At 36.5% G+C, this 121,896-nt stretch overlaps 1 protein-coding gene and 1 long non-coding RNA gene across 5 annotated transcripts; one reads left to right on the plus strand and one right to left on the minus strand.

Moving 5' to 3' along the window:
• Positions 1-13,679: 13,679 nt before the first annotated feature.
• Positions 13,680-99,482, minus strand: LOC140496906 (uncharacterized). Its single transcript, XR_011964445.1, has 3 exons — positions 99,065-99,482; positions 98,272-98,345; positions 13,680-13,730 (listed from the first exon to the last, which is right to left on the minus strand). It is a non-coding gene; the product is annotated as an uncharacterized lncRNA (long non-coding RNA).
• NUDT12 (nudix hydrolase 12) lies at positions 99,271-121,623 on the plus strand. Of its 4 annotated transcripts, none has more exons than XM_072597286.1 (8): positions 99,294-99,485; positions 107,913-108,124; positions 109,344-109,444; positions 109,826-109,924; positions 110,460-110,627; positions 112,496-112,609; positions 118,606-118,805; positions 121,243-121,623. In XM_072597286.1, exons 2-8 carry the CDS (start codon positions 107,919-107,921, stop codon positions 121,351-121,353), a joined length of 999 nt encoding a protein of 332 aa, XP_072453387.1. In that variant the 5' UTR covers positions 99,294-99,485; positions 107,913-107,918; the 3' UTR covers positions 121,354-121,623. The 4 variants fall into 4 exon arrangements, with proteins under 4 accessions (XP_072453384.1, XP_072453387.1, XP_072453383.1 ...); XM_072597284.1 differs by lacking the exon at positions 99,294-99,485 and adding an exon at positions 99,534-99,628; XM_072597283.1 differs by having other exon boundaries at positions 99,271-99,485; positions 109,344-109,924.
• The last annotated feature ends 273 nt before the right edge of the window (positions 121,624-121,896 follow it).

A 121,896-nucleotide genomic window follows, 5' to 3' on the forward strand; every position in this document is an offset into this window, starting at 1 on the left:
AAGCCATTAAACAAACACTAGAAAAAAAGACACAACGATTAAGAAAACTGCAAAACGGCGCTCAGTCTACAAATATCTTTGGAAGTAGCAAATAACAGAATCCACTAAATCAAGAAAGGATCAATAAATAAGAATAATAATACAACAACCATAGACTATGAAAAAATGAAAGATTTTAAAAAGTGCAAATATTAATTTAATGAAAGATCCCAGAATATACCGAAAAAGAAAATGTCAGACCCCATATTTGAGACCCTAATTGGAAAAAAAAAATTTCCAGAGTGGAGTTGATCAGTCAACACTCTGCAAATAGAATATTTAGGACAACCACAAAGAAAAATCCTAATTTAGTTTCATCAATACACATAATTTGATATCTATAGAGTCACATGACACTGGAAAAACTTCTCCAAACACTGAGAAAGAAAAATAAAAAACTTCTCATTTAAATTTATACCAATTAGAGATTGGAGTGTGCTCTTAAAGAACAGAGAAAGAACACTAGAAAGAGAAGGAATATGAGAGAGAGATGAGATGACAACGGGAGTCGTCTACATGAGAAGATGAGAGGAGATGGTGTTGAAGGTATGTGCATCCTTTGGAAGGAGATGGTCCATTGGAAATTAGAGTCAATTAGGAGAAAGCGATAATGTTGTCAAAGGACTGGGAAACAAGTAGGCAAGAAAGGGGAGCTTGAGGTCTACTCTTACCCTTTATTAAGAATTAAAATAAATATAGGTATAAAGTATATGACCTTTCTTAACAAAACTGTAGTTTGGCATGTCCCACACTGTAATCCCAATTAACATAAGTAACTAAATAAATACCAGATGAAAAGCTATTTTGATTTATAAAAATCAATCAAATGAGTAAAGTAAGGGTGGACAATTCCTAGACATATCTTTTCAATCAATTAATCAAGAACATAAAACAAATGCCAACAATCCAATTAATCAAGTTAGAAAGGAGTGAAGTGTTCCAAAATTGGATAAAATCAGAATAAAAATTGTACTGAGGAAAAGAATTAGACAAAACTCTGGGGACTTGATCAGCCAGCGACAGTCAGGGTTGAGAAAGTGAGCCAAGAGTCTGTGCTTCACAGCGATCAACACGTATGAGAAAAGGGCACCGAAGGCATTTAACTCAGAAGAAACAGCACAGAAAGGAAAAGGGAGGGGGGGAGGGGGGAACTAACAATCCCAAAGGAAAATAAGGGATTAAACTTCAAGGGAATGTTGGAATTGACAGTTTAAATAAAACCTACTTAATTACTAGTTTTCTTTCCTGAAATAAGATACTTCTAGCAAATTAAGATAGAGTGTACTCCTTTTAGATACAAATAATAAGAAAATTACAGAAAACAAATCAGATCTATTATTTGTAAGCATAAATGTAAATTGTCTGAATTTCCCTTTTAAAAGAAAAATAATTACAGAACAAATGAAGAAAAACCAAACTCAACAATATACTATTTGTAAGAAGCAAGCCTAAAGCCCAAAAACTACAGCTAGCATCAAATTTAAAGCTGGTCTAAAATGTAAAATGCAACTACAAGTTCAAAAAAGGTAGAACTGACAGCAATGCTATTTGAAAAAGTATAATTAAAATCTCACCTTTGACGATACCTGTATTACCCAGGACAAATCATTTAACATCCTAGAGCCTCAGTTTCCTAAATGGCAAAATGAAGGAATTAAACTAAATGTCCTCGGAAGCTCTTCCTAGCTCTAGATCGACCATGCTTTACAAAGTACTTTTTCTGTCTATTAGAAAAAAATGAAAGACAAAAACATTAAATAATTGTGAATGAAAAAATACTTAACAGTTGTAGCTATTTTCAGTTTATAGGCACCAAAAAACGAAGGGCTAAATTTTAAAACAAGAAAGACTGATGGCTATATAAGGTAAAATAGCTGAAAGTACAATGGTCAGGGACTTCAACAGTCCCCAACTCAACAGTCAACAGACGGAAAAGAAGAAGATTTACATTTATTTTCAAGAATAAATATAACACTGGCAAAAAGTTAATCACATACAGGGTAATAAAGAATTTCTACATAAATTCAAAAAGGCAAAGATTTACACATACTATGTAATAAAATTAATACTGAATGACAATAATATGAGCAAAAATTATGAAAAACCTAAAAACTCGAAAAAATGTATTAAACAATAATGTTTGAAAAAAACAATAGGATTCAGCCAAAACTGTCCTGATTAACAAACATATATTGATAAATATCCACATTAACAAGGAAGAAAAGGAAAAAAAGTGAATTATGCTTCCACCCAAAAATGCCCTACCCAAAAGAAACCCCAAACCATTCTTGAATGAGTTTTATAGTCTTAGGAAGATGTGAACGTGTTACAGGTCACCTAATTTTTTCCAGAGCATAGCCTTAAATAAACAAATGAGTAACATGAGGGAAAATGACTTTTTTTTATTCTTCAGTCCTTTGTATTATCTCACCCATAACAAAGACTTTTCTTCATAACAAGAGTTAGTTTTTAACAAATCCTGTCACTGTTGCGACCTCAAGAAACCTATGAACACCCTGTAAGTACAGAAACCAATAATAATAACAACCTTCAGTTTCCAGGTGCCTCCAAACGTTTTGCTTTTTCCCAAGATGGATGTTTGGCATCATTTTTGACCACATTTTCCTTTGTGTTTCAGTGGGGCCAATATGGCTTTATTGTGAACTTCCATGGCCCTTGAAATGCCAACTTCCGCACCCCAAGAGCTGCTGCAGGAATCCTAGCAGTCACGTAAGTGGACCACATAAGTGCTATAATTTTTGCATATTTTCTTAAGTTAATTTCCAATCTTAAAAAAAAAGCACAGAAGAAAAACCTAATAAGAGAAAGTAATGAAATGCATTTATACGGCATATTCCATTGACAAGAATAATTAGAGGAATCAAGTTAATCTGGTTTCATCTGATTTAAGTCAAATTTTTTGAGTCAGGCAAATATCAATAGAAGTACTCACGTACCTGACCTCTGCCATCAATAAATGAAACTTTATCAAAACTATTGCTTGTCTCAAGCAAATCACACAACTGCAAAAGTGCAATAAGTATCTAATAAAAATTTATTTATTGGGGGGGTAGGGATTGAAGAGAGGAGCTCTAGTACCTGAAAAGATTGGGATAGGATTCATTTATAGGTAGTATTTGAGGTGAGTTTGAAGCAGTGAAATTATCTGAAGGATGCAAGTGGGTTGGAGAAGTCCACTCAAGGCATGGGGGGCAGAGTCAGCGTAAAGGAACAGAAAGATGATGGAGTGCTATGTGTGAAAAACACCAAAAAAAAAAAGTAATAAACATGTAATTTAACATTTTTGTCAGTGGCTTAGATAAAAATATAAATGGAATGTTTATAAAATTTACAGATAACACAAAATTAGGAAAGATAACTAACATGGTATATGACAATCAGGATTTTAAAAGACTTCAACAGGCTATAATATTGGTCCAAGTCTAATAAAATAAATTAATAGAGATAAATGTAAAATCTTAAATTTGTGTTTAAGAAATCAACTTCATGAATGCATGATGGGGAATTAAGGGAAATTGATTTGAAAAAGATCTAGAGGTTTTATTGAATTCCATAGAGGTGTACAATGTAATGTAGCAGTCAAAAAAATGAAATGTTACAATGTGTAAAGAAAAGAATAATGTTCAAAAGGGAGACGAAATTTCTGCTGCATTCTTCCCTGGAGTACTGTGTTCAGTTTTGTGTACAACATATTAGTAATGACATTAACGAAATGTAGTGTGTGTACACAAGTAGGGCATACGGTGTGATGAAAAGTCTCAGGATTATCTAATATAAGGACTGTTTGAAGGAACTAGCTATTTTTATTGTGGTTACTAGAAGGCTTTGCCTAAGGGTCATGAGAGTTGTTTATAAGTATCTGGAGGTACAGACTCAATAAAAAGAGGTTAAATTTGTTCTGCTTGACCCCAGGGTGTGGAATTCAATGCAAAGGAAAGAGATTGCAACAAAGCAAATCTGAGCCTCCTATGCCTTCATACTGCCCTACTGGCTGCTCAGAGCACCACCTCCATTTCAGTGCCCTACCCAGATCTACCTTTATTATTCTGTACTTTGCTCAGAACCTATCACTTAAGTCTTCTACAACCAACTTACCTGGCCAATATTACATTGTTTTGGACCTTCCTCATAGTCAGTTGTCAAACTAAAAGTGCTACAATATAAATCACTATAGATGAATAAGAAGAAAAAAGTCTCCATTGCCTGGCTGTGTGAGCTTTTATGAGATGCAATCTTGAACAGAAACTGCTGCTTCCTTTCTCCCAACTAGTGGCTATCTCTAGAGATGCATGTCATCGGTTTAGGAGGAGCCATAAAGTACATGATTTGATTGAGAATTAGGCAACTGAAAACAAGGGGACAGAATGGAAGGTGGAGAGAAGGACTAAGGATGGAGGTAAAGTGGCCAAAGTGGCTGTTGTTGAGAGCAACTGGGTACCATCACCACCATCACCAACCATGACCAGATGGGACAAATGCACCAAGAGGCATATCCAACTGGTGCAAAACTGTAGGGAATGGATAGAGTACCATTTTTTCCCCTGTCCACCCTGTACTTTCTTCTCCGAGGAAAGGTTTTTTTTTTTTTTTAAATCCAATGCTTCTCTGTTATTTATAGTCTGTTACTTTTATGTTTAATTAGCTTAAATGCTGACTAGATAAAGAAGTGATTGATCATAGATAATTTGATTTTCTTGCTTCATTATTTATGAGAGCTGGAGAAACAGTTGCAGGCAAGAGATAGACACTGAAAGCAACATAGGTTTGGATCCTCTGTTTGTTTAAAAATTATCAAGACTCTATCCTGACTGGAGTTCCTGATCTAAGTGAAAAAAAATCTTATTAATATTAATTTCTATTTCATTCTGGATAAGTCACAACAAAGCAGTGTACACATTTCATCTGGGTTTTTTTTCCACCCTTAGGTGAAAAGTAAGGTGATCACCATTACTGCTTGGTAGGGGTTAGATGTTATTGTTATGCTATCTTCTTCCTTGTTTCCTCCCAAACCAATATTCAGAAAGAAATCTCTACTCTGTATTTTTAGAGTTTTCATGGAAATGAAAAAAAATCACCATTTCATTTCACCACCCATACAAAGTAAGCATGATGCCACTGGTGTCATCATTTTTTTCTTCCAGGAAAAAACGGAAGCCCATAAGCTTCCCAATTCTGTTATTTCCAGAAACATGAAGAAAGACAACAAGAGAGGATATACATAATTACACTGCCCCAAATCCAGAATCTGTTTTTCAAGATTTCCTGGATATGACAGGGATTCAAGATAGTGATGGAAGTAGAAAATGGGCTCACTTTCTCTTAAGAAGTTAAATTACCATTTATTCAGCATCCAGTATATGCAAGCACTGTTCTAGGCACTCAGGAAACAAAAACATATGTAATTTAAGCCCCTTTCTCCATGAGTGTAAAATTTATTGGAGACAGGGAGGAAAGTTTAATTTTCAAGTTATCATGACTCTTGAAAAAAATTAATGGAAAAAACACTGGGAAAAGTTTAGTTTGGTCTTTCTATAGTCTCACATATATATATATATATATATATATATATATATACACACACACACACACACACACACACACACACACACACACACACACATATATACACATATACATATACATATATATCACCTAATTTGCTCAACCATATACATATATATATATTTATATATCTTCTACACAAATTCAGTGGCAAACAGTAGCTACAGTAGGAAGGACATGTTTTCTCTGTGTACATGTTTTATTTATACATTTTCACATTATATTTCTTCATATTTTACCAGGTGTGCTTTAGAATGAACTTATTTAATAACCTAGTACAAGGCCTTGCACATACTAAATTATTGTTAATTGATGGGTTGATCAGTTGATCCCAGTGTCTAGGAGTTTCTGAAAGCAGTATAGGAGTTTATTTCATTACTGGGATCAAGTTTTTCCATAAGAATACAATACAATCTGAACCTATTATACTAAGTCAGAAATTATTTCTCTAGACTGGAATCGCCTCTTTAATCTAGTCATAAAACTTAGCTATTTCCCAATTTAACTGACAAATCTAATTACTCTAATGAGTTTATTTATAGTCACTATTCAATAAATATCGATAGTTTCTCAACCCTGAAGAATATTATCCAATTAAATTGCAATATGTGTTAATAGCTTTTTAAATTACCTGATGTTGGATAAAAGGTAAGAAAAGAAAGAATTCCTTTTCAGTAGAAAGATAAAAAGCACAGCCTGTGGAAATAAAGTATATATTCATAATTTAAAATGCTAATACTATGATATTCATTTAATAATTCATTCCTTGACATTCATTTAATATGGCTAAATGAATATGCTATTTTATGGGTATAAGGAAGATCTTTTACAAGGAGTCATCTCCCAAGCTATTGTCTCATCACAATAAGGGGCCTAGGGTTAAGATACCATTCAAGGTGACTATCCTAAATCCAGGAGTGCTTTGTTGTCTTTGGAACATTAATTAAATTAGTTCCTTTAATTCTTTAAAAATGCTAAAAAGGGAAGATATTGATGGATAATAATATCTTCTTTAAACTGACAGGAGACTGGGAAATGGGAAAATAATGTATGGCTGACAGGTCACTGTTCTGCCTACTACCATACTATCCAAATACTATCCAACTTTGCATGTGACAAACATGAAGCAATATATGTCAGGACTTCCAATATCTGTAATTTTACCAATGTAGGTACCTCCTCCACAGATACAGATCATATCCCCTTCATAACTTAATAAAAGGCCCCTGTGATTTGCTGATGTCAAAGTTCATCAACCTATGCTAAACAACCAGTGAGTCTCTCAATATTTACTCATATCCATAAGGGCTAGAGATATATAACTCATCAACAGAATCATATTCAAAGACTTTCTAGCTTGGGATGATTAGTCAGAGCTTATAGTCCGCCACTGTAACCTTTAAGAATACAAAGCTAACCTTTTGTCATAATGAGGTATGAAATAACTTGCCAGCATAGGACTTAGTAAAATATGAAGCCTAGACTTGGCAACTCGTATCTTTTTAAAGTTTTCTAATTTTTTTCAAATGACAATCTGCCTTGTCTTCCTTCCATCTCACCACATCCATTGAGAAAACAAAAACAAAACCCATTACAAATGCGTAGTCAAGCAAAATGAATTCCCACCCCATGTCCAAAAACATAAATAAATCATACATACTTGTTTGCATTTCTCCTCCTTTAGACTGTGTGCTGCTTGAGGACACAAGCTGACTTTTGGCTTTCTTCATATCCTAAATGCCTGGCACTTTAAAAAAGCTTATTGTTTGGCTGAATCAGCTCCTGCATGCTTGAATGTTCCCCAAAGGACATCCCTGGCCACAAGCCATTCCCAATGTCCAAAGACCTCTCTGCCTGTCTCCCTATGTCAATTATGACTCATGATTTTTTTTTCATGAATTTCCTGAGCAGAACTAGGTCTGGTGCATTTTCTAGATCTTTGTAGAGTTAGGTTGAGGAGCACAGCTGTACTCCTTCCTGCTACTTCACCATCTTGGTTCCACTTCCCTTGTGAAATCTGTGTTACAGATCTGTAACTTTTTTTCTTTAAGTCTCACTTTGTATATTGTACACTTGGAATAACCAAGACAATAATTCTATTAAAGATCCATGTACTTTTCACAGTGAATGTTTGACATTAACAGCATCTGAAGAGATGGAAACAGGGTTATAGGTTATTGAGATTTTTCAGTTTTCTGCATCAAATAAAAGTATTCTAGTCAAGTTTTACTTCAAGATCTAAATAAATAGATTACATCACAAATTACTGACTCATTATCCACTTCCCTCTAATCCATCAAGGTAAAGAAATATAGCATTGTTCAAATTACTTGAATAATGCTTGTTCAATGTTCTGCAATTCTCATTGTTTCTGGGTAAATATATATCGAAAATGAAATTGTGGATCTAGCATTTGGTAAATGTTCATAAGTCCTGATCACGAGACAAATTGACATGTGCTAGAGCTACAAGAGATATGTACAGTACAATGAAGTGTAATGAAGCTATTGCACAATGATCTTCATTTTAGATGAGGATGCACAGTCAAACACACTCAAGTGCAGTTCAGAAAAATCTCATGATAATCTTGCTCTATGTAGCCAATTTTGTGTCAAATCTAAAGCTTCTCATTTGAATGCAAAAGCTTTTCCATCTGGAGTGAAAGGGAAAATGTGTCATTACCATGGATGTAGTGGGGAGAAAAAAAAAAGATTTTGCCAGTAGATTCTGGAAATAAAGCCCAAGCCCTGTGCAATTGGTAGCTACACCTACTCAACGGCAATTCAGCTTTTTAGATACCATTGTCCCATTCTTGAGTTTTAATTCATCGGATACCTCTGTCTGATAAGAGTGTCTGTAGAGGGAATTTCTTGAATGCTGTCCTCAGAATCCTTTGATGAAACTGATAATTCACTTACCAATCTTTTATTTGAGCATATCAACATAATATTCTATTTTGTAGCCAAAGGGTTTTGACCAATTCAGCTGAAAAGTTCAAGTATGTGGGGACAATATAAGGTAGGGGAAGGAGAAAAAAAGTTAAGCTTCAAAATGGGGAAGAAGGACTAGGGTTAGAGTGAGGGAAGTAAATAACATTACTGACTCCCCAAAAACATAATCTTGAACATTTAATATTCAGAATTTCATAGAAGCAATATTTCTCATCTTTTGAGGAAAATAAGATATCAAAGTTAGCAGTAGCTACTTATATAAAAGTGTAACACACTGTTATAATAATTAACTCATTTTAAGCCTAGGAGGTAACATAATAGTCCCTAAGAAGTCCACTTAGTTGCCTTTACTTTAGTGGCTTATTTTATATGAAAAGCTATGAGCCCAGTCACAACTGCTGAGCCCCCAACTAACAAAAATTCCCAACACTTAGTAGAGGCTTGGCTTTGTGTCTAATAGCACATTTATCCCTAGCTAACCCTTGTTAGGTTTGTGTTTGAGAAAATTCAATTTATTGGAAATATTTGTATAAGGAAATACCATATTATATTTTAGTATCTGCCAAAAGACAAATATCTATGGAGGGGATGTTGGGTAAAGAGCTGCCCTTTTCTTGGGACATCGGCTAGACTATATTTAGAGCTAAAGATATTCCTCATCATTTCATTATCTTGCCACAGCTTATTCCTCCCTTTATACTATATTTACTCACCTCTCAAATCCAGACCAGATAGCTAAGTGGTACAGTGGATAGCGTGCTGGACCTAGTGCCAGGAAGATTCATTTTCCTAAGCTTAAATCTGGCCTCAGACACTAACTAGCTGTGTAACCCTGGGTAAGTCACTTAACCCTGTTTGCTTCAGTTCCTTATCCTTATAAAAATGATCTGAAGAAGGAAATGGCAAACCACTGTAGTATCTTTGCCAAGAGAAACCCAAATGAGATCATGAAGAGTTGGACACAGCTGAAATAACTCAACAACTTTTTGGTCTTTCTTCACCCTCTATTATTAGTTATGGGTTTAATTATTTTTACATAAATAACTAAAATTATTATGTCAACCAGCCCTATTCTCTCTTCTGAGTGCCAGTCTTATACAAATTGTAAACTCCCATCACAACTTGTTCTGACCTATGTGTTGCCACTGAACTCAAATGACTCTGGAGGAGAGAACAAGGTTGATGACTTTGCATAGCCCTATCTCACTTAGATCCAATTCATTTGCAAGTCAAGACATCGCCCACCTGGTATCATTGGTCCTCTTCAAAAACAAAGGATCAATAACAACCTTGGCCTACAAAATAACTCAATGGACCTTTTCCAGGGCTTTCCCCAATCAGAATTCAGCTTGGTGTGTCCTTCTTCCATTTTTAAAGGCTATTCAGGCACTATCAATCTTCTATCAAATCTGTTCTTCTTTCAGATGTTTCATTGGGGTTCATTTCTACAGTATCTTTCATAGCAATTGTCCCTCCCACCCATTGCCCTTGGTTGTTTCTTTTGAACTCTGATTGGTTCTGGTATTGATGAAGTCTGAGGTGGGAGTGATGGACTTTACCAGTCAAGTATAGCTCTCAGTTCTCCACATGGAGTAGACCAATGGTATCAAAATCAAATAGAAATGGATCTCTGTAACTACATATTGATTTAGAAAACTGCAAATTAACATTATCTATGTTGTACTGCAATCTTACTCATTTCTGTTTAAATTTTTTCCAATTAACATTTTAATCTTGTTTGGACAGCATTCAGGAGGTTTGTAGACTGGTTGTGGGCAGTATGTGATATTTCTAGAATAGAAAACTGACGAGTCTGACTGATAGTAGTTTCTAGGTCTTTTTGACAATGAAATCTTGGAAGAGATAGATATCAGTCTGGGTAATAGTATACACCATGAGGTAAGGTCTTGAATAGGGCAAATGCTGAGCCAGATGGCCATCTATAGAGGGATAAAGGTCTACAGATATGGTATTTGGGGTTGGGCAGGAACTCAGTATAGCAGTAGTAGCAGCTGATTCTGGTAGCACAGTAGCAAATCCAGCACCCAAGGCCAAGAAAATGAACACTGGAATAGAAAGAAATCCCAGACACCCCTCAACTAACGCTGGATGCCAAAACAAGTACCATCTGGCAGTTCTGTTGCCCATCACATGGCTCTAGGTCATAGTTCCATTGCAGACTGAAATGATCATGGTAATGAGGGAGTGGGGGTCCTACCTGTGTAAAAAGCAAAGAGCAAGAAACATAGCTGTATTCTTTGAGTCTAAGAACAGATTGAGGAACCAGTACTAACCTTTAGCCTTACTTGTAAGCCTACAATGGAATAAACCAGGGCAAGAGACCAAAACCAAACAGGAATTGGCAGTTCAGTCACTCTCAACCTACACAAGATCCCAGCAGGCAAACTATAACTGAGTCCAGCAGTAGTCTACAAAAACTCAACCACACACAAGCCAACAAAACCAAGCCATGTCAGGAATACCAGGAGGGCAGTGAACCGATGTCTTCCAGGATTACACAACTTTGGAAGCAATAAAAATTTACAGACCTCAAAACTGGATTGTGAAAGCAGAAGGACATAAAAGACAGAAGAGCAAGTTAGACATCACCTGAGAGATGAACAAAGCCAAATACAACATAAAGTCTAAAGTCAAGAAGTAGACTAAAAAAACAAGCAAACAAACAAATGAAAAGTAACTGACTATACAAAGCTATAAGGTGACAAGGAAGGTCAAGACTCAAACTCAGAAAAAGATAATGACTTAAAAACATCCACACAAGATGTTGGACACAAGAAAGTTGAAGGAGGAAATATATTAATGGGAGATCTCAACTTACCTCTCTCAGACATAAATAAATGTAACTACAAAATAAACAAAAAACAAGCTAAGAAGATGAATAGAATTCGAGAAAAGTTTGAGATAGCAGATGTCTGGAGAACATTGAATGGAAACAGAAAAAAGTATACTTATTTCTCAGCTATGCATGTCACTTTCACAAAAATTGATCAAATATTAGACTATAAAATACTTACAAACAAATGCAAAAGAATAAAAAGCAGAAATATTAAATGCATCTTTTTCTGATTACAATTCAATAAAATTTATATTTGATAAACTACATTTGAAGCATAGCTTAAAAATTTATTGGAACCTAACCTAATCCAAAAGAATGAGCCAAAGAATAAATCATAGAAACGATCAATAACTTCATTAAAGATAATGATAACAATGAGTTAACCAATATTTGTGGGATGCAATGAGAGTACTACTTAGGAGAAAACATATCTCTAAACATGTGTCATGCCAATGTGATATTCACAGAGCCTACAGTGGCCATGAATATTCCAGTGCAATTCTGAATTGTGAAATACAACAGACTCTCCCCTTGGAAGACAGAACCAAAACAGTTATTCAGACACCAGAAAGCCAGATCCATCATAATCTATACACAATAACAATGCAGAAGACAGCACCATCCCCAAGCCTTCCCTATGCTAGGCTTCCCACAAACCAACTCCATTAAACCAATCATAAGCAGGATCCCTTAAACAAAATCAGAAAGCTCTTTCACTCACGCTAGTCAACTGCCTGCTTGCCTGCATCCTTTCTAGCTCTGACTGCTCTCATGACAAATTTCCTCTCAGCTTTGCTCTAGCTCTGCCTTTTCCTATTCTACCTTTCCTGTTCCACCCATTCAGTAAGCTCCTCTCACCACAGACTCCATGTGACTCAGACTTCCATGTGACCCATGAGGCTATTAATGAATGGGAAAGATCTTCCCACTTAAATTACCATTACAACATGTAAATAAAAGAGAGAAAAAGCAAATCAGTTAATTGATTATGCAACTAAAAAAGATAACTAGAAAAACATAAAATTAAAACACCAAAATAGAAATCTTGAAAATTAAAGGAGAAAATAAAATTGAAAGTAAAAAGCCATTGTACTAATAAATTAACTAGATTTTTTTTGAAAAACCAGTAAAACAGAGAAACCATTGACCAATTTGATTTTTTTTTTTAAAAAAAAAGAAAACCAAAATGCTAGTTTTAAAAATAAAGAATAAATTCACAACTAATGAAGATGAACTTCAAGCAATCATGAGGAGCTATTTTGCCCAACAATATGCTAATAAAACTGATGTTCTAAATAAAATGGATAAATATCTACAAAAATTGCCTGGGTTAACAGAACAGGAAAGAGAATATTCTAATGACCCTACCTTAAAAAAATAAATTGAACAAAATGTAGATGGAGTTTCTTAAGGAAAAAATAAACCTAGGACCAGATGGATTTAGACACAAATTCTATAAAACATTTAAACAGCAATCAATTCCAATACTACATAAATTGTTTGAAAAAATAAGAAAAGAAAGAGCCCTACTAAACTCCTTCTATGGCATAAACCTGACCTCAACATCTAAATGAAGAAACAGTAAAAAGCATAGGAATAAATGGAGTTTTTCTTAAAATGATAAGTAGTATCCAAAAACAAGCATGTCCATAATGAGAATAAACTAGAAGTCTATTCAGTACGATCAGAGATGAAACAAAGATGTCTATTGTCACCATTATTATTCAACATTATACTAGAAAACCTAGGTATGATAATTAGACAGGAAAAAGAAATTGAAAGCTTAAGCACAGGCAACAAGGACACAAAACTATCACTGTATAGATATGATGGTTTACTTACAGAAATCTAGAGAGTCAACTAAATAAACTAGCTAGAAGAATTAACAACTTCAGCAAAGTAATAGGTTATAAAATAAATCATCAGTATTTCTATAGGTTATTGACAAAACTCAGAAGGAAGAGATATAAAGAAAAATTTCATTTAAAGTAACTATAAATAGCATAAAATACTTGACAGTCTACTTGCCAAGATAAACCCAGGAACTATATAAATGCAATCACAAAACATTCTTCACAATGATAAATTCAGATGTAAATAATTGCAGAAATATTAATTGCTCATGAGTAGGCCAAGTCAATATAAAATAGTTTTGTCTCTTTTTTTAAAACATGGCTAATGCAGAAATTTATCTTGCGTAACTTCACATTTGTAATGAGATTTGCATTTCGTACCTTATTTAATAATTTGTAATGAATTTGTACTTCTTACCTTGTCAGTGGGAGGGAGAAAATGTGGAACTGAAAATAAAATAAAATTGATTTTTTTACAAACAGAGGAAGAAATAGGTCAAACTAGGGTTTTGGGGGGATGACTTGTAAGGAGAATTATCATTTTAGAACAGACTGTAGAGAACTTTCCCAAAATATAAAACACTCTGAACAATACAATAGAATAAAGGGCACTCATATGTTAAAAATAAAAAAATATTAGAACAAACTCAAAATATTGAAAAATTAGAGTCATGAATATATATTTACTACCAAGAAACAACTGATTTGGAAAAAAGGATCAGGAGAGAAAATATAAGAATTATTCAGTTGCACAAAAGGCATACTGAAATAGCAATAACAAAAATCTGGATGTCAGATATTGCAAGATAGAAAGGAGATAATTGCTGAGAACATTTGAATCAGTGAACAAAGTGAGAAAAGCAGACAAAAATCACCTACTACCTTTTCACTCAGCAATACCACTTCTAGAGCTGTATTCCAAAGAAATCTTAAAAATGGAGAAAGGACCCACATGTAAAAAAAATATGTATTGCAGCTCTTTTTGTCGTGGCCAAGAATTAGAAGTTGAAAGGATGTCCATCAATTGGGGAATGGCTGAAAAAAATGTGGTATATGAATGTAATTCATATTGTGCTATAAGAAATGATGAACAGGTGGATTTCAGAAAAACCTGCAAAGACTTATATGAACTGATGCTGAGTGAAGTGAGCAGAGCTAGGAGAACATTATGCCCAGTAACAGTCACAGTGTGCAAGGGCAGTATCTGATAAACTTAGCCCTTCACAGCAATGCAAGGACCTAAAAAATGCCATCCACATCTAGAGAAAGAACTAAAGAGTCAGAACACAGAATGAAGCAAACTATTTTCTCTTTTGTTATTTTTCTTTTGTTTTTTTTTTCTCATGGTGTCTCTCATTCATTTTAATTCTTCTATGCAACATGAGTAATGTGAAAATGTGTTTAATAAGAATATATTGTAGAACCCACATAAGATTGCATCCCATCTTGAAGAGGGAGGGGGGAGAGGAGAAAATTTTAAACTTATGGAAGAGATTGTTGAAAACTTAAAATGAATTATTTAAAAAACCACCCACTACCAGTGAGGAAACGTAAATTTAATACATGCAAAAAATGTAATTGTCAAATTCCAGAGGTTCCACCTCAATAATAATAATTCTGTAAGAAACCAGAAACAAACCATATACCAAAGATTACAGTAACACACAAGATTATGTAACAAATATAAAAGAAGGAAAAGATACAATGTATCAAAAAGGTAAGTAAAAAAATCATCCACCCAAAATAATGACTCCTACACAGCTGAGTTCCATCCTACAGGAGGAAAATTGTTCTTTAATAGAACTGATGACTCCCAAGCATTCCTGTTAAGAGAATTTGAGCTGAATAGAACATTTGGGGGAAGGATGGGAAGACAGAAAGATAGACAAACTTCACAAGAAAAAGAAATTTGAGCAGTGTGAAGGGAAAAGTCCAATACTTACACACTAATGGGGGAGAAGAAACTTTTCTTTCTTGGAAGGATCAGTGATGGAGTAAAGAAAAATCTTAAACCTGAATATTTCTGAAAGGTATTTTTAAGAATTATCTGAAATATCCTGGTATTTGGATGGAGGAGGAAGGGGTAGTAAATTATTGTTTTTCAAAATTGTAGTTCCAAAGAACAAGAATGAAGATGGAGTTGAGTAAAGGGCGGACATCCCAGGCCTGACTGTTATCTAAAAGATGCAAAAGACAGTTGAAGGGGAAAGAGTATAATGTAGAAATAAAGTGAACAGGAAAATAGCCTGGGAAAGGGTCAAGCAGTGGGTTTTAAAAGGATGGGAGGTTTAGGGAAGGAGTGGTCACAAACACAAAGAATCTTAGCAGAATATTAGAAAAAATTAGATGAGGTCTTTTGTGTTCTCTGAATGGAAAACATAATGAATTTACATATTTTTTGCTTTGGAATATTTACATATTTGACCCTGTGCTAGGGATAAAGAACTCATAAATAAATGCAGGAGAGCAAAACTATTAAAAATAACCTTTATAGATCACACCATAATCAAAATGATAATCAGTAGAGAAAATGTGAAGGAAGACTTCACTCTTCTGAAAACCAGCACCTGCTATGGACTCCCTGTAGTATATTTAGGGAAGAACATGGATGAAAGTCATTCAATAAATAAACAATAATAAATTAAATATATAATTAACAATAAATAAACATTTTTGATAAGCATGGTTGAGGAATTTTTACATCAAAGGGATCATAAGTCCATTGTTTGGAATATAGCATCATCTGTTATTTTCGTTTCTATTTTTTTGGTATCTTCTTTATCTTGAAATGTCTTCTAAATAATCCCTTAATACTTTCAAAACTGTGTTACCATTAGGATGAATTTCCTCAGTGTTTTCTTAGTTTATTCCAGTCACTTTTCATGGCTCAGTTTTCTCAAGTGTCATTCATTTCTATTTCCTCACTTAACATATTTGAGGCCAGAAAGGTGAAAGCTTCAATGAAGACATCCACAATGCCTATCCTGTGGGCTGCCTTAATTCATCACCCAATTGGACCACTTACAGGTGCTAAGCCTCTCCATCCTACACTAGTCTGGTCCTCAGAAAGCAGACATAGGCTGTTACCAGGACAACACTTTCATTGTTTTCAGAATAATTAACCTACCAGAGCCTCTGCTCTGATGGCACAGCTTTCAAGAATTTCCATACCATGACAAAACACTGGTAGAAGAAAATACTGCTTTAAAGAGGCTATGTGTTTAGTTAGGCCCAAGTCTTTAAGGTGATTACAGGTCTGATGTAGGAGATCATCTCAATAATGATGAAAATAGAGCATTAGAGAAATAATGACCAAGCTATGCAATTGAAATCCATTTGTTGTCCCCCACTACCAGATCTTAATGGCTCAGCTACAATAAGCTTTCTGCACACATGATGCTCATGTTCTTCCTCTATGCTCTTCGATCAGCTTTTAGAAATGAGTTTGAATTCTAAATAAGTGGGGCCCTTGGCTGTTATGTCTCTTCATTTGGCAAAGTGGTCAACAGCTACTGGCCAACATATCTGGCTTCTTTATCGTTGTAGCAACTATTTTATATCGGATAAACTTTTTCAGAAAAATGTAATAGTCAATGTCAATACATTTTCATTTTTCATTTCTTATTTTTTCAGCAGTTTATTTGATTAGATCAGGTTGAAACTGTGACAATTGTATGGAGTCCCTTCTCATCTTTCTCCTTTCTTCTAATATGATATTGATTTTTGATCTATGCTCTAACTACTCAATAGTCTGATGAAACAAAAATAGTTAATTCTGAACATCCTCCCATGTCATTCACCAGTGCTTAGTCAACAAGAACTATGCTAAGTTGTTTTGATTTGTTTTTTGGGGAGAGGGGGGAGGAGTGCACAAATATAATCAAAAACAAACTGACAACCCCTGCCCTCAAGACCTTACACTCTAATGGGATGGCAACACATTAAAAGGAACTGAAAAGCAACAGAGGAGGGTAAGATACCCATGTGAGGATACTGTGGTAAAATCCAAAGAATAAAGCATGGTTCACCTGGATCTTTTCTCAAAATGGTGGTTCCAGGAAGAACTCATCAAAAGAGGAAAAGGTCATAAGGATGTCAAAGACAGTTGAGTCATGGTGGCAAAGTCCAGAGAATGAAGTTATTTCCAGTTTGTTCAAACAGCCATAATTTCTTTTTTCCCATGTTGTTTGGTTATCATCATGTCCACCACTTTATAATTCACTTCTGGAAGCAATTATTAATGAGGTATGAGTACTATATATATATACAGGGCTGCTGAATAGTCAACAAGCGTTCAATCTCTTTCATTTCCCAAATCTAAACCATGTTTTCCAATGCACTATTTCCCATAATAGTGCATATGTGTGTGCGTGTGTGTGTATGTGCATCAGCAAGGAGTGGTATTTGGGAAGGAAAGGTAAGGAAAGGGGAATTAATTCCTTAAATGCATTGGGCAATATGAGGAAAATTTCTTGGTAACTAGTGTTTAGTTGCAGATGACTAAGACTGAAGTAGGAAGGAGAATTACTTAGCACCATCAGGAGCTTATCTCTATAAACTCTCTTCCTCCAACCCCCAAATGCTCACTAAGCAGGCAAGAGAGCCAGATATGATTTATGAGTTAAAGCTGCCATGGATTTTTATGGCTGGAATGTTGCCACAACCCAGATTCAGCTGTATGGTAAGTTGTGTGGCTTCTACATTTAGGCAAATGTGTGAGGTGACAGGGTTTGTTTGAATTCAAAGCACTTGCTTTCCCTCCTTTCATCTTTCTTTCTATTTTCTGTGCAATAGCCCCAATCTAACTAAGGCTATAGTATATATAATACAAATATATGCCTTTATTATTAATTCACAAGTGGCATCTTCAATAGGAGTATGGTATATTTATTATACATGTTCTTTTTTCACAAGGTAGCTACAGCCCTTTTTAAACCTTAATAAATGTCCAAATAAAAACAGTGAAATCTTATTAACAACATTTAGATCAGACATAAACAAGGACTGTAAGTTTTCTCTCCCCTGGAAATCATGGAAGACCCAGGAAGAAGATGCGTTTGTCCTTCCCAGGAGTTATGTCCTTTAAATTCATGTCATACTTAACTGGTTTTTCTTGCCTACTGCTAGCTGACAATTTTTACATGTTTTTGCAACTACCATTATGTTGGTAAAAGTATCTTGGGCTATTAGGAATCATTTATATCACTTTGATTTCAGCTATATTAATGTACAAATATAGGACATTGCAAAAAATAGAAACAGAGATCCTAGGACAAGGAAAGAGTCAGGAAACTAGGACAATTTGTCACCGCAAATAAATTCAGAATGGATCTTAATGGACCATTACTATTCTAGCAGCGTCTTTTTCTTCTCCCTTATAACTCTTGTGGATAGTCTTACTGAATAAAGAATCCTCAAACACTTCTCAACAGTAAAGTAAGGGTTTGGAGAACTGTACAGGAATAGTAGAAAAATGTAAAGATGAATGAGGAAAAAAAGTTGGCAAGGGCCTACAAGTGGGAACATTTTTTAAAAAGTGATACTTGTGATGGGCAACGCAGAACTTGTAAACGCAGTGAGTGAACACTAAATTGGAAGTGACAATATTCACTTTATATTCAAGAGAAGATGTCTATTTGCCATGATTAAAAACTTCAAACCTCTGCGAACTAGGTATCTGGTATTCCTCCTAGGACCATCTGCCTCTACCCTTGTCAGCTAGACAAAGCACTTGATAATTCTGGAATATAACTGTGCAAAATCTACTGGGCTGTTTGTTTTTTTTTTTTCTGGAATAACAAAATTTAAAACAGGTAACTATAATGATTCTAAAAATGTCAGAGCCCCCAAAAATATGCTAATCCTTTAGCCTCATATGCTATCATAGAAAAAAGAATTCTGTTTAACCTACTTAACCATAAAAAAAAATAGCTGTAGCAACAGCTGCAGAAAGAAAATATACAAAATTTAGCACACAATAGCTCTTTAGCAGTGTTTGAACACTTACCTAAGCCAGTACGTCCTAGGTATGTGTGTTATGTAAGTACCTCTAATCAGATTCCTAAAGGAAAGCTTTTCCTAGTCCTGTGGGTAAAAATATATTTAATAAGCAAATTAAACAAATATATAAATATTTCCTCTTATTATGTCCATGAAGAATTCAACCAAGAAACTGTTCTGAAACCAGTCTATTATCAGGATCCCAACTGCATTCTTGGCTCTGCTTATCTCTTTCTTTAACAGTTCAGGTCTTTCCATGCTTTTCTGGATTCCTCATTTTCAGTATTTTTTGTAGCACAATTTGTTACCCATTCCCTAAACAATGGGCATCTACTTTGTTTCCAGTTCTCTGTTACCAAAAATAAAATAAAATACCAATAAAAATATTGTTATATATAGGAGCTTTCTTCTTATCAGTGTTTCCTTAGGGTATTGTTGATAATTTGGCTCACTTAATACATAGTAAATTTTGTTTTAGCTCCTCACATTTATTCTCTATACATCTTTGGTTTTTACGTGTGTTTCTTGCAAGTAATTGATTATGAGATTTTGTACTCTAATATGTTATTTTATTGGCTTGCTTTATTCCATCATGTTTAAAGCTATGAGAGTTATGCTTATAATTTGCTCATCTTTTTTCTGGTTTTTTTGTATGAATTAGGATTCTGGGGCAGGGTTCTTCCTCCATAAAAACAGTGCTTTTTCTCTGTAGTAATTTTTGCTTAATCTACTTAAAGACAGCACTCTGCACAAGCTCCCTCCCACTCCAGCTCCTCTGCCTGCCTTCTTTTTGTTAGCCCTTTCTTTAGCTTTGGAGTTTTAATTAAGGTGTTTATTCTTTTTCTGTCTTCCTTTTATAGACTGTTATCAAATACTTCCTGTCCCTTTTTCTCTCAGTTGAGTAGATAAGTAAAATCCTTCTTCTCCTCTATTGGTTACATTTTTTTTCTTTCATTTTCTGCACATTTTTAGAGGAAAAAAATATTTCCTTTGTTCTCTGCATTAACCCTCTTCCCTTTCTGTCTATTCTAAACTTTTGGTTGATTCATGGGTCTTATACTTATTCATTCATTATTTAGCCTCTTGTATTCCTTGTGAAATGAAAGCTTCTAGAGCACCAATTCAGAGTTCTCTCTTCTAAATAATTTCTCTTTCCCTATTGAATCTGCCTCCTCCTTCCTTCTTTTGTTATGTCTTACTCTTTGAAATATCAATTCTTGCCAATGATAGACAAGACAGAACTGCAGCCCAGTAGAAGTTTTCCTTTGTCACTGTTTGAGTGGTCCTTTTCTATCCTCTCCCACTTTTTTCCATGGATCACTTTCTTATGTGCTATAAAGTCTCTTAGGATCCACATCCATGCATACTTTTGGACACCAGTTTTCTGTGGGAGCTCTAATTTCCCTTCTGAGACAACATATTGTCCATAAAAGCGTGACATTTTCCTAAAGGTAATGGTCTCTCTAAGTATCAAATCCCTGTAGATGATACCTATTTTAAGACCCACATCTCTCATTATATATTATATAACTCTTCCATGAAAGTAAACCTACTGCACTCTGAAGCTGGGATGCCAATGGGCCCCTGCCTAAGGGCTCCTCTGGACCGTCCTGGCTTTGGGGTGATTATCAGTAGTAACTGTTATTGTTTCCCACCCAGCCTGATATCTTTCTTTGTCTTGACCTCATTAAAGGGGCCATGCCCTGGCTACTTCTTAAACAGGCCTATTCAATGATTGGGCATTGCCTCACCCTAAGTGAGTGCCTGCAAAGACGTTGGCCTAAAAGTCTCCCATTGCATCCTGGGTCATTTCCGGTCATCTTGATGAATAGCTGGTCACTGGATTCAGATGGCTCTGGAGGAGAAGTGAGGCTGGTGACCTGCACAGCCCTCCCTCACTCAAAACAAAGTTAAATGCAAGTCATGTCATCGTTTCTCTGATGGCACGGTCTTCTTCAGCAATGAAGGATGAACACAAACAAACAATCCTTTAGTGGGACTACTTCCCTCCTCTGGAATGAGATTTTCCATGTCATTCCCCACTGGAGATTCTTTTACTCATAACATTTTAGAAAATCGAGACTCCTTAAGTTATCTTTATGCATCCTGCCTTTGGAGATCAATGTTTTCCTTCTCCTGAGATCATGTGTTCTTTCAATATTATTGCTTTGGCCCCTCTTCCCAGTTTGTCCTTCATGTCCACATATGTATATTCCTAACCAGCTGTTCTCTCATTTATTCCTTTAGAGAGACTTGCCACTGTGCTCTTTTTTTTCTTTTGCCTATTATTTTGCCGTTCAGGCCAGAAATTCCTCTTTCACAATTCATATTTTTCTCTTGGATCATTTGAGAACATCCTGCAGTTGATCCATGCTCTTTTGGCAATCCATTGGGTCCTCAACTGAATCAGTTATTAACTCATTTTCCTTTGTCTTGAAATGTCTGTTTGATATATTTGACTTCATTTAAATATCCTGGATACTATCTTCCCCTTCTGTTTTAATATCTTCCCTGCTGATTTATCTTTTGGTGTTCAAGGTTCTTAATTGATTTTTTTCTTCTGAAATCCTGAGTTATTTGTCTTTTTTTACTTTATATATTCTCTTAACTCCTCCTTTGATGGCAGATCTCCCAGGGCTAGAAATCAAAATTATTTCAGCCTGCTCCCACAATAGGCAATTCATTTTAATAGGTTTTAGTGCCTGCCCCAAATGACTTCTGTGAGGGAAGAACCGCCTTCACTGGATGCCAATCTCCTTTTCTTAAGACTTGGTGATGTCCCATATGCATGTTTATGCCCTGCCCCAGGTCCTTCCTTCTTTAGTTTTCTAGAAGAGTGGTGCTGTAGCATAACAGGGTTGACCACTCAAGCAGAGTAAGCTCCTTGTTTTCTATTACCTCAGCCTTCTTTCTTTGGGGAAAAAGAGTGAGTTTTGCTCCTGTTTCCACAAAATGTTAGTGTGACAACAGGAAGAGGGTGTGATGGCAGAGACTGCACTAAAAGGAAGAAAATTGCTGAGTAAATCTCACAGCATGTCTGTGGATTGTGATGTGCTGCCCTCCCAGCACAACCCAAAGGAAGAGATGATTTTGAGTGAACAAGCTTGAAAATGCCTCCTCTGCTATTAATTAATTAGTATTTATCTTTCTATTCTTCATGATCTCTTGGCCTGTGGAGACAGCTGGACTGACTTTACCTCTTCTGTATAATTCTTAACGTTGGATAATTCACGTTTGAGTAGTCTGAGGAGTTCAAATTCCTGAGAGTTCAGGGAGGTAGAAAACAATATCTAGACTTGCTGTTCACTTCACCTGGAATCTTTGTCATAAATTCTTAAAGGCAATGCTAGTGTATGTCAAGTTTTAGCTGGTCATTTCATGCGTTAGGTATAGGTTCCCAAAGTACAAAACTCAGTCTAGGTAATTCAGATATTTGTCAAAGAATTAGCCGCAAAGTTGGGAAGTAAGAGAGGAACAAGCATTTATAGACATCCATTTATGCACCAGACACAATGTGCTAAGTGCTTTTTACAAATACTGTCTCATTTGTTCCTTACTACAACCCCTCAAGGTAGGTGTAATAAAGAATTAATTTGGTAATAAGTTATCAAAGACAATGACAGGGTACTTCAGTCCAAGGCAATGGAGAGAACGAGGACTAGTCATCCTTTCACTCAGCAAGCATTCCTTCAGTTCCTGCTTAATAAATGTCACTGGACCATGTCCTAGGGATACAAGAAGAAAAAGGAAACAGTCTTTGCTCTGAAGAAATTTGTATTCAGTTAGAGGAAAACATGGGCAGAGAAAATTAAATATAAAATGTATACAAAGTAATTTCCAAGGGAAAGGTACTCGAAACCAGAAGAATCAAGAAAATAGACATCCTGGAAAACAAGGCACTTAGGATGAGTTCTCATGCAATACAAAAATTCTATAAGGCAGAGGAAGAACAACACTCTGGGCAGAGTCCAGCTTATACGAAGGCATAGTGATGGTCAACGTAATACCATGTGTAACCTACGGGTTTCTAGGGAAATTAAATTTGGCTGGACAGAATGAATTCTTCCCAGACAATGCCTGTCTGTTTCCAGTAGGCCTGGCTGGATGCATGACTTTCTTTTCTGGTCTCTGTCTTCTCCCTCACAGGTGGGGTTTGGGGATTTTTGTCTAAAGGGTTACCTATTCTTATTTTTCTTCTCCTTCTCCTCTATTCAGGGTTGGGGACTTTGTTAGCCAACCTCAATTATGTTAATAGGCATGGTAGTCTAGACACAAAAGAAGAATTCTAGATTCGGTTTAGAATTCTGCTTGTGAGAAGTTTATACACTAATAAAATAAAATATCAGTTCATCATGCTCCCGGGTGGCACCTAGCAGCCAAGTTGGAAAGGAAATTTCCCAGCCAATTAAATTCTCTGTAGTCTAACCGTCAAAGGCTTCCTTCCCTCTTTGCTTTCTCTGAACACAAAGACATACGTGCAGAAACAATTAAGATTGATATTTGTCTTTTATCTAGAGAAAGCCACAATTACCCTACTACAGTAATGAAACAGTAAGAATCAACTTAAAAGAAATTGGGAACTTTCAATTTCAATCTCCTTTTGGATGTAAAGAGGTGGGGTGGGGGAAGGGAAGTATAAAGGAGGAAGTAATCCATCAGTTACCAGGATTCTCAGCAATTTGGTTTATCTACCACTCTTTTATGCACTTCCAGTCTGCATCTACAGAAGACAGATTGGCTTCCCTAATGGAGTCTGGACATGTTCATCACCATCCTTCTATACTTCTCCTCTCCACCTATTCATGCATCTCTTCATTTACCTTCCCAGTTCTACCTTCAAATTCCCGGGCTGGAATAAAACCCTGCCTGATATCTGCATCATTTTTTTGTCCATGTTGAAAACCTGCCTCACAAGATACTGGACTACACATTACAGAAATTCAGTCTAGGTCAACCAGTCCTTAGAGACTTGATAATTATAGATCTCTCTCCAAAGGATGCTACATTTGTTAAACATATTGGGCCAGTTTGGCCAGAATGTACAGTGCATGAAGGTGAGTGATGTTCAGTAAACCTTGAAAGGAAAGTCAAACCTGGTTGTGAAGTGTTTTAAATGCCAAACAGAGAAATTCATGTTTTATTTTAGAGGCAGAAGTAGTCACTTAAAAGTTTTAATCTCAGGGGTGAAAAAATCAGACTTTAAGAATATCTATTTGACAACTGTACAAAGGATAGATGTATTGGGAGGACAAAGGGGGGGAAGAGTGAACATTGGAGGCTGAGAGACCAAGTAGGAAGTCACTTAATGGAGGAGACACACCAGTGAACCCACACCAAAAGAAATCACTGCTCCTTAAAGTAATGAAGTATGATAATAGTAATTCAGGTTTATTTGATATTTCACTGTCTGCAAAACAATTTCTCCTAACAAAAAGAGTCTTGGACAACAGAGTCAGGAAACTTGGATTTCAGTCTTGACTCTGCCGTTCATTAGCTGCATAAACTTAAGCAAATCACTCAAAGTTTCAGGACTTCGGAGAAATAGAGAAGAATGTAGTACATACGGAAGGACTATAACACACTGCCAACAAGGAGTTACGCAAATATTGTAAAGACAATTTTGAAAGACTTAGGATTTCTGATCAACACAATGACCCATCATGATTCCAGAAAACTTATGATGAAACATTCTACCCATCTCCTAGCAGAAAGGTGAAGGACTCAGTGTAGACTGAGACAAATTTGGGGGCACATGGATAATCCAGGAATTTGCTTTGTTCAGTGATATGTGTTTGTAACAAGGATTTTGTTTTTCTTGCTTTCTCAAGTAAGGGTAGTAAGAAAAAGACAAAGGAGATTCTTTTTTGAAAAGGGAGGAAAGGTGATAAAAAGAATGTAAACAGTGAAACACATGACCAGAAAAGGAAGTGAACCAGTCATGTAACAAGAGTAAGGCACAAAACAATGTACAGCACATATACCCCAATGATGTCTATGCAAAGTCAAGAGATCTCAAGCAATTACAATACATATGGAGAAGAAATAGCAAGCAGCTCAGGATCTGTTTGAAAGGTAGAGTACATGAAGAGGGATGTACAATAAGCCTGAAAGCTCCTTCATTAAACTGTGAGATCACTGAGGGCAGGAATGTCCTTTGCCTTCCCTTATAACGTCTAGCTTAGTACAGTGCCTAGGATGTGCTTAGAAACTGCTTAACTTGACTTGAAAGTGAGGCTGAATTCAGTTGTAAAGGATTTTAAATGCTAAACAGAGAAGTACATTAGATAGAACCCCCTCAATAAAGGATTTATAGAGAAAATAGAATTTCACAAGATGAGAGGCATGGATGATTTTTGATCTGCACTGTTGGAAGAAGTAACCATGCTGACAAGATCACAGATCTACTGAATGACCCAAGTACTTAAAATTCCTTATTTGTAAACTATTTGGCTTGAACTAGTGATATCTAAGTTCTCTTCCAGCTATAATACTCTACAACTCTGAATCGTCAAAGAGGGATGGGACACAGCCTTTTTCCCATATTGTAAATGTAAGAGTAGTTTTCCTTCATTCTCCAGTGAACAAAGGAAAGAAAAGAGACGATAAAAACAGAGGTTGTTCAAGTGGACATTTTTTCTTTCTTTTGAATAAAATCATTCTAAAAATTTTTTAAAAGCTTTACAAGACAAGAGAAATCAGAATAAGAATGCTAATTTTCCTGTTAACGGACTCTAAAGAGATATTTTAAAGTTTGCCAATGCCAAAGTTCAGAAACTGCAAAAGAGACAGAACTAGTGCTTTAATCACATGAGAGATGATCCTACCCCCAATAAATTTAAGATCTATCTGGATTTTGGTGAAGCAAATACTTTTTTTTTTCAATTTTCTGCTACTCTATCAGGTAAATTGTCCCCCCCTACAAACCTATGTCAGTCAGGTGTCAATACGTCAGCTTCACTGTAACTAAGGATGTTGCTTTGCCCATAATACTTTGGCCCCATGGCATGAGGCATTTCTTCAAGAAATGAAGTGAAGAAGCAATCGCAAGGCAGATTTAAGAGAAATAAAGCCTCATACAATTACTATCCTCCCTGACAACTGCCTGCTCAGCAGCACCCTATTTACATCCTTTTCCTTACCTTATCTTCTATTTTCTCTTAAATAACATAACTGAGAGTTTAATTCACTGATTCACAAGCATAACACCAAGAAGGTACAAAACAGATTGTAAAAGGCTCAGAATCGCAGCTGTCCTATAGGCAGTGACCTACATCAAGAAAAATGTTCTTTAGCTCAAAACATTATAGAGCACGCCGATCGGAAGCCATGCCAAGTCATTGCTGTGCAGTGCCCTTCTTCCATTTCATCCTATTTCTCATCTTAAATTCCCCACCCTCAAACAGAACATTGAACATAGCCTATATTCTCACAAGGAATAATGAAACAGATTTTCATTGGTTGTAACTCTTAAGATTCAATATAAATCTCTAAGACCAATGACTATACCCTCCAAAGATTATCTATGAGAATTCAATGTGTATAAATACCAAAACACTTTCAGCTAAGCTAATAAATGGAAAATCCCTGCCAAACCTAAGTAGTTGAATCACTCTTCAGGAAGAAATTTAAGTACACACTACACTATGTGCATTATTTTAATATTTCCCCTAATGAATTAATACTTTACCTCTGAATGACTGATAATTATTTTAGAAAACTATTCTATCAATTTGATTCATATATAAATATGTTATGTATATATATGCAAATATATGCAGACACTGTATGTGTGTACATGTGTGTGCGTCTCTTTGTGTGTATATATATATAAAAAATTGTCCAACTAGCAAGAAAAGTCACTGAGGCAGAGCTACAAGTCAATAGCATTTTATTAAAGGGTCCGTGGCCTTAGATCTTCCTCACATTCTGGGATGCTCCTGGTCCCCAGGATCTTGTTTTACAGGGTCTGATAATGGGTTCAATACCTGGACACTCTGGAGAGGCTATACAAAATACAAAATCTCATTGTTGGCACACCTTGTTTCGAAAGCCCAAAATGATGCAACAGCTAAAAAAATAAGGTATATCAGCAAGGGGGTCATGGGTTGGACAAAGCATCTCCACTGGTTAATTGGTCACAAGATGGGCAAGGCCAGAGACATCTCTGACGACTCAGTGGTCATGAGATGGTTCCCTCATCATATTGGGCAAGAGAACTTGCTACAAAAATTTATCTTATCTAATTATCCCCAAGTGATTTGTCTGTGTGTGTGTGTGCGTGTGTGTGTATTAGGACAGGTTTATTCTTCTATTTTGCCAGATGACTGACTAAATATATATTGCTAAATTAGTATATCACTTAATAATTGCTAATAATCATTATCCTTTATGTAATCACACTGAACTGGTTAATACTGATTGGAATGGAGTGGGGGTCCAAATGAATCATTTCTCACTATACATGTGCATGCAGAGATATGCAGATAGATGAACAGACAGATATCACTGTCCCTGTTTCCTGTTTAATAAGGGTACATATCAACTTCTGAAGTTATTTGTTTTTTATTATAATTTATAAACATCATCTTGCCAGCCCAGTCAATGGATTCGTAATTAAGGGTACTCATCCATTTTCATTTATTTATTGCTTTGTCTAAAGTAGGTCACCTATAATGAAGTTAAATATGAATATTGCATATTCAGGTTGTAAGATGTCAACACCTCTGGAGTGGAGCCAAGATGGCCAAGTAACAGCACAGACTTTCTAGAGTGCTCCCCTAAGCCCAGCCAAATACCTGTAAAAAATGGCTCTAAACAAATTCTGCAGCTGCAGAACCCACAGAATGATGGAGTGAAGCAAATCTCCAGCCCAAGACAGTCTGGAAGGTCACTGAGAAGAGTCTATCATGCCATGCTGGGAGCAGAGTGCAATCCAGTGGCACAGAGAGAACCTGAGCAGGCCTTGGGGGGACTGCATCTCTTCCACCTGTGGTGGTTTCCAGACTTTAGGACCCCAAAATACTGAGGACAAATTGAAAGGTCAGTGGAAAAAAAACCTGTAGGGCCAGTGTGAGAGAGAAGAATGGTCTGGCCCCAGCCCCAGGGTGGCAGAGGAGATAGGGGAGGTACAGGAACCGTGGCAAACACAGCAGCAGCAGGGACATCTGTAGGCACTGTTTCTGGAGCTCTAGGCCCTCACATTGTGGGGGGATAGAGCAGCTGACAGTACACCCCCCCACCCTCACTGGAAGCAGAGACATAGCTCAGAAGTCAAGTAAATGTCTGGGGAAATGAGCAAAAGCCAGAAAAAGAATCAGACTATAGAATCTAACTTTGGCAACAAAAGTCACCAAAATATGCAAACAATAGACAACAAAGTCAAAGCTCCTCCATCCATAGTCTCCAAAAAACTTATGAATTGGTCTCAAGTCATGGAAGAGCTCAAAAAGATTTTGAAAATCAAGTAAGAGAAGTAGAGCAAAAATTGGGAAGATAAATGAGAGTGATGCAAGAAAATCATGAAAAAGAGGCAACTGCTTGCTGAAGGAGACCCCAGAAAATGCTGAAGAAAATAACACTTTAAAAAATAGACTGACCCAAATGACAAAAGAGATCCAAAAAGTCAATGAGGAGCAGAATGCCCTAAAATGCAGAATTGGCCAGATGGCAAAGGAGGTCCAAAAGCTCACTGAAGAAAATAATTCCTTAAAGATTAAAATGGAGCAAACAGAAGTTAAAGATTTTGTGAAAAATCAAGAAATTACAAAACAAAACCAAAGGAATAAAAAAAATAGCAGACAATGTGAAATACCTCATTGGAAAAACAACTGACCTGGAAAATAGATCCAGGAGAGACAATTAAAAATGATGAGACCACCCAAAAGCCATGATAAACAAAAAAGAGCCCAGATATCATCTTTCAAGAAATTATCAAGGAAAACTGCCCTGATGTTCTAGAACCAGAGGGTAAAGTAAATATTGAAAGAATTCACTGATCACCTCCTGAAAAGAGATCCCAAAAGGAAAACTCCTAGGAATATTGTAGCCAAATTCCAGAGTGCCCAGGTCAAGGAGAAAATATTGCAAGCAGCCAGAAAGAAACAATTCGAGTATTGTGGAAAATGTCAACATTGCGTAGAACAATTAAGAAAATTAATGCCTACTTGTTGACCTTAAACTAAATTGTCGTTAAGTTGCTTCAGTCACGTCCAAATCTTCATGACCCCATTTGGGGTTTCTTGGCAAAGATCCTGCAGTACTTTACCATCTCCTTCTCCAGTTCATTTTATAGATGAGAAAACTAAGGCAAACAGGGTAAAGTGACTTGCCCAGGGTCACACAGCTAGTAAGTGTCTAAGGCCAGATTTGGACTCAGATTTTCCTGACTCCTACCCCAGCACTCACCCCCAAACTAAATATGCATTAGTAGTGTAGAGTTCCTTATGGCCTCCTCCTTTCTGGCCCCTGACTCCTGGCTCCAGAGTTGCCCTTTCTACTCTTCCCACAATTTCAAAAAAGAGTTGGTTCTTTCTCCAAGAGCCTACTTTTCTGCCCACTCCCTGTGGACACGCAAACTTCACAGAAAAGAAGAATATGGAAGTATCTTATAAAATCAAAAGAGAGAGAAGTAGTGTTGGTGGAATACATCTGAAACACACTTGTGAAAATGCAGATTCTTAAACTGTCCACCTCTTATTTTCTTATCTACTTATAGCTCTCAGCTGTTGCTGCCACTTATTTTGTCCTGTCACTGATATTCTGTGTTACTACAAAACTCAATACCAATCTCTCTTTTTTCTATCCTTTCCTTAGCTCAGTTCTGATTATTTCATTAAAGGTCAAAATTAACTTGTGCCATTTCAACTAGGCCATGTTTTTCCTTCACCCACAAGCTTCTGTAAGTTTCCAAATGAAGTTTAACTTCCTTCTTTTGGTTTTCAGAGCTTTTTTCCTACCCAGTCTATTCTACTTTGCTTATCTTATCTACTTCTACTATTTGTTACACTGACTTGATTCCAATCTAATTTATTTTTCATCACCCCCAAATCATCCTTTTTTTCCACAATATTGGCCATGCTTTGAAGTGGCATTGGCTTAGCATTTTTCAGGCTACCTTCCTACCATCCTCAAAAGCTTTTCAGAAAGTCCAATTCCTCCCAGAAACCATTTCAGTAAGGGCTTACAAAAATAATGTGCCAAGATGTACAGTTATCACTTTCACATCATGGATGTTAGGCACAAGAATTTCTTCAATCTGGAAAATCTGTGTAAAATGTGTTGGCCCTTCCTTCATGCCAGAGAAAAAATATCAATTATTATGGCATTAACAGATAAAATGTTGATATTATACAATACTATACATATATTTTATGCATTTCTTAGTTTCTAAACTTTTTCTGTGTCATTTGCTGGCCTTTGCATGTGGTCTGTGGCTTTGGCAAAACTTCCAGAAAATCCCATTTAACTTTTTCTGTCAACCCACAATACATCAAAACCATGATGAGGAAAGTTGCAATGTGGAAAGGATAACTATATGCCAGAAGCCAACCTGACCAAAACACTCAAATACAATTTGTCAAAAGACCAATCACCAGTGCCAAAAAGAAAAAATAGTCAATTTGATGGGGAAATGGAACCTGGACCCCTAAAAGGAAAAGACTATGTCTTTGAAAACAGCTCAGTCTCTGAACTTTCCCACACATTTCAGCAGCCCAGATCACTGGAATTTCAACTGAGGCATCTAGCCCAACCCACCTAGATATTCAATAATCCTTTTAATAACCCTCTCACTGTGGCTCTCTGAACACTTTAACTCTTTTCATTGTCTGTACCTGGCCCACCTCAGGCTACTTACCACGCCTTAGTCCTATGAAAATCTTTTCACCTCTTCAAATCTGCAGATTCCCTTAAGAATTTTACCTACCTCTATTGGCCATACTATTGACCACTACTTTGAATGAAAGAAGACTTGAGTGTCTGAATTCTTTCCAGGATGACCTGCCCTGTGCCCGTATATTTCAAGGTTCCCAGCAACCCCTAACCATGTAATTGGGTTTCCCAGCACCTCCAACAGCATAAAATTCATTAGAAACCTATTTCCATTATGTCAAAGCTAATCGTTTATTTAGTTTTAAATGATTCTACCTTGATGAGAGCCATTAAAAAGCTCCTTACATCCCTTACATCGGTAAAGCACTTATTCTAAGAAGGATTTTCAAATAGATTATTTGATTTGATAATCACAACAACCCTATGATTAAACTTAGCAAATATGATTATCCCCATTATGTAGATGAGAAACCAAAGGCCCAGGAAATGCAGATATCTTTTTCAAGGTCATACATAACAGTTAATAAGTTGTTGCACTAAAACTAGAACTCCTATCTTCCAACTTCAAGTCCACTGCTTTTTCTACTTTTTCCGTGTTACTATGCAACAAAGATATGTCTACATTTTGTAAATGAATTTTAAATTCACAGGTTTTCCTTTTTTATATAGTTAATATGTATGTGGCCCTTGAAGATTTGCCAAGAACTTCACACATATTATCTTACTTTATTCTCCCAACAGCCCAATATAGTATGTAATATTATGCTCTTTACAGATGAGGCACATCTGTAAAGAGTGATAGAATTAAAACAGCCACATAGCTCATAAGTGTCTGAGGCAGGATTCAAACTTGGGGCTTCCGGATTCTAAGTTCAGTTCTTTATCCACTGCACCATCACTAGCTTCAGAATACTCAGGCTTTGCCAATACTTTCATGTGTTGATGCCAATAAGTATGGATTAAGTTAATACCCCAAAGTCAGTGTTGTAGAGTGGAGAGAGAGCAGGTCTTCAAATCAGGACTCAGTTCAGGTGCCACCTGACAAAGTGACCCTGGGCATGTCATTTGATTTCTCAGTGTTCTAGGCATCTTCTTTAAGATTGTGGTTGACAAGTTTATTTTGATTGATCATCCACTGTGCACTTAACATATTACATGGAACACAGAAGACACTTAATAAATGTTTATTGATTGACTATTAACTGACCAATCATTAAAAAAAAAGTTGAGCATTCATCCTCAATATGTTTATATACATATATATATATATATTTAGCTATTGTGTATATTATAAAACACAAAATAGAACTTTAAAAGGACAAAAAGATGAAATTAATATTCTAAAAATATTTTATGGTATAAAAAACCTATTATCAACAAAATACTATTAATCATTTTTTCAGTGAGTGCAATGTCAGTTAATATGCTTTACTGTGTGTGTGTGCTTTAATACTGGTTTGACAATTTGAGACAATGTGATTGGAAGGTCTTGTTCTAAGTTCTGTTTTGATACCAGGTTTTATTGGCTGTCATAGCTAAACTGGGAAAGATTTATAGACTATAAAACCACAAAAAAACTACAAAATATAGTTTTTGAAGGAAATAAGGTGATTGGTTGTTGAAAAAGTAAAAGTGGTTTACTCTCCATCTTACTACACTCTGAAGTTTTCTTCCCTAACCCTGAAAAACCTTTTAACTCAAAAAAATGTCAATTTCTAGAAGAGCCCTAGGCAATGGCCTTTCCACAATTCCCCATTTATTAGTATTCCTCCTCCAGACTCCCCACACAATAAAATGCTTTGTATTTATTTTGTATGTGTAGCACCCCTGCTCCCTCAAGGTCTACTTCATCAACCTTCACTGAACTAATAGGCTAAGTCCCCAGAAGGTACCTAACTACTTCTCCGCTCAGGATTCTGAGGGGTAAGAAGGAGCTTTTCAAGCATTGTCATGATTACCAATTGATGTTAGCCAGACAAAGTTAATTAGATTATTTTAATGAATATTTATTAAGGGAATATAGATGGCACAAAAACATTCCCCAACAAATCTGGGACATACTAACCCACAGGTACACACAGAGTCCAAGCAAATATGGGCTCGAGTTTAGAGAGTATCAATCCTTGGGAAACTCTGGGACCCCTGCCCTGTTCTGAATAGCAAGTTTTAATCATCCCCTACCCCCAAGATAAACTGGAAATCTTTACCATGGCAAACAGTTTCTAACTGCCCCTGTTACAAGGACACTCTTGCAACCCCTCCCCTCCTGCAATTTGGCTATTCTGATAGCCTCACCGATGATCCCAGCTTGGATACAGTAAGTGGTCTGCCTCTATTGGCTAAAAGTGGCCTAAGCAAATCCTGTGATTTTTCTAGGCAACCTGCAATAAATAATGTGAACTGCTGTTCCATCTATTTGCCCACCCAGTCCCCCCTGAGTGTATATAACCTCCATCTGTAACTCCCCTCACTGACCTTCTCAGTCTGAGTAAATTGCAATTCTTTGACCTTGAATAAATGCCTTACTTTATTTGTTGATCACCTTATTGATCTGATTTTTATACAAGTTTGACAAAAATACATGTGGCAGAGGGTCTAACTCATAGCTCCAAGTTAGATGGAAATTCTTTTCTCCTTCTGTGGATTCCTCCCCACCAACCCCTTGCTGCCCTCTTGTGCAGGAACTGTCTTTTGCCTTTTTTTGTAACCACAGAACTTAGTACAAAGGACATAGTAAGTGCTTAATAAATGTTTATTGCCTATTGCTTGCCTTCTCAAAATTCTACCAAAGTTTGATTTCTGCAGCAATTGCTGGATAATTCCCCTTCTAATTCTATAGCCATCCCCAGTACTAAGAGCACTTCATTTTTTCTCAACTCCATTAACTAGCCATGCCTTTCTTTGATTGATTGGTTGATTGAACAGAGGTGTCTAGGAATTCCCTCAACCCTCACCTCACACTGTTTTTTTAATACCTGGGATGACTGATTCTAAAAAACTTAAATAGGAACAACTGGAGTTTTCCTTAATTTGATAAAAAGTATTTATCTTCATCAGTAAGCATTATTTGAAATGGAGATAAACTGCAAGCCTTCCCAGTAAGATCAGCTGTGAAATAAGGATGCCCATTGTCACCAATATTATTCAGTACTGTACTGGAAATTCTAGCAATAGCAATACACGAAGAAAAAGAAGTAGAAGGAATAAGAATAGGGAATGAGGTAATAAAACTATTTCTTTTTGCAGATGATATGATAATAGACTTGGAAAATTCCAAAGACTCAACTAAAAAGTTAGTTGAAACAATCAATAATTTTAGCAAAGTAGCAGGATATAAAGTAAACCCATATAAATCATCAGCCTTCTTCTATATCACAAACAAAAGCCTGCAAGAAGAGACAGTAAGAGATACCCCATTTAAAATAACAGTATAAAGTACCTGGAAGTATACCTACCTAAACAAACCCAGTAACTACATAAACAAAATTATATAAAACAAAACTTTCTATACAAATAAAATCATATTTAAATGACTGGAGAAATATTAATTGCTCATGAGCAGGCAGGGACAATATAATACAAATGACAATTTTACCTAATTTATATATTCAATGCCATCCCAATAAAATGACCAAAAAATTATTTTACTGAACTAGAAAAAATAAAAATAAAATTTATTTTGAAGAACAAAAAGTCAAAAATATCAAAGGTGGGAGATTTAGCAAAACCAGACTTTTAACTATATTATAAGGCGGTAATTGTCAAAACGATCTACTACTGGTTAAGAAACAAAAAGATGGATCCATGGAACAGAGAAGAAATACAAATTTATAGCAGCAAAGAAATCTTGTAACCTTGTATTTGACAAGTGCAAAGACATAAGATTTTGGGATAAGAATTCGTTATTTGGTAAAAATTGTTGTTGAAACTAGAAAGCAGTATGGCAGAAATTAGCATAGACTAATATCTTAAATAATTCACCTAGATGTGTGTTTGTCCTTCGTTGCCAAAGAAGACCATGCCGTCAGAGAAATGGTGACATGACTTGTACTTGACTTTGTTTTGAGGGAGGGAGGGCTGTGCAGGTCACCAGCCTCACTTCTCTTCCAGAGCCATCTGAATCCAGTGACCGAATATTCATCAGGATGAGGCAGTTGGGGTTAAGTGACTTGCCCAAGGTCACACAGTTAGTGAGTGTCAAGTGTCTGAGGTGAGATTTGAACTCAAGTCCTCCTGACTCCTGCACTGGTGCTCTATCCACTGCACCACCAGCTGCCTTAATTCACCTAGATAAAGTCAAAATGGATACATGACCTAAGTATAAAGAAATGTTAGAAGAAATTTTGAAGAACATGGAGCATATTACTTATCAGACTTATGGATAGATGAACAATTTATGAATAAATACAAGACAGAGAGCAAAGTGAGATGCAAAATGGACAATTTCAATTACATTAAATTAAACAGGGGTTGTAAAAAATTTTTAAATGTAGCCAGCCTCAGAAGGAAAGTAGAAAATTGGGGGGGAGGGTATTTTATAAACAACTTTGTCAAATCTACAAGTATACAAGTCATTCCCCAGTTGATAAATGCTCAAAGAATATGGATAGGCAGTTTTCCAATGAAGAAATCAAAACAGTTTATAGTCATATAAAAATGTTTAAAATCATTACTGATTAGAGAAATTCAAATTAAAACAACCTTAAGATAGTATTTTATAACTTATCATATTGGCTAAAATAATTAAATGGGAAAGCAAAAAATGTTTGACAGGATGTGGAAAAACTGAGACACTAATTCATTGTTGGTGGAATTGTGAACTGATCAAACTATTTTGGAGAACAATATGGAATTATACCCAAATTAGTACTAAACTACCTGTATTATACCCTTTGACCTAACAATACCACTAGTAGCTCTATTTTCAAAGATGATTAGAGAAAAAAGAAAAGAAACTATAGGTTCCAAATATTTATAGCAGGTTGTTGTTGTTTTGTTTTGTGGTAGCAAAGAACTAGTCAACTGCGGAATGGCTAAACAAGTTGCTGGTATATGATTATGATGGAATATTACTATGCTATAAGAAATGGTGAGCTCAGTGATCTTAGAAAAACATGGGTAGATTTGCATGAAATAATGAAGACTAAAATGAGCAGAACCTAGAGAATGTTGTGCAGAGTATCAGCAATATTGTTTTGAGAACAACTTTGAGTGACTGAGTCATTATACTTTTATAAATACCCAATTTAACCCAATTTTAAGGAACATGCTATCTGAATCTAAAGAAAGAACTGAAAAATAGATGTTTGTATAGAATTTTACATATACATATATATATATATATACATACAAACATACACACACATGTATGCATAGAGGTATATTTGTGTCTAATCATAGCCACCTCTAGGGTAGGGTGGAGAAAGGGAAGAAAAAGGAAAAAAAGAAATCTACATGGTAAATTTACTATATATTTAAAAGGAATAGTTAGTTGTACATAATAGAGATGCAGTTTCATGAACAATCATCATTTTCATTATACTATGTTACAGAAGTACGTAAGTTTTTCCCCATAAATTAAAAAGAAAACAAATAAGAATTTTAAAAAATAATTCAAAGAGGCATTCTTATTTTGATAAAAGGATGAGGGACTAGAGCATCTTTTTAGTTACATTAATTGGGAGTAAGATGTGGTACACATTCCTTGTACATACAGATTTCATATGAACTTCCCTGTGGACATACTGTTTCCCTCTCAGCTGAATGGAAACTCCTTAAGGTCAGCCACCATTCTGCTTTTGTCTTGGCATCCCCTTTGCCTGTTACATAGCAGGGGCTTATTAAATTTTATCGAATTGAATTGCAGAATCTATCAATGTTCTTCTCTACCATATACATCCCTTATCTGAGGACTTCTACTGGAAAACAAGAGCCTGAAAAATAATCAGTTTCTACCCAGTTTGTAAAGAACATTCCCTCTGGAGATCACATCAACAGTGCCAAATAAGTCACACCACATATTGTCTGAACTCAGCTCCATAGATTTTCCATTACTTGAAACCCACCAGTGTTAATGACTATTCTCTTACCATTCCCCACCCCCTAAACACACCCCTTCAGTTCTACCCACTCTCCAGCAGAAAACAATTACATTTTGCATCCATTCTGGGACCTGCCTCTCTCCATCCTCCCCACCCCATTGCCTTTGCAAAAACAGCAGCACCAACTTTTAAACTGACTGACGTCTGTTAGAATAAACAGAGTAGAAAAGGGAGAAGGAGATGGGAAGAAAAAGTAAACCTTGGTGACCAAAGTGCGGGAAGGATCAGGAAGAAACAAAGGTTTTACACATCAGCTTACATCCAGAACTTTTATCAGCCCCTCATTTTACCTGAAAAAGTGATTTAACTCTTTTGTTATATAACTCTGCTACCTCAAATCAACCTTTGTCTATGCTTCCCAAATAAAAGCCTTACTGATTCTACCCAGAAAGGGATTAGCAGACTTAAGTACAATGGAGCTGCTGGATATGTGTGTAATGGTAGTTTCCTTTTCCGCATATTAAATACTTGGAGAATACTACCAAATTATCTGAACCATCCAGAACAGCTAGCTCCCCAGGTGGGTTAAGGAGAAAAATAATACAGAAGACTTCTTACTTATAGTTCAAAATTGTTCTGACTTCTTAGCACATTCAGCCTGATGAAATTTACTGAGTATAGTGTGGCTCTTCTCCATTCTTCCCATGGAGGATGCCTAGTCCCCACTCCTACTTTCTGGAAACCATCTTGGAAGCTTGGTGGAGGAATGGCGGGAAATGACAAAGAATCCCCTAAATGGCTACTGAATCAGAAGAGATAATGATTAAGTGCATGTACAAAAAAGGACCAATTCACCCCTCTCTCACTCTTTTCCTTTCTCTCTGTAGACTGACTCCAGCTGAATCCCTTGGGATAGGTAGGAGATGAAATACTCCTAGGCCTATGCTATAGCCATAAGCACATGACTGACTTGGATCCTTAGCTCAGAGTTGTTTTTCTCATGATCTTAAATTTAAATCATCAAAAGATAAGTATTTATTACTTGGGATCTTTTGTATCCCAGTTTGGATACCACTACTTTAAGATCAGAAGTAGCAGAGCAGTTGCTGATCTACAAATGGTTGAGGGAGTTTCTTCACTTACACCAGTTAAAGTACAACCTGGATCCTCCCCCTTCTTCGATAAAGATAGAAAAGTAGTACTTAAAATAAGATACTCTAATAAGTCTTCAATGTATGTTTTGTATGGATTTAAGAGGTTTTAACTCTCTTGGTGGCATGACAGTCATCTTGTCAGAACTAGGTTATAATTGCTTGTCCTTCATTCCCAAAGAAGACCAGTACCAGTGGAAAGGTGATATATTGATTTGCAAGTGAAGTGAATTTAAGAGGCAAGTCTGTGCAAAATCACCAGCCTCACCCTCTCCTGTGGAACCATCTGGATCAGGATGACTGGCAATGGCCCCAGATGCAATGGGAGACCTTAATCTTTTACTAGGTTATATGCTACATATAACAGGCAAAATGTAGTCTCTCCCTCATAAATCCCAATTCCAGAGTATGTGTTCAATACTTGATAATAGAGGAAATTAAGTAAGTGAAGAATAAATAAAACATGTATCTATTCATGTATGGTGGGGTGGGGAGGAATGACTAACTTTGTGGTAATAGATATTCTGTATTTGTTGGATACTTAAACAAGTCTCTTATGTCTTTTAGTCTAAGTTTCTTTACCTATAAGATAGGAATGAGAACACCTACCCCACAGGGGTAGAATTTAAAGTAAAGTGGATTTAATAATTTTCTACTCCACAGGATTCAAATAATGACTGCAAAAGTCCTTTTTAAGCTTTAAAGTGTAAATTATTATTAACAATGATCATATGGTTATAACTGTAAAGCTTAAATCACATATGCTATTTAGTGAAAGAAAAAAAGAGCAGAGATGCATCTACACAGATTTAAAACCACTACTGGGAAAACTCAGAGCCATAGCTCTCTTTACCACTGATCAGATCCTAAATTAAGATCAGTACGGAAACCTGCATAAACATACATTAAATACAGCATCTGTCTAAATCCTCTGGATCAAAACCTCTATTGAAATGAGTGTGAAGAAAGAAAATCCAACCAAATCTTCTGCTGGCTCAGAGGCTCCCAGATTCAGAAAGCTGGAGGGAATCTCAAAGGTCATCTAGTTCCATCCCCTCATTAGGTGGGTAAATTGAAACCCAGAGAGAAGTGACTTGGCCAATGACAATAAGGAGTGGGCAAGAACAGAGATTTGGAAGTGGAATCTTTTCATTCCAAATTCAGCACTCCTTTCAATGCACTGCATTGTTCCCTTATTTCCTGGAGAGAAAAAAATGGCAAATTACCTATGAATCATTTGAAATTTGCTCTTGCTGTCACAAATCAGATCACATGGATAGAAAAAAATAACTGTCTGTGAATAGCAAAGAAAACATTTAGAATGCTGACTTACAACAGCTAACTTCAGCATGTAAGGTACAATGCAGGCCCCAAGAATAAACCAGTAGCACAATCCTTTTTATGTTAATGGGGAAAAAAGGAAATGACATTCTAAAATACAGCTGCATAGAATATATGATGAATATTCAATATATGAGAAAAATGACAAATATATCTTCATTCTTCATAATTATGCATTTTTGTGACAAGCTAGCATTCATACTATTAGGGGTCTTTTTGTGGTTTCTTTCTGCCTTCTGCTTGCTTAGCAGGCCACTGAGCCCAGTGTTTATCTCCAGAGACCAGGACACCTTAACCCTTCCCCACTCCTAAGAGGGAAGAAGTGGAGAGGTAATGGGAGGGGTAACAACTTCAGAAAATTCTAGAGAAAGTGGGATTGCAATTGCTGCTGCTGCAGGCAACCTTCTGCAAACTCTAATGGAGATGAAAAGAGAAAAGATCGGAACCAGATGATGGAACAGTTACAGAGCAGCTGTAACCATCCCTGTAGCCAAGGATGAGATGAGTGACATCCAAACTTTTCAGCACTTTCACTCTTATGCTCCCCTGGAGAAAAAGTTGAACTGTATATTCAAGCTGTGTTCTTCAAGAGTCTGTCTTCTTTCCTTCCTTCTTGCCTTCCTTTTTTCCTTTATTTTGTTTTTGCTGCAGTCCTTTAAAAAAACTTTCTCCAAACTCCTCATGTACTCGTGTGTTTGCTTACTGTATTGCTGGCTTTTGTAAGTGAGTGAGTGAGTGAGCGAGCGAGCGAGTGAGTGAGTGTGTGTGTGTGTGTGTGTGTGTGTGTGTGTGTACGTGTGTGTCTGAATGTCCTTTGGAGCTAAAAACTACTGAGAGACAAGCAATTTTGTGGCAAAGTATCTATCTAGAGGAGAGATTGATAGATAGGATTAAAGCTAAGGAGGATTTTCCTGGCAAAATATAGGGACTTATAACTAGAATGAAGGAGCTATTATTGATTCTTAAGAACAACTCCATACCAAAAGAAACTCAGGAAAAAATAATCCATATGGGAGAAGAAGAAAGAGAGCTCTCCTCAGAAGAAGTTAACTTGGGCTCCTTTGACTTCAATTCAATAAACATTTATTAAGCAGCTACTATGTGATCAGAATTGGGATAAACATTGGGAATGCATATAAGAAAAAAGACAGTCCTTGTCCTCAAGGAGCTTAGAATCTAAAGGAAGGGAATTGAGAAAGTGTTGAATATCAAAGATTGAGACAATATGCATGGTGATGAAAAATCAAATGATCAGCTTATCCCGGACAAGGCAAAATGTTCCACAAGGTAAAAACAAGCATAGGACTGATGGGAAATGGAAAGACTTCCTTTTGATTCTCCTATAAGAAGCTGCAGAGGAGGATAACCCAAAAGAAAGCCAGGTAGAAAGGGGAAAGAGAAGAAAAGGGCATTGCCCCAAAAAAGGTGAGACCCAACCATGAGGAAGAACTAGTTTGGCTCATCAAAAACTTCCTGCCTTCTTCCTCACACAACTACCAACCTTGTTAATGCCCTTTCCTAGAACCCTACAAGACAAGCCCTTTCCCTCTTTTTCACTTTAAACTTTGGATATTTTGGGATAAAACACAGAAAATTTGTTCCAATTATGTTGAAAAATGCTTGACCATAACTTCCAATGCATTAACAAATTCTTAGTTTGATAGTTTTCTGCCTACCAGAAATATAAAGAATAAAGGTAAACAGTCCATCTGTCAAGATTTCATATTTTTATCTAGTTGAGTGAGATTTTATTCCCTTTGATCATTTTACATTAGTCTTAATTCAGGGGAAATGATCCCTCCCTGAACACTGCAGTTCACAATTTCTAAAATTAACTAGCAAAACTGTTGGGCAGCTATCTAAAAGACCCTATCTTCCCAAAAGAAATGATTTCTTTTATGTTCACTCATGGCTGGATACAAGAAAAATGTCCATATTCATTGGATGTCATCATTCTTTCTTGACCCAATTATTGATCGCTCTGTGTAATACTCATCTGACATATCACTGAAATCAATTCAAAAACAGATCTTCAGATAGCTCCGGAAATATTGTACTGGACAAAAACACATAGTGGGAATGAAAACTATTTCCTACAGGGGTTTTGGCTTTTTTCCTAAAAAACATTTGTGTACCATTAAATAATTCCATATTGATGAAAGAGAAATTCCATCCTCCTGTCTTTCTTACCATTTTCATTGCTAAGAATAATCTGTATTTTTTTCCTCTTTAGGGGAAAGCAGAGGCATGAAAATTCATTCATTCATTGGACAAATATTTATTAAATGTCAATTATGTGCATAGTGCTCTGTTACTAGCCCTGTATTACTAACAGATAACTTAATGACAAATTTTAATACCTGTTAACACATTCAATGTTTAAAAATGAATGTCTAATTTGTTTGAAATTGTTATTAATAATCAGCTTGCTATCCCATTTATATTCACCACCATTTTCACTTATAATAACATCTCATGTTATTCATTCATATAACACTGTCTGAACAGCTTCCATATGCCAACAAAAATTTAATCTAAATCACCACTGCCAATAGAATTACTAAACATCCTCCTTATTCCTTTGTCCCTCTTCATCAAAACCCTTTCTTAAGAAAGACTGTATTTATTATATGAGAGAACGTGTAAACATGTGTCTGGGCACAAAATTATACTCTAATAGTATTAAGAGGCAGGATGGCATAGTGGATAGAGAGCTGACCTTGGAGCCAGGAAATCCTAACTTCAAGTCCCACTTCTAACTCATTCCAGTTGTTAAACACAGCATCAGTCACTTCCCCACTTAATACTCTGGTAGGCAACTCTTTAAGATTGTAAGCTGCAGAGAAGGATCCAACCTGAAGTCATTGAGGGAATTTCCTCATCGAAGAGTTTCCTGTATGAATGAAATTATCTGTTCACTTCTTATCCCCAAAGTACACACATCAAAATTGAATGGGAAGTCACATTTTCCACTAATATAAACAATTACTGGTACCTAAGATGAACAAATAACAGAAATAAATATTTATCAAAAACCAAACCTTTATGTTAGAAAATGAATCAGATTTAACTCAAAATAAATAAGTGAAAAAGACATAGGGTTATAACTGACTCCTATAATTTACTGCTTTTTTAATTGGTGCTAACTTGAAATAAAGTGGATGTCCATTCATTGAGGAATGACTAAAAAACTGTGGTATTATGTTATAAGAAACCATGAACACAATGAATACAAAAAAAATCAAAAGGATCAAATGAGATACTATATAGTGTTTTGCAAACTTTAAAGTGCAATATAAATACTAGCTATTATCAGTTGTTATCATATGAACTGATGCAAAGTGAAGTAAGAAGAACCAGGGAAACAATATGGATACTAGCTCCAGCAATGTTAATGAAAAGATCAACCACAAAGTCATCTAAATTGAATGTTAGGGCTATACTTTTCGGTGTTCTCAGACTACAATAATTTGCTATTGATATACAGAGGTTTTTTTGGGGGGGAGTGTAAAGGGAAAAGGAAGAAAAAGGCCATGACCTGTGATTTCATTAGGATAGAGAACTTTTCTCCCAGTAGCATACAACAGTTACAGCACACAGTCCTAGAAAGTAGGGTGGGGTCTTGAAAAATTAAGTGACTTTCTTATAATCATTTATCAATTCTGTGTCAGAGGTAGGATTTGAATTCATCTCCCTGCTCCCTGAATCCAAAGCCAACTTTCTATCCACTATAACATGCTGATTCTATACAATTATGTGGGGGAAAACTTACTTTTTATTGTTATATTTGCAAGGAAGTTGAATTAGAGTATACTCCATGTAATATGCATAAATAGATTACCACCACCACCCAGATGCTTTTGCGGAGAAATAAGCTGGGTTGAAAAGGACTTTGTAATAACGCAGCAATTTATTCCCTCCAGTGATTTGGAAGGGGAGGGGGGTGTGTGAGAAGAGAGCTGCATATACTGAGCCAGGAATAAGGTACTCACCACACCTTAAAAATGATTGTTCTTGGGTGTTTCTCTCTCTCTCTCTCTGTCTCTCTCTCTCTCTCTCTCTCTCTCTCTTCTTTCTCATGGTTTCTCCCATTGGTTCTAATTCTTCTTTACAACATGGCTGATGTGAAAATAGGTTTTATGTGAATACGGAGAGAGAATCTATATTAAATTAGATGCCATCTTGGGGAGGAGGGAGGAGAGAGATGGGGAGAAAATTTGGAACTCAAAATCTTATGAAAGTGGACATTGAAAAGTAAAAATAAATTTATTTTAAGATTTTTTTTAAAAGAAAGTAAAAAAAAAAGAAGAGATAATGAATATAAAAGGTTGACCTCTATTTTTAGAGGCCACGCTCCCTCTAGGATTGAACTTGGTTTCTATGTGAATCCAGAAATGAGTCAATTCCTTAATGTGAGAGAGCACTCCATACCTTCTGGACCAGCTACAGACAGCAATCAGTTCTGATTGGTTAACAATTAATGAGACATGGATTTTATAGACAGAAATGATCTTACTCCAAAGACAGGCTGAGTGATATATACTCAGACCACCGCCAGTCTTGCTCAATCTAGACAAAGAATCTACATCCCTTACCCAAGCCTGAACTGGTTGGATAGAGCGGCAATACCCAGAATGGGGAGAATGTTAATCCTGTCTTCTACCAGTCTTGTCCTTGAAAGATTGGACAAGGAAACAGGACAGGAGAAAAAAACTGAGGTCTCCCCAATTTTAATAATTGGCTATTAATAGGAGGAAAATAATCATTTCTCTAAATCTGAATACAAATTCAGCCTCAGACACTTACTAGCTGTGTCTAAGTTACTAAGCAGGTCACTTAATCTCCGTTTGTCTTTTTTCTCACCTGTAAAATGGAGACAACAGCACCTGCCTCCTAAGGTTATTGTGAGGATCAAAGGAGATTATCATTATAAAGAGCTTAGCACCTGGCATCATCCTCATCATTATTAATATCATCGCTAGTTTTCCCTCTGACCCTGCCTTCCTTTGGCTTACACAGGTGGCGTCAGAAGCACTAAGCCCCCACTCATTCAGTTGCTCTAGTGAGAGTATGGGCTCAAGCGGAGTAAAGCTGCTATAAATGGGTACAGTTCCTGGTGGTTTCTAAACCATGCCTGTTGGATTACAACCATCTTCCTCTGACCTCTACCTCCCAGAGGAATTCCCACTCTCCCTACCCCCGACATTTTTAAAGTTAGAGTATTGGATTTTCAGAGTCCTCTGGCATCTCAGAACACTAATAGGGACCTCAGAGACAGTCAATCAGTCAAACAAAACTGCAAGGTGTTGGAAGTAGTTGCTAGAAAGTCCTTCCCTTCATACCATCCAGTGACCCAAACACCAGACCTTTCAAGCTCACAAGTTCACCTCCAAGCTTAGAAACATTCGTCTTGGGATTCTTACTCACCTAAAACCAGGCAAAAAGAAACATAAAAGAGTGCAAAAGCAGCCAGAGGCTCTTCTTAAGTCCCTCTATACCAACATGAGAAAGTTTGCTATAATACCAAGGTGGAGAATCAATTATCTCCAAACTCTCCTGTATATATTTTGTTTGCATATAATTGTGTATTTCCCCCCTTTAGATTAGGATGTCCTTGAGAGCAGGAACTGTTTTTGTCTTTTTTTAATTTCCTAAATGCTTAGTACCATGCCTGACACATAGCAGATGCTTAATAAATGCTTGTAAACTTGACTTGACTTGAATAGGGTCCCTCCCAGAAGTCACATAATGCCAACCTGGAGGGTTGAAGGAAAAAGAACTCCAGTTAGAAGCTGTCTCTTTTTTAAAAATAGTTGTAGTACCCTATCTACCCCACTGCTATCATAGAACAGGGGAAGAACTAAGGGATCATTCAGGGTGGTACTTTTAGCTCTGGACCACCCTACGGCCGAAATCAACCATGAAATGTATTATCCTTAGAAGGCCCAATAAATGTGCTAACAGAAGTTTCCAGGGGAATTCTGGGAGTATGTCTCCTGGAATGACTTCTATAGGCTCATTCAGTCTGCTACTAAAGCAAAGATGCCCCTTTACTACATACTATTTGACAGAATGATAGAAATTCTTGTTATTCAGTCATCTTCAGGTATATCTGACTCTTCCGACCCCATTGGGGTATTCTTGGCAAAGAAATGGAAGTAGTAAGTCATTTCCTTTTCCAGATCATTTTACAGAGGAGGAAACTATAGCAAGCAGGGTTAAATGACTTGCCCAGGGTCATATAGTTAGTATGTGTCTGAGGCCAGATTTGAATTTAGGAAGAGGAGTCTTTCTAATTCCAGGTCTGGTATTCTACCCACTTTGTCACCCAGCTGCCTGCTACTAGGTAGAAATGCTAGTAACGACAAGAAAACAGAAGGAAAAAATTAAAAGCAAAAAGAGTAACAAAGAAGAAATTAAATCATCTTTATCTGCAAATGATATATTAATTTACTTAGGAGATTGCAGAAATTCCAGAAAAGAAACTGAGATAATAAATAGCTTTGGTTAAAAAAAAATCAGCATTTCTATACGTAGTGATTCCTACCACACCATGACTTTCCCCATCTCAGTCATACTGTGGGTCAGCATAAGAAATTAAATGGGAATTTAGGGGTGTTTTGTGGAAGCCACAGAAAATGGGCAAAGGCCAACAGATGACACAGAAAATGTTCAGAAATTCAGAAATGCATAAGACATATGTATAGTACTATGTAATACCAACATATTTTGTCATTTAATATCATAATAGCTGAGACTTCTTCTCTGATACAAGGGAGGGCCAAAAATGGTTTTGCAGATTTTCTAAATCTCAGTGACAAGGCACAGCTAACCTCCACCAAGTAGAAGGGATAACTGTAATAATAATAAAAAACAAGAGGAAATAAGAGAAACAAATCCCATTCAAAATAACTACAAACCCTATGAGTCATTATACCAAATACTGATGAGTCATTATACCAAAACTCCCTTATTACTTATATCAACACAATTACAAAATACTCTTTAAAGCAACAACAGAAGACATATTTCTTTGAAGGGATAATATTTGGGGACTGTGTAAATGTAATAAAAACCATAATGCTTTATAATTAATTAATAAATGTAGCATTCTATCTATCCAAAGTACCCAGGGAATACTTAATAAAGCTAGAGAAAATAATAATAAAATTCATTTGGAGGAATAAAAATTTATAATCTCAAAGGAAATGATAAAACAAAAAAGGAGGAAGAATAGTATTTTCAAATCCCAAATTATATTGTAAATCACCAGCTACCTAAGCTTTTTATTATTACACATTAACATTTTTAAAAAATAAATCATTGGGATAGAGCAAAGCTCAGAATCAATGGACTGGGTATTCAATAAAAAAGAGACATAATGGATGGGGGAAGGATGCTTTGTACAACAAGTACTTCTGGGAAAACTGGGATGGGGGGAGGGAGGGAGAAGGTTATAGAATGGATTATATGTAATATACGACAGTAAGTCCCACATATATAAGAAACCTACATATATAAGATCACATCATAAAAATTAGAGGAAAACAAGTGGAAGCATGTATGGCTAAATGAAAACTTCTAATCTAAACAAGGAACAGGGATCACAAAACATGAACAGACAACAATGATTTCATGAAATTTAAAAGCTTTTACAAAAATAAAATCAGTGCAGTTAGGAGAAGAAGGAAAACCATAAGCTTGGGAAAACATCCCCCAGTCATCACTGTTAGCCAGCGCACAGCTCCCTGTTTATGCCATTTTATGCCTTGGGGATCTCAGCAGTTCTCCTGAATTTAATTACCATCACTATGCTAATGATTTCAAATTTACCTTCTCTGCTGACCTCCAATCTTGTATCCCCATCTGCCTTTCAGACTTTTAGAACTGGATGTGCAGTAAATATCTTAAACCCAGCATCTACAAAAGGAGCTCATTCTCTTACCTCCTAACTAGCCCACAGATCCCACAACTTCCCTATTATAGCAGAGAGCAACAAAATACTCCCAGTTCTTCAGGCTCACAACCTAGGTGTCATCCACAATTCATTGTCTCTCACACCCTCCACCCAAATCCAATCTGTTTCCAAAGCCTGTTGATTTCAACATCTTGCAAAATCTCTCAAATAAACCCCCTTCTTACCTCCCACCCTAGTGCAGGCCCTCATTCAGCTCACACCTAGGCTACTACAATAGCTTGCTGGTGGGTCTGCCTGCCTCAAGTCTCTCAGCCACCAATGTGATTTCCTACAATACAGGTTCAACGGTGTTATCTTCTTATTCAATAAACTCCACTGGCTCTCTCATGGGAATTTTTTTTTCTCTTTTTTATCATTAGGGACTCAGGGACATTGCTCCTACAATCTCTGGTTAACTCAGAGTCTGTCTTAATATTAACCTCTCCTGAAGAAAGGCTGTCCCATGGGATGTAAAAACTTATCTAAAGAGCCTTGAGTATTCCTTAGTTAAAAATCAGAGGAGGAATCTCAGCTGTCCTTGATTCCTTGATGATATGGAAATCCTCCTCCTTAGTCTATTGTGAATCCTCTACATCTCATTTAATCTAAAATCTGACTTAGTTTACCTATTGATGAAGCTTTTTTCCTTATGGAATGTCAAGAAATTTAGATACTATTGAATGATTAATAGCTGAGAATTTTCACTGTTTCCTTATGGGTTGTTGTGAAATTTACTGATTATAAAGTTAAAAGATTTAATTAATCATTGGGATTAATTTCTATGGATCTCATTTGGATTTATTTGTATAGGTCTCAGAAGCGGAATTTGTAAGAATTTAAGTTCCCTAATTTTAAGGACGACAAACTGACCCTGTCTCATAAGGAAGAGGAGGAAAATGAAGGAAAGATGAGTCAACCTGGTCAGATGTTTTGTGCAGCACTGGTTCTTTCTAGTATTAAGTGGTATCTTAAATAGGACTTTCTAAAGGGTGTTAACTAACTCTATGGTTTCTCTGTTGCTATGGGTTCTGGAGACCCCTTCTTGCAAAGTCTCCTTCATAACCTAGTTCTCTCCAACCTCTTCAGTTTTCTTACACTTTACTTCCCACCATGCACTCTTCAATCTACTAACATTCATCTCCTTGCTGGTTTTCAAACAAGACACTCCATCCATCTCTGTCTCTGGCGGTCCCCCATGCCTGAAATGCTCCTCCTCCTCATCTCTGCCTCAAAATCCCCACTAAAATCTCTCCTTCTATGGAATATCTTTCCTAACTCTTCTTTATTATCCTCCCTCTTTTAACAATTTCCTATTTTTCCAGTATATAGCTTGTTTATACATATTTGCTTATGGTCTCTTCCATTAGATTGTGATCTTCTTGAGGGTAGGGTCTTTTTTTAACCTCTTTTTGTATTCTCAGAGCTTAGGATAGTATCTGGCACATAGTAGGCACTTATTAAATGTTAAACTGACTTGCCTGATTTTTATGATTATGGAGTCAATGAACAAGTTCATTTCTATTGTTATATCTTTAATGGAATCTTGGGTAATTTTGATATATTGATAAGAAACATCTTCTTGGAACACAGCCTGTAAGGTAATATGTTGCTCTACTAAATCAAGTGTTTAGTTTCTTAAATATAATTTAAAAAAAAAGAATTAGGACAATGAATACTGGCATTCCCTACACTTCTGTGTCCCTTGTGTTATAGCAAAGATATGGTTTACAGTGGTATCATCTATGAAAGCCTATCTACTTACAAAAAACCTCAAACAAAAATGCCCTCAAACCACAACCCCTCCAACCACAACCCCTCCAACATCAACTATTTCCCTTTGTTGTCATCTTTGCTAGATGTGATGTGGGGTATATGAGGTGTTCGGGGAGGACATTCTGCACTTCCCAGCCCTGTCTTCAACAAGCTCATCATATTTTAATTCTGTACAACTACACTAATTATAGGGGCTAATAAAAAGTGACTTACTTAGCCATTGCAGAGGGACATCTGAAAGTGATGCAGCTGAGCTTAAGCTCCTTGCCTGGGTTTTCTATTTCCACTAGCCAAGCATCAAAGAGAGTGTCCAAAGCTCCTTGTGGCTATTTTGTACTGAGATGATGAGTAACTGATCTCATAAGTCTAAGCCTATAAACTCCTGAGCTAACCAAGTCTTAGGGGTGGTCCTTTAGGTGGAAACAACCTAATTTGCAAACAGGGTAGGGGTGAGAATATTGTTCTCATTACTCATTTTCCATCACCAGTCATGTGAATTATCTTTGAGAATTTAGAGGTCTTTTAATAATCTCAAAGTTTTTCATGAAATGAATATTCATCTTTTTGGCACCAGTAGGATCCCCAAAGGGAAATGGAGGAGGCATGAGCAGGCTACACATTACAAAGACTTATGGAAGGGAAGTACTTTAAATGTTATCAAAAATGTATGCTCAGAAATATATGCTAATTTTATGTCTAGAGAAAGAAATAACCAATGGACAGCCCACATATTGCACAGTATTAATGCTTATGATATCAGGAGAAAGTAACCTGCTGTCAACATTCCTGAGGCAGACTAATCCTAATCGTTAGCCATACACAAAGGAGGATCACATCGGAATTTCCATACATCTGTAGGTTGCAATCTGCATAGTTAGGAGGAATACCAACATGGATAAGTACATAAATCCACTTCAATATTGATCCATATGTCCCTAATAGATAAGGTCCTTGAGGGCAGATAACAAACATATTGTACCTTTGGATCTCCCCCAGTACCAAGCGCAGTAGTATATATTCAGTACCTTCTTAATAATTGCTTATTAAAAGAATGAGCATAAAGAGAAAAAAAAGATGTTACATACCTCTAACCCATCCATCAAAGACTAACTGCAATTCTATCTTTAATACTCCAAATCATGATAATCTCTACTTTGAATACCTATATTTATTGTCTGTATATGCTTAGTAACAATGAATATGTAATAGCCTGACATCATACCTTCAAAATTATTAGAAAGATTAAATATCTCATATCATGCAATATACATATTTAGGGTTGTTGTCTATTTAACTAGTTCATAGAGATTGCAGAATAGAGGTCCAAATGCAGGTCAGCTTTGCCAGGTATGGTGTTGTAGTCAAAAGAGCACTGAATTAGGAGCCAAAACTTTGGATTCAAATCCCAGATTTGCTATTTATTACCTATGTGACCTTGAACAACTTAACCTCTTTTGACGTCAATTTCTTCATCTGTTAAATGAAAGAACTGGATTAGTTGAGCTTTCAGATCCCCTCCAGCCCTAAATCTACCATCCCACATCTGATTTTTAAGTCAAATTTGGTATTACTTGTTAATATATATATATATCTATGTATGTATATTTTTTCCTCACAAAGGTATCATTTTATCAGGAGCACAATATATATTCAGAAATGCAGTGGTCAATTACTTGCTTCTAAGTAAATTATATTTTGGAAATTCATATTTTAAAAGTATGAGCTAAAATGAGAAATTTGTTATCACTATTACACATTTTGTCACTTCTATTAATTTTTGCCAATGTTCCTCTTTCTGGAAACACCTATCCTTCGTGGAAATGATTAAATAAAAAAATAAACCCTAAATATGGCTATTGATTGGCAATGAAGAGTTCAGATCTCTTGACCATAAAAGAGCACTTGGAAATACTGTCCATGTCCACAACTCTACTCCAACCTTCCCAGTTTTCTGACTTGTCTTATACTGATTTTCTTAACCATAACATTTTTAAAATTCCAACTGCCTAACATTGTGCACAAAGATATATTCATTGCCTTTGAGATCAGACAATAGGAAGAAACAAAGGATCACATTCACAGATTCCAATGGTGTCAACCTGCCTGAAATCTAATTATTTGCTCTTTAACAAATACATATTAGGAGTTGTTGGTCCTTATTAGGTTAATCTAGTGTTAACACACTAAAAGGGCATAAGTTGTATTTGTCTTTATGTTTGCCAGCCCCTTCACTGGGTTTGTTTTAATCAAGCTTAGCACAGTAGGAAGCCATAAAAGTACTATTGCATTTTCAATTATAAGTCAGTTATAGAGTTAAAATGTAACATTTGCACTTTTATGTATCACATAGCCAGATTGTGACCAGCTAAAATGCATAGCTTTAGACTCTTTCAACTAACTTTCCTTTTTCATGGTTCCCCATGAAGTTTTTCCAACATTTTTTAAAAGAAAAGGTATATAATAAGTAAGATCTGGATGAAAGGGGCTATTGTGGCCAAAGGGCCCATAGGACAACAAAAGCACATGGGGAAGAAAAGGAAAAATGACAAAGAGTGTGGCTATGAAACAAAGCACAGCCTGAATATTGATTGAATTTCTGACCTTTAGTCTCATTAGCACAGAGCTCCACATCCATAAACTAATTAGTCTTAACTAAAAATGAATAATCAACCTCTAGAGGCAGATTAAGTCACTTTTACTTGTACAGAACAAAAACAACTGTGATGGCCCCCTATCCAAACTTGTGTAGAGAACTGCAATGAATAAATATTTCTAAGTCATAATGTTGTATCAAGAATATGTTATGAGCAAAAAGGATTATTCCCAGAGTCAGTAAATTCTAATTTCAGGTTCCCAGCCCAGCTTTTCTCCTACTTCCAAGCCCCTGGCCTTATCTGAATAAGTGAATCTGGGTAAACCACTCAACCTAGAAGCTAGGTGTTTCCGTACATCAAGAAGACCTGAGTTCAAATCCAGCCTCAATCATTTTACTAGTTATATAATTCTGGGCAAGTCACTTAACTTGTTTGCCTCAGTTTCCTCAACTATAAAATGGAGATAATAACAGCACACGGTTGTTGTGAGAATCAAATGTGCCTGGCAGACAGTAGGCACTACATAAATGCGTATTCCCTTTGCCTTTCAACTCTCTCTCAGTAAGTATGTGTATCAATAAGCACTCCAACATGCAGGGAGGCCTGCTATCACAGGTTCTTAGATCTGCATTTATAAAATGAAAGCAACTTTCAAGGGGTTAACATTCATTTTAATCATTCCTTTAAACATGTATCATATCTTTACCCAAGTACATATATCATCCAGTTAGTTCAGGAAGTCAGCACCCTGAATTTCAAAGAAAATACAGAGAAATCAAAAGATCAACAGACATGGCTTCCTCTGCCTGAATTCAACAGACAATTGGACCCCAACTGTCTGACCATTGTTACAAGAGAGGGAAGCATGACATCTGGGTTCTAAAACTCAGGGAGCTCCTTAGTGGCTTCCCAGAGTCCTTATCTGGCCAAACAAATACTTCCAGTCAGTAAACCCCAAAGTAATCAACAGATATAGCTTCCTCTGCCTGACAATAATTCAACAGACAGGTACGGCTGTCTGACAATCATTACCAGAGAGGGAAGCACAACCTCTGGGTTCAGCTCCTTAGTGGCTTCCCAGAGTCCTTATCTGGCACTCAAACCTTCTTACCAAAAGATAAGCCCCAAAGTAAAGCCTCAACTCAGAGTATTTATTTGTTTTTTAGAGCCAGATGGCATCACAACTCTTTGACCCAGTGCCTCAATAGAAAAAACAAAAGGTACTTGGAACCCTACCACAAAACAACTCCCCTAATCAAACTTCCCACAATGAGCATGCCCATCAATGGGTTGGAAAGATCTTTAATCACATTAAAATAATTAACAATACAAATGCATACTGTTTCTAGTTAAAGAAACTCTTGCTTCTGTACTTTACTTCTTGTAAAGACTCTTGATTGATAAAAGCAGGATTCAGAGGCACTTGATTGTACTTAAACAAAAAACAGCAAAAGATCCTATTTTGATTGCCATCACAGTACCCTAGGCAACTCATTCTAAATTGTAGAGGTCACCAAAAGCTCCCTATACAGGGACATCATAGGTCTGTTTTTGTTTGGGGCTTTAAAGTATCAAAATGAGACTTCTCATAGAAAACAAAATGAACTATTTAAGCCCTTATATATTTAACCAGGATTGATTGATTTTAGGACAGAAGTGCTGGAACTTTGATTTCATTGGTACAGAGGACACCTGAATGAGTTAACTCTCTAAGGATGCAGGTCTGCAGCTTGGTCTTAAGAGTTAAACCTGGAGCACTGGAAAGTGCTTATGGACACAGCTAGTATGTGTCAGAGGAGGGGAAGGGGTATAGCTTTATGGTCTTACTTTGAGAAACCCTGAAAAAATTAAAAGGAACTTTAAATTCATTTGGCTTTTGAGATTACTATTCTATTAACCTTGAAAGCTTTTTGTATTTTCTCATGCCATTGTTTGTTTTGAGGAATTTACCTTCATTTTAACATTAATCCTATTTATATCTCTTGCCTCATCTTTGATCCATAAAGTACAGACTGCATTTTTGTCTGCAATGTCTTAACCAAAAGCCCTCCTATATATGAAGGTAGGTGAAGCATTCAGCTTTAAAATGTTGGTAGAAAATATAATTAGGCAATAAGCATTTTATCCAGTAGATTGAAAAGCCACAATTCCAGCAATACTTATGCCATACTAAGTAGAGGCTTCACCTGGGGTGCTCAACCCTGATTGAATCAGGTGTGCTAGTTTCAAGGTGACAGCTCTTTGTCTCAAGCAGCACATTAATTTCAACCTTATTTCTTTTTCTAAAAAACAGAAGTATGGATTGGAATTGTATCAGTATCAATTGCTCCAAAAGAAGTTTGGGATAAGCCCCACAATGCACATCTAAAATTATATATGAAATTGTAAAACTACATAGACAAGTTTTTCCCAAAACATCTATTATACAGTCAGTTTTGATTTTCATATGTTATCAGAACAATAATTAATTAGATACTACGAAACTTACTACAAATTTTAAAAGCAACAGGAAATATATTAAATCTAGTTGCAGGCTTCAAATTCTTTCCAAGATGTATTAAATCAGAACAAAATGCTGATTTCTCCTGAAAAGTCACCAAAAATGAAAAAGAAAGACCCAGGAGTTTCAGCATCTTCCTGTTGCAATTTGTCTTATTCTTTTCTCATTTTCTCAAAGCAATGTGACTAGAAACACCTTCCCTCTGACATGATTAAAGACATTTTATATAGTATTGAAGTTATTAAAGATGCCTCTGTTTTGTTTCTTCCTCAAAAATTTAGCAAAATTGCCAAAAATATACCTCTGGCATAGGTTCTCAAGAAATATTCTTGTAATTTTTGAATCAGAGTTCCTATGCTTTGAGATCATCAAGATGACCCCACTCATTTTACAGCTCTTTTCTATTTCTTTTTTTCTATTTTCTTTTGCTACCAACCTATATGGAAAATAGACTGAGAATAAATGATCAGTCCAAGGTCACAAATCACATCCTTGGATTTTATTTGGGGAAAGGGGGTATAGGGAAGATTGCACTTTTGCTGAACAAAATACTGGTACAGAAAAATAACTCAACATTTTTAACCCAAATCCTGTATGTGGGAATCCAAAGCACTGATTCTACATCAGAGTATCATGTGTTTTCAAGGATCAGTTTTGTAAGCTATCTGATATCAAGCTATCCTAGATGATTACAATTCCACACATTGCTGAAGGCCCAATATAAACTTAGACTTGAAATCAAGCACCCCATTATTATAAGACAACCTGTTTTTCTTCACAATAACAATCCCATGGAAAGAAACAGCTCTCACCTTCTAACAGGTTTGAAACACTGAAAGGTGACTGCTTCTCTGCAGTAATTTTCCATCGAACGTGCAAGAGACATCTTGACACAGAAAAAAACCTCTTAAGAGATGCTTCATCTCTTCAAAGAGAGTGAAACTATTTTCAGGTTAAAGGGACCTTTACTTCATTAAACTAAAACTTGGGGTTGCTCTCTGAGGTTTCATTCTCTAATCTGGGAATTTCCTCATAAAAAGGAAAAAAAGACTTCTTCCTGCCCCATATAATAATGTCCTTTAATTATGCATAAAGCTATATCACTAACACATTATCATTACACTCTTAGAGTTTCCAGTAATGATGTTTGGTTATATAAGCTCTCTGCACAGCAGAATGTCTTAGTGACATAGCTGGCTGGAGGTAGAGTTATAGTCTAAAGCCAAGAAAAAAGACTATGGATTAACTGTCTTGTCCATAACCCCTCAGGGAAACAACAGCAAGAAGGGAAATGATTACCTTGGAAAATTTTAACTTAATATTAAGTCTTTTGTTCATTCTTAAGTCATAACAATGAGGCAGAGAAATTTGAAAATGGTAGAATTCATCATTCTACCTTGTTGTTATTCTTGGTGTTCAGTTATATCCAACTCTCCATGACCCCATTGGGGTTTTCTTGGCAAAGATACTGGAGTGGTTTGCCATTTCCTTCTCCAACTCATTTTACAGGTGAGGAAACTGAGGCAAATAGGGTTAAGTGACTTGTCCAGGGTCACACAGCTAAGAACTCTGGAGGTCAGAATAAACTCAGGAAGCCAGTCTTTCTAACTCTAGACCCAACACTCTATAAACTGCACCACCTAGCTGTCCATTCTACTTACTACTGATCTATCCTGATATAGCTTTATACCCATTCCATTCTACTTTGTAAGCTTATTCAACTTGGTGTTGAATAATCACTGCTTGGTGTACTGTAGATTGCAACTTACTTACAACAATCAGAATATGTGAGGTTATATAATGCCAATAATTCCTAATGCCCCATCCTAATATGGTAGTCAGTACATGAAACAATGAAATGTTTATAGTGACTCCAGTAACAAGAGACAGTGCACTAAATTGTATCGTAAATGTTTAAAATCCTTCCAAAATGGTCATGGAACGGCAAAAAGGGAACTTAAGACACTATGTCCTAGGACTAGAGCACAGTATTTTTCACAAATCAAAGATGTCACTAATTAGGGGCAGTTTGGGAAAGGAGAAATAATCCCTTTTGAAAGAGTGAAAAGTCTCTATTTTGAAAAATATTTTTTTTAAAAAATGAAATTAATTATATTCCTTTCAATACATGCTGTAATTATGAAAGTCTAGCAAAGTGTTGTTTAGAAGATGTCCTGAGACTATTCCTTTAATGAATCAGAAAAAAACTCTTCCATTAAAATATCAATTCTGTGTGCATATACAGTTAATTCTCTTAAACAGAGTAAACACACTTTTTGTCCTTCATTCAACACAGAATCTCAGCATTGGAAGGGATTGAGCATCCATCTAGTTCATTTCATGCCTAAACAGAAAGTCACCCTAACAGATCCCTGACAAGTAGCTATGGAAACCCACTTCTTTATTGGTTCACAACAGAGTTCTCAATGGGAAACACTACTTTAGATTTTAAGTGCTAGGAGAATTCAAATCAATGAACATACATATATATATATATATATATATATATATATATATATATATATATATATATACACACACACACACACATATATACATATACACACACATATATCATATGTATACATATATACACATATATGTTTGTATGTATGTTTTCATGTAAGTATATAGACACATATGTATGTTACATGTACATGCTCAAAAAGATTAATCTACCTGACCAAGGTCACACAGATTAGAGTTAGGTTGAAGAGCAGGTTTTAACTCAGGTCCTTTGACTCCACTGCAACACACTGACTTTGGTAAAGACAATTACATCACTGTCACCAGAGAGTGAAAGTTAGAATGTGGTAGTAGATATACTGTGCTGATGGGAGGCAGTATGAAATAATGGACAAAATACGGACCTTGGAATGAAACAGCATACAGTAGAGCCCTGGGTCAGATAGTTCCAAGTTATATCGTGCTAGAAAATAATTAGACTTCTCTAAGCCTGAGTTTCCTCATCTAAAAAAAAGGAAAGAATAATATTTGTGTCACCCAATTTAACAGGATGGATTTGAGGAAGACTATTTCTAAATCTCTTGGAAACAAAGATACAACCTTTTAATATCAATATTCTATCAGTGTTGTTGTATGCATGCAAAACAGGGAACACACAAGTCTCTAAAGACTGAAAATGAATATTACACAGAGAACAATGGAGAATTGCACAGTAGAAGTGGCAGTAACCAGTGAGGAACCTTGAAGAGTAACAGTAATAAAAGATTTTCTCAAGGAAATGTACGATAGAAAAAAAAAAAAAAAGATGGACTGGTCATGTGGCCATGACAAGGGCTAAGAAGTAGGGCAATCTGAATGCTCCACTAGTATCTTATACCAATGTCAGAAGAAAGTAAGAAAAGCCTCCAATCCATTCAGTAGATGTGCCATGGGAATTTATAAGAAGACATGCACAAAAGTTATACAAGGTGAGTTGGCATGTTTGGGTGGCAATTTCATTACTGGAGAAAATATCTGAATAAATAATTTGTAGATGTTTTATTATTCACTTTCTCCAAACATTACTGGACCTGCATCAGATCACTGTTCATGATCAATTCTCATGTTACTTCCAAGTAGTCAAGAGACTAAATCCACCTGCCTGAACTTGTATCTTGCTACACCCAATTTATCTTTTCTTTAGAAGAGCATAGTAGGAATTTGTGACCCAATTTACCTCCTAGAACAAAGGAAATGATGGAGAACCTATTAGAACAGAAGTCACATCTAGCTTCCTGAGCTTAAAGCTACTGATATACAGGAAGTCCATATCTTAACAAAGCTATTACATGCATAGCAAAGCTTTTCATAAAAGGCAAGATTAGGTACTATTATAATACAATTTTTGATGAGTAGCTTTATGCTAAGCTATCCTAGAGTTAGTAAAGAAAAAAATTAACAAGTACAACCTTTAAATGTGTTGTCATATGCAGTAAACATAAGGTCATCCAGAATCCAAATAATATGAACTTTTAACCTAAAAGAGCTCGCATCTCCCAATACATCCTTGGCCATCTCCAGTCATCCTGATGAATATCTGGCCATTGGACCCAGATGGCTCAGGAGGAGAAAGTGAGGCTGGTAACCCTGCACAGCTCTCCCTCACTCAAATCAAAGTCAACTGTAAGTCATGCCACCATTTCCCTGATGTCATAGCTCTCTTCAAAAAGGAAGGGAAAGCAAAACAATATGAAATCTCAAAAAATAATAGATTTTTTCATTTTTGCAGTACCATATAATTATCAATGTTTATTATGATGCTGATACCAAACCAAGGTACTGAAGTGCCTCTAAGTCATCAAAGGAAATTATAGTATGTTGTACATTTAACTGAAGTTTAATTCTCTGATCATTTATGACTGATGTATGGCACACCTTCTTTAACCTATGTAATCAGTAAACCAAAATACCCTATTCTTCAATAATTATAGACAAGTAGGAGTTTTATAGATATGCATCTTCAGATAGTTTCTTTATAGGAACATCTTTACTTTCTAGCTATCATGTATATACATATATATGTATTTACATACAGAATGAAGAACTCCTATTCCTATAGATTTCCTATTTTCTACCTTTATGATTTCACAAGTCATTCAATAAATAGTTATTGAGATTCTGTTCCATGCAAGACACTCTCCTAAGGCCAGGGAAGCTTTAAGTAATGTCAAGGGGCAGTCCTTTTTTCTGCAGGCACTTGCAGTCTAGCTGTGAAGCTGATATACAGAGAGAATTGAAATACTAAGCATCACGTTCATTCATTCAGTCATTCAATCAGAAGACATTAAGGATCTACTCTGTGTATATACTGCACTGTACTGGTCATTAGCATAGATATAACAATAAATAGACACAGTTCCTCAAAAAGTTTACGAGATATAGCATGGGAGATAAGACAAGTGCCATAACAATTTAAGGTAAGGAAAGAGTAACTCCAACTGATTCATTCTGGTCAGTGAAGACTTATGGAGAAGGTAGTATTTTAACTGGGCTATGATCTTAAGCAGCGCATAAAAATAAAAACTTCATGTGCTTGTGAGGTCTCTTTAAGGACAGAAGCCAAGTCTTTATTCTCCTTGCTCTCCTTTACCGTACTTAGGGCAGTCCTTTACATATAGGAAGCACTCAACATATATGTATTTGTTGAATTGAATTGATTTATCCTGTACTTCTCCTGGGGGAAAGGGATGTGAATGATCAAAGTGGAATTTGACAACCACTAGTAGGGCATCTTTGTTCTGGATGGTTTAGAGAGAGGAGAGGATGGCATCCGTAGATCAGTTAGGAGGTTACTGCAATACTCCAGGTGTGAAACAATAGATTTTTAAAATAGGATTATGACAATGGTAATGGAAAGGAAGGGACAGTTATAAGAAGTATTGTGAATGACAAAATAATTAGACTTCTTTACTGGCCCACTTTATATTTCTATTATTAAACTTCTCTTTTGATTTTTCCATATTGTGCTTACACCTTAAAATTTGTACCTCAGGTCCTGACCTAACTGAATCATTATACCTTAAATCTCAGTGGCTAATTTTTGTTGTTTTTGTTTTTAACTTAGTAAGGATAAAAAGAATGTGTGGATCTACTGTAGCATTCAAATAATAAAATAGCATTTCAAAAATTGTCTGATAAAAGCTCTCTGAAAACATTTGAAGATTAATTTCTCTCTCAGTTTGATCTGAAAAAATAAAAATAAACATACCTTGTGATTTTGAACAAGATGAGACCCCCAAATACTAGCTGACCCATAACTGTTATACATTGATAATCTTAGTTTCCACAGTATGTTTTTTTTTTTTAATGGCTTAAAAAACCATCATGCTGCAGATAGAAGTTTTAGGATTAATTCCCAAGTATTAGTGGCAGCTACCCTATTAAGAGTTAAAGGCAGTTTATGAATTACCTTCTGGGAATTACTGCCAATCTTAATTAAATGGGAAGATATTGAAATATCTGATGATGACAAATGAGTAAAAACATTAAATTTATTTGAAATAATATCATGACAGTATCATGAAAATACACTTTTTTTCTCCTTTAGTCAGGGTCATACTACTGCTGAAAATGCTGGTGAAAATCTAGCCAAATAATCCTAAAGGTACATTTGCTCAAAACTTGCTTTATCTTTAGTAGACACCTAAAGAGAAACTCTCTCACAGTTTGACAGATTCAAGACAGGGAAGAACATCTTTCTTTGGCACTACTTTAAATTGCTATGAAGAAGGTGAATAAGAGGTCAAGGGGGCAAAATCCTAATAATTGCTTGTTAGAAAAGGGAAAAAATGTCCATTGGTGAGTCTTAAAAGAAACTATTACACTTCTAAAATGTGCTAAAAAAAAAAAAAGAAAGAAAGAAAGAAAAAACATTTCTACCAAACTCAAATTCTTAGTAAAATAACTTTGTTTTGAGAATTTTTAACTAATAATCATATCTTGCTTACCATGTAGAAAAAGGAGGGGAGGGGATAGGTCAGCCTGGAATTCAAAATAAGCTTATCTAATTGACCACATAAAAGATCAAGTAAAGTTTTTTAGGAATTACATGAACTCAAACTAGGAAAACATTAACATCACAGTAACAGTAACGCTGTGTACTGATGTACATTGATCCCACTGACTTAGCTCTTCTCAGCAATACAATGATCCAAGACAATTCCAAAGGACTCATGATGGAAAATTCTAGTCACATCCAGACAAAGAACTGATGGAGACTGAATGCAGATCAAGCGCACTATGTTCACTTTATTTTTTCCTGATTTTTTTTTCCTTTTTGGTCAGTGTCTTCTTTCATAATATGACTAAGAGAGAAATGTATTTTACATGACTGCACATATATTGCTTACCATCTTAGGATTGTGTGTGTTTTGTCCTTCATTCTTGAAGAGGACCATGACATCAGGAAGATGATGCCATGACTTACAAGTGAATTGGATTTAAATGAGTGAGGGCTGTGCAAGGTCTTTTTCCTCCAGAGGCATCTGGGTCCAGTGGCCAGATATAGATCAGGATGACCGGAGATGGTCCAGGGATACAGTGGGAGATCTCAGCCTTTTTAAGCTAAGGTCTTTCTGAATTCTCACTTTAACTGGGGCAACACCCGTTTGGTAATTAGGGATCTTTAAGAAGTAAGCCAGATTGCCCCTTTAAACAACAAAAACCAAAAAAAAATAAAAAAGAAGAAAAAGAAAAAAAATACCTTGGGGAGGGGGAGGGAAGGAGAGAGGGAGAAAATTTGTAATTTAATTATTTTAAGTGAATGTTAAAAATTGTCTTGTAATTGGAAAAAACGAAATACTATTTTAAAAAAATTACATGAACTCAAAACATGAGCTACTCTTAGGATCTGATAATATGTAAAACTTTCAAATATTGTGTGCATATACATATATATGTAAAATATGTATATAAATAGTAGATAGAGTCCTGGACCATGCACCAGAAAGACTGAGGTTTAAATCCTATTTCTGTCTCTTATGTAGTGTTGTTATAGTAATGTTAGTGTTGTTGATGTTGAACCATCTCAGTCATGTCCAACTTTTCCTGATACATTTAGGGTTTTCTTGGTAAAGATACCAAAGTGGTTTACCATTGCGTTTTCCTGCTCATTTTATAAATGAGAAACTGAGGTAGACAGGGGTAAGTGACTTACCCGAGGTCACACAGTAAATGTCTGAGGCCAGATTTTAATTTTAAAATATGGGTCTTCCTGACTCCAGGCCCAGTACTCCATTGCACCACCTACCTTCCCATAACTTCTCTAAACCTTTGGAAATTATCTAAAGATATAAATTATATAGAAAGGTTGCTATCTGAACTCCCAGACTAAGAAAATCACAAGTCTTTGATATACTGACATATGCATACAACAATCAACCAACAAGCATGTATTAAGGACCTACTATGTGCGAGGCACTGTACTAAATGCTAGAAATACAAATTCAAAGAATAAAAGAATCACTTCTCCTAAAAAGCTGAAATTCCAAAAGGAAAGATGTGTGTGTATACATATATAGACACATACATTTATACATATACACACATAAATGCATGAATATATGTATGCATATGTCTATATGGCAAATTTTAAAAAATAAATGCAAAGTATAAAAGAAGGAAAGTACAGTTAGCTAGGGGAAATACTAGGGGTGAGGCCATGGATGCATTGTAAAAGGTTTTATTCAATGCCAGAAGATAGCGCTTAAACTATATATTAAAGGCAGAGAGGGAGGAGCCAAAATGGCGGAGTAAGTAGCAAATCACTCTTAACCTCCCTTGTTGACCTTGAAAAACCCAGAGAATATGGACCCAGGAAACATCCTGGAATAGTGGAGCCAGCAGAAAGGTGGGGTACAGCTGTATTTTAGCTCAGGAGGCTAGGGGAATTAACAGGAAAGGTCCCTCTTGCTGTGGTTGAAGGGGGACCAGGTCAGGAGGTGTCCCAAAAAGCCAGCAGCAAGTCCCACCTCAGTGGACCAGTGGGAGATCCTGAGCCCCAGGGTGGAGGAGCAGACAAGCACCAACACCAGGCACACAACATCTCCAGCTCAGCACAAGGTAAATTAGCAGACCACTACAACATCCAACTGCCAGCACCTAAGGCTCCAGCACAGAAAACCAGTAACCGACTGCTAGCCCCCAACACAAGAAGTTTGGAACCAAATTTAAAAGTCAGGAGAAAGGTAAAGAACATGAGCAAGAAGAATAAAAAAAATTAATGATCATAGAGAAATATCTTTGTGACAGGGAAAAGTAAAATAATGACCATATAGAGGTCTTGGGGACAGAGAAGATTAAAACACAAATTCAGGAAAGGACCGCACAGTCAATATACCCATATTCAAAACCTCAGAGAGGAACATGAACTGGTCTCAAGCCCAACAAGCCTTCTTGGAAGACCTCAAGAAGGATTGTAAAAGTGAAGTAAGAGAGGGAGAAGAAAAATTTTAAAATACAATTGACAAAATGGAAAAACTGGAATGGAAAAAAAATTAAAAAAAAAAAGAAAAAAATGGAAGAAAACAACTCCTAAAGGGAGAGAGAGATTCTATGAGATGGAGATAAAAAGAAACCACATTCCAGGAATGGGGAATGAACAGTGCAAAGATGTAATAAGAGGAAATGAAGTGTTATATGCAAGGAACAGAGGAAAGACCAGTTTGGTGTGATGTCTGGGAGCAAGCCTCTGTAGCCAGCCTCAGGCAAAGTGGAGGAGTTGTCCTGGAGACAAGAGGAAACCACTGGAGTTGGTTGAGTAGAGAAGTGTTATTTTTAAGGAAAATTACTTTGAAAGCAGTTTGTAGAAAAGACTGGAATTGTGAGGGACTTGAAGCAGGGAGACCAAACAGGAGAATGTTGCAATAATCTAGACTTGCAAAAATCAAGACAAAAGATAACTGAACAAAGATGGTAGGTGCGTAAATAGAAAGAAGCACTCATATGTAAAAGAAGCTGCAGAGACAGAAACAGCAAGATTTGGAATTTCATAGATATGGAGAATGAGGGAGGGTGAGGAGTCAAAGAACGCCCAAGTGAAAGAGTGGAATGATGGTGAGACCTTTAACAAAAATATCAAAGTTTGGAAGAAGATTTGTCTGAGGTACTAAGAGGTTAGCTGACTTGCCCAGAATCAGGGCATTTCCAGGTGGAAATGAAGTCAGGTCTTCCTGACACCAAGGATTCCTCATCTACCATATCGCACTGCTTCTCCTCAAAATGTACACAGAGAGGAAGGCTTATAGAAAGATCTATAAGCTAGTATTGATGTTCTCTTGCTTACCTCCCCCCCCCCTTTTGATAATAATGTCTGAGATTCTTCTACACCTTTGGTATTTTTTTTCGATACCTTGAATAAAGACCCCTCAGTGCAATCGCTGTACCATCTCCAGCACAGCCTTTTTCTAAATATACTTGCTCTAATCGAGCTGCTTTTCTCATCTTTGTCCTGTTCAATGTCATCTCCACTTCCTCTAAGCAGTTCCAGGACTATGATCCTCTTAGGGGTGGCCATTTTTTCTCTTCCAGTGACATCACTTAATACTAGACAACTAGTACCAAGACCCAGGAATTCCCAGACTCTAAAACTGATGAGGTTTCTGCCAAGGCAAGAATGTCAGTCTCAGCATCAGTTTGTTCACCTATGCTCGGAGAAACAAACATAAAAAAAGCAGCCAAGAACTTAAGGTCTATTGCTTTTTTTCATCTAAGCAAACACAATTTGCTGCTATCTTGGACTTTCAGTGGCCATTGATGCTGGGGGAAAGCGAGAGAAAAATCAGGGGTAGAGTCTGCCTGACTCCAAAGAGAAGATGAGAGTGACATTTAGTATTTCCATCTTGTTTTCATCTTTGGCAATTTGCTAACAATCATTTCAGTGTTTCCTCTTTTCCTCTCTGGATAGTCTATAGCCTTTTATTAGTTCTTACTCCATGTTTACAGATAAACTAGATAATGAATATGGAATTTAGGATTAGAAACCAAGGGGGAAGAGGAAGACACTTGGAATCATGATGAGATCTTTTTATTACTTAGAGGTTAAAGTATGTCCTGATATTTTATTTCATTCTGTAAAGCTGTGCCCTCTGCACATAACACAAAAACATATAAATCTTTCAAGACAGATACAATATGTAAGCAGTGAAATGATTAAATCACACTTTAAACACAATATCTGTTAATGTTTAAAGAAAGTTTCTCAAAATAATCCCCTTCTTAAGGGAAAGACAATGTCTTTAAGTTCAGTGTTTTCTAGCGTAAGTTGGGTAAAGACTTGAATCACAGTTTAAGGTCAATTATTTCTTCAGAGGTTAATGCTACTGGAAGTGACTGGAACAGTCCAGATGAAGGTGAAGAAAGTGAAATATAAAGGCAGGCCAGCCTCTCACAATAGGCATGTACCCTCAAAAATCCAGACAGTTTACATTGAGATAGGATCTGCAAAACTCAAAACTTCTTTCCAATGTCTGAACCTTCAGTTGTGTTTTAACTCACCTTTCTACCTGTCCTTTATGTTCTGTGAGAATGCTGCTGCATTCTCCTAATGTCATCCCCTGTGTCTTACATTTGTTTTTGTTTTTTTTGTTTGGAAACCTATCTCATCCTCATGAATAGTTGGTTTTACATAAACAATCTAACATTTTTCAAAAGTCCTTGAATCTTTGGCCTCAGATTTCCTTGTTCACTCCCTAGTTCAAAAAGTCTCAGCGAGTGCCCTATCTCTTCCCTATGGCAGAAGGAATTTTTAGGTAAATTGTCCCATAAGCAAGACTGACATGTAAAATTTGCCTCATATTCCAATTATGCATGAATATAATTAGGAAAAATGCAACTGATCTCAATTGCTATGTTTTAGAGGAGAGGCAATTTCCAAGATAACCAAGATCTAGATTATTTAGCATGGGATGTAGAACATAGAAAGGGATAGGGAATAGACCTGTGATGTCAGTTTTATAGGAATTACCCAATGAGAGAATATCCTCTACCAATGTAGGTCAGTGTCTTTTCAGCAATTTAATAGTCTTAGATTTGCCTAAAGCAATGAGAGGTTATGTGACTTGGTCAGGGTCACACCAGCAATAATGTCTGAGGACCCTGGTCATCCTGGTTCCAGAGCCAGCTCTCTATCTGCCATAACATTTTGAATTTCCCCTAGAAACGATACAGACCAGGGAACACTGGCATAATATTATAGAAGTCATTCTTTCACCTTGTTAAAATAGTAATAAAGTACATTTATGATACTAGTTAGTTAAATCATCTACACATGCATAAATAAAAATCAAATCATACCATATTTTGTCACAATAGCATAAAATGAATGTCATCCTGCTAAAATTCAAGTCCTGAATAAGCTAATTGCCTTTCTGCCTTTATGTGACCCTCTCAGAAATCTAAGTCTGATAATACTAATCTTTAGAAGGAAAACTAAGTTAGTAACCATCACACTTAATACAGAAGAAACTTAAGTGGTTTATAAAATTATAGAGTAAGAAAATATGTTTCCATCCTTCCTCCCCTTGGAAATAGTTCCTACTCCTCCTCCCTAAACCCAGGAGCATCTGCTTCCTAACCAGGCTGGGCTGAGTACTCAAAATTTCAAGCTTGGCCTAGCTTCTGTGTCAGTCTTTCACCACTTCAATTTAACATTTTACATGAGATCACCTCCTATCTGTCACTGAGCCTCAGAGAGCTCTGCACCTGGATGTCATGACTCATCATGGCAGGAACTTGTGTTAGCTGACAGGAGTAAGAAAAAAAAATGAGCTGGTAGAAACAGATGCGGCCAGATGAAAGGCAGAAAGAGGGCTGGGATTAAAAAAGGTGGGAGAAGAGTAGGATATTCAGGAGTCTCCCTCCATCTCTCATTTTCCCAAAATTACATTCTCTGCCTGACAACTGCTCGTGATCTCCTTTCATTTAGCATTCACAAGATCATCATTACTTCAGTCAGAACACAAGAGAAAAACTCAAAACTGAGAGTTTATTCTTCTCTGTAAGAGAGTGAGAAGTAACGTTTAATTGTCTCCCCATTCTTAGAGTTAACCTCCAGGAAGAGATTGCCTTTATGTCAAACAGGAAGTTTCTTCATTCATCCTCAAATGTATGAGTGTTGAACACTAAGGTGATTCACCAAGTTAAGCTATAGAGCCTCCTTAGCTTGAGAGCTTTAAAAAGGATACATATCAACTAAACTGTAGTCCTTCAATGTGAAGGACAAGTAAGGATCTCTTCTAACCTATGACTCAGAATAGACATGATTCTCACAACAGGCACAGTGCTAAAGACTTTACAGATATTCTCTCATTTGGCACTGACAACTCTGTGAGAAAGGAGCTATTGGTATTCCATTTCTTTTTACAGTTGAGGAAACTAAGGCAGACAGAGGTTAAGTGATTTGCTTAAGGTAATACAGCTAGTATGCGTCTGAGGCCACATTTCAATGCAGGTCTTCCTGACTCGACTCCAGTCTCAGCTATCCACTATGCTACTGAGCAGTAGAATATGTGGAAAGGAATAAAATGTAAGAATACAAGAAAGGCAAGAAGGGGCTATGTTTCAGAGCTCAAAAACCAAACTATTTTATTTTCAGCTCTAAAACTACTTTTTCCTTTTTAAATGTGATTCTCATCATCACATCGACAGGGGAAGTTCAAGCAAGTACCACCTCTGCCTACTTTGGCATGAAACTAAACTTTCAACTAAAAGTCAAACTCAGCATCCTGAGTTTCTTATAAAATTAAAAAGGTCAATTCTGCTCCCTTAGCAACTTATTGGTGTCAGGAAATTATTACTGGGATGACTGGAATACTTAATAAAAAAATTTCAAGGAGCCTGATAGCTTGCAGAGAAGCTTATGAAACCCATATTCTTGGGAGGAAATTGTAAGCTCCAAAGTCTTGACTTGCTATAACTTGTTATCTTTACTTTCTCTATTCTAGGAGTTTTGAAAGTGTGGTCAGTGGACCACTAGGGATCTCCCAATCCCTTTTCTGAGGGTTTAATAGATCAAAATTATTTTCATAATACTTTTAAGATGTTACTATTAAAATATTTTCCCTTTTTCAACTGTCTGTGTGAAGTTGGATTTTCTTTTTCATATACCTCAACCAAAACAACATATTGCAGCAGATTGAAAGCAAAAGAAGATATGAGCTTCAGCAAAGTTTCAAGATATAAAATAAATCCATATAAATCATCAGCATTTATACATATACATATATAAAAATACTTTGTCCCACTGATTTTTGTTCAGTATAGTGCACAAGGTGGGGTCAGATCTTTAGACCACAAGTACCAGGTCCAGACTCCCAATTTCTAGTACCAAATTCCATACTGAATTTCTCACACATTTATAATTCCTTTTCATTCAAAGGAAGCTGTTGTTTTATTTAACAGATATCTAATCAAGATATTTTGCTATGCCAGAGGTTAAAGATAAAAACAGATATAGCTAAGCATTTTTGTACTTTCGGCAAGTCCAATAACATCCATTTTCATTTTTTTTAAATTGTATTATGAACTATTAGATTTTTATCTACATCAATCTCTGAGACAGGGGGATCTTGACAGTGCTTGATAGTAAAGAAGACACAGAAGAAAGATTGGAAGACAAAACTATTCAAAAGATTCTTCTTAAGGTTCTGATGGTGAGAATACCTCTGCTAGTGCCATTAAGTTTTGATTTTTTGCCAGCAACAAGACTTTACAAGAATCATCTTAAAAGAAGTATTTCTAAAATCAAACTTCTAGAAATAATTGAATTGTGCAAGTACAGAGTAGGGAGATAAGCTTTGAGGTCATCTAATACAACACATACATAAATAGGAATCTACTCCAAAACATTCCTAGCAAGTGATCTCTGTCCTTTGAAAACATCTAGTGAGGGGACAAGTACTATCTCCTAAGGCAGCCCATTAAACTTATGGATAGCTCCAATTTTTAGAAAAATATTCCTTAAGTCAAGCTAACATTTGCCTCTTTATAACTTGTACCCAGGGTTTCTAGTTCTGAAGCAAACAAGAATCAGTCTTAATTTCTCTTCCACGTGACAATACTTCAAATACTTGAAGATAGCTGTTATATACCCCTAAATTTATCCTTGATCCCATCCACCTCTATCTTCTCCAAGATTCCCTCTCTTTCTAATTTTTGATTCTTTCTACTTTTTCCTTCCCTACTGCCCAAAACTCTATCCTTGAAAACTCTTCACTGGACTCAACCTTCCCCTCAAGTCATCTATTTCCCTTTCACAGAAAAACTAGAAAAAGTTGTCTACACTCATTGCTTCACCTTCGGTTGCTCATTTCTCAACACTGCAATCTGATTTCTAATCTCATGGATTCAACTACAACAGCTCTCTCAAGTTATCAGTGTTATCTTAATTGACAAACTGAAAAGCCTTTCTCAGTCCTCATATTTCTTATCTCCTTTGTAGCATATAATATGGTTAGCCACATTCTCCTCCTGGATACTCCTCTTTGTGTTTTGATAGTACACCCTCCTACTTTTCCCCCAAAACTGTCTGACCATTCCTGAGACTCTTTTACCGCTTCCCTATCTCTATCATACCTCATTTCTGTGGGTGTACCCCCAAACTATTTCCCAGGCCCTCCTCTCCCCTGCCCCCATACTTTCACTTGACAACCTCATCAGTTCCCATGGATTTATCATTTCTATGCAGATGACTCATATACATATATGTGTGCGTATAAATGTTTGTGTAAATGTACATAGATATATATATATATGAAATCCTATCCCTCTCTTAAGCTCCAGTCATGCATCTGCAACTCCCTAATAGATATTTTAAACTAAATATCTAGAATAAAAATAGTTCAAAATAGAATTCATTATCTTTCCTATGAAATCCATCCCTTTTCTGAAATACATTATTTCTGTCAAGGGCATCATCATGTTGAGACATCCAGATTCACAATCACATTATAATCCTTAACTTCTTCCTCTTCCTCAAATCACAAATCCAGTAGGCTGCCAATTTTTGACATTTCTACCTCCAAAACATCTTCCACTTCCACACCCATCTCTACTCACATGGGTACAACCCCAATTCACGTCCTCATCATCTCTCCCTTAACTATTACAATAGCCTTCTGATTGTTTTCCCTGACTCAAATCCATCACTAACTCAATCCATCCTCTATACATCTGAGAAAGCAATTTTCCTAAAGTAAAGGTCTGGCTAGTTCACGTTCCCATTCAATGAACTCCTGTGACTCCTTGTTGACATTAGGATCAAATATAACCCTCTTTTTCTTTGGCACTGAAGGCCCTTCACCACCTGGCCCCAACCTACCCTTCCAAAATTGCAATATTAACTCTCCTTCCTGCACTATACAATCCAGGAAGACTGGCCTTGCTGTTCCTCAAATGTGACATTCCATTTTCTATCTCTGGAGTTTTTCACTGGGTCTGTCTCATTACTGGAATATAACCGCTCTGCACCGCCACCCTTTAGCATCCTTTATTTCCTTCAAAACTCACCTTCTCTATGGAGACTTTCCTGATCTCTCTCTGTGCCCTTCTCCCTCTCAAAAAATTACTTTTTATTAATTTTATATAGTTACATATGTACATGTTATCTCTCTTAACCTGAGTTGCAAAAGCTTAGCTTCTATAATATTTTAGTAACTATATTTCAATATAATTGCTTTCCTTTGTAATCCTATTTCATTTTAGACATTTAAATATATTATTCTGACAAGGAATCCATGAGACTGAGAAAGGGGTCAATGACATAGAAAAGGTTAAGTGATCTATATTAAATGTAAGCTCTTGCAACATAGCTCTCTATTTCCTTTTTGTCTTTGTATCCACACTCTCCAGCAGCTAGCACAATGCCTAATGAAACAGTAGGTATTTAATAATATTTGTTGAATGGATGATTCATTGGTTGATGCTTGACAGTTTATCACCATCCTTCCTAAAATGTCATATCCCTAACTGAACACAATATTCCAGTACTACAGCAAGGTGCATTGAAACTATCATCTTCCTACTTTTATATATGAGGAAAATGAGGGCAACAGAGGTTTAATGATTTGCCCAGGGACATACGGTTAGTGTCTGAGGCAAAATCTGAACTCATCTTTCTGATGCCAAAACCAGGACTCCATTCACTGACCCACCTAGCTTCATTAAAAAATAATAATAATAACGAGCATTTACATAGCCCTTTCAGGTCTGTAAAAAGTTTTCATATTATCTGATCTGATCTTCACAACAACCCTAGGAGGTATTATTAACCATTATAATACCCATTTTACAAATGAGGAAAATAAAGCCGAAAGCAGTTAAATGATTTACTCATAAATATTTGAGGAAGGTTTTAGATTCAGTCTCCTTTATTACAGGTCAAGCACTCTAAACACACAACCACTAAGCTGCCATATTCCCTCTAGCACCTGATTGCTTACTTTGAAGAGTCAACTTGGAGTTTACGTGGCAGGTTGAAATTTATAGGCCATATCTGCTTAGACTACCTTACAACAGGAGGTAAAATTATTACTATAAATTACTTAAAAATTATTACTATACAAATTTGCAAAGAGCCAAGTAAGACTATTATATCAGAAACATTTGTGCTCCTAAATCATATATACAATTAATGGATGAAATCATGTCTCAAAATAATACATTATCATTTTTCCAAGAGTAGTTGGGAGGAAGAACAGTGTGTGTGTGTGTGTGTGTGTGTGTGTGTGTGTGTGTGTGTGTGTGCTGTTGCATTGGCCTATATTAATGTATTTTTGCATAATGGGAAGATTTTTCCCATCCATTCATAGGCCCACTTGATCTGCTTGACTCACATGGAAGTCTGAGTCACAAGACTCTGTGGTGGGAACAGCTTGCCAAAGGGTGGAGCAGAGCTGAGAGGAAATTGGATGCAGCAGTTAGAGCTGAGGAAAAGAGAGGAAGCAGGCAGGGAGCTGTGAGTGTTCGTTTGTGGGAAGGCTCTACCAGGGGGAAGGCTTGTGGATGACGGGGCCGCCTGCATTGTTATTGTGTATAGATTTCTTTGTTGCTATGACAGATTTGGCTTTCTGTTGTTGGGATTCGGCTTTCTGGTGTTTTAAATACACGTTTTGGTTCTATCTTCCATATGGAGAGTCTGTTCAGAATTACACTGGCATATTTATAGCCACCATAGACACTGTGACTATTGTGTTGGCACCACATGGCCTCAATCTCTTTCTGAACCTCTCTGGAAGACTCTTGTCCCAGACACCTATTCCTACTCTCTAATCAAAAGCCAATTCCTGTTAGAAGCTTTTCAAATAAACTATACACCTTTCAATCTAGGCTTATAGGAAGCTGTCATTTATGGCTTAAAAATCCAGAGAGTTCAGAAATACTCAAAGCAGTCAAAGAAACAGCCCCTAAGAGTAAATATCCTGCTCCTTGGCATTGCCCAATTAAAGGGTTTCCAGACCATTTTTATTTTGTCCAAACCAGTACGGAAAAAAAACCTGTTCATTCAGAAACCACCAGGAATAAAGGCAGTGCACCACGCTTTGTATACACTAAGTATCCTCAACCTTGTTCTCCCTGAAACACTCTGAAAACTTTAAATGCCTTCTAAAATGTTTAACATCCCCAGTTCCCACAGATACATTTCTCTTTCAGCTACTTCTTCCAAGATGACTTGGTTCACATCTGCAACGCCTGTGCACCCTCTCCTGGCCATTTCGGGATATTAATTCTTTGAAGACATTTTGTTCCTCCAAAGATCAAAGCCTGAATCCTGTAAACTGAAATCTTTGTTAGAGTAATATTTATACACAATGAACCTATAAAGCTTATTGAAATTCATGATGCCTTGGAATTTTGAGGGGGGAAATGTTACTTTGATAATAATTAGAAAACACTTCATAATTTTCAATGATGTCAGATAAGCAGGTATTTGGGGGTTTTGTGCTTTTTGTTTTGTTTTAAGATTCTGCCTCCTAGACAAGGCAATTCAGTAGACAAGCCAGTATTGGGTAGCATGGTTCTTGTTTCTAAGTTCCGATATGTCAAATTCCAACTAGAATTGTTTAGAGTAGGAAATAGGAGTCAAAACCTAATTGAATTCATCGTTTCCAAATTCTGCTCAACAGAGCATTCAGATTCACAAAGGTCAATTCAGAATCACAGTCAGAGAAATCATTTAACTGCCAGAAATGTTCTTTTACTTCATTGACAGGATATTTCAAAAATGCTGGGTGGCAAGACTTGTTTGTGGGTGTTAACAATCTGTTTAAGTACAGATACCAGTGCTTTAAAGTTAGTCCTAAAAAGGACCAAAGGTTGCCCAAGTAACAATCACTCAGTGATAATAAAAATGCTTTGATCTCAAACTCACTGACTAAGCTTAAAGAAATCTAATAATTGTTTTTTTACATTGTATTATCATTTCTATGGCATGAGCTCAAGGCCTTTCATAATCTTAGCTAGTCTCCCTCCTTTGGCTGCTCTCCTGCTTACGGTGGCATCCAGAGATGAACTCCCTCCTCCGTGGGCAACCTGAGCAGGGCAGAAAAACAGAAGCATCACCTCCCTATTTCATGGCAGCTAAGTGTTTAGAACAAATTGAAAGTGAAAAGTCTTATCAATGAGTTTTGTTCCTCTGTTCACACAGCTGGCAGTGACAAGGACACGCACTGCAACTCAGAGAAACAACTGTTCCATCAGCTGGATGAGCCATTGCTTTAAGTGTGCATGTGGCAAAGGAATAAGTGTTTATGACAAAAGTTCCATCTCCATACCATCCTTTACTTCCAGAACATCTATTATACCCTTTAAGACAGTTTTACCTTGAAAGTGTGTAAAACTAAAATAGGTACTAAATGCATTCTAAAGTACACTAGTTTTACATTTTTATCCACTAAATATGCCATTTCTACCACAGAATAAGCCTACTGTTATTAAAAGAAACACAAAATGCCACTGATCATGAGAGTGGGAAACAATATCCCAGCTGAATAACACTGAAAGGCTATAGAAACAGAAATCATGGTAACATCATGAATAACAAATGTGTCCAAAGGCTAGTGAAATTTCAAATAACCAATTCAGAAGCAGATTTTGGATTTCATCAAGAGAGATACTTGTCTAGGGCAGGGGTGGGAACCTCTGACCTCAAGGCCACATGTGGCCCTCTAGGTCCTCAAGGGCAGTCCTTTGACTGAATCCAAACTTCACACAACAAATCTTCTTAATAAAAGGATTTGTTCTACAAAACTTGGACTTAGTCAAAAGGCGGCACCCAAGGATCTAGAAGGCCACATGAGGCCTCGAGACCACCATTCCCCAACCCTGGTCTAGAGCAATAGACTAAGGTGTCTAACACCTACCAATGTCACCACTTTCCATGAGGTCTCAGTCTGCCTGTTATTATCTTGTCAGATGTGATGAGGGGAAAAAACACAAAACTTAGTAGTTGAGACAAATTTCTTACCACTCTTCTCTCGCATATTAAAAGCAAACATTTTATTTCCTTGCTTACCATCAAAACAAACAAATGTGATACAAAGCAAACACTTGTTTTTCTAATTAGTTGTGACTCACTTAATTTCAGAATACCAACTCACATGGGTAAGTGGTACTCACTTAGCAAGTACTTCAGGTCATGTTGAAAAAAACTTTTAAATATTACTTACAGTTACTTACAGTTTTAAATGTTACTTAAGTGATCACAAGAACATCATCCTATAAAGTATCATTAGTCAAACAGTATTCAGCAAAATTTTGTTATGCAAATGCCCTGGTGAGTTAAAAATCACTTAGCAGCTAATTGTTGCTGCCCAAATGTTTCAAATACAAAATTATAAACATGCTGATCCCCTAAGCTCTTTAGCAAAATCTGACTATTATTAATGTTGATTTATTATAGGTGGGTGACCAAAGAATTATCATTGTACTATTTCCATATACTATTCAAGATCTATCCAGAATCCTTGGGAAAGAGAAATCAATATTTGATTCTTTGTTCAACACAGTCAGAACAGAGGAATATCTATTGAATATTAGACAACATTCAGGAAGCTGAATCATTTGAAAGTCAGTTCAATTTCTTTCAGAGTAAAAAACAGCTTTAAATAGTTTAATTTCAAAAATTAAAATTGTGAACTGTCCAACTCTATTTTCCAGTTTCTGTTGCTTGTAAAGAATTGATGGGTAGGGAAGGGAGAAAAAAAAAAGATGGAAATCATTTTTGCTTTGCCTTACATTCAGGCTTTTAAAAACTGTTTAAAATTCAATGAAAAAGCCAAATATAGACTTAATTACACAGAAAAAAAAGATACCCTAAATGCAGTGCACATTCAATAGACAAAATCCAAAAAAAGCAGTCCAGCCTGAGATGTGTACAAATCAATTCATTATATTGATTTGGAAAGAGTTGTGCTGTAATTTAAAACATAGATTACCACAGGCCAAACCTGATAAAGTTCTATTTTTAAGAAACTTTCTCTGGACTTTGAACTTGGCCTAAGACTATTCATGAAATGGTGACTTGACTGGCATTTATAAAACTATTCTATGTAAATAATAGTTCTGAGGTTAGTTTTTGAAAGTCAAACCTTTACTAGAATTCAAAAATGAATAAAAACTGGCATGCAAGGTGAATAGATGTAATAAAACAATGACATCCTAAGGATAATATATTATGATTTTCTGTTTTAAGATGATTTATCTTATAGACTACATTTCCTAATTCTTAGATCATTTGTGTAGGAATATTCAAATTTTATTTTAGATGGAATAAAGTGAGAAAATCAAGAAAGAGAGGAATTATGGGGCCCAAGTTAGTATTAAAATGATAGTCAGGAGGTGACCTTCAAAAATCTACTGATGACTGAACTTAATGGTCATGAATGTAACCTAAGTGGTCTAAATATTCTCAGTCTTTTGGACTGAAAGAAGAGACTTGGAATGAAAGTCAGTTTGTCTGGTTAAAAAAAAAAAAAGGCTAGATTTAGAGATAGAGGAATCGTGTCTAAATCCTGGCTCTCTTCTGTATTTATTTACTTGTGTAACCTTTGGAGAGCTTTAGCCTCTCTGGATATCAATCTTCTTGTCTGTAAAATGGGGGAGAGAGATGAAAAAGGGAACCTGATTACCAAGAAGGTCAGCTGGCCTTGGAGTTAGGTAGTCATGAGTCTTGAGATGCATACTGGCTCTGTGCACCTGGACAAGTCACTTAACCTAAGCACCCTACTTTATTCTTGAAGATTATACTTTGCAGAGAAGGAGCTGACCTGCATTCATAGAAGTTCCTCACCAAGACTTTTCTATGCAATGAAATCACAAGTTCTGTACTCTCTTTGTACCCATCGTATGACTCTTTATCCTCCATACAAAGTGACCTTCATACAGTCATGAGTATATCATCATTTTAAATTATAAAGCATTTCATAAATATGAAATTATGTTAAAGTAAAATATAATTTCTATCATAAGATTAAATGAGAATAAAACATTAATATTTGTGGAGTCCTTTGGGAAAGGTGCTATCTTTGAAGGAAAACATCCTTATGAAAAATACTACAAATCTGATATCTTGCATTAGAGGACAGAGTGACTAAAGTATGAGCTTCAGGGCTAAAACAGGAAGATTTTACAATTTGGTTTTATTTAATAAAAAATACAGAACTTGTAAGTTTTCAGAAAATAGTATTATGGAAATATGCAGAATATTAACTTTTTTAAGTATGAAAAAGCTTATGTGATACTTGAGCCCATATTATAACTGAGCTGAAAATATAATAAAGTTCTTCTACTACTTCCCTCAATTACACTTCCTTAAATGGGGTCCAAAATTCCACATATATCAAATTCTCTGCTAAAGCAGTTTATATTATAGTGAGGCCTTGCTCTCTGTTTCATATAGCTAAAATTTGTGAACTGAAAAATGCCCATTAGTGATATGCAAGTTCGTAAAAATGTACCAATATTGAAAATTCATTTCTCAACCTATTGGTTTCTTCATTTAACTCTGGTCTTATGCCATTATTAAGGGTTATTAGCCTATCTACATAGTTAGATAACCTGCTAAGATTATTTTTCTTATTTAAATATTTTTATGCATTTTAAAAATACATAAAAGTCATTGAAAAGAAATAGGCCCCAATCATCAGGGGCCCAGGGTGGGAAGCAGAATGGGGATGAAGAATGTCTATTGTTCAGATGATGGCATTCTGTTAGATGGGTCCAGTCGGGACATTTATCTTGGACAGGAATATGGATAATTATTGGATTCAGGGAAACTGTACTGCACTTTCAATGATCCCAAACTTCTACCTAACAAAAACTAATCATCTTTCTAACACTAAAATGATTTAATTCTGAATATTAAAAATAATTTCCATGGATAATATCATATAAAACATGGAGGGTCATACCTGAAAAATCAAAATTTCAGATGATCCAGAGAGCCATGGGGATGTATGATAGATATATGTAGACTATGATAGGGTATATTGTCAATGTTAATGTGGTGAAAAAAAGCAGTATACACATGTGTATACATCCAGTATACACATATCATGATCATAAATGTATGATTACAGAAGAACTGGTTAATCATGTAGTGAAGAAACAGAAGAAGAGCCCAGTTGCTACATTGTAGTTTAGTCATGCCTGACTCTTTATGACCACATTTTTGGGGTTTTCTCAGCCAAGTTACTAGAGTGGTTTGCCATTTCCTTCTCCAGCTCATTTTACAGATGAGGAACTCAGAAAACAGGGCTAACTTACTTGGCCAGGGTCACACAACTACTAAGGGTCTGAGACTAGATTTAAATTCACAAGTCCAAGCTCAATGCTCTATCCACTGTGCCACCTAGCTGTTCCAGCCGCTACACTGTTACCCATGAAATGTTAAAAGACTTAGGAGAAGAATTCAGGAAAATTCTAGCAATACCCTACAGAGACTTTATGGAAGGGCTTGTATAGGATACTTCTGTGTGTGTTCGTCCTTCGTTGCCATCAGAGAAATGATGACATGACTTGCACTTGACTTTGTTTTGAGTGAGGGAGGGCTGTGCAGGTCACCAGCCTCACTTCTCCTCCAGAGTCACCTGAATCCAGTGACCAGATATTCATCAGGATGACTGGAGGTGACCCAGGATGAGGCAATTGGGGTTAAGTGACTTGCCCAAGGTCACACAGCTAGTGAGTGTCAAGTGTCTGAGGTGAGATTTGAACTCAGGTCCTCCTGACTCCTGAGCTGGTACTCTATCCACTGCACCACCTAGCTGCCCTGTATAGGATACACATAAGAAGTGAAGGCCTACATGGGTTGTAATCTGAAGCACATCAATCAGATTTGACTTCCATTATATTGTTGAAATAGAAATTGTTGATGACCTAAGAACCCTTTGAGAGAACCCATTAGCTAAATAATTAGACTGATCAAAGAAGTGTCATGACAGACACATTCCACCACTTTGGTAATTATTGATAGAAATTAGTAGATATCACTCAAATTCTTTTTCCTACGTGTGGATATACGGCAAAGCTGTATCTTAACACTTTTCCTTGTCTTAGCATCCTCACTCCTGGTGATGTCATCAACCTCTATGAATTCAACTAGCATCTCTATGCAAATGCCTCCCAAACCTATATATCTATCCCTTTTCTCTTTTTGAGCTCCAATTCTGCATCATCAATTGTCTTCTGCTCATCTCCATCTATATGTTTTCCAGGCACTGCAAACACAGGATGTCTAAAATAGAACTCATTATCTTTCCACTGAACCCACCTCTTCTCCTAACTTTCCTATTTTTGTCAAGGGCACCACCTTTACTCCAGTTACCCAGATCATGGTGTCACTTTCACTCATCTTTCTCCTACCTACCCTCACCAAGTCTCATTGATTCTGCCTCCCCTCCGTATCTCTCACATTTTTACACACATCTCTCAACTCACACAACCAGCATCCTAATTCAAATTTTTACCACCTCTTGCCCTTAATTGGCCTCTATTCCTCCAGTCTCTTCCCTCTTCAAACTTAAACCCAATTCACGTGTAAGTTATCACTGGTCCTCTTCAAAAATGAAGGTTGAACAACAATCTTCCTCAATCCTGCTAAACTGATATTCATAAAGTATAGGTGGAGAGCCAGGTTTGTTCACTTTAAGAATCCTTAGAAGCTCTCTATTGGCTTTATCTTCTTAACTTGAGGATAAAGGTCTTCTGGGAGCATTTATAATAATGATCTAACCCGTCATCTCATGCTGAACACATATTAATTTCCTCATGAACTCTATATTTTGACCAAATTGACTCACTTGCTTCTTGTACACAACATTCTATCTCTCCCCTCTACACCTTTGCAGAGTTTATGCCTAGAATCTCTCCCCTCCCCACTGTTCCTTAGACTTCTCAGCTCCATTCATGTGTCAGGTCAAGTGTTGCTTCCTATAGGATATCTTTCCTGATTCCCTGAGTTAATGTTCCCCTCAAAATAAAACTTTGTGTCATTTTTATCTTTTCTATATGTATGTTTTCCTCCAGTAGAATATAAGCTCCCAGAGGGTGAGGACTGTTTGTATTCCCATTATCAGGCACAATGGCATACAGTAGAAATATACTGTTACCATGGGTTTTTTCTTTAAAATGGAGGAAACAAGTGTAACAAACGTATGGCCTATGAACAAGTGACATGGAAATAGATTTTTTTCCAAATTTTCCATAAAACATCAAGAGTATTTTAAGCTTCTTAAAAAAACATTACCATGGCAACCTACAATGCCTTTGATTTCTAGGAATTTTCTTTAGATTTGCCATAAAATTTCAAAGCAACTACATTTTTAATAATAGAATCATGTATGTCTGATGTTACTATTTACTGTATTTTCTTGCAAACAGAGAAAGTGTGGATCACTGTTCTGTAGTTCTAGTTTTTCTCACTATATTACCAGAATCCAATTTTTTTAATGTCTTTAAGGAACAACTTCAGTATGAACACAATTTTCTATATTTTAATGTTCATAAACAATCGAATGCAAATGCCTTGAAGGAAAGGACTGCTTTGTTTCTGTCTTTGAATCCCTGACACCCAACAACACATGGTCTGCAATTAATTCATTCTTATTGAATGAAAGAGTGGATTTTAAGAATATGCTTATTGAAGAGATGAAATTGATCTTACATTTTATAAACTAAAATTTTCAATAGGATCCTTGCGTGGCTTTTAGAACATAATGAAATATTCAATCAATTCATTTAATAATAACCCGATGATTTCATTTTTATCACATCAGCTCTTTAGAATGGAGAGATCTTGCTTTTCCTGCTTCAAGATGATTACACACCCAGAGCCACAAAGTTTGCTAGCACTGCCACCTACTGTCATTTCTATTTCTAGTTTATACTTTTGACAAAATCCCTAAAGATTATGTAATTAGGTCTGGAAAAGGAGCATCCAAACTGATTTTAAGGACCATTTACATACAAACCATTGCTATCAGGGGTATCTAAGATTCCAATAAAGGCAAGGAAAAATAAAACCTATATTTATCATACTATCAAAGAGGCATATCATATTAGATAGACAAGGCCCATGGCTTTCCATTCTCTTTACTGTTTGGATAGGATTCCTTCCCTACCCCCAACCTAATGCTTTAAAAAAAACCCTATGTGAAAAGAAAATACACAGTAAAACAATTTTTATTTCAGAAAGTCAAATGAAAAAGTTCTTTACCTGGGGGGAGGGAAGAGGTTAAGGAGAGAAAGTGATCAAACTTAATGAAATAAAATATTATAACAATATGTCAATAAAAGAAAATATAATACTTTCATATTTTAAACTTCAACAAAATTGCTAAATTTCTGTGAAATGTTCATCACCCACTGTCACTATATCACTTTATTTAAGTCTGACACTAGTGATTGCACTGCAAAAAACAATCAACATTTCTAAATGGGATTCTCCCATTTAGAAGAGACAGAGCTAAATCTCACCTAGGACTTAACTATTAAATCTAAGTTCCACCTGTTTCCATTTTCCCCTTTCCTTTCTCACATCAAAAGCTGAAGGTTTAATTAGTCACACTGTTAAAATAACTTGCCCACATTTATCCCAGGGGCAATACAGTGGCCCTCAGGTCCTCATGACCCCTTTCTCCTCTTTTTATGGAGATTATATCAGCACCAACTCAATAGCGAATAGTCCCCAGTTAGAAAAATTTCCAACATTCATACAGAAGTTAATCTCTGCATCCTAATGTAAAATTTACATATCTCTAGTTAACCCCTACCCTCTTCATGCTTGAGACAAAATCAGATTACTGGAAATATTTAGGGAAAAAGAAATGAAGAGTATGTTACAATGTCTGTTATTAGAGTCACAGGGAGGGAAAGCTGACAAGAGAACATACCTTTGGGTAGAAATTCCTTCAGTTCTTGAAGGGGTAAATACATTTAGTAGCTTCAGTCTGAGTATTCTGTCCTGAAGTACTTCCTAGGGCCTGACCTTGAACTTGCCCTTCTTTGTTGATGGTTAGCTGAGGGCAGCTAGGTGGTACGGTAGAAAGAATATTGGGCCTGGAAGCAGGACTCCTCTTTCTGAGTTCAAATCTGGCCTCACATATTTACTAGCTGTGTGATCCTGGACAAGTCATTTATCCTTGTTTCCCTCAGTTTCCTCATCTGTAAAATGATCTGGAGAAAGAAATGGAGAACCATTCCAGAATCTTTGCCAAGAAAACCCCAAATGGGATCATGAAGAGTTGGACATGACTGAATAACAATGGTTTCTCATTTTTAGTTTTTCCCGTTGGTTACTGCTCCTGTGTCAAAGATTCTTTAAAGCTTGTGCGAGGGATGGTCTCAGGTAGGGTGGAGGATGTGATCTCCCCACTGCTACTGCTACGACTGGGCTCTTACAGTCCCTACTCTTTCCTCTCAGTCTATATAGACTTTGTCTGCCCCTTTAAGAATTCCTTTGCTATCTAGGTCAAAGATTCAAATACTCCTAAATAACTCCCAAGACAACAAGGGACCATTTGTCCTTCTGAACTACAAATCCCAGGATGCCAGTCAATATTCAAAGCCCTGTTATGTGCACTAATTCAAAAGTCTTCAGAGAAAAACTCACTGCCTCCACTACTATCACAGCTATCTTTCCATCCAAACTACCACGATTTATAAGAGATGTGAATCTTTGGGGATATGCTTCATTAATGTGGCTAGAAAACTGACACAGCCCTGAAAATAAGAAAAGGTAAGAACAAAGAGGAAGGAAGAACATGATACGCACAAGTTAATATTTCCAGGACTGACTTATTGTATACTGTTTTCAGTTTCCCTGTTGGCCACAAAAGAATAAAAAAAAGATTAATTCAATCTTCCAGAGACATTAATAATGATTTATATTTATGGTTTTCTGGATTATAAATATAGAACATTTTGTTATAAAGATTTTAATAATGAAAATAATAATGAAACTAAGAGAATAGCAAATGCTAAAGTTGGATTTCATAAAGAAATGACTCATATCTCTTAAAATAATTATTTTAAATAGCATTTTATATTCCTGAGAATTACCAATTTATTGCTCCAAGGTACAATGAATGAATGAAACAAGTTCTTACTATGCACCCAACACTATCCTAAACACTGGACATACAAATACAAGCAAGTATAATAGTTCTTGCCTGAAAAAAGCTTTCTAATGGGGAAGAACATGTATACAAGGAAACAATGGACAAGGAGTATTATTGACAAGGAAGCTAGGAGAACGGTGATTGGAGTAATAGGGCAATTGAATCCCATGTGCTTATCAGTCAGTTAACAAGCATTTATACAGTGTGTGCTGTGGACCAGGCACTAAGCTTAATACTGGGGATAGAAAGAAAAGAAAAAATAATTCCTGCCTTAAAAGTAGGTACATTCTAATGGAGGAGACAACCTAAGAATAACAAGCTATACGTAAGATACATGCAAAGTAGATGAAGGTACCCTAAAAGGGCAAGAATTTATCAGCTAGGGCACCCAAGAAAGACCTCCAGCATAAGATGGGATTTGAACTGAGTCTTGAAGGAAGCCAGGGAAACTAAGAGGCAGAGGTGAGGGAGCAAAGAATTTCAGGGAGAGAGTCATTACAAAGACCTGGAGATTATAGAAAATATGTCAGGTCAGAGGAACTGCCAAGTAGGCCAAAATAACTGAAGAGTGGGTAGAGGGGAGGAAAGTGGAAGAAGGATAAAAGATAGGAAGGGGCCAGGTTTAAAAGCTTTAAATGACTAACAGAAAAGGTTATATTTAATTCTGGAGGTAATAGAGCTTGATGAGCAGGTAGTTGATATGGTCAGATCTACAATTTAGAAAAATCACTGTGGTAGAAAAATAGAGTATGAATTGCAATAGGGAAAAACCTGAGGCAGAGACAACCTTCAGAAAGCTATTGCAGTGGTCAAGGCAAGATGTGATGTGGGCCTGAACTAGGGTTTTGGCTATGTTAATGACAGGAAGGAGGCATGTGTCAAAGAAAGTAAAAGATATTATGCGTAGATATAATAATATATTGGGTGAGTTCAGGGAGGAGTTAGGAATAACGCCATGGTTACAGGCCTGGGTGACTATGAGGATGGAGGTGTCTTAGACAGTAATAGAGGAGTTCAGGAGGGGGAAAGTTTGGGGCCATGATGAGTTTGAAATGACTATAGCCAGATTGTCCAAGAGACCATTAGAGAGGCATAAGTGATTGTAGCTCAGCAGATAAACTAGGGTTAGTAGGAATGGTAGTATTGTTTTTATCGTACTCAGCCAGAGTTAAGGAAAGCTGGTGGTTGGTAGGCAGTGAGGGGAGCAGTGGCATAGCATGGAGAGAAGTGGCAGTGTCCCTGAGACCAGGAAAAAGAAAGTGAGATACTCATTAAGAGATCCTAGGGTGACAGGGGTGACACCTTCAATTTGAGACTGTCTAGTCCAAAGAGTGGAAGTTGAGACTTAGTTGACTCCCACCATCAGCTGTCTTCCCTCTTAGTCACCTGCTACTGTATGAAGCTGGAGAAAATTAGGAAACTGTACTGACTGGATCGACTATAAATTTAATTTGTGTTATAAAACTCAATTGGGTCCTCATTGTGGCAAGGCAATCCTTTTACACTTCCTTAATTGATTCACCATCTCAATCACTACAGCAGCTTTTCCAAACCTTTTAATCCATCTTCAGACTTCCTATGGTTTGCTATTCCCCTACCTCAGCTAAGAACCTTGTTTTATATTTCTCTGGGAAAAAAACTGAAAACACTTGATGAGATCTCCCTCTTCTCTCTCCTTTTCTTCTCACAACACTCAAATGTCTTGCCCCACCATTTCCTCCTTCACTTCTGTATCTCATGAAAAGATGGTCCTTCTCCTTATTAAGGCAAACTCCTCTTCATGCACAAGTGATCCAATTCCATCCCATCTCCTCTAGCAAATTTCCCCTTCTATCAACCCCACTCACTTACTCATTTTTAATCTCTCCTCTTCAGCTGGCTATTTTTCTACAGACTGAAAATTTACCCATGTCTTCCTTTCATCCTCAAAAAAAAAAAAACCAGCCTTCACTTATTTGATCCATCTCTACCTATCCTCACTTATTCTATCCATTTCTAACTATTGTCTTATATCTCTTCTCCCTTTCATAGACAAATAAGTTGAGAAAGCTATCTATAATCATTTCCTCTACTTCTTTTCCTCTCACTCTCTTTTTAACTCTCTCTGCAGGCTTACTTTTGACCTCATCATTCAACTAAAACCACCCTCTCCAAAGCAATCAATGATCTCTTAATTGTCAAACCTAACAACCGTTTTTCAAACCTCTTCTTTAACTTCTCTGCAGAGAAGACTGACAAGTCAATCACCCTCTTCCCCTTGATATCACCTTTTCTCTAGGTTTTCATGACATTATTCTCTATCTGACTGCTCCTCCTCAATCTCTTTTCACTGGATCTTCATCCAAGTCAAGCCTACTACCACAGGTAACCCCCAACTTTCTGTCCTAGACCTTTGTCTCCTCCTCTATGCTATTTCATTTGGAAATCTCATAAGTTGTCATGGATTCAATCATCATCTCTATGCTGGTGATTTTAAAATCTATTTTATCCAGCCCTACTCTCTTTCTTGGACTCTAGTCTCTCATGTTGATTTGCCTATTGAACATCTCAAATTTGATGTCTTATAGACATCTTAAGTTCAGAATGTCCAAAACTGAGCTCCATACTTTTCTCCTGAAACCCTCTCCTCTTCTTAACTTCCTTTAGAATGGATACCCCATCCTCCCATTCACCCAAGCTCTCCAAATAGGTAACTTTTAAACTCCAATTTTATTGCAAATTCTGTTGATTCTTAAAAAACCCCTTTTCTCCTCTGACACTGCCATCTTCCTAGTGCAGACCCATATCACTTCACTCCTAGAGAATTGCCTTCTGGTTTGTCTCCCAATTTCTAATTTCTTCCCACTGCAGTCAATCCTCCATTCCACTGTCAAGATGATCTTCCTAAAGCACAAGTTTGATCATGTCACCTCCCAATTCATCAAAATTCATTGGTTCCATATAACCTCCAGAATCAAATATAAAATTGTCTATTTTTTAAAGCCCATCCTCTTTGATATGTGACCCTGTCCTACCTTTCCAGTATTCTTACACTTTGCTCCCCTCCATGAACCAGTGATACTCCTTGTTATTCCTTATACAGGATATTTTACATCTTGACTCAAAGCATTTTCACTGCCTGTCACCTTATTTATACATAGTTGTTAGCATATTGTCTCACTCATTAGACTGTAAGGTTCTTGAGGTAAGGGAATGTTTTTGCCTTTCTCTATATTCCCAGCATTAGGTGCTTAATAAATACTTTTGACTTGACTTCCCAAGGCACTTTAATTAAACATCAAGACTCTCACATAAGCAGGTTCCCCAGCCTCTTCTATGGAAGAAAATGTATGACACTGTGTATGATTACAGGGACAGAACTTACTGGCCAAAACTCTGTTATGCAAGTATATACACATATATACATTCTGGTCTGCTTAAGTAGAGCTTAATGAGAATAATTTAAATCTTTCAAAGACAGTTTAGTTTTGTTGTTAAATTAACTAATATCTACAAACATGAGTATTTCAATGGATAAGAAACAAAAAAAGGAGGTAGTGTATGAAACTCTGAATTTGTCATGTACAAAATTTTAGTATATATTAAATTTAAAATAATAGCAACTAACATACCCTACTTGTCCATATTCTTTTTTGAATTTCCTCCTCACTTCTGTATATTTTTAATGTTCATTGACCATTTTATCACTATTGCTACCAATAATGTCCCCACAAATTTTCCCCTGTCCTCACCTAGAAAGTATTGAATTCTTCCTTTGTAATAAGCATAGTAAAGGAAAAGAAATTAACACATTAGCTATGTCTTAAAATATTCCATACCTTCTATTCCATCACCTTTTTTGCCAAAAGATGAGAAGCATACTTTCTCAATAGGACATCAATTTGTACAAATTTTTCAGGTTTCTCTTAATCTGTCCCTCCTTATTTCAGATACAGTAACATTACTCCATTATACTGGGAAAAAACCATAATCTGCCAAGCTGTCCCCAAATTGATGGGCACACATATTTTTCATTTTTTACAACAACAAAAAATGCTGCTACAAATATTTTTTGTACATACGAGGCTTTTATATTTGTCTTTGACCTCTTTAGGCTATATGCCTATTCGTGGCATGGTATTGTGGTCTCAGTTCCAAATTGTTTCCCAAGATGGTTGGACCAATTCACAACTTCATCAACAGTGTCCTCCCAAAGTACCTCTAACAACTGTCATTTTCTTTTTATTATCGTATATAGTTCAAAGATGGAAACCCCATATTTTAATTTGCATTTTTCTTATAATTATTGATCTGGAACATTATTTCAGATGGTTGTTGATAGGTTGATATTGTCCTTTAAAACTAACTATTCGTATGTTCTGATCATTTTATCTATTGGGAAATGAAATTTGTTCTTCTAATTCGTATCAATTTTTTTTATTTCATTTTTTTTTAATGAAGACAAATTCATTTTCTTTTCTTCTCCCAGACCCTGTACTAGGGGAAAAAATAAACAAAACTCTCTTCATATATTTATCTTGGAAATCAGAAAAAATTTTGCAAAGATGTTTCTTCCCAATAAACTGTTTCCTTTCTAATTCTAACTACACTGATTTTATACATGTGAAACCTTTTCAATTTTATGCAATCAAAATTTTTTATTTTACCTTTTATGATCATCTGTATTCCTTGTTTTGGTTAAGGACTTTTATTCTACCTACAGTTGTGAAAGTCATCTCCTTCCCTTTTTCTCTAATTTATTTATGATATGATATTTTACATATTTTGAAGCTCATTCGGGTGTATAGTATAAGGTGTTTATTTAAACTTAATATCTGCGAAATTGCTTTCCAGTTTCCCCAGCAATTTTCATTCTCTCCCCCAGTAATTGATAATGTTGGTACAATTAAACACTATATTTGACTGCTTCTGGGCCTTATTTACTCTGCTCTTTTGATAAACATTTTATAGTTTTTTCCAGCATCAAATACTCTTGATGATTATATCTTTGTAGTAGCTTGAGATCTGACACAGGAAGGTCCCCTTCCCTGCTACATTTTTAAATTTTTCCTTGAGTTTCTTGGCCCTTCAGCACTTCAGGTCTTTTTTTTTTTTTAATTTCTACTAGTTTTATACAGTAACCCTTTGGCAGTATTGATCAATCTATCATTCAACAAGCATTTACTAATAGCCAATCTTGTGTCATACATTACCTTATGGTACGTCTTGGGGAAACAAAATGAATGAAACATGGTCTACTTGCAGGAAGCTTACTTTCTAATTGAAAAGATAATAAGGAGATAAATACATATACGTGTATACACATATGTATTTATTCACATATACTATAAGGAGAATAAATACAAAGTACTTTGAGTAGTTTGAGAAGGGCACTAGTGGTTGAGGGGATCAGTAAAGATTTTATCTGTCAGGGGTTCTATGGAGGTAGAGATGAGGAAGAAGTACATTCTGAGATTGGAGGACAGCCAACATATAAGCAAAGAGAACAGAGAGATGGAGTACCTATTCTATGTGAGGGACAGATACAAGACTATTTTGACTAGATCAGAGTTTAGAAGCTGGTAAAATGTATGATGAAGTCAGAAAGACAGGTTGGGGCCAGATTATGAGGGCTTTAAAAACTAAACAGAGGGTTTTATATCTGATGCTAGAGGGAAGAGGAAGCCACTGGAGTTCATGGAGTATTGGAGTGACATGATCATATCTCTGCTTAAGGAAAATCATTTTGGCAAAAAGAAATAGGCTGAACTGGAGTGGCTGAGAGACTTGAGGCAAGAAGACCAATTAAAAAGATATCACAATGATCTTGGGCAGCTAGATGGTGCAATGGATAGAGTACTAGAATTGGAGTCAAGAAAACTCATCTTCCTGAGTTCAAATCTGGCCTCAGATCCTGACTAGTGGTGTGACCTTGGACAAGTCACTTAACCCTATTTGCCTCAGTTTCCACATCTATAAAATGAGCAGAAGGAAATGGCAAATTGCTCCAGTATCTTTGCCAAGAAAACTCCAAATGGGGTCACAAAGAGTCAGACATGACTGAAAAATGACCAAACAACAACCAACCAATAAACTAAAGTGTTTTGTGTGAGTGAAGAGACAGGGGTCTGATATGAGAGACGCTATAGGACTTTTTAAAAGGCAATATTTGGCAACTAGATTGAATGGCAGAGTAAAGGGAAAGTAGGGAATCAAAGATAATGCCAAGGTTACAAATCTGGGAAACTGGAAAAATGGTGGTGTATTCAACAAATATGGGGAAATGAGGAAGAGGGTTATTTTTGAAGAGAAAGATAATGGATTAAATTGTGGATAGATTGAATCTGAAATGTCTCTGGGATTTCCATATGAAATGTACAAAGCTCAGGGGAAGGGCTGGAGACAGATATTTATATGTGCATACATTGTGCAAATATTAAGCATATGTATACATGTACAGATAGGACTTATTAGCATACAGATGACAATTAAAACCATGGCATCTGATGAGCTCACAGAGTAAGTTCACCCAGAAAAAGTGTGGAGAAAAAAGAGCAGGAACCATAGGACAAAGCCTTGGGGAATATTCACCGTTAGGGGTCATTATTTGGATGTCCCATCAAAGGAGACTGAGAAAGGGGGATGGAGAGAGAGAAACTATGAGACTTGGCAATTAAGAGATCACTGATTACTTTAGAGAGACCAGCTTCAGTCAAGTGACGAAGTTAAAAAAGTCAGACCACAAAAGGCTGAGGAGTTAGAAGAATTAAAGGCAGGGAACACAGACAACTTCTTTTTAGGAGTTTGGATGCGAATGGAGGAGAAATATAGAATGATAGTTTGAGGGGATGCTAAGCTTTAGTGAAGGTTTTTAATGAATATGAATGATTGTATGACTGATATATCAATAAGTCTATAAATTAATTTAGGTAGTATTTTTATTTTTATTATGTTAGCATGGCCCAATGATGAAAAATCAATATCTCTTCTATTATTTATCTTCCTTTATTTCTGTAAAGAGTAGGATGTAGTTGTAATCTGCATAACAGCTGCATATATTTTTGGTTAGGAGGTACTCAGATATTTTATATATTTATATTTTATGTACGTATATTTTGAATGGATTTTTTTTCTGTTTCTCTATAGGTTTTGCTGGAAATAGAAAAGCTAACAAATTTTGTTGTTTTCTTTTGTATTCTGCTACTTTGTAGAAAATACTATTTCTTTTAGAAAACCATGATATCACCTGAAAAAAAAGCTAATATTTTGTTTCTTCTTTACCATTGCTTTTTTTGGGTCTTTTTTATTGTTAATATTTCTAGAAATACAACAAATAATAGTGGTGACTATGGATAACTTTTCTTTTTTCTTGATCTGTTTGTAAACACTTCTAGTATTTCTCCATTAGAGATAATGCAAGCTCTTGGTTTTAGTTATTGTTTATCATAGCAAAGAAATGTCCCTTTATTATTATGCTTCTTAATTTTTTAAACATAAATATTATATTTTTCAAAAATTTCTGTGTTGATATAGCCATGTGATTTTATTAATTTGATCTATTCTACTTATAAAGTTTTCTTCATACCTAACCAACTTTACCTAACCTAGCTGACCAAAATATATATTCTTTTAAAAGGGTTTCTATTCTTGATATTATATTCAATATTTTTACGTTAATATTCACTAGAAACATTGTTCTTTAGATTCCTTTTCTGTTTTTACCCTCCCTGGTTTACACATCAGGAACATATTTGACTTATAGAAAGGAGTTTGGTAGGATAACTTCTTTTCTTATTTTGCAAACAACTTATATAACATTGGATTTAATTGTTCTTGGAATGTTTGAGAGAATTCACTTGTAAATCCATCTGGAACAAAGATTTTTTTTCTTTGAGAGTATTTTGTTTTGCTTTAATAATTTAAATTGGACATATTTAAAGTATTCTACACTTTTAAGTTTAAAGAAATAGGCAAGAAAAAATATGCGCCCAGGTTGTAGAGAAAACTGACTAAAATGAATTACTTTCAGGAAAAATGGCCAACCATTTCCAGGTAGACTATTTGACTTCTTGGAAGAAGTAATTTAACTAAAATGAGTGAGCATTTTGTTCCAAGGGACAAGCTTATTTTATTCAACTTATTCTACCATATGATTGGCTCATTGTGAATAAGTAGGACTGGAATCAAGTTTGTGCTATCATCTTTCTCAATGATTTAATAATATCTTGTACCTAATTCTTCTACGAGGCTAAAAACTCCTTAAAGATACTTGGCTCTTCTTCACAGCTTCTCTTTAAAGCAGAAAGTAGTTAGACATTATCTCAGTTTTAAAAGTAGAGAAACAGATACTTTAATAGAAAACAGTAGATTAATCATAAAGTAGGCTCAAACCTAACCCTAAAAACTCATTTTTGTTATCATGAGAATTTAGTTACATCACAGATACAGTGTCCCCAAAATCTTAGTTTCAAGCTATTAATGCCTATAACGCTTAAAACTGCTCTAAAACTTTGGGTACTAATCTGCATATTATTATTTCTAAAAGGTAATCCCAATTGCTATGAGATTATCATCTTGAGGAAAGTATGTAACTCCTTAGCACTTTAATTTGCAGAAAGTTGCAGTGGAGAATAAGAACACGATGTTAGGATGTGTGCAGTCTTGAGTGAGTTACAGAATCATTCAAAATGTAGCTCGTGTGTTTCAGTAACATCAAACCAGACAAGATAATGTAAAGCATATTGTTACCTGAGACCTTATAGTAATTTAAGATAATACTGTTAAGTAAAATTTCACCAGAGAGGTGACATGGGTAGTGGATAAAGAATGGGCACTGTAGTAAGGAAAACCTGGCTTCAACTCCTGACTCTTGAACATATTGGTTTTGTGATCATAGACAAGTTACTTGGCAAGTGCCTCTTAGACTCAATGAGTAAGAATTAGAAGTGTACATTGAGATAGGTGGTTTCCACAGTAGTGGTTTTCCAAATTGATAAAATCACAGGGACAAGACAAAAAAAAAAATGACCATCTCAATAAATGACTTATCTGCTTGAGGAAATTCTGTATATAATACCTTTTTCAGTTGATTTCCCCTTAGAAGAGGAGTTATGATGTTACTCTAACTTTAAGAGCCAAACGGAATGTTGCTGAAAAATCAGTTTGTGTGGGCAGTTAAGAATCAGTTGAACAATTTCTTGCAATAAAGTGCTTCTCCCTGCAGAGTCAGGGAGAGTGTGTGTGCTTCATTTTTGATCTAAAGGAATTCTATGAAGAGTCTGTGAGTGTATTCTGAAAAGACCATTTCTTGTGATGACTGAAGATAAGCCAAAGTAACAGAAAGACTAACTTATTTCCTGAAGGATTGAACTTAACCCTTGTCTTGAAGATAAATGTGAAGAAAGTTCTTTAGAGACTTTAATCAGTGAATTGAATGGGGAAATAATTTTTCTGAAAGTAGTCATGTACTTTTACATTGAGAGCCTGAGGTGACTCTGGTTGTGTTAAGTGATGGGGATATAAACAGAAAGTAAAAGAAAGACAACCCCTTTCCTCAAGGAACTTCTATTGTTTCAGAGGAAAACAATCTATAATAAAGAGAGCTAAAAAAAAAAGTGGGAATAAATTAATGGTGGGGAAAGACAGAGGATCAGGAGGGGAACTGGAGAGAATGTATAGACTACAGATTTCAAGCCAATCCATTATAAGGTGTTACACCAAAATAAAAAGTGTTTGGCAATATGCTCCTTCAGAACATCATAATTATTTCACTTAAAATGAATGTGTCATAACTAAAGTTGCTTTCTGACTCTGCATAGTTTAGGGAACTCAGGTGGGAGGGAGGGAATATTATGTCTCTGAAATGTTACAATTAGCTAATTAAAAATCAGAAGATGATAAAGCAAATTTGCCCTGACTTACTCACTCCTGGTAAATGGCTCTTGAGTATATATCCTTGGCTGTAATCTAGCTCCTCTAACTCTCTGCCCATACTCAATCCAAAACAATCTTTGAGTACTTAAAATATTTTAGAGATTTAAACTGCATCTAAGCCTTTATATAGCACCCCTTTCCTGCTCCCTTTTCCTGCATCGGCCCCCAAGACAGTGACCGTGGATGCAAGATATTCCATAGAGCCTTGTCTTCCCAAAACTATAGTTCCTAACTCCCAACCCAATATTGTGTTTATTTATATTCACTGTCAGTCAGAGGACATAATTAGTTTAAAACAAAGGCATTTAATGAAAAGACATAGTGATGTAAGGGTGGGACAGAAATCACTTTATGCCATTTATCCCTGATACATTATTAGGTGAGTGAGAACATGACCTGAGCAGGTCCCTAAATGTTAAATGAAGTCTATTTGGGTTGTCTGAGGAAAACTAGCCACACTCTGTGGGTCTCCTATATAATCAGGTAGAACCACTCAATATCTGAACAAGCAGAGATGAAAAATAATGTTAGCTAAACTTCCAAAATGAAACTGAGAGGGAAGGAACATAGCCTCAGACCTTAGTCACCCCCTCATCCCCCACAGTCACCCCCAGACTAGAGGAAGACACCATGAACCTCAAAGATCTGAAGCATCTTCCCATGGCTCTCCTAGTAGCATGCCCAGATTGGCAGACAGCAATCTGGAAAAGCCAAGGACAGTGTGGAAACAGATTCAAAGCTTTCCAAAAAACCAAGAATTGAAGTCATACCCCATATAAGGGGAACATCTTGAAGACTGGCAAATGGACTTTCAGCACTTATGAGTTACTCTTTTTCCATATGTGATCTCTAAGCTTGAACTCCTGGACTCTATAGTTGTGGGAGAATGTATCATAGACTTGGGGGTAAGGGTGGGGAAGTATTTTGTATTAACTTCATATTATACTACCTTAGTAAATATCCTTTCTTAAAACAAAATAGATTAATTGATAACTCATAATCATGATGGAAAGCATACCAGGGAGACTTACGAACAAAAATTCTAGAAAAATCTATCCCCAATCCCTTCATTAGTTATTAGCTATTGGAGGATGTAATAACCAGGCTCAATAAATGCAGCTCATCAGGCTGCATGCAAGCATGTATGTATGTCAGAGCCACCGTAGGGTCTATATACTGCAGCCTGCATATACCCACTATGTTCTTCTCTACTGCTCTCCTGAGTGATATTCATTTTTAATTCTTTCAGGACTACAGTGTTCCATGACTCACTGCCACACAAGAAGTAGAACATTGGTACTATATAAAGATGAGCCTTTGTTTCAGGGAGAAGTTTGAGGTCAATTAACTGTGCTTTGATTTTCCTAAATTTCCCTTCTTACCAGGTATCTCTTCTCTACAGAACAAAATCATCCAAGATCCTTGAAAACTATTACAAAAGAGGTAACCTTATTTGATGACTGATCACTAATATCAGCTAAAATATAAAACAAGGAGACATATGCTTACCAAAGGCATTCATCACTGTCATAAAGGAGATACAATGCAAAGTCCAAGTCAAAGAGGGATCCATTATACAGTAATGAGCTCCAGATGCTCTTGATTGTGAGTGATATCGTGATGGTTCCATCTTACATCATACCCTGGAACACTGAAGAGCCACCTGGACAAAATCTAGAACTGCTAAAAACAATTTGGACTAGCCACCAATGCAGGGAAAAAGACAAATGGATAATGAATGCCTGTTGTCTAGATTGGGGCTGCTAGGTGGTATAGTGGATAGAGCCCTGGATTTGGAATTAGGAATACTCTTCTTCATGAGTTCTAATCTAGCCTCAGACACTTACTAGCAGTGTCACTTAATCCTGTTTGCCTCAGTTTCCTCAACTGTAAAATAAGCTGGAGAAGGAAAGGACAAATCATTCCAGTACCTTTGCCAAGAAAACCCCATGGGGAGGTCAATGAAGAGTCGGACATGACTCAACAATAGTCCAGATTATGACATGGAGGTAGATGAAAAATCTACTCGTGTGTGTGTGTGTATGCATGTCTTCGACAAGAGCAAGTATGGCTAAGAATCAAACAGCAGAATGATAATAAATTGATTATGTTTCTGGAAAAACTGTTAGGCTGAGTGTGGGGCCAGGTAATGCACGTAAAATCAGCATTATCACGTAACATCAGTGTGATGATGTCAACAGATATTCTCCTTTCTGTTTCCAGGAGTATAGGACAAAGGCATCTACCTAGCTTCAAGTTACAGATTAAAATATAACACAGAGTAAGAATCCTGTGGGTAACAACAGAATATAACCACCTAATGAAACACTATTTGGCTCACCCAAGTTTAAGCTAGCTGTGTTCTACTTAGAAAAGGATTAATTTTCATAACTTAAAAAAAAAAACAATCTGACAAAACAGAGAATTTTCAACTATATACAGTAAGTCTGATTAAAGAAAATAAGCACTGTTCACAGTAGGTGCTTAATAATAATAAGCTGAATGAACACTGAAATTTCATTTCAATTTTTGCTTTATCATTGATGATTCCAGTACCAGAAAAGTTCAACACGACATTTGATTTGAAGCTTTCTCACCTAGAGCAGATAACTCTTTAACTGGAACAAAATGGAATACTATATGTAATATCCCTAGTGGCATTTTATAATGTTCCTTACCCTGACTTTTTAAGTACTTCATACAGGTTTCAGTACTACAGCGCTTCTTTTAAATTACTACAGCAGCCAGCCCTACAATTCTGTCTGTGAGATTTATATTATATCTGATTAAAGAGCATGAACTACTCTGTTTCCAATGATTTTCTTTCTTTTTTTTTGTCATTTTCTTACCAGCTCTGTTTCCTTGATATGGGAAGCTTTAAAAGTGCATCCATGGAGACATTTCTAAAATCAAAATGATGTTTTGTAACCAGAATATTAAATTGTTTTAAACAAATACATGCAAAACAGAAACAACTTTTATTGATATTTTTTAAAATATTAAAATTTAATAAGTCTATCACTTGGCTTTGAAATTGATAGAATGGTTTATGGAATAAAAACCAAAAGCCAACCCAGAAATTCAAGGGTGTTTATTAATGAATCTAAATTTAATTCTCTTTTTTAATGTATTCTCTGAATATCCTGGCAATCAGTATTACATTATTGTTTTAATGAGAGCTTGGAAAGCAACAGAAATTCTCTCTGGGATACTTAAATCAGACAAGTCAGAGAATGCTGACAGAAAGCACTGTCAGTGGCACTTCGGAAATAACAGGTAAGGTGCCCTCTCATCACCATAAAGCCACCCCCCCCCCCCTCATATTTTCATTCCAAAATTTCAGATTTACTTCTGTATTAGCATTATCTAGGGGAGAAAAACAGAATGCATTCACCTATAACAGTAAATTAACCCATGTGAGCACAGAACACATGACTAAATACAGCACTAAATTATCCATCCTCTACACAGAAGTCATGGACTCTGATTCATACAGTAGGTAGCAAAGCTGAGGCTTTCAATCACTGGTTTGAAGGAATTTATGTGCAGTGCAGACATTCATTCTTTGTTGAAGGTCATGGGCCTGGGAAATAATCCCTGCCAGCCAACTTGCAGAGTACTATAGGCATTGCCCCTGAGAGTTGCTGAAAGTCTTTCAAGGGTAGAGGTCAGTGCTGTGATCACAGATCAGTGAAATTGAAAGGTAACATTACCTGAGGTTAAAAAATGTAGGAAGGGGAAAAACAGGAGGGGAGGTGATGAAAGAAGGAGAAACACAGAGAAAGAAAGAAACTAAGTAAATATATTGTGTTACTCTGGATTTTTGTGTGAGAAAAAAAGAAAAGCATGTGGCTTAGTATTAAATCTAGAATTTTTTTCCTTAGGAAAGCTTCAAAATAAATCAACTGAATCTGAATACAAAATCTGATGGATGTCATGATGCAATCAATTTTGTGGGTATTTTTTAAATGCTGCAAACAAATCCATTTAAATGCTCATCAGCCTAGATATTCTAAAGAAGAAAAAAAATTAAGCTAAAGTGACTTAAACGTGAAATGTGAACAGCAGTTCAATGATCAAATTACTGTATCAATTAACTTGAGCACACAAAAAGAATGCTGCTCTTTCAAGCAAAGCTAATTTTGTTTCAGATTAGAAAGATTCTTCTTCATGTCATGGTTGCTGCTTCTTAAAACGTAGATCATACAGCAAAAGGGAAAAAGACTGTAAGTAAGAATAAACTGCTCTCTGGTAATAACTCATAAAGTAAAATAAGGAAAATAAATTGGTGCTTAGGAGGAAAAATCGATAGTAATTTTCAAGTAATTCCTAAGGTAAAAAGTCCTGAAAAGCATCTTTAAAAAGTTCAAAACTGATCAAAAGAAATTACCAGTAAATTAAACACAAAATGGCTTTTCTACTTATAGGAAACATAAGTACAAAAGATTAAGAGTTTTTGGAAATGTATAACCAAAAACCAGCAAAGGAGTTTATCACTGACGATTACTATTATACACAATAGTCACAAACGTTTATATTTATATATTGTCACGTCAGGCAGTGGTGTTATATTGTGAATATTCTAAAAGTATTGTCCTTTCGGCCTCTGGTAGCCACACCTTATTGCAACACCCTCACCCCACCCCTAGTGAAACACACACACACACACACACACACACACACACACACACACACACACACACACACACACACACACACACACACACACACACACACCCTCTCCCAAAACTACCACTTACTTCAAACTCAGACTTTGTTCAAACTAAGGGACCAATTCTTCTTGTAGGAGGACTGGATGATCTAAGACCCTACTAGCTCTAAATTCTGTGTGTTATAAATTGAAAGGAAGGAGAGGTCGCTCCGGGATGCCTAGGAAGGCTTTATGGATCTATTTGAGCTACACTCTGAAGGATGTTCAGGAGGACTTCATGTGGTTCCAGGTGAGAGGCATGATATGAACAAGGAACAGTGCCAAGAAAGGAAGGATGGGACATAACACAAAAAAAGGGAGATTGCAGTCCCCAAGCCACTGAAAGATTTTGAGCAGGAAAATGACCTGCTAAAACTACTATTACAGATCCTTCTTTTATCCATGTCTGCATCATTATCAGAATCAGAAAGGTTTTTATTAAGCATCTATGATCAAGCACTGTGAGATAAAAGTACATAGAATGAAAGAATCCATAATCCCCCCTTTACCTCAGCCTGAAATTATGTTACTATGGTGGTTCCTATAGACTTAAATGATGGGAAAGTAAGTAATAGAAAAGGCAGTAACAGGGGTAGGTGATCAGAACTGCCAAAGTACAGTCTACAAAGGAGGTTAAAATCCAGGAGAGTTGGATAAATTTTTAGTAGTACTTAATAACCTCCCAAAAGTATACTGTTGTTTTCTGATGAGAAAATAATAAATTCAAGGGCTAAACCGGGCCTTAGCTATCTCAGGGGTGGGGAACCAGCAGCCTCAAGGCCCTCTAAGCCCTCAAGTGCAGTCCTTTGACTAAATCCAAACTTGACAGAACAAATCCCCTTAATAAAAAGTTTTGCTCTGGAAAACTTGGACTCAGTCAAAAGGCTGCACCCAAGAACCTACAAGGTCACACGTGGTCTTGAGGCTTCAGGTTCCCCACCCCTGACTTGGTTAATCTTCACAATTTAAGATGAACTGTGGACCAGGGAATGATGAAATTGCCTGAGGTCACCCAGCAAATCAGTGAGAGAAATCCAGTCCCCTCTCCCTCAGCACCTATTTACCTTAAACTCAACAATGGTTAGTGTAGGATTCCCTCCTGTCCATCACTGCATTCCATCTTGAAATTGGATTTGTCCTGTAATTATACAGATAAAAGGGAACTAGAATGAAAATCATTACAAGAAAGCTACAGGACAACTAAGTAGTGTAATGGATAGAATGTTGTACTTGAAGTCAGGAAAAGCTAAGTTCAAATCTAGCCTCAGTCATGTACTTGCTGTAGACACTGTAACTCCTGTAGCACTAGAGATGATAATATTAGTACCTATTTCACGGGATTGTTAAGGGAAGCAAATGAGACAAAAGGCGTAAAGCATTTTGCAAACACTAAGGAATTATAAATGCTAGTTATTAAGAAAGCAACTTGCCTTTCAAATTGGGTTACAGCTGTGTTTGGTCCTTTTTGTAAAATACTTTTTGCCTTAGTGGAAGCAGGAACATGCTTAAGGCATGAAATTACTTAAGAGCTAGCCTTTCTTAAGTGTTTTAAGGTTTTCCAAAGAACTTTCACATATTATATATATATATTTCATTTGATCCTCATGACAACCCTTAAAGGGAAAAAAAAATGTATGTAGAACTCGCTCTCCAGTTTAATCTGCATCAACACTTTCTCCATCACCTTCTCAAGTCTAGACAATGGACAAAACAATAAGTCACACCCTGGTCTGTGCCCTTTGTCTGAGTTTGCCCACTTCCCAAGGTCTAAGTATTAACAATGAAATCTTAGAAGAGCTGCTCAGAGGGGCTTTGGGGCGAACTCTGCACTCTTTCAGAGAGATTAAAGGGACTTGCCTTGGCACACAGCCAGTCCACGTCTCAGGTTGGAGTCTTCCTGACTCCAAGGGCACGGTTCTAGCCATTGGGCCACCAAGCTGCTGAAAAAGCACTTCCTCAGAAGTATCTACTTAATGGTGATGACAAGTCTCAGCCAGGTGTACCAGGGAGAAATCTCTGCCCTGAGGGCAAGCCATCTCCTTCCAAACTACATCTCCCATGAGGCTGTGCGCAGTCGGCCCGCCCCGAGACCGGAAGTAGCCCGGGCTTCCTCCGAGACCAGGCAAAGTGAAGAGCGATTCTTCCCCGCACTCGGGCTACGTTTCTGCCTTTGCGGTTCGGGTCGCCTCGGGGTGGGGTAGACTTCTCCGCAGTCGCTTCCGATCGGCGCCCCCTCTCTCGCCAACCTCCGGCCTGCCTGGCTCCGCGCTGAGTCACGGTGGGTGGCCCTGCGGGGCGGTGCGCATGCGTGGGGGCCGCAGGCCTGAGGCGCCCCCCGAAGCCGGAGGGAGGGGCTGTTACGGCCGAGCCTGTGCGGTATGGGGTAAAACAGCCCCCCCTAAAGTCCTGGGGGCTCCGAAGGTGTTCACAGATAAGCACTCGGGGGGCAGGGTAGGGCGGCAGGAGAAGGAACCCCAACGCGAGGGACTTAGGGGCTCCTGGGTCCTGGGGGGGGGGCTTCCGAGGCCTAGGGTGAGCTAGACCCCTCGCTGATGCCCACACCTATAGGGCGCCCCTCGAAGGCCTTTAAATCCCGGACACCCAGAAAAAAAGGAAATGACCCCTCTGGATAAGCTAGGTCTGCGAGGCAGCTTCGCTGTAAGCGCCTCCTGGGTGCCGGGCACCGTGCTGCCTGTGGTGGAGCCCAAAGCAGGATCTGGGGGTGGCCGGGACGGGGGTTAGTGGAGGCTTGCCCACGCAGGGCGGGGGCTTTACCAGGCAAGTGGAACCTGAGGGAGACGGGGGCCGGGACGCACGTGGTTATACCCCAGCCCCCCGGTATAAGTTTTAATCCTATGGGGGGGGGGGGGGGGCCGCAAGCTTTGACAGCATCGGGGGAAAGCCTTTGCCGGTTAGGATTATGGGGACACAACGAATCGTTTCTTAATTTACTCTTTTGGGGCAGATTTTCGGTACACCTGGTAGGCAGCCAGAAGTGAACCGAAAAGATGTATAGTCACATTAAAACTAGCATTTATTTTCCTTTCGTTCTCTCCCAGATTCATTTTTCTTTGCCAAAACCTAAAAGAAATTGGAAAGCCAGGTTTTGGATTTTCAAATCCTAAGGAATCTCAGTTTATTTCCCAAAAGAATAGTTTTTTTTGTTTTTTTTTTCCGCCAGAATTGTATGTAACCAGTGGGTACTCTATGTAACCAATATGTATTGTACGTATGTAACTATGTAACCAGTCTTAGCAAACCTTTATTGATTGCCTGTGGTGTGAGGGATGGACTTTGTCCTATGGGGAGTGAGTGAAAAATAAAAGCTGTGTTCCCTGCCCTAGAGGTTAACGTCTATATCAGAAATCCACGAATTTGTTAGAAGCTCAGAAAGTGGGTACGTAAATGTTGAGGTGGAAAACAGTGGTGTAATACAGGACCATATAGCACTGAGTCAAGAGAGGAGACTGGTTTTGAATTTTATTTCAAATACTGACTACGCTTGAGTGGTAGACAGATAGACTTAACTTCTCTTGAACCTCAGTTACCTGAGCTGTAAAATGGGGCTAGACATTTTCTGTTGAACTTATTTCACGAGATTGTTGTGAAGTTCAAGTGAGATAAGATACACAATGCATGAACCTTAAAGGTATAATATATTTATTATTTCTAAAGAGGCAGTATGGTATTGCCAAAAGAATTCAGAAGTTCGAGTCATGAGATACCCAAGTTTATGTTTACTAGCTGGACAACCACAGGAAACCACTGACCTTTACAATCTGTTTTCCTCATTTGTACAATATCAGTGTCTCTCTGGATTGTTCTGAGGACTGTACTTTTATAAAGTTTAAAGTATCCTTTAAAGGAGTGATCAAGGTTGAAGTAGGGGAGGCCATCAGGTACTTCTTGGACAAAATGAATTCTGACCTTCAAGAGTTATAAAACTTAGAATCACATACTTAGAGAATTTCAAAGTTAAAGGGACTTTCAGTGGCTATCTTGGACATATCCCATACCTGAAAAGGAATCCCTTTGACAACATTCCTGTCAAATGATCTCCAACCTTTCTTTAGTGAAAATATGTTCCAAACCTGTTCCCAACTTTAGATAACTTAATTCTTATTTGCCTAGAGAGATTATTGATATAACTTGTGCAAAGACAGACATCAAAACATTTTGTGCAAATAATAGTAAAAAAGATTGGTTTGATTGGCAGAAATATAAAATGATGAAATTGGAGAGGTAAGGTAATATGATTTGATGGATACCCTTCAATGAGAAAGGGTGGGGGTTATATTTTATGTTCAAGACAATGGGGAACCACAGTAGATTTTCAAGGTATTATAAAACCAGCACATTGCCTTGTACATGGTTAGCTCTTATATACTTCATTAATTTTCTTGAAAATTATTCTAGCATTATCCCCATGAGAGCATGAGTACAAATTTGAGGGGGAAAAAAAAGATGGCCAAAGCTGAGGAATTAGTAATGAATCAATTAGGGTAATAATTTTGAAAGCAGATTTTTAAAAAGGTTTTAAGAAGCAGAAATGGTTGAGTTTAGTTTTTCAGGAGTAAGCTACATAATTTTGCTGCCTTACATTTTTTTCAGTATTATTTTGTATATTATAACCAAAGTCATCCCCTAATTGCACAAAACTGCAGCCTCACCAACTTTAGGTGAGTTCTTGATCTCTGGTGACATCAAGTTTTCTCATTATCAGTCACCATCACCATATTGTTCTTATGTAATAATTACCCACCTATAATGTTGTTTTACTACCTGTGAGACCAGTTAAAAATAACTGTCTAAAAATAGTTCCTGATTTATAAATAGGTCATTACTTCCAATATTTGTCAGTTTAGAAATAGGATATTTCTATAATATATACCATAAATACTGCTGATAGTAACACTCACATTTATGTAGACCTTTAGGTTTGTCTCAGAAAAGGCCCTGTTTAACCCAAGTAGACCTGAAATTGAGAAAGTATGAAATAGTGAATGGAGTATTTATTGGGGTCAGATCTTCTCTGATAATAGGTGTGTGACTGGAAAACTCTCTGTCTTAGGCTCATCCTTGAAGATATAAATAGGTTGCATTGCTTTGTCAAGGCTCATCCTTGAAGATATAAATAGGTTGCATTGCTTTGGTGGAGTGAGTTCCCATAGGAGAGTCGCTTATGCTGACAACATCAGAGATTCTTCTATAGTCATGTTTACCCCCCAAACCTTCATTTGATACTGCCATATCTTTAACCTATCCCTTTCACTGCTGAACACAGAGGAAAAAAGCTTTCTATACTAGCTGTTTTCTCACTTCCTGGTCCTCAGTTTACAACATAATTTCCTTTTACTCATAAGGGGACAAACTTCTCTGCCAGGTTATCAACTATTCATTTAGTACATCTGTTAGCCTCTTTTTCAACATTCTCTTTGACTTATCTACAGCCTTTGTCACTGTCTACCATCCTTTCCTCCTATGTAATCTCCCTGAATTTTTTGCATGACCTCTCTCACTTCTTGCTTGTCTGGCTGCTCCTCAGGATCATCATTTATCTATGTACCCCAGCCATGGATGACTCCCTTTTCTCTGTACTTTCTTGGTGATCTCATCAGCTCCCATGGGTTCAGTTATATCAGGCTTCAGGTCCTACTGCTTGACATACAGTATTGGTCACTTAATCTGCACACACACACATACACATATATGTTTCAGAATAAGCAATATTGATTCATTTACCTGTCTCAAAGTAAGGAAGGCTAGAGCTCATAGTTGTAAAACTCTACAAAGCAAAACAATAACCTTATACTCATAATAAAGTCAAATACTAAGTCACATTATTTGTAACCAGCCCTTCAATATCATGGACAAGTCACTTAACCTCTTTGGGTCTCATTTACTCATCTGAAAAATAAATAAGTTGAACTAAATTAACCATAAGGGCCACTTTAGGTTCTAAAGCTGTGATCCTCTTAAACATTCTGTCCAGCCACTTACATTATATATTTTGCATTTTAAGTTTAATAAGCACCTTATGTATTTGTGTAGATGCATATGCGTGCACATCCACACATCCATGCATTCATTCATTGATTTTAGTCAGGACTTGTGGTTTCCTTGATGGAAGAGCTCGCCCAGTGAGGAAGTTTCTTCAACCAACACACATTAGTACCTTGCACAATTTAGAGTGTTATCTGGGAATACTAAGAGACGAGATAATATACTAGGGTCGCACCCTGGATATATTAGGGGTGGAGCTTGAATTCAGGTTTCCCAAACTCCAGGACTTGTTTTCAATCAGCCATGCTCTACTGCCTCTGAACTTATGTAGTGCTTTACTAGTCACTGTTATATGTTACTATATGCTTTGAAACAACCAGTTGCTGATAATATTCTGTATTTGAAACAAGGCGAGGTTCAAACAGCAATTTAAAACTTCGTTAAGAAGTCATAAAGACTGTAAAAAGACCATTATCAACAGCCACTCAGCACTGAATACTGTGTGCTTGTAATTCCAAAGAAGAGAAGTGACTCTATACCTTTCTCTCGTCCTTGCAGAGGTCAGGGATTATGGATGTGGAACAATTCATGTATTGTCAGAAATTAATGGTGATGATTAATTAATTAATTATGATTCATTTTGCAGTTTGTATCCCCTTCTATTTTAATTGTTTGTCATAAGACCCTTATGGGTGGAGGAGAAGAGAAGTATATTGGGAAATGAAAATGGTGTAAAAATAAAATATATCAGTAAGTTAAAATTTTAAAATATCCAAAGGATGAAAAACCAAATTCTTTTTACATAAATTAGAGATTGGAAGGAATTACTAATTAAATTGGAAAAATTTGTATTTTAAAAATGTAATGGTCTATGAGCAGCAGAATTTGGAATCTCTGTACTTTGAAGTATTTACAAAACTGTACAGCATGATGTAACAGAATTTTTCACTGAGTCTTTAGAAGTTTATTTTTCCCTCAAACTTATAATCTATCTGAATAGAACCCCTTTGACAATAGCTGCCCCACACTTCTTTTTTGTTTTGTTTCTTTTTGAATAGATATTTTGTCATACTCATTTTCAGTTGTTTTGTGACTGTTTCTACTTTGTTGTTGTATGTATTGTTTTTCTGGCTCTGTCTATATCATTTGGCATCAGTTGGAGTAATCTGTTTCTCTGAATTCATCCTATCAGTTGTTCTTTATAGCACAATAATATCCCTTTACTTTCAGGTGCCACAGTTTATTTAGTCATTCCACAGTCAATGGGGCAGCTACTTTTTTTCTTGCACTTTATTACCCCCAGAAGTGTATGTGGAGCCTTGCTTTTGGTCAATAGAGAACGTGCCTAGCAGTGGTATTTTAGAATCAGCAGAAAGGGACATTTTATCCACTTTATTTGCATAATTCCAAGTTCCTTTCCAGAATGGCTGTACTAATTCACACCTTTACTAATGATGCATTAGGGCACCTGTCTTTCCCTACCCGCTTCAGCATTGACTAATCCCGTCTTATGTCATCTTTGCCTATTTTCTGGTTGTGTGATGAATCCTCAGTTATTTTGGTTTGCATTTTTGTTCTTAGTGATTCAGAGCATTGTTTGATTTGATTGTTAATATGTTTGCAGTTCTTTTTGAGAATTGTTTATAGATACCCTTTGACCATTTATTTCTCTGCTGAGGAATGACTTTTGGTCTTCAGTATTGCTGATATTTGGATACCAAACCCTGATAAGAGATATTTGACAGTGGGTTTTTTTTTTGGCGGGGGGGGGGGGGGGGGGGGGGGAGGGTGGCAGGAGGTTTCCTTCTCAATTGCTTCCCTTTTCTAGATGCATTCATTTGGTGTGTACAAAAGCTTTTCAATTTCATGTAATCAAAATTGTTCATTTTACCTCTTATAATTGTCTCTATCTCTTGTTTGGTTAAGAACTTACCTCTATTCATAGCTTTAAAAAGTATGATTTGCTTCTCTTCTAATTTTTTTTATATTATGATTGTTAATACACAGGTCACATATCCATTTTGAATTTATTGTGGAATAAAGTATGATGTTGGTCTAAACCTGATTTTTGCCAGACTGCTTTTCAGTTTTCTTTGTAGTTCTTAGCAATTAAGTAATTCTTTCTTAAATAATTTATGTTTTTGTATTTATCGAACACTGGGTTATTAAGTTCCATTATTTCTGATTTTCTTTTGTCCAATCTATTCCATTAATCCACTTTTTTATTTTTAAAACAATACTAAGTGATTTTGATGATTGTTACTTTATAATGCAGTTTGAGGTATGAAAATGCCATTTCCCATTTAGACTTATCATTTAAAAAAACAATCATTTCCCTTGATACCCTAGCTCTTTCCTCTCCCCATAAAAATTAAGACTAGTTTTTCCATAAAAAGCTATTTAGACTTTCTTCTTGCCTGGCTCAGAGAACTAAAGGTTCAGACTGTTGATATCACTTTATCATGGCCAAGGCAGCCAGGAGGAGCTTCTTGGGCACTCTGATTAGGTTTGTGGGAAATGGTGAGCAGCTTGGGCAAAGGAACTCCCCTTAGCTGAATCAGCTCAAAATGTCTTCAGTGTTTCTTGTTGATATCCTTCTCCTGTTATGGCTAAATAAATCTCTTTTTGTTAACTGTTAAATGACCTATTAGTCTCATTTTGTTCAAGTTTCAAACTTTAAACTATTTAATGAGTGGCCTGAGGTCAGGACTAACACAAAATATCATGTTTATTTAGAAATATTTCGAAGACTTTAATAATCATTTGGGCCAACTTCCCTGTTTTTCGGTTGAAGAAACTGAGGCCTAGAGAGGCAAAGTAGGCTTTCCTCAAACCACACATAATGGCAGAGTCGAAAGTAGAACCCAGCTTCTCTGATTTCATATTCTTGCTCCTACAACACAGCTTGAAAATTAACAATTAAAAACAATAACTACTTCTGTCCCAAATATTGTCAATTATAACTCTCCTACGTCCTATTTGTTCTTAGAAAACTGAGATGGCCAAATAATGACTCATTCTGTAGCCAACCGAACTGAACTAGATTACACCCATAATTTAGAACCTTTCTGCCTTGGTAGGACCCAACTAATGGCCAGAAGCTTTAAGAAGAGAGAGTTCATATCCTTGCACAAGGAGGTTTCAAGTTAAGATTTTTATAGTGTACTTTTTTAAAGTTTGCAAGGTGTTTATTTTCAACCTACAAATGAAGGAACTGAGGATCCATGAGTCTCAGTCCAATACAGTTCATACAGTTTGCGTGAAAGCCAGGATTGAAGCCCAGGTCTCTTCTAACGTCATAGCTTGTCCTCTTGCTTTGATGTGCTACCTGTCTAAAATGTACATTTTTTAAAGGGTCTTAATTCAATGGGTTGTGAATTGTTTTCCTATGAAGTAGCTTTCATAACAATGTGAGACCTAAAAAGAACTTAGAAATTTTCTAGTCTTACAACCTCCTTACTGTACAGAGGAGAATATTATGTCTTAGTGAGGTAACTTAGCCAAGGCCTCATGACTTGTAAGAAGCGAAACTGAGACTTACTGTGCCTTGATGTCACCTTCTAGGGACTCATTTGTAATCGAAGCTAGGCATCTCACTAAGGAATAAAATACTTGGGCCGAAAGGGAAGGGGAGAACAAAACAGAATCATTGTATTATACCTATTAAGTGCCAGGCACTGTGCTAATTGCTTTTTTATTTTTAAACAAATATTATCTCATTCGATCTCACAACAACCCTGCCAGGTGGGTACTATTATTATCTCCATAGTTTGTGGAAACTGAGGCAAACAGAAATTAAGTGACTTGCCCAGGGTCACACAGCTAGTAGAAGTATCTGAAACTGGAGTCTCCCCGACTAGTGTTGAAGGCTTTAGTTAAGGGGTCCCCCGAATTTGTGTTTTTGAGTTACCATGTTTTCCAGAAGCACAAGACCCAGAGCATGCAGGAGGCCCCCTATGTGTCAAGGATGAAGCCACCGCCCCCAGCTGACACCCTAAGCTGAATTCTCTGTGTCTCCTTGGCAGGCAACACTGACATCAGCCAGTCTGTGCCAGGCTTGAAAAAATGCTTGTGCAGCTGGCATCTTTTGCAGATAAGCAGACCCTCCTATCTTCATAGTCTAGTGGTTCCCAAAGAAAAAGAATGCCATCACCTTGCTCCTCCCTTCCAGGAGGGGTTACTATACTTTTTCTGTGCCATGTCCTTTCCTGTTTTCTCCTCCTTTTGTTATATTCTCATAAATATGTGAACTTCTCTAAGGGCTGGGAACTCTTTGGGTTCCACATGCATGTTCATGTCTCTTGTAATAAGCCTGGTTTTCACATAAGTCTTTTGATGTGATTGCCTGTTGACACTAAGTTCAGCACTCTTATCTACTGTGTACTAACAGCTGCCTCTAAGAAGAAGGAGGAGAAATGTTCTTATGATTCATAATCACGTGAACAGTTTAAATGCAAAAATTATACACCACAAAAGGGCTATAAATGTAAGAGTGCCAAATTTCAGTCTTGTTAAGGACAAGGATCATATGAAGCTAACATAATTCCACATATTGACAAGTACTAAATGAACACTTACGTGATTAAACTGAATTCCCCGTCTTAAAACATTTGAATGTTAATTATTTTTATATTGCTAATTGATGCATAGGTAACAATAATCAATGCATGATTTAATATGTTTGTTTTATTTTATTTCAAAGGAGAGAATGGCTACTTTTAAAAGAAATGTCAGACAAGAACTGATTTCCCAATTTCACTCGTTAGCTGCTGAAGGAAATATCAGCAAGTTACCAATATTCCTAAATCAATATCCATTTCTTATAAATGAAACTTCTGAAAATGGTTGGACTGCCCTAATGTACGCTGCAAGAAACGGACACCCACATGTTGTTCAGTTTCTGCTGGAAAAGGGGTGAGCATAGTAGCAAGTAGTTTTGCATTGAAAGAGATTGCAGCCATATTTGTTTATCATTAGAAATGGTTTAAAATATCCTATGAATTCATTCTTATAAAAACATAGTTTTCCCATAATACTTTTAACACTTGTTGCTGTTACCGAAAAATAACAGTAAGAAGTGTTTTAGTATAATCATTCAGAGAAAAAAAAGTATTCAGAACATAGTGATAAGAATAATGATAGCTTCCATTTACAAAGCACCTACCATTTGAGTCTCAACCACTCTGGGAGGGAGGTGCCATTATTATTCCCATTTCACAGATGAAGAAACTGCAGCAGACAGGCTTAGTGACTTTCCCAGAGTCGCACAGCTAGCAAGAGTCTGAGGCCGATTGGATCACAACACTTTTTGCACTATGCCAAGCTCTATTCCAACATAATAGAGGAATGCTTTTCACAGTCTCTCAGTTTTCAATATATAGTACACCTAAGGTGGAACACATTAAAAAAAAAAATGTTCTGGAATATATGCCAGGATGTTCCAAATTCTCCAATGCATTTTCTTTGGAACAATTCTTAATCAGTTAGTCAACAGACTTATTAAGTACCTGACACATGCCAGATATTTTGCTGGTGACTGGAGATACAGAGATGAAAATGGAAGTTCCTGCCCTTAAGGAGCTTTAGTCTTAGAAGATAACATGTTATGCATTTAAGTATGTATAAAGTAAATGCAAGGTCATTTCAAAAGTAGAAAAACTAACAACGAGGGGCATCAGGGAATTCCTCATGTAGGAAATGATACTGGAAATTAGCTTTGAAAGGAACTATAGAGTCTAAGAAGCATAGATAAGGAAGGAATTCATTCCCAGCATGCAGGACAGCCTGTACAAAGGTACAAAGGTGGGAACCCAGATGTGGAGTTTATATAGGACCTGGACATAATGGAGCAGACACAAATTAAACATGTTCACGTACATCTGTGGAATTCTGGAGCAAAATATGAAATAATACTTATATTTTACGTACTTAATACTTAAGCAATTCTCTGGAAAGTTATAAATGTGTAATATTTTAAAGTTTTATTCATATGTTAATGCTTTTTAAAAATTTCCCCAGGATAGCAACTAGTCTGTAATCATTAAATAAATATAGCAAGATGTTAAGATGGACACTGAAAACTTTTTGTTATATACTTACTGTTTTCCCTCCCAATTCTTTCTCCTTTCCATAGGTGTGACAGGTCCATTGTCAATAGATCAAACCAGACTGCACTGGATATTGCTAAGTTCTGGGGCTATAAGCATGTAGCTACCTTACTATCTAATGCCATGGGTATACAGAAACAATTTTTCCTACTCAATAAAATGGAAGAATATGAAAATTATTTTAGCAAGACGCTCTTAGACAGGAAGAGCGAGAAAAGAACAAATTTGACATGGCTATCAATTAAACAAAACCATCCAGACACAGTCTATATCCTTTTCTCAGATTTAAGTCCGTTGGTTACGTTGACTGGCCAACAGCCAGAAGTGAGGCTTTGTCGCTTGAATTACACACAGATAAAAGATTATTTAACCAATCTTGATAATATTATCCTAGTTTTTCTTGGGGTAGAACTTGGAATTAAAAAAGAATTAATTAACAGTAGTATTGGGGAAGACTCAAACAAGGAGGGAGACGATGGGTTGGTTGCTTGGTTTGCCCTTGGTATAGATGCAATCTCTGCTGAAGAGTTTAAAAAAAGACATGAAGACTGCTACTTCCTTCATCCTCCAATGCCTGCTCTCCTACAGTTAAAAGAAAATGAAGCTGGTAAGATGTAAATTTTACCTCATCATTTGGGGTGATTGATTTTTATTAGAAGAAAACAGGGTTAGGTTACTCTGTAGCTGCTAAGAGGGGATCTCATGTAAGCAGTATTTACCATTTGTACCTGGCAGTGACATAAAAAAAAAATCTTTATTAAAGTTTTGCTAGATATGTGAAGACACCTCTAGTTATTCCTGTCTTGGACAGTCAAAGAAGGTTTATATGGTTAACTTCAGGTAGTGTCTGTGTCCATGTTGCTCACCAGGATCATTTGTTTACAAAGATTATACAAAAGTTGAGTATTTGTAATTTGGAAACTGCTTATATAGTAGACCCAGAAGAAGTTTCAGTTTACTAGGTCAAAATGAAGATAAGGTCTAATTTTCTTTCATTATCTGTATTTGAGAAAGAAGTTATATTATTTTAGAAATGCAGACCAAAAAAGACCATATTGTCTTTATATTAGCCATAGGTTTGTTTTTGACCTTTAGAAATGCTTTATAATTTCCCTGATTTTGAGGACTTATATGTTTTTAAGGGGTAGTAGCTCAAGCAAGATCTGTTCTTGCCTGGCATAGCCGATACAAGTTTTGTCCAACATGTGGAAGTGCAACTAAAATTGAAGAAGGTGGCTATAAAAGAGTATGTTTAAAAGAAGACTGCCCCAGTCTTCAAGGAGTTCACAATACATCCTATCCAAGAGTTGGTAAGCCTTTCTTCTTACATTACAATTTGGAATACTTCCTTTGCAGGAGTATGGGAGATTATGGATGTGGAATATTGCATATTGCTGTTACACATAATCTATGTATTGATTGGTGTTGCTATAATGCTTCTTTTTCCCTTTTTAATTTCTGTTCCAGAGGTTGGATGGGGTAGGAGGAGAGATATATTGGAAAATATAGATGATATAAAACAAAATTTATCATTAAAAATAAGATTAAAAACACTTTGGCTAACTAGTATCATTATAAGAATGAATCATCAAGTTAGGCAAAGTTACCCCTTTAGAATTATTGTATCATAGAATGTTAAAACAGGAACAAACCTCAGATCATCTCCTAATCCCCCTATTTTATAGGCTCAAAACAATGAAAGGACATTGAAAGCACAATGTTAAGTGACTTGATTAAGTTCACACCAGTTAGTGCCAGGAAGCCAAGACAAGTATTTTTCACCGCATATGTAGGATGTAAGAAGTTTTACCATGATATGTAAGATCTCTTACTGAGCTTGGTAATTTCGGATAGCACCCTTTGTTAAGAAGGGAAAGATGGGAAATTTAAGTGCCAAATCTTTATTTTAACCATGAGTTGAAGACCCTTCAAAAAGTTATGTACTTTTCTGCCAAATTAAGTAGAGGATGCTGAACACAGTTCATAAGAACCACCAGTTATTATTGTGCCAAAATAGGATGATGTCATCTGGGTCTGTGGAGGTATGTGTTGCTTGTACACTAAATGACCCCAGACTGCTGTACTTTTTGAGTTCTCATATCTAAAGCAGTATAGCGTAGTAGATAGAAAGCTGTAGCCTTGGAATCAGGAAGACCTGCTCTCAAGCACTCTTTCAGACATAAGCTGTCTCAGTGACCCTAGGCAAGTCACTTAACTTGTTAGTACCCTAGATAGCTCTTTAAGGCTATAAGTTTCCAATAAGTACCAACCTGTAGCAGTAAGACCTTTTCATATGGTAGTGCTTGGGAAATCACAGCATTTCTGCTTCTTTTGTTGTTGTCTGTCAGTTATTACTTCTTGCTAACAACTCATTTTCCACTTCCCTAATTTGCTACTTCAAATGTGATTTTGGCTTGGAAAACAGCTCAGAGCTTGTTAGAATTGAAAATAAAATGAAAAAGAAAAATGTTTAAATATTTTTCAGACAACTATTCTGCATGAAAAACTGAGTGAAATGTGCATGAGTAAAGAATGAGCTTTAGAAAGGGGATTTCTTTAAAACTATTATTTTTGGCTCCTGAAAAACCATTTTTTTCTTATTTGCTCATTGTTAGCTGTGGAGTTTGCTGAAGTTGAGTCCCAGTATACATAAGGTTTTCTTTTTTAATATTTTTTAAATGTCTGAAGTAAATTTAATGTTATGTCATATTAGATTTTAAAGAATACTTTTTTATTTTACTGTCACCTAAACCCTTATCAACCCCTAGAGAGCTCTCTGCCAAACCCTTAATTCATATATGCTAGAAGCATTTTGTTTCTGGTAACTTCTAATTTCTAGTGACTGTAGAGGCAAAGTGACGTAATAAGTAGGGTGCTGGACTTGGAGTTGTGAAGACTTGAATTCAGATCCCACCTTGATACTTACCAATTAAGTAAGCATGGACTAGCCTCTTAAACTCAGAGCTTCGATTTCCTCATCTGTAAAACAGGGATTATAGTACCTCAGGAAGGAGGTAAGACTCCAATGAGGTGAGATGTGTGAAAAGTGAAACTTTTTGCAGACTTCAAAGCACTACACACATGTCAGTTACTATTCTTGTACTTACCCTGCTACGCAGAGGCGTTTTTTAGAGTAATGGTGAAAACGTCTTTCTAAGCTTTCATTTATTGATTCTAGATCCAGTGGTAATCATGCAAGTTCTTCATCCTGATGGAAACAAATGCCTTTTAGGCAGGCAGAAAAGATTCCCTCCTGGCATGTTTACATGCCTTGCTGGATTCGTTGAACCTGGTAAGAATTTTAGAAAAAAAGAGTTTTTTACAAGTGTGTATACTGTTAAGTGAGTTTTTTAAGCTCTAGTTGTCGCCAGCTAGGATACTTGAAATATTTTTATGCTAACACATTTTAACACTTATGCCTTCCATATTTTGGTAAAATTTTTTCATTTATCTTCTTAGTAATCCCTATTTGCAAATTCATGTCTATGTGTAGATGCATTTAATAGATATGTATCAAAAGAAAAGGATATCATAATAACTAGGTTTCAAAAATACCTTCATAATCATGGTCATCTTCCTCAAACATTAATTTAATTCTATTTAGAAGTACTCTCAGATATACTCCAGCCTAGTAGAAAGGGTTTTGATCTGAAAAGAATATATTTGGTTACCTAGAAGCACATACAATTAAAGGATTTAGATAATTTTCTGAATTCATTCCTAATATCATTTTTTTGTAAGATCACATTTATTTATGTCAAATGTTACAGTAGGCCAGGGAACTCTTAAGGGTCTCTCCCCCATAGTACTTTTGGTTCAGTATATACAATTTCCTCTTGCAGCTTACTCTGATGAAATACATACATTTAAATCAAGTAACACTTGTAGCCAATATATAATAAATATATTTATATATATAGTAGTACTGTGTAGATATAGTAGATATATACTGTTAATATATATATTATGTATTACATGTAGTAGACATATACTGTCAGTATATAGTAGATGTATTTCTGACAAGTTTGGGTAAATTGAATTATTTTCATAGGAGACCTTGCTGCTTAAAAAATCTTATTGTTACTTTTTTTTGGTCAAAATAAAATATTATTTCCTCATTTATCTTTTCCATAAACATCTTTTTCATGTTGGATTTGCCTAAAATGAATTGCTTTGTATTCTATAATGTACCTTCTCACAAGTATGAATGGAAATGCAAACCCTACAAATCTTACCTCAGTATATTTTTGGGTACTCCTTCCTATAGTGTGAATTACAACCAGAGGTATGCTTGAGTAGGTGTTCTTCCCTTTCCACCAAGGTCTAACAATCTATCAGCTATACTGCAAAACTGTATGACTGCCACAACTACTCAATCTGACCACAGACCACTTCTAATGTCCAATTGTTCATTCCTTTTCTGGGACCCACTTTTCCCCACTGACACGTTCTCCTGCCTGCTGTCTCCCTGTTCTTTGCCTTTTCAAGAAGTTAGAAGAAAGGTGTCAAAGATCAGGAGTCATTAGCTTTGCCAAGTAATTATGAGCCAAACTCTGACATAGAAGATGCCCCTTGTCCTAGTACCCAACCAGGGGTACATTACCCTTTAATGACGAACACCTAGGATTAACAGCATGCACTAGACAAGGTGGGATCCTAGACTTCCCCACACGTAGGTAAGCCCTCTTCTTTCCCTGTCTGAATTCTCCGATGATTCTAGAATTTTTAGTTAATACTCTCATTACAACCTATCCATTCTTTCTCATTCTGTGCAACTCTTATCTATTCCTTCCCATACAGCTTCCACTGGGGGTCAACTTCCTGGAGGTCTTCTAGATTTCTTGACATTGATTATATATCTTTGGAGCATGTAGGCTGTCCATTGATTTCTTTTACTCCATACGGAATGGGCCCACCTACATCTCCAGTTACTCATCCATCTGTTGATAATACGTTATGCTACTTCTCCTTATGTAATGCTTCATTAATGATATATTATAGCTTATTCATGCCCATCATGTAATTACCTTCTAGGTGATGCAAAGCTTAATTCTTAAGAGGCTGGGAATGTTTATACGTACACTAATAAGTTACTGTCATGTAAACCTATTTAATTTTAATTATTCTTACTATATTTTTGCTTTCATCCTTAAAAACTACCTGAGATCTCCCTTTCTTTCCACAATTACAACTTGATCGTGTGTCCAAAAGATCCCATATACCCCAAGGTCACAGATGAGATCTTTCACATCCTCCTCATTAGCAGCCTTAAATAGATACGACATTCAAATCCTATATACTTCCTTCCCCTCAAATTGTATAGTGCACAAAGACCCTAAAACCTAAATCTAGAAGTATAAAGTAAAATCTAACTTTCCCACCAGTAACTACCCTGGAAGCTCCCCTCATCCTTCCTTGACCCGCAGCAAAAGAAGGGGAGCATCCCTAGTGTATACAAAGGGGAAAAACAGGAAAACCATCATAAGAACTGCCCAGCGTCCATGCAGACTTGGAAAAGATAGCAGTACCCCTCCTGTGTCAAGCCTTCCTGAGGACTCAGGTAGCTTTGTGGAGCAACCTTTAATAGCTCTCACTGGCACCTATTTTTTTAACAGGAGGTGGGAGAAGATCTTCTTTTCTCTTCCCTATCATAAACACTGACGATATAGTCACTCATTTGAAGATGCCTTTGCCACCAGATGTAGAAATTAAAATTGGCAGAAGAAACTGAGTAATTCTCCATATTTTAATACATTGTTGAAATGAATTGCCTTAATTTAGTGGCAGACTCTAAGTGGTAGTGGTCAGTTTCCCCTAAGACGCTAATCATGCTCTGTTCCACTCTCACCCCACCCCCAGTACCAGCTCCTTACTGTTGGTAAGAATCGGATCCAGAAAAGAATTTCTCCTAATGGTTGCTTCAGAAACTATTAGCTGTTCTGCTTTGGGCTCTTCAACTGCAACAGCTGTGTGAATAATTGGAGCTTCCTATAGCTACTTAGAGCATGACCCTGTGACAGGCAATTAATATGTTTCCCATATTCCTGATCTAGACCTTCTTTTTGTCCGGGCAGCCTGTTTGACAGTTACTCTGTTTTCTGTCTGCATTGATGAGTCTTCCTGCAGGTTCCAGAGCTTCCTGACATGAATGTGTCTTCCTACCACTCCCACCTCCCTCTTTAACCTAGGCTGTTTCTTTTGAATGAGGTGTAACCATCCCAAGGTGTATTCTAGTCATGGCTTTTATTCCAAGTCATATGATGTCTGTGCAGTTAGATTTCCCTAGGACTTCTAGTCTTTATTACTTGATGCCAAAACTTTAGGCATTTGTACATATACATTTGAGACCATTGTACACCCCCAGATTTCTGTTTCCTGTAAATGTCTAGGCTCTTGTATATATACTCTTCCTACTTTCAGTAGCATAGTGGAAATACTTAGTTTTCCCCTGCCAACTTTCTTTTTTAGGTTTAAAGCTTTTAAAATTAGATTTCCAAGACTTTAAGGAAATCCAAATGCTGACATGGTTTAGGGAATGCTGACACTGTTTAGAGGTGTTGAGACCCCAGAATGTCAAGGTACCAGGCAGAGTTGCCTAGAATATATTCATGTACTCAAAATATCTTCCAGTGAAGTGGCAAAGTTTATTGTGACACCAATAGAAACAGGCAAGAATTGTTAGGGAACCTGCAAGCTAGCGAGGATGGTGTTGGGGCTTATATGGAAAAAGGACAGTGAGAAGATGCCAAGTACACTAATTAGGTGATGTGAGGTGGGATTAAGGAGTGGTCAGCGTATGCAAGTAGTCCTGGTGCTTTGAAAGAAGGCACCTGTGATCTATGAATTGGAAAATACAGGGAGTCTCCAGAGATAACTTTGTTGATATCATATATTGAGGAAGAAAAAACAGTTTTTTTTGCTTAGTTGCCAGAGGCATGGTCCTTGGGCAGGCACCCCTGTGTCTTGTACTGATACGGGAATTACAGAGTTAGCCTGCAAGGAGGGAATGGTGAGGTGGGGCCCAGGCTGCTGGGTTGCTTAGGTCTTAGGGCTTTTTGAGGTCCAGTCCCACCACCCCATCAATAACATTCCCAGATAACATTTTCTTCACTTCCCACTTGTTCATAGTCTTTTTTCTAAATGCTTATCGTCAATAATTTCATGAGAAATAACCATGTATTTCATGAAATGATGTTTCTTACTGTCTTAGGATGCATGGTAAAACATTCTACCAACTCCTTTATTTGCTCCTCTAAGAAGAAACTGAGTCATCCTTCTATTTACCTTTAATTCCCTTTTAACTTATACTTTAATTTGTAGCCAGAAAAAAGACATCTTATAATTATATATCCTCAGTCTAAAAATTGTGATTTTTATCAGTTTCCCCTATTTTGTACAACTGTCGCTATCATTGAAAAAGCAGCGGGGCTGCTCAGAGTTAAGGAATATGGTGTATTTTTCTTTTCATGTGTTAGTGTAACCAAATAAGTAATCACCATTCCTACTTAAAAGGATCCTCTCTATATTTACCTAGTCTGCTTCTCATAAAGTAAATATGGTTTGTTGTGGATCAAATACTAAAAGCTCTGTTTGGCATTTAAAGTCCTTTATGTCCTTTATTCCTACCTTTTGAAGCTTTTCCCCAACACATACTTATTGATCCAGTGATCCTGGCCTCTAGCAGTTTCATGAGGAAGGTGCTCATCTCTGGCCTCAGGGCCTTTTTTCTAGGTTTGAGACGCTCTCCCCTCTTCATCTCTGCCTCCTGGGGTTCCCTGACTTCAGTTAAGTCCCCACTGAAATCCCATCTTCTACAGGAATCTTTCCCCACCCCTCCTTGATTCTAGTGCCTTCCTTGTGTATAGCTTGTTTTGTGTATATTCGTTTGCATGTTGTTTCACCCCATTTGATTGTAAACTCCTTGAATGAGGGACTTTTCCTTTGCCTCTTTTTGTATTCCCAAAACTTAGCACAGTGCCTTAATAAATGTTTATTAATTGATTGATTGAAAGTATGCTCAAAACCTTTCTAGCATAGACCACCTGATTTGGGAGGCTCTACTGGCATTCCCTTCCAAGAACCAAAACATGAGCAAAGTGCCTTGTGGAGAAAGATGTTTTTGGTTTGTTTTTGTTTTTTTATTAGCATTACAACAACTCTGTGAATAGGTGTTACCTCCTTTTTTTTTTTTTTTACAGATGAGCTGAGTCTCAGACTTGCCTATGTTTACACAACTAATAAGTATTCAAGTTCCCAATTCTAAGTTCAGCATTTTATCCACTATGCCACTCCTGATTGATAGTGAATTTCATATTAATGTGTTTACTATTTTTGAATATATATAGTTATATTTTATATTTACAAAGAACTTTATATGTGTTTAATAATAATGTATTTTCTTTCACTTTTATTTCTATTACATGTCTCAGTGGACAGTCATCTATCTATCTTGTTTTCTCTGAAGGGAAAATTTGCCAAAATTTAAGAGGCAAAAAGTGTTGTGTTTTATGGTGTAAGGTTTTTCAAATATGCAATATTAGTAGGATATATGATAGCTGAAATGATGCAAAAATAATGATTTTCACCAGCAATAGCTTTAGCACAATTTAACATATTGTAAAAAAATTGTAATTAAAGAATATGGTATTTACATTGAGATAGCATACGCACATATGTATGAATGTACATGCATGTGTATATATACAGAGACATATATGTACATACATACATATACACATATGGGCAGCTAGGTGGTGCAGCAGATAGAGCACCAGTACAGGATTCAGGAGGACCTGAGTTCAAATGTCACCTCAGACACTTGACACTCACTAGCTGTGTGACCTTGGGCAAGTCACTTAACCCCAAATGCCTCATCCTGGGTCATCTCCAGTCATCCTGATGACCTGCACAGCCCTCCCTCACTGAAAAACAAATTCAAGTGCAAGTCATGTCATCATTTTTCTGATGGTGTGGTCTTCCTCGGCAACGAAGGACGAACACACACGTATACACATACATATATATGGTGATTGTCTATGAGAGACCACTGTCCTTATCATTGAGAAAGGAACTTCCTATGTTACCGTTTTAATGCCTTATGGATGAGTTGACAGTTGTTGTTTTCTTGAATGCCAATCTAGTTTTAGACTCCTTTTTCCTGACGTTGTAGCAGCCTACTGTAGGTACATTCAGAGTGATTTCCTGTTTTCTGAGTAGTTCGGAGAACAAAGTACAATTCTTGCTTAAGGCTCTTTCCTCAGCTGCTTGTTCTTTGCACCATTTGATTAGGGGAGACAATAGAAGATGCCGTTCGAAGAGAAGTAGAAGAGGAAAGTGGAGTCAAAGTTGGCAGTGTTCAGTACGTCTCTTGTCAGCCTTGGCCAATGCCCTCCTCCTTGATGATTGGCTGCTTGGCTGTTGCAATGTCTACAGAAATTAAAGTTGACAAGAATGAAATAGATGATGCTCGCTGGTTCACTAAAGAACAGGTAAAGTTCAGTTTAATTTCTCTCTCCTCTTGATTGTTCTCTGACTGTATCAGTTTTGGACCGGAGTGTGTAGGCTTTTTTTTCAGCAAGCTGATTCAGTGTTTGTATTAATTCACATGGTTCACTGATTGCATTGTAATTGTAAATTACACACGGTAGTAGAAGTTTGTCCAGTATCAATTCATTGTTTGAAGTTCCCAGTAAGTTCAACATCTTTTTGAGGACAATGATTGTCTCATTTAAAAATAAGTGCCATTTCCCTGGTCGTTCCTCAAGTATATGTTTAATAAACTTAAAAATGCAGGAAAAATATTTTTCAGATGAGAATTAAAGGAGAAATGCCATTTTCCTACATGAACTTTGTGTTTATCTCATGGCTTAACAATTCAGGTTGCCTGTAGAACAATTCAAGTTTCTTTTACCTATTAACAAAATAAGCATTTCAGAATTTCTGATATATTTAAAACCTAGTTTAAAAAGGAAAACCACATTATGAAAGAACACTCATGGAAACTTTTGGAAGTTTTGTTCCTAAATAGTGACAAAATAACAGGAAATGAATTACTGTTTTACCTTTATACCATAAACACTTATGCAAAAACTTTACAAAAAAAACAAAACTTTTGAAAACTGAATCATTTTCTCTGGCTGTCTGAAACTCATTTTAGATTTGCCTCAATAAATTAATGTGACAACAGCTTTTGTGTTTTAAAATACCTCACCCTACAAGGAAATGAGCTATAATTTCCCAAAAGTTTATAGAAGGGGTTCTGCTTCATTAATTGCTGTTCATGTTTGAAATAAAATGTAGACTCACAGAACTTCAGAGTAAGAAAGGGATCATGAGAAGTCCTTTAACCTTGCCTTCTGCCCAGTCATGAATCCTTTTCGTTCTATCCTCAACAAGTATTTGCCCATCAACTTAAAGAATTACAAATATCAGGTACCATTTATAAGCCACTGCAAAATTCCTCTCCCCCTCCTTCATTCAGTTCTTTATCGCCTTTTCTGCTTAGTCTTTTGATTAAGCCTCTAATTATAGTGACAGTTTTTCCGTTTTCTGAGTCTGATTGTATCTACTTATCGATACCTCTTCAAAATCTGGCACCAAAAATTGAATACAGTACTCCAGATGTGACCTGATGATTGCTTCCGTTGTTCTGGATCTTAGAATTCTGTTACTGAATGCAACACAAGATTGAGGAAGAACTTTGTCCAGCACACTTCTAATCATTTTGAGTGGGCAACTCATTAAAAACCCCAGGTCCCTTTTACCAGAAGGGTTGTATGCCTTTAGTTTCTCAATTCTGTACTTCTACAGTTAATTTTTTGACTATATAGGTACATCTTTTATATTTATTCTTAGTAAATTTAATTTTAACAAATTGTCTTTTATTCTAATTTTTATTATATCCAGTCTGGTCTTTTCATTTTATATATTGTCCTTCCCTGCTTTCTTCCTCCACAAATTTGAAAGGCGTGTGCCCACTTTGTATTTGTGGTCAGAAGACCTGGATTCAAATTCCATTTCTGTTCTTTACCCATTCTCCTATCTGAACTTCAGTTTCCTCACCTGCAGAATAAAGGTGTTCTGCTAAATGACTTCCCAGATCCTTTACAATTCTAAATCTATACATCCTATGGCCTCTATTAAGGGGAGCTCATTATTTCATAAGGTAATCCATTCCATTCTCAGAAAACCCTGAGTCATATGGGGTAAGAATGGGCAGGACCTCAAAGGTCATCTAATCCTTGACCATGTATCCCTTTGACCAAAAAAAAGAAAGGAAATTCTTTCTTCTATTGAGTCAGAATTACTACGCTCAAACTTTTGTAAATTCATCCCAGTTCTTATCTCCAGAGCCATTTCAGGTAAATCTAATCTCTCTTGTATATAAAATCCATCAAAGTGCCTATCTCTGTCCCATTCCTATGGCTGAACATCTCCAGTTCTTTTTTTCTAACTGACCCTGAAGTTTTGAATCCTCCCTTAGAAAATACTGTCCATCTAATGTGAAAATGTTTAACATGTAGAGCCAATATCAAATTGCATGCCATCTTGGAAAGGGAGGAGGAAAGGAAGAGGAAGAAAATCTAAAACCAAAATCCTATGGAAGTGAATATTGCAAACTAAAATTAAATTAATCATATTTTTTTAAAAAAAGAAAATATTGCCCAGATATCTTTCTTAGCATATTTACTTTTCCAAGGATTCATTTTATAATTGATGCCTGCTTCTAGGCTTGGGAAGAACTGAGTCATGGAGCAATTAAATATTATGATTACTGCTTACTGTAATGTGGTCCTCATATTTCATCCAGAGATGATGAAATTATTTATGAAAAGGTCTTTGCGATCCAGTAAAATACGAGAAGTATTATTTAAGTCTAGTCTTGTTGAAATTCAAACACAATGTATTTTTGTGTATTTGTTTTAGGTTATGGATGTTCTCACCAAAGGAAACCAACAGTCGTTCTTTGTGCCACCAAGCAGAGCTATCGCCCACCAGCTAATCAAACACTGGATTAGAATGAATTCTAACCTTTAAATTCAAGAACCTGGCTTTGCAGCACATTATTTGGTTTGTGGTTACTGGTTAGTCTTAAGTAAATTAGAAATATTTGGTGATCTTCTAAAGAATCAAAACACATGATTTATTGTAGCTTTGGGAAATTCTCTTATGTTATCCAACTTAGGAGCAGAAAACAACTTCTGTGTAAGTCACTTCAGTTGCCTCCCAGTGAAAGATGTTTTGCTTGTAGTAAAGAAGCATGACTTTTAAGTCATGAGAATAAAGATAAAGGATTCAAAAACTAAATTCTAATCTTGGCTATTCTAATGTTTCTTTTTAGTCTTAGACATATCATTTAAAATGCATTTCATTTCTTCATTGGAGAAGTGAGAATATACTGGAGATGATTTTCAGTGGGAAATAGTTTATTTTATATTGTCATCTTTTTTTACCTTAAAATGCCTTGCAATATCATCAGATTTTCACCTAATTATTCATCAGATTGCCCACGTGCACACATGTGCGTGAAAATTTATTTTAATAGCAAAAGTTATTAATATTCTACTAGTTTAATCTAAG

The sequence above is a fragment of the Notamacropus eugenii genome, chromosome 3 (assembly GCF_028372415.1).
Source record: "Notamacropus eugenii isolate mMacEug1 chromosome 3, mMacEug1.pri_v2, whole genome shotgun sequence".
NCBI lineage: Eukaryota > Metazoa > Chordata > Mammalia > Diprotodontia > Macropodidae > Notamacropus > Notamacropus eugenii.

Bases quoted from the DNA above. Each gene is read 5' to 3' on its own strand.
- NUDT12 (XM_072597283.1), top strand. From the start codon at position 107,919: ATGGCTACTTTTAAAAGAAATGTCAGACAAGAACTGATTTCCCAATTT. The intron at 109,925-110,459 runs GTAAGATGTAAA...TATGTTTTTAAG, and splicing joins GTTAAAAGAAAATGAAGCTG to GGGTAGTAGCTCAAGCAAGA. The intron at 118,806-121,242 runs GTAAAGTTCAGT...TATTTGTTTTAG, and splicing joins GCTGGTTCACTAAAGAACAG to GTTATGGATGTTCTCACCAA.